We start from the raw sequence: 144,179 nt of genomic DNA, 5'->3' as shown, positions 1-144,179 counted from the left end.
GGCCTAACAATACATACATCCTTATCCAAATGCTCAATCATTAACATAAAATATAACAAGCTTTTCCTTTTACGAAAATAGATAGATAAGCAATAAGCCATATCGTTGAAAATACACTCAATAAGGATTTAAACCAAAAACTCTTGCGTGCCAAGATAGAAAGGGGAAAAAAAGTAGGAAGATTAATTAGGAATGGTCACTATTACTAAAATTAATTAGTTGCGATGTATTTCTTGCAGAATTTGTTACCACTTGCATTTGGGGATTTTGTTATGAATTTGGTATTTACGAAAAATTCACAGCTAAATTTACAATAAAATTCAACGAAATTGTTTAATTGTTCATGAAATTATCTGCAAATTTCACAAAATTTTCGCATCAAAATTTATAGGTAAATTACCTGCGAATTTGAAAATCCACAACAACAATTATTCATGAGTTCATATGTTGCGGATTTAAATTCGCAGCAAAAATTAAAAAAATAAAATCACTTACAAATTTCGGTCAAAATTTACAGAAAATCCAGGCTAAAATTTTTATATATGAATAATTTTAATGTGAAATACAAAAATATTTGATTATTTTGGTGTTCTATATGGTTGTGGTAGTAGCACAAAACGTCACTGACGTTTTGTAATAAAAAACTTTTTTTAATCATAAAAGAACAAAATGTTACTGACGTTTTGTAATAAAAAATATTATTTTAATTATTAAAACGCAAAACGTTACTGACGTTTTGTTAGAAAAATATTATTTTAATTGAGAAAACACAAAACTGACGTTTTGTAGATGGCCATAGTTGTGTTCAACACACAGTTTGATTCATGATGAAGGATTTCACCTCTAGTAATACAATATTAAAAAGAAAAAGTTCGAAAATCCACAGCTAATCTGTTTTTTTTTTAGTTGTGGGTGTTCTAATTGGAAGTACTTTTAATCGAGTTCAATGAATTAATTAGGAATGTATATATTGGTTACATTATTGCATATAAAATTATACCAATAATTTTTTTGTTTTTGCCCCTTTTATAATTAGAAGCTAGCTGGTGGGGAAAAACTGAGCCACCGACCCCCCCCCCCCCCTCCTCTCTTTTCAGGGAAGGTTTATATACTATAATACTACATTGTTTTTTATAGAGAAAAATAAAAGTAAACAAATATACTTGCTTGCGAAACAAGGACGTTTTTCCAAAACATGCATTAATATGTGGAAATTTTATATAATTGATAATCCAATGTCTGAATTATTTTTAGACAAATAATTAGTAGTTGGTGCTAAATATCGAGTGGTATGTCTAAAATCAGTTCAACTATTTTGTGTGCATTAGATGCACTATCTTTTATGAACCATTAGATTTTATTAAATGAAAATCATATCAAAGAATATTATAAAAAAGAAATATTGATAGACTTTATAAATATAAAATATATTAGTATATACATACATAAATACATTTTAATACAGAATATTTTAAAAATGACAAGTATAATTTTTTACTTTAAAATACATATAAAACATATAAATATATATAAAATTATTTTTTATTTATTAAAATTAATTATTATACAGTACTATTTTTAGTTACATAATATAAAAAAAATTAAATTATTTTATATTACTTAAAAATAATTAAATTATTTTATATTATTAAAAAATAATTATATTATTTACTAAAAAATATTTATTAATAGTTAACTTTATTAAAAATATATTATTATATAACATAATTTTTATTTAAATATTTGTAAACATACATTTTATTTAAAATAGTATATATAATATTATTTTAACAAAATTAATTATTATATAATATTTAAAAAAATATGTAATATTTTCATGTGCAATGAAGTAGCTGCTTGAAGGAGTAACCTTTAAAGTCAAATTATTTTGTTGGGTTAGCCATTTTTTATATATATGAAAAAAAAAAGTTTTAGTGATCATGAAATACATAAAAAAAATTTTATTTATGGTAATTTAATAGGAATATCACTTATCACTCTCTCATTGTTCATATAATGTTGTAATTGACAAATTTTGTCATAATATAAATAAATAAAAATAAGAAATATTTTAAAAATAAAATATGACAATTTTATTAATAAAAAATAATTATTTATCTTTTTCTAAGAAGAAAAGTCAGATGAAGCCAATGCAAATTTGATTCTAATTTGAATTAGATTCTATCCATATAATTTTATTTTATTTTTATTGTTTCTAAAATATATATTTAAATAATATATATTAGTAGTAATTTTTTTATAATGTCATATATGAATTTTTCTATTATATGTTTGCATAATTTGTAAAAAATAAGAAAATAAAGTGACAATATACCTTTTTAATTTAATTTTTAATAATTTAACATGTAAAAATTTATTAAAAAATAATTTAATAATTATTCGTTAAGAAAAAATATCATCAATCATAGTTATTTAAAAATTGTTATCCTGGTTATATGTATCAATTTTTTTTTGTCCCTTCCGTCTTTTATCTTTTTTTATTATTATTTTGATCTTTATATTTAGGTTAAATTTTATTTTGATCTCTAATCTTTTAAATATTTTATTTTAATTTAAAAAATTTTAAACGAATTTAATATTATTTCACTCTTAAATTTAATACAAATTTTGCATATTAAAAAAACATAATAACCAAAATTTTTTTGTAATACTTTTTTTTTTTTTTATAAAATCTCTCAAAAAACTAGCAATCAATCATCAGTACTCCAAAATCAACTAAATTGTAAATGCGAAATTTGTCAAATATGGAAGTATACTTCAAAAAATATTTTTTTTTTGTTTATTTGTACAATTATTATATTTAAAAAATAGATAAATGTACTTTTTTCTCAATATTTTGATTTAGTCACAAATTATTCTAATATTATTTTTGTGTTAAATTTGTATTTAGCCGTTTAATTATGTTTCAATGGGTTAATTATGTCAATACACTTTAACAATAATGGACACTTTCGTCATTTCATAATTCACTATAAGACAAAAGCACTCTAAGCAACCTGATAGTACCATGAAATATCATGTTCCGCTTTTTGTCAGGAAATACTTGATAATTTTTTAAATATATAATGTGATACACATGTATTTAGAATTATATTATTTATTTTATTTTTTTATAAAAAATTTTAAAAAAATAAAAAAAAATTTATATTTATATGTATTATATATAATATTTTAAATAAATTATATTTTTAAAATATTTTGATGAAAAATTATATTATATAATAATATCTTTAACAAAAATAGTTAATTAATAAATTTTAAATATAATAATATAATTATTTATCAAATAATATAAAATAAAATTTTAATTATTTTATATTTTTGTGTTATAGTTTAAAATATTATTTTAATATAATTTTTTGATATTATAAAAAATTTTTGCATAATAATTAATTTTAATGAATAAAAAATATTCATATATTTTGTATTTATATATTTTATATTTAATTATTTAAAAATAAAAGATTTTGTTGCTATTTAAAATATTATGTATTAAAGTATTGTCATTTAAAGCATTTAATTATGTACTAGAATATTCTGTATTTATTAGAGTCTATCAATGCTTTTCTTTTATATTAACATTTGATTTTTATCTAATATAATCTAATGGTCTATATAAATGTGGCATATCCAATAAGTATATAATTGTTGTGCTCATTTTAGACGAGTAGTGCTACACATACAAGTTATTTGGGTTTACAAGTCATACAAGTTGGGTCAAACCACATGCGCGTTACTCAACGGTTATCATAGCGTGCTTCGCGTTCCTCCTCCTCCTCCTCTTCCTTCTTCTTCTCTTCTTTGCGTTTCTCCTCCTTTTTCTTCGCCTGTTTCATCTTCATCGTTGTTTTTTTATTACTGTTATTGTTGCTGCATTTTTTCTCTTTCTCTTTCTATTGATTTTGCAACATTATGTATTTTTTTTTGTTTGATTTTTTCTCCCAAGAAGAATTATAAGAAAACGAAATAAGAAGATGAGGAAGAAGAAGCAGTAGAAGATGAGGAGGAGGAAGAGAAAGAGTTTTGAATTATGCAGAACTTATCAGAATAAAAATAAACCTAAAATTCTTAAAAATATACCCAAATATCTTCTTGTTACACCCAAATTTGCTGCAAATACAGAAAAATATTTCCTTTAATGCTGCATTTTTTCTTCTTTTTTTCCTTATTTCTTTCTTTCTTTTAGTTAAATGAATATAAGTTCTTCCTCTTCCAAGTAATTTTGCAACATTATGTGTTTTTTCTTCTTCTTTGTTTGATTTTTTTGTTTTTATTATTGTTAATAGAGTAAAACAAGAAGAAACCTGAGAAAGTAAAACAAAAAGCAAAAGATGAATAAAAAAAGAAGAAGAAGAAGATACTGATGATGATGAAAAAAAAAAAAAGAAGCAGTAGAAGATGAAAAAGAGGAAGATGAAGAATTTTGAATTATCCAGAACTTATCAGAATAAAAATACACCAAAAAATTCTTAAAATACACTCAAATATCTTCTTGTTACACCCAAATATCTTCGTGTTACACCCAAATTTACTACAAATACAGAAAAATAAGGAAGAGGAGGAGAAGGAGGAGAAGAAGAAGAGGAAGAAGAACGTGCAGTAACGGCTTGAAGCGCGTGAATATAAATGACTTGTAAAGACTTGTATGAAAAAGAAAAAGTATAGGGTACCAATAGATTATCTATCAACTTATTGTCAACAATAATTAATTATTATATTTTAAACATATGTATAAAGAGACACATCTAAAAAATACATCTATAAAAATACTTCTATTAGATACAATTATAAAAAAAATATTTTTACTACAAAAACACTTTCATTAAACACAATTGTAAATAAAATTGATAGAAATTGGTAAAAATGCTATTAATAATATAACGAGATCGTATATATGAAAAAACACTTTAATGTGAAAAAACGCTTGTGTAGCACTACTCTTTATATATATATACCCCCTAAATATCTTAGCGTGTAGACAATACTAAAGTTTTTACTAAATATATGTATGCACACAATAAAGGGAACAAATTGTTTGTGATACAAGTGAAGATAACATTAGTATATCTTTAGAAATAAAATGAAAATAGAAGTTAACCCTAATATAGGTTTTATTATTATGATTATTATTATAAAATAGAAATTAACCATAATTAGCTAACATCTGCCCTGCGACTATGTATGTGCGCTGAAGTTATCAATTAAATTTTTTATTAAAAAATAAAATAATTATCCAAAGCAATCTCTAAAAATTTTAAAAATCATAGTGGTAAGAATTGGATCGAATTGGTCAGTTCAACTGGTAAATCGGTGAATTAGACCGGTCTAATTTTTGAACCGTTAAGAAAATAGAATCGATAAAAACCGATAAGATCGATCAAAGTCGGTGAAAATCGGTAGAACTAAACCGTTCGAAAAAAAATTTTAAAATTAATGAAGATGCAGTTTAAATTTGAGTCTTGTTTGTGCTTACATATTTTCCTTGCCATTAAGCTATGTTGTTCTTTATTATTTTAAATATTAATTATTAATTATATAATAAAAACGTATAATAATTTTTTTAGATATTATTTTAATTTTATACTCACTTATATTTAAAATAATTATATTTTTTATTATTCATAATTATTAATATAAATATAATTAAATATGTATAAATAAAAAATATTAAATATTTTTATTAATTACAATATAATTATTTTTTTATGATTATATAATATTTATTAATATTATTTTTTAATATATACATATAATATATAATAATATAATAAATATAAACTAATTAATTAGTTATTAAAATAAAAAATATTTACTTTAATATAAAAATAAAATTAAAAAATTTTATTATGAAAAAATACTAAAATTTTATATACTTATTTAATAATAGCTAGATTATAACTTGTTGTTTATAATTTGTTGAAATTTGATTTTTTTAATATATATATATATATATAAAATTTTAATTTTAAATTTTAGAATACTTTATATATTTTATTTACATAAGATCGGTTCTGTCGGTTCAACCAGTAATTTATTGGTTGAACCAATAAATTAATAAATCAGTAATTTAACCAGTTTAATTATTGGTTCGGTTCTGCCAACTATGTTAAAAACACATATTTTAGTTCCTAAAAAAATTAATACACTAAAAATCAATTCCTAAAATTTTACTCCAGCAGATAAATTAGTCCCTAATCTATTTTCCAACAGAATAATTACCCAAATCAGTCCCCAAAAATTTTAAAGCAGATATTTTAATCCCCAAAAAAAATTAATACACAGATCAATCTGTAACATTTTTTCTGTCAGACATAACAGTCTTCTATCATTTTATTTTTACTATATGTCAACCTTTATTATTATTAGCTTAGCTTTATGCATGTGGATGATGACACTAACATATTAATACATTATTTTTGTAGAAATAAATAAGGTGAACAATGATGCTTTGAAATCCAAATTAAAACACTTTCTATTAATACAAACATGTTTTATAAAATAGGACATTGTCGAATTCTTATTGACAATTTAACATTATGCATATGAAATTAAGTTGCATATTTGACGCATTTTTTTTGTTAACATGATTTTTGCACACATTATAAAATATTATGAAATGTATAAATAACAAGATATGAAACTAAGAGAATATGAGATTTAGTACATTTTTTTGTTGGATTTCGAATTTTGTATATAGTGAAGATGGTTTAATAATATTTTTTTTGAAAAAATACTATTATAAATCAAATGGGTTTAACTTAACTTTAAAAGTTAATTTAATTATAATATCTACTAATATTATTTTTCTAATAAATACTTGAAGAATTTAGTGAGTCATGATGACAAATAGACGGGGACTGTTATGTTTAACGGAGAAAAATGTTAGAGATTTATTTGTATATTAATTTTTTGAAAACTAAAATATCTGCTTTTAAAATTTTTGTAGATTGATTTGGGTAATTACTCTACTAGAAAATAAACTAGGGACTAATTTGTCTGCCAGAATAAAACCTTGAGATATTTTTATATATTAATTTTTCTTGAGAACTAAAATGTATGCTTTTAAAATCATTAGGAATTTATTTAGGTACTAAAAAAAATACCAAATTTAATTTGCAATCCATTGTTGTGTATTTACATACCATACTAAAAATTTATTTTTAGTGGTCATTTATTTTATTTTTATAAGTAGTAAAAACAGCAGCTAATATATTTATTGACAACTAGATATTAGTTATCTTATTCTTTGTTGCTAAAAAATTTTAACAACAATTATAATTGTCAGTAAAAAATTTTTAATGGCCGCAAAAAATATATAATTGCTACAAAAATATAAATTAAATCAAAATTATAGTGACTATTATGTTATTATTACTAAAAGTTTATCATTAAAAGTGATTTTTATTGTAATGTTATTAAAAGAAAAATTGAAAATCCCTATTAATAAATAAATTGATTTATTCAATTTTAAAAGTGACCCATAATCTAAATTGTCTGTTAAAGTTACATTATTTTTAAAAGTAGAGAAGTAGCTTAAATAATAAATACAACTGACAGAGAAAAACAAGGTAAAACTATAAAAGGTCATTATAATAGCCAGACACCATTTTCTCAATTGAAAAGTTCTTCAATTAATATTATTTTTTATCAAGAAAAATGTTTAATTATTGTTCAACACAATAATGCGATTTTTTTAGGTCATCAATGCGGTCATCTTATTCCATTTTGGTGCTTGACGTGATATGTCATAAATTTAAATATTCTCAAATGATATACATAATTATTATTACTTTGTAGCATCATTCAAGATTTCAGAATGAACACATATATACCAGGGAAATTTACACGCAATTACATTGTTTTTAATATGACGACGAAAATATATTGTTTTATATATCTATAGAAATTGTTATTGATAGTAGCGATTTATGTAAACACATAATTCGCTATAGTCAGTCACGAATTACATACAAATGAAAAAACACAGAAGTCGTTAGAGGCTATCATAGTTTTTGTTTATTGATGCTTGACTATAAACCGCTACTGCTATGTGTACAGGGACACGTGCGTAAACTGATGGAGGTTATAACGATTTATGTTAAACAAGATATTTGTTGTTTCTGTACTATTTTGGTGTCAACTTATATGTTATAATTTTTTTATATTTGTCTTCATATACATAGGCATGCGGAGTAGTCTTAACAAGATTGAATTTTGATAATAATCTTATATGATTTTTTATTTGTATTTTTTGCTTGTGAACTAGAGTTTTAGCTTTATTTTGTTTGGTTAGGGAGAATACATGGCTTTGATTTAGTTTTGTGTGTATCGGAATGCGATTTTAAAAAATCTCTTTATATATTTAGATGTTATTTTATTAGCCCAACTAATTTTATTTTGTTGAGTTTTTTTAATTTTATTCTGTGTTTGTGATTGAATAACTTAACCAAAGATTCAAAAAAAAAAAAAATTTATAGACATTTTTATCAAAAATACTATCCCACAGTTTCTTTTCACAAAATGTCCAATGAATTTGCTTCTAACAAAATAGTTCACATTAGTGAAAATTGTAAGTAAAGTAAAAATTCATTGGTGAAAATTGTACGTAAAGTAAAAATTCATTGGACATTTTGTGAGCTATTTTGTTAGAAGCAAATTCATTGGACATTTTGTGAAAAGAAACTGTGATAGTATTTTTGGCAAAAATATCTATAAATTCTTTTTTTTTAATCTTTAGTTAAGTTATTCAATCACAAACACAGAATAAAATTAAAAAAACTCAACAAAAAAAATAAGTTGAGCTAATAAAATAACATCTAAATATATAAAGAGATTTTTTAAAATCATATTCCGGTACACACTAAACTAAATCAAAGCCATGCATTCTCCCTAATCAAACAAAATAAAGCCAAAACTCTAGTTCACAAGCAAGAAATACAAATAAAATACCATATAAGATTATTATCAAAATTCGATCTTCCTAAGACGACTCCGCATGCCCATGTATATGAAGACAAGATATGAAAAAATCATAACATATAAGTTGACACCGAAATAGTACATAAACAGTAAATATCTTGTTCAACGTAAACCGCTATAGCCTTCAGCGGTTTACGCACGTGTCCCTATACACATAAACCGCTACTGCCAGTAGCGGTTTATGGCCAAGCGCTGCGACAGCCTCTAGCGGTTTCTATGTTCCCCCATTTGCATGTAATTCGCGGCTGGCTATAGCAGATTATGTGTTTATGTGAACCGCTACTGCCAGTAGCAGTTTCTATAGATATATAAAACAATGTATTTGCGTATTCATATTGTAAACAATGCAATTGCATAAATTTAAAGGGCAAACAATTTATTTATGTAAATTGCCCTATGTACCATGACTTGTGTACTAATATTTCAATGAAGAATAAGTGGAATTAATTATAAATCGAAACATGTTTAATTTAAGAATGGAATAAATTACTATTTGTATCCATGAAAGATACAAATCTGATAAATGTATTTATATAAGAATAAAACGACAATTGTATCCATAGAAGATAGCTTCCGTGTGCCAAGAATACCTTAACGGACCAATTGTGTAACCAATATTTGGGTACTCTTGGCACACGAAAGCCATCTTATGTGGTTATAATTGTCGTTTTATTCTTATATGGGTACATTTGTCAGCATCTGAATTTTTTATAGGTACAAATGGTAATTTATTCTTTAAGAATGGCATGTTTAAGATAGAAACATAAACTCGTATAGTAGAGTTATAGAATTAGAGAGTTAATTTGTATAAAAATGTAGAGAATCTTATAGTTTGTTTGTTACGAAAATTATTTGTATTTGTTCTATTTTTTATGTAGGAAAAAAATAATTAGAACGATTATAATTATTAAAAATTAATTACAAGTTGTAAGATACTTATTTATATTATTTGATATAACGTAGAAATTTTAAAATTTGATAATTAGAATATCCTAATTATAGAGGTGATTCAGTGATTCTGCTGAAATTAAAAAAAAAATATGCAACATAAAGGATATCAGGCTCAAGTAAGAGAGGAAGTGAAAGGAGAGAGTTCAAGAACGAAAAGAAAAAGTGAGAGTAGAAAAGAGAAGAAGAAAATTTTGAATTGTATTTTAGTAAAGTGAGTTCAAAAAATGACCCAATGATAGTTTAGCTCTAGCTACTTATAGTAGGAGAATGCCAGCTGTCTTATTGAGATCCACACAAGCCAAACTAACTAATTGACATGTGCTTAATCATAAATTAACTACCAACTAACTAACAAACTAATTACAGACCAACTAGCTATCACAAACTGACTAACTGTAATGCTAATGCTAACTAATTGTGTACCAATTCTATTTTGCACTAATTCTATTTTGTATCAACTAGTACTATCTATCATGACCCTTACTACATGGCTATTCTATTTCTATTGCCACATTCTAAAGAGAGTGCTTTGGTTCTTCATCATGACGGCTACTATTCACACTTCCTGAGTTTTCAAAATTCTCTGGTTTTTTTCTGTGATTCTCTCTGTTGAGCCTGCTTTTACTAATAAATTTTTTCAAGTCTTCAACTATTAGTTCTGACTTGAACTCAAGAAAGGCAACACTAGGCAATGATTTTGTCACACATCAGCTAGATGCACAGCTCCAAAAACATGACTCACTTGAATAATTCTTTTTGTAATATAATCTCTTACAAAATGAAGATCAGTTTCAAAGTGTTTTGATTTTGAATGCAAAATTGGATTGACTGCCAGCAACACAGAACTTAAGTTATAACAGTAAACTGATAGGGCTATTAAGAGTTTAGCTCCTAATTCAACCATAAGGTTCTTAATCAAAATTAGTTCAGCAACCAAATCAGCCATAGTCCTATACTCTGCTTTAGTACTAGACCTGGCAACAACACCCTACTTCTTGGAACTCCATGATACCAAATTGCTTCCAAGAAAAATACAGAAACCTTTAGTAGACTTCCTATCATTTGGGTCCCTTGCCTAATCAGAATCACTATAGGCTTTAACAGTTTGAACACTTATTTTCTGTAAGTGTAAACCAAAGCTGAGTGTTTCCTGCACATATCTCAAAACCCGTTTTATTAACTTCCAGTGCTCATTGATGCGGGCAGAAATTAGCGAATTAAAAATTGTTGAAATATGTACGTTGCAAGTATAGTTCTTAACTCGCCAGAAATCCGCCTATCAATTTAGAAAGGTGTCACAGAAAATTGAATTTAAAATACTGGGAGTATGAATCCCAGGTCGTCTCCCAACGAGTTGCAGAAAAGTGTGCTATTTTATTAATCAGAGGTTTTCAAAAAAGGTTTGAATTGGGCAAACAGGAATTTAAATTGATGAATTTGAATAATGTAAATAAAAGTCTTGACTGGGAATTGATTAGTTGGAATCCCTATTATTGTTGGAATGCTCTCAGGATTAATTGACAATTAAAGGTTATCCTGTTTAGTTATCCTTCACTAGGTGAAGGAAAGTTAAACAAGTTGGAATACTACGTCCGTTCACAAGTTGCAATCCACTTAATTAAAAGGGATTGGTGTTAGTGATTAAGAGGCAATCCAACCATAAACCCAATTACAACTTTTCTTTCAAGCCTTCCAACTCAAGGGTTCCTTTCAATCAATTCTCCATCAAGTTAGGGAACAACTCACTCATTGTAAAGGTAAAATTCATAGCATATAAAAAGGAATTAAGGAAAGACATTGTAAATAAAATTAAAATAGTCAATTAAAAATAAAAGTGATCCCTGTATTAAATATCCCTAAGAATATTCCAAAGGTAAAATTAAACAAAGCAAAGAACATGGAAGAGTAAGACCAAGTAAAGAAAACGAACTAGAATGACGAAGTCTTGATGAGGTAATAACTCTTCTCAATATCCCAAACTATAAATGTAAAATAATAATCCTAAAAACTATGAATGTGTAGAGAGAAAAACCTAGAGGAGGAGTAAAACTAGATCTAAAACTAAAATTGTGTAGAATGAATGTTGACCTTGGTTTCTGCATGTTCTCTGGCTCTAGTCTGCTGTTCCGGGCCGAAAACTGGGTCAAGATAGGGCCCGAAATCGTCCCCAGCGAATCTGCAAATTATACAGATCGCGCACGTCACGCGATCGCGTCGCTCATGCGGACGCGTCATTCGCGTTTCTGCTTTGCCACACGGAAAGCGTCGTCCATGCGGCCGCGTCACTCGTGCTATTCTATGCCACGCGGTCGCGTCATCCATGCGGCCGCGTCGCTTCAAATTGCTCTCTTCCGCGCGGTCGCGTCATCCATGCGGCTGCGTCGCTTCTCGCTGATCATCTCCTCAATTTCTTGTGTTCCTTCCATTTTTGCAGGCTTCCCTTCCAATCTCCAACTCATTCATGCCCTATAAAGCCTGAAACACTTAACACACAGATCACGGCATCGAATGGAATAAGGGAAAAATAAAATACATAATTAAAAGTCTCTAGGAAGCAAGTTTTCAACCATAAAACATCTTTAGGAAGGAAATATAAATGCATGCTTATTTAATGAATAAGTGGGTAAAGATCATGATAAAATCACACAATTAAACACAATATAAACCATGAAATAGTGATTTATCAACCTCCCCACACTTAATCATTAGCATGTCCTCATGCTTAATTGAAGAAGATAAATGAAATGAGTAAAAACATGTAAAACCTATGAAATGCAATGCAACCTATATATATGAATGCAACTATATGATTCTTGTCCACTTGATCAAAAGTAAGTAAGTTCTTCAAAACAATTATAAGTCAAATTCCACTAATTCAATTCTTATAAAGTAAGAGCAGATAAAAATGCAAGAGGATAGCTCATGAAAGCAGGGAACATGAAAATTCAAGCATTGAACCCTCACTGATGATGTATGTATACTCTAATCTCTCTAGTGTATAGGGTAATCACTCTATCCTTCTCTAATCATATTTTCTAACTTTTGTTCTTCTCCTAACCAATCAACAACAGTTAATATACCAATGCAAATATCATGAGGTCTTTTCAAGGTTGTAATGGGGCCAAGGTAGGTAGGGATACATGTATGGTCAAGTGAGCTTATAAATTGAATCTTTAATTAACCCAAGCTTCAACCTAACCTATATAACTTGCGTGATCTTAGAATTCATACCTAGCTACCCAGAATTCCCCTTTTACATTCCATACTCATGTATCAACTTTTTATTTTAATTTTTATCATATGTGCATTGACTTTTGAATTCTTAAATTGGGGTAATTTTGTCCCCTTATTTATTTATTAGATATTTTTGGATTTATTATTATTATTATTATTATTATTTATTTTTTTTTTTACATAGAAACATAAGAATAAATATAGCTTGTCAATGCACATAGATTTTTTTTATTCTTATAGTTTCACATGAGTAGGTATCCAAATTCCCCTTAAATTATCATGACACATTCCCTTAATAACTTTTGTTCCCACAATTTCCCATACTTAACTAGCGCACACAATTCAATCTTAAGCTAACCAAAGATTCAATTTGGGATATACAATTGTCTTTCCGCTTAAGGCTAGTACTGTGGTGAAATATAGAACAAATGGGATTTAAAGGCTCAAAGTGGTTAACAAAGGTAATTGAAAAGGGTAGGCTTAATTTGGATAAGTGAGTTTAAACAAATAATGGCCTCAATCATGTGCAAGCATATAAATATAATAAATATTAGACATATAGGATGAAACAAAATACAGATTACAATCATAGAGAAGTAAACACACAGGAATAAAATAATTATGGTTAAATAATGTAACCATGCATAAAGGCTCAAATCTTCACAGGTTGTGTGTTCTTTAGCTCAAACATCATGTTCCAAATATATAACTTTAAGCAAATTTATCATAAAAATTTTAAAAATTAGTGAAATTTTGTTCCAAAGATAGAGTCTTAGAAGAAACTTATTGTCTTTTCAATCAAGTAGAGCATGCATGCAACTAACCTATTACTATACAATTTATCCTATTCTATAAAAGAAAGAAAAAAACTAACTAAAATATCCTAATTTATTGGTGCTAGGGAAGAGAAGTTACCTCCGGAAGTCAGATACTGACCGACCTCCCCACACTTAAGGCTTTGCACCGTCCTTGGTGCCATCTGTCAGGAACAGGGGTGGGCTGGTAGCAGTATCTCCATAGTCGGGACCATTATGGCTCCCTGTGCTGGTAAAAGAAGTGGAGTCCGGGGTGTCTGAGTCCTTGAATTTTCCTTTGAGTAGCTCCTTGAGGTGTTTGAATTGGCGCTCGTTACGGCGCTCTCTTAACTTCGCTTTTTGTTCTTGCCGATCCAATCTTCTGATTATCTGCTGAAGCAGTTCATCAGTTGTAGGTGCTTGTGGTGTTGAAGAAGGAATATCTTCAACTGGAGCAGTAGGAAGGCTGGTAGTAGCTGCTGGAAGTCTGAGGTACTTCCCATTGGGGACATACTAATCATCCCGTGGGAGCATGACTTTGGTGTCTCCAGCTCTGTAGGAAACTCCGGCTGCTGAGACAAGATCTGAGACCAAAGCGGAAAAAGGTAAGTTGCCCGCAATTTGTACGTGTCTCAAGGCATTCCGGATATGTCTTGGTAGATTCAGAGGCTGGTCTGTAAGGATACACCATAGTAGAACGGCCATGTCCGCAGTGAAGGAGGACTTGTGAGTGCTCGGAAAGACGTAATGGGACATGATCTGTGCCCATACGCGAGCCTCCAAGGTAAGTGCTGAAGCCAATATTCCCTTAAGGCGGGTACGATGGTATCCGTAGATCCAACGGCTGCCAGGTAATGCGATAACTCTGAGAACATCTTCCCAGTCAAATTGGTACTGCTGGCGCTTGAGTGCGGCTTCTTGAAAGGCATCCAGTCCTTCTAGAATAAGGGGAAGACTTAGAGCTTGTCGAATGGCCTCTTCTATAATGGGGACTTGCTTCTGACGTACATAGACAGACTGCAGAGTGGGCAGGTAGAAGTTAGAGTAGAACTCGACTACCCAAGAGAGATTGACCTGCCTTGGCTGTCTCCGTAGGAAATCCCATTGTCTTCGTTCAATTTGCGGCTCAACAAAAGTAGCAAAGTTGGGCGGGAGGATAAGAAGGTGTTCGTTGTTGTAACTCCTCTCAGCTAGAATAGGGAACATCTGCTCACAGTAGCGATTTGGAAATCGCACAGTGTCATTTGCTGGAAAGGCTTTCTCCTTTTCATCAATCTTGATAATCCTCTTAACCCTTTTTGTTGAGGGCTTGACTGCAGTTGAAGAAGGCTCTGCCACTCTTTTAGTTCCTCTTCTTGCTGGAGGTTTGGGAGTAGCTTTCTCTTTTCCTTTCTTGGTGGCCATCCTGAAAGAGGGAAGAGAAAGTAAATTAAATTTAAAGAGATATATAGCAATGAAGAGAACGGAAAAGGATGGTTAGAAATGCACATTAAAAGGTAAATGATGTTAACACATGCTCATGAGTACATGTGAAAGATCATTAATGGAAAATAGTTAGTGCATATGATGAAAAGTAAATGCAAGGTGTTTATTGGCATGCCGGCAAAGGGCACGAGTAGCATAGACCAAGCATTACTTTGTAACAAACCATCACGTTTGTATTGACAATTAAATTTAATTAATATAATAGTAAGGGGAATTTGTGAAAAGCAAGCATTGAATATTAGAATAACATAGAGAAGTGCATAATGCCATATGGGCTTTTTCACAAACACATAGCATGCAAGGTAAATAGAGTATAGAAAGTATTAAAGTGAACATGCAAGCAACCCTTTAAAGAAAATAATATATAATTGTTAAGCAATTTGCAACAATCCACAAGCATATAAGGAAGAATAATGACCCAAATAAAATTCTAACACCTTGTAAAAAGGAAAAAAGAAGAAAGAAAATATGAATAATGAAAAGAAAAAGAAAAGAAAAGAAAATAACAAATAAAATAAGAAGAATGATAGAAAAGAAAAGGAGGAAGAAGAAAATAAAAACCTTGTTAATGGAGGTGAGGGAGAAAGAGTGAGATGTGAGATAGAAGGAAGAAGAGAGAAGGAAGAAATAAGGAGGGAAAAGAAAAATTAGGATTAGAGAAGAAAAAGATAAGATATTTTGGCAATTCAGGTTGAGCTGTGCGGCGCAAGCGACGCGGCCGCATGGGGCACGCGTTCGCGTGATTGCGCTTCAAGTAAGAGGACGCGATCGCGTCGGTCACGCGGTCGCGTGACCCATATTAGGCTTCTAGCGCGAGTGCAGCCTCGCACCTGCACAACTCTCTGTTCAAATTGATGTATTTGCCAAAATTGGGGTGACGCGATCGCGTGGGGCATGCGATCGCGTGAGTGGGCAAGTTATGGGGTACGACGCGGCCGCGTGGGCCACGCGGTCGCGTGAGGGGATTGCGCGTCCAGCGCCAGTCCAGCACCACTCTAGCACAACTTTCAGCTGTGCATCCGTTTTACGTCGAAAATCAGGACACGCGGCCGCGTGGGGCACGCGGTCGCGTGGGAGGCCATTATGCCCATATGACGCAGACGCGTGGGTTGATTTGTGCCACTGGCACGCCTCCAGCCATGCTCCAGCATGACTCTCTGTTCGTTTTTATTTTTCTCTCCTCTCCTTGCCACGCGGACGCGTCGCTGATGCGGTCGCGTCGCGTGGCATTTTCTCTTTCTCTTTTTTTATAGAAATAATGCAGATGCAGATGTACGAAGGTACTGATAGAGAGAAGAGTTATTAAATAGGAAAAACTAAAAATAAAGAAAAGAACGATCATACCATGGTGGGTTGTCTCCCACCTAGCACTTTGCTTTAACGTCCGTAAGTTGGACGCTCCACTAGCTCAATCTTCTGCTATGTGGGGATCTTTCAAGAGGAAGATCTCAAGCTCCTTATTTTTCTGTATCTTCTCGCCATGGTATAGCTTCAAACGGTGTCCATTAACTTTGATAAGTTCAAAGTGTGAAGGATGGCTTAGGTGATAAACTCCGTACGGTTCGGCCTTCTCTACTCTGTATGGACCTTTCCATCTGGATCTCAACTTGCCTGGCATGAGCCTCAGACGAGATTTGTAAAGGAGGACTAAATCCCCAGGTTGAAACTCTTTCCTCTTAATGTGCTGATCGTGTGCAGCCTTCATCTTTTCCTTGTATAGTCTTGAGTTCTCATAAGCTTCTAGGCGAAGGCTTTCCAGTTCTTGCAGTTGCAACTTCCTTTCAGCTCCGGCGTTCTCCATCCCCATGTTGCACTCCTTAACTGCCCAAAAGGCTTTGTGCTCTACCTCAACAGGGAGATGACAAGCTTTTCCATAAACTAAGCGGAACAGACTCATCCCAATGGGTGTTTTGTATGCTGTTCTGTATGCCCAGAATGCATCTTGTAGCCTGGTGCTCTAGTATCTTCTATGAGGTTTGACTATCTTCTGCAAGATACGCTTTATCTCTCTATTTGACACCTCGGCTTGCCCATTGGTCTGAGGATAGTATACTGTTGCAACCTTATGAATTATCCCATGCTTCTTCATTAGTCCTGTTAGTCTCCTGTTACAAAAATGGGTGCCTTGATCGCTCACGATTGCTCGTGGGGATCCAAAGCGACAGATAATATGGTTTCTCACAAAGGAAACAACAGTGTTAGCATCATCAGTACGGGTCGGAATTGCTTCCACCCATTTGGAAACATAATCCACAGCTAACAATATATAAAAATAACCACTAGAATTTGGAAATGGACCCATGAAGTCAATGCCCCAAACATAAAAAATCTCACAGAAAAGCATAATTTGTTGAGGCATTTCATCCCTCCTGGATATATTACCAAATTTTTGGCATGGGAGACAAGATTTACAAAACTCAGCAGCGTCTCTAAAAAGAGTAGGCCACCAGAATCCACAGTCTAAGACCTTTCTAGCTGTTCTTTGAGGGCCAAAATGTCCTCCACTCTCAGATGAGTGACAGGCCTCTAAGATGGACTGGAATTCTGATTGAGGCACACACCGTCTAATTACCTGATCAGCGCCACATCTCCATAAATATGGGTCATCCCATATATAATATTTAGACTCGCTTTTCAGCTTGTCTTTTTTATGCTTAGAAAAGTTAGGAGGAAATGTGCGGCTAACTAGATAATTAGCTACAGGTGCATACCAGGGAGATACCTCAGATACTGCTTGTAGGTTATCAAATGGAAAATTATCATCTATAGGAGTAGAATCATCCTTAATGTGCTCAAGGCGACTCAAGTGGTCCGCCACTAAATTTTGGTTACCACTCCTATCCTTTATTTCTAAATCAAATTCTTGTAATAGTAGTATCCAACGTATAAGCCTTGGTTTGGACTCCTTTTTAGCTAATAGATACTTTAAAGCTGCATGATCCGAATACACTACTACTCTAGTACCAAGTAAATAAGCTCGGAATTTATCCAGAGCAAAAACAATAGCAAGAAGCTCTTTCTCAGTAGTAGTATAATTGGATTGGGCAGTGTCTAAAGTCTTAGACGCATAAGCAATAACAAAAGGGGCCTTACCTTCACGCTGAGCCAGCGCTGCTCCTACTGCATGGTTGGAAGCATCGCACATGATTTCAAACGGCTGGCTCCAGTCTAGTCCTCTCACAATTTGGGCTTGAGTCAGGGCGACTTTTAGCTTATCAAACGCTTGTTTGCAATCTTCACTGAACTCAAACTCAATATCCTTCTGTAGTAATCTGGATAAGGGAAGTGCTACCTTACTAAAGTCCTTAATAAATCTCCTGTAAAAACCTGCATGGCCAAGGAACGAACGGACTTCCCTCACAGAAGAGGGGTAAGGTAAACTAGAAATAACATTCACCTTTGCTGGGTCTACAGAAATGGCAGTATTAGATACCACATGTCCTAGTACAATCCCTTGTTTTACCATAAAGTGACATTTTTCAAAATTTAATACAAGATTTGTACTGACACATCTATCCAGTACTCTAGATAATCCATCTAAGCAAAGGCTAAAAGAATCACCATAAACGCTAAAATCATCCATAAAAACCTCCATACAGTCCTCAATAAGATCAGAGAAAAGGCTCATCATGCACCTTTGGAAAGTAGCTGGTGCATTGCACAAGCCAAAGGGCATTCGTTTGTAAGCATAAGTCCCAAAAGGACATGTAAAAGTGGTCTTTTCCTGATCTTCAGGAGCTATATGAATTTGGAAATATCCTGTGTAACCATCTAAAAAGCAATAATGTGATTTACCTGACAGGCGATCCAGCATTTGATCAATGAATGGAAGTGGGTAGTGATCCTTACGGGTTGCTTGGTTGAGACGCTTGTAATTAATGCAGACTCTCCAAGCATTCTGAACTCTAGTTGCTATGAGCTCTCCATGCTCATTCTTCACTGTAGTGACTCCAGACTTCTTGGGCACCACTTGTACTGGACTAACCCATTCGCTGTCTGAGATGGGATAGATGATATCTGCTTCCAATAGTCTGGTCACTTCCTTTTTGACAACTTCCAAGATAGTGGGATTCAATCTTCTTTGGGGTTGACGGACAGGTCTTGCTCCCTCTTCTAAAAATATTCTGTGTTCACATACTTGAGGGTTGATGCCTACTATGTCTGTCAAACTCCACCCAATTGCCTTCTTGTGCTTCCTCAGTACATCAAGTAACTGCTCTTCTTGTTGAGAAGTAAGTTCCCTTGCAATGATGACCGAAAACTTCTGCTCATCTTCAAGATAAGCATATTTGAGATGTGGAGGGAGGGGTTTCAACTCTAAATTCTGATCATGGGCAGGCTCTGGATTATCTGGAGCTTGTGAAAATGGCGAAGTGCCCTCATTGTCAGTTAAGAGGGTCCCTACACTTGGACCTTATCCAGTGTGCCTCTCTTCTAATTCTTCCTTGTGAACTGCAGCTACAGTTTTATCTATGACATCACACTGGAAGATAGATTGATCTTCTGGAGGGTTGTTTATGACTCTATTCAGATTGAAGATTACTATGCGGCCATCTATTTCAAAAGAGTATGTTCCTGAAAAAGCATCCAATTTGAATTTTGATGTCTTCAGGAATGGTCTTCCAAGTAGGATTGATGATGGCTTATCTGAGTCATTATGGGGCATCTCCAAGATATAAAAATCAGTGGGAAATGTAAGCCCTTTAATGTTCACTAAAACATCTTCAGCAACTCCAGCCACTGTAATAATGCTTTTATCTGCTAACACAAAACGAGCTGCCGACCTTTTTAAGGGAGGGAGCCTCAAAATATCATATATAGACAAAGGCATTATACTGACACATGCTCCTAAATCACACATGCAGTCATAAATTACTACTCCACCAATAGTACAACTAACTATACAAGGACCTGGGTCACTACATTTTTCAGGTAATCCTCCCATTAAAGCAGATATGGAACTACCTAAAGGAATAGTTTCTAATTCATTAATTTTGTCTTTATGTATACATAAATCTTTTAGAAACTTTGCATATTTAGGTACTTGTTGAATAACATCAAAAAGAGGAACGGTTACCTCAACCTTTTTGAATATTTCTACCATTTTGGGATCGGGTTCCAGCTGCTTCCTGGGCTTCCTTACAAGTTGTGGAAATGGAATAGGAGTATTGTTTTTTGCAGTGTCTGCGCCTCTTGGTGCTTCCTCCTGTGGTTGGACTTCTTCTTTTTCAGCTATGTCCTGTATGTCCTCTTCCTCTTCAACATTTTCTATTTCTACTACCTCTTCAGCTGAGGTGTGTTCTGCTAAGCTTGGCTCCTCCTGATTCCTCTCCTGCAGTGTGGTTCTGGACCTCAGGGTGATAGCATTAATGCCTCCCTTTGGATTGGGTAATGGTGGAGAGGGGATTCCAGTGGAGCTTGAAGGTTGGTTACTGGAATTTTGCATTGATCCAATCTGTGAAACAAGAGCTTGCAAAGTAGAGGTCAGACCATTCAGGCTGGCATTAATGTTATTCATAATGTTATTTTCCATGGTCTGTTGTCTCCACTCAAAAGATTGTAGTAACTCTTCATTAGGGGACAAAGAAGAATGGGTAAATTGAGAGGTCTGCTGTTGGGTATTCTGTGGTCCTTGGGATTACCTCAGGTGAGGTGCTCTGTAAGGTTGGTTCTGTTGTCTGTTGTTATTATTATTCCACCTCTGATTTTCCTGATTATCTCTGCCTCCTCTGTTATTGTTGTCCCTCCAATTCTGGTTAGAATTATCCTGCCATCCATGGTTATGATTTCCACCTTGATTGTACCCTTGGTTGGGGCGGTCATAGAAGTTATGAGTGGATGCCACCATGTTGTCTTCCTGTTGGAGTTGCGGGCATTCATTAGTATAATGGTTATAATCAGCACAAATTTCGCAAACTCTCTGTGGGACTAACTGTTGGCTTTGCTGTGCTGGAGAAGGTTGAGCTTGCTGAACTTGTTGTTGATTCAATTGCATTTGCTTCAGCAAGTTGGTCATTTCACAGATACTTTGAGTAAGAGCAGCAGTCTCTCTACTAGAGGATACTTCTGCAACGGCTTTTGAACGGCCTTGCTTCTGTCTGTGGTTCCTAGTAGATTCAGCTAAGTCGCTGATCAATTGCCATGCCTCATCAGTGGTCTTATACTTCATCATAGACCCATTGCTATCACTTTCCAATGTGGTTTTATCTTGGGGCCTCATACCCTGTGTGATATAGCTGAGTAACAATATTTTGTCAATCATGTGGTGGGGGCATGCTTCCAGAAGATTATTGAAGCGCTCCCAGTATTCAAAGAGAGTCTCGTTGTCATCTTGAACAATCGTGAAAATGTCTTTCCTCAGTTTATCAGTAACTTCAGCTGGAAAGAACTTCTCCAAAAACTCTTTTCTAAGCGTATCCCAGTTGGATACGTTTGCTAGGGGTTGAGTGTAGTACCACTCTCTTGCTTTTCCCTCAAGAGAAAACGGGAAAGCTTTCAGCAGAATTGAAGTTTCATCTGTACCATCACGCCTGACAGTAGAACAGGCTGCCTGGAAATCTCTCAGGTGCATGATGGGCTCTTGAGCAGGTAAGCCATGAAACTTGGGCATCAAATTGAGCAGTGCGGTCTTTATTTCAAAATCTGTAGCCACTGCTGGGTGACGCGCTTGAAACGGTTGCATTGTAAAATTAGGGGCTCCTTCCTCCTGGATGGTAACTCTCGTAGGTTCTGCCATGTCTTCTGCACGTGAATCAACTGAATCAGTAGAACGGGAGCTGGTTTCTTCCTCACGTTCACTTTCAGATCCGCCCTCAAAGCGGACTAACCGACGCCGAGCTCGCCTTATTCGTGAAATAGTCCTTTCAATTTCAGGATCGAATATTAGCAAGCGCGGATCAGGAAGTGAACGCGTCATTTGACGAAACAAACATGCAGCTCATAGTAGTAAAATAAAATAAAATGCAAATAAATAAATTCTAATTAATAACTTTAGCACTCTATTGCAACTCCCCGGCAACGGCGCCAAAAATTGATGCGGACAGAAATTGGCGAATTAAAAATTGTTGAAATATGTACGTTGCAAGTATAGTTCTTAACTTGCCAGAAATCCGCCTATCAATTTAGAAAGGTGTCACAGAAAATTGAATTTAAAATACTGGGAGTATGAATCCCAGGTCGTCTCCTAACGAGTTGCAGAAAAGTGTGCTATTTTATTAATCAGAGGTTTTCAAAAAAGGTTTGAATTGGGCAAACAGGAATTTAAATTGATGAATTTGAATAATGTAAATAAAAGTCTTGACTGGGAATTGATTAGTTGGAATCCCTATTATTGTTGGAATGCTCTCAGGATTAATTGACAATTAAAGGTTATCCTGTTTAGTTATCCTTCACTAGGTGAAGGAAAGTTAAACAAGTTGGAATACTACGTCCGTTCACAAGTTGCAATCCACTTAATTAAAAGGGATTGGTGTTAGTGATTAAGAGGCAATCCAACCATAAACCCAATTACAACTTTTCTTTCAAGCCTTCCAACTCAAGGGTTCCTTTCAATCAATTTCCCATCAAGTTAGGGAACAACTCACTCATTGTAAAGGTAAAATTCATAGCATATAAAAAGAAATTAAGGAAAGACATTGTAAATAAAATTAAAATAGTCAATTAAAAATAAAAGTGATCCCTGTATTAAATATCCCTAAGAATATTCCAAAGGTAAAATTAAACAAAGCAAAGAACATGGAAGAGTAAGACCAAGTAAAGAAAACAAACTAGAATGACGAAGTCTTGATGAGGTAATAACTCTTCTCAATATCCCAAACTATGAATGTAAAATAATAATCCTAAAAACTATGAATGTGTAGAGAGAAAAACCTAGAGGAGGAGTAAAACTAGATCTAAAACTAAAATTGTGTAGAATGAATGTTGTCCTTGGTTTTTGCATGTTCTCTGGCTCTAGTCTGCTATTCCGGGCTGAAAACTGGGTCAAGATAGGGCCCGAAATTGTCCCTAGCGAATCTACAAATTATGCAGATCGCGCACGTCACGCGATCGCGTCGCTCATGCGGATGCGTCATTCGCTTTTTTGCTTTGCCACGCGGACGCGTCGTCCATGCGGCCTCGTCACTCGTGCTATTCCATGCCGCGCGGTCGCGTCATCCATGCGGCCGCGTCGCTTCAAATTGCTCTCTTCCGCGCGGTCGCGTCATCCATGCGGCCGCGTCGCTTCTCGCTGGTCATCTCCTCAATTTCTTGTGTTCCTTCCATTTTTGCAGGCTTCCCTTCCAATCTCCAACTCATTCATGCCCTATAAAGCCTGAAACACTTAACACACAGATCACGGCATCGAATGGAATAAGGGAGAAATAAAATACATAATTAAAAGTCTCTAGGAAGCAAGTTTTCAACCATAAAACATCTTTAGGAAGGAAATATAAATGCATGCTTATTTAATGAATAAGTGGGTAAAGATCATGATAAAATCACATAATTAAACACAATATAAACCATGAAATAGTGATTTATCACTCATCCAAGGGATTTTGCATAAATTGTGAAATTTTGCCCACAAAGTATGTTAATTCTGGACAAGTGACTATAAGGTACTGTAAACTGCCCACAACTGATCTATAGAGCTGAGGATTCTTGAACGCAGAGCCTCCCAAGGCAGAAAATCGAATTGAAGAAGGTAAAGGTGTATGGCAAGGCTTGCAATGTTCCATTTCTACTTTCTTGAGCAGATTTCTGACATATTTCCCTTGTGACAGTAGTAAACCTCCATTAGTAGTCTTAATGACCTAAATTCCAAGAAAATAGTAAAGTTTACCCATGTCTTTCAATGCAAACTTGTCATTCAGCTGCCTAATGACTTGAGAGATTGCTTCATTTGAGTCTCCAGTGATGATTATATCATCTACATATACCAGAACAAACAATGAGGATCCAATTTTGAATCTGGTGAAGACAGAGATATCAGATTTCGTTGAATTGAAACCAATATGCTGGAGAGTTGTGGACAACTTGTAGTACCAGGCTCTTGGTGCCTGCTTCAGACCATAAAGGGTCTTGGTGAGCTTGCACACTAGATTGCCATCCCCAATTTCATAACCCTTTGGCTGTTTCATGTATACATCTTCGGTCAAATCACCATGTAGTAAGGCGTTATTCACATCAAGCTGCCTAATCTTCCAATTTCTTGACAGTGCTAAGGTGAGAACAATGCGAATTGAGGTAGGTTTCACCACTGGGCTATATGTTCAGTGAAATCACATCCAGGCCTCTGAGAAAAATCCTGAGCTACTAAGCGAGCCTTGTATTTTTGAAAGATTCCATCAGACTTATATTTAACTCGAAAAACCCAGCGGCTGCCCCACAGCTTCTCTGCCTTAAGGAAGAGGAACCAGTTTCTAGGTTTTGTTTTGCATAAGCACAACGTATTCAGCATCCATTGTCGCTTTCCACTCTGGTTTGGACAGGGCATCTTTGATAGTTCTCGGCTCAATACTAGCTAGAAATGATCTAGGCTTGAGGACTCCACTCTTGCTCCTTGTAGTCATGGGGTGAATGTTGGAGCTGGATATTACTGGAAGTGAGTGATCATCATCAAAGGGGAGGACAATTTTCATATCTGAAATAGGGATTGGAATGGGTGTGGCTGATGTGGCTATAGGTAATGGTGAGGATAGGGTAGGAGGGGTGGCCGTTATAGATAAGGGAGGTAAGGGGGATCTTGACTCTAGAGAGTTTGGTGAAGACTGTGGAGATCTTGACTTTATAGTGTTGTGTGAAGGTTGAGTTGTGTTTATATTTAGTAGTAGAATGGTTGGAGTTGAATGAGAATCAGAATCAAGGGACAAATCAGGTTTAGGTGTTAAAGATGTTACAGAACTTTTGAAAGGGAATTATTGCTCATCGAAAACCACATTGCTGGATATCATTATTTTACCTTGTGCAGTGATGCACTTGTAGCCTTTTTCCACTGAACTGTAGCCCAGAAAAATACATGGTGCTGACCTGAATTCTAGCTTGTACCAATTGTATGGCCGCAAATGTGAAAAGCACAAACAGCTAATGACCCAGAGACTTGTATAGTCAAATTTCTTTTCAAACAACTTATCAAGCAGTGACTGACCTTGCAAACTGATGTTGGTAACCTATTTATCAGATGAATTACTGTCATAAAAGCCTCTCCCTAGTACTTAATTGGCATACTAGCACCTGCAAGCATATAGCTAAACATTTCTCCACTATGTGCTTGTGCTTCCTCTCAGCACTTGCATTTTGCTGATGCTCATGTGGACAAGAGAACCTATGCAATACACCTTGCACTTGTAGATCCTTAGTTAAGCTCAAAAATTTAACAGCATTATTAGATTGAAGAATTTTAATTTTAGTGTTCAATTGCAACTCAACCATTTGTTGAAAACAATTAAAAACTGATTTGATTTGAGAGCGAGTCTTAATAAGGTAAAACCAAGTGTATTTATTATAAGCATAATTAAAAGACAACAAAGTAAAAGTTTCCATTCAAGTTAGGAATTGGGGCAGGACCCTAGATATCTGTATATATTAGTTGCAAGAGAGCAGTGTATAAGGAATTTGAAGGAGGATAAGGAAGTGTATGGGACTTTCCAACATAGTAGGAAGCACAAGGATTTTTATTCAAAAAAGTAACAATATTACAAGATTTCAGAACATAGGAAATAATATTATTTGTAGGGTGACCTAATCTATTGTACCACAAGAGAAACTGATCAACAGTGGACATAGGTGAGACAAAAGCAGCTGACATATTTGATAGAGTGAAAGATGGAGGAAAGTTTAAAAACTTGTACATTCCCTTCTCAACTTTATCATGCATGACAATTTCTTCAGTTCCTTGAGATTTCACATAGCAACCATTAGAGTAGAATTCAAAATAGACACATTATCACAGCAGAATTTATATACACTAAGTAGATTCTTTGTGATGTCAGGTACATGTAGTAATTTATGCAACAAGAATTCTCTATCACTCAAATCAATTTTAAAGAAAGACTTTCCAACAAGGTTGATATGCAAACCTGATCCGTTGCCTACGATTACTTGATCTGCACCTTCATACTTCTCTCTTTCAATTAAATTCTGCTAATCTGAGGTCATATGGTGTGTAGCACTCGAATCTGGATACCAACTCTAATCTTGCAGTGTTGCAGGTGTGGCTAGTACATTGCTCAGGTTTGCTTGCGATCCTTGCGGAACTTGTGAGTTTGTGCCTTCATATTGAGTCCTGGAGTTCTATGGTGGGTCATACCTATACTAGCAAGTCTTGGCAGTGTGTCCAAACTTATCACATACCTGACAAATAGGTCTATCACTATTGAACGTTCTTGAGCCACTATAACCACTATAATGCTGCTGCCTATCATTATTGAACATTCTTGCCCCTTTAGCACCACCAAAACTCGAATTATTGTAAGCTTGAGTTCCAAATCTAGAATTGTTTTTACCAAATTGTTCATTATTATAGAAATTTTTGCCACCTCTCATCTGTCTGCCACCACCTCTGCTTCTATAGTCTCCTCTGAAATCACCTCTTGTGTTAAAGTTCTGAGAGTAACCTGATGCACTTTGTACCACATTTGCTTGTATGAATGATTCTGGTTTTCGGAATCTCTCCAACATACTTTTATGAGTCAATAACAAAGCTTCTAGTTCTCCGACCGAAATGCTCACTGGCCTTGCCACTACTGAGGTGATCACTGAGCTATACTCTTCAGTTAACCCGTTCAAAATAGCATTTACATGGTTACTTTCACACATTGGTTCTCCTACTGAAGCTAAAGCATCAATTGTTCCTTTTAGAGCTAACACGTATTCATTTACTGAACTTGCTATCTTAATACTACTCAATATGTGTGTCAACTGCATTATCTTTGCTCTAATTTGTGAAGAGGAGTGATCCTCTATCTTTTTCCAAATTTCATACGAATAGATGCACCCTACCATTCGAGTGGTGAACGGCTTGGTCATTGAAGCAAGAAGCCACGATTTGAGCAATGCATCTTGTCTCTTCCAAGCAGCAAACTCTAGTGTTACTTTTTCGTATCCATCAAGCCTTAACGGAATTTCCTCTCCAGTAATGTGATGAAGCAAATTGTGGCCTTCAATCGTTGATTCAGTTTGGTCTTACCACGGCGAGAAATTGTCATCATCGAGTTTCATAGAAATTGGGGATGAGGTAAAATTTGGAGCTGTGTTTAACTTATGCATTGAGCTTTCAGATCATTGATTATTGTCCACCATTGAATTGAACGAAAGTGAGCTCTGATACCATGAAGGATATCAGGCTCAAGCAAGAGAGGAAGTAGAGGGAGGAGAGAGTTCAAGAACGAAGAGAGAAAGTGAGAGCAGAAAGGAGAAGAAGAAGATTCTAAATTGTATTTTGGCAAAAATAAGTTCAAAAAGTGACCCAATGGTAGCTCAGCTTTAGCTACTTGTAGCTCTAGCTACTCATTGAGATCTACACAAGCTAAACTAACTAATTGACATGTGCTTAATTACAAACTAACCACCAAATAACTAACAAACTGATCACATACTAACTAGCTATCACAAACTAACTAACTGTAATGCTAATGCTAACCAATTGTGCACCAATTCTATTTTGCACTAATTCTGTTTTACATCAACTAGTACTATCTATCACAATACAATAAAAATTAAATAGCAAAATTTTTTTCCGAATGTAGGATAGGAGAAATTGTGGTGCACATAATTCAAAATCAATCTTAGATGAATAATAAAATGTATATAAATAAGGTGTTTGAACTTTGAACCCATTGTTTTATAGATGGCATTAACAAATTTTTAATTACTTATAAAAGAATGGATGATTTTTTAAAATTAAAAAATGTTAAATACCTAAATTTCAAGTGCAAATATAAAAAGTTTAAGGCCATTGAAGAGGCTAAAAATAATTTCATAATTAATAGGTTTGTGTTTAGTTATTGGGTTGGGTTTGCAAATAGAGTTTAAAAATTGGAAATAATTCTGGAATAAAGATATTTGTACAGTGAAGAGGTTAAACGTGTTATTTTTTAAAAGGATAATGTTGTTAGGTGTGAAAAGATGTTAGTAGACACCTTTCAACAACCTATTCTAATAAAGAAAATAGAAGAACCTAATTCTAATTCACAAAAAGGTTTACTTAATGTTAGAATTGGTGTGTAAACTTTTATGAAATAGCTGTGTTCACTCTCAATTGTCAATTGTCACAAGAGTGTTAGGTATTAAGTTTGAAAAATAACCACTCGCAAGGCTCATTTGAGTAAATGGCGACATTAATAAAGAAAATTACAAAAATTCTAGTAACATCTTCAAAAGCTATTATGAAAATAAAATTGTTTCTCAATTGGAGTTCAAGGATGTTAAGATAAGTTATTGCATAAATGGTTGCATGATTTATTATTTCAAGAATGATGAGAAATTGGTCGATGCAGATTTTGCAATTCATTTATATTTGATCCTAATAAGTATACCAAGAATGTCTTCTTCAAAAGTGTTAAGTTTAGAAAAATTTTATCATTTATTGTGATGATAAACATTTGGTTGAGTTGATTAAGAATTGATATCAATGTGTCATGAATTATTGTGCAATAAAGTTTCAGGATTGTTATCTGGTTTAAATGTTAGATTTGGTTATAATTAGAAAGATTCAACCATTTAGAGTAAGATGTGAGGATTATATGGAAGAGTTGTTGCTGCTAATAGAAAAAGATATTATCATTACAATTATGAGGAATGATTGACAGCAACCACTAGTAAGAATGACAAGCTATGATTTTGCTATAAGAAGATCAATTTTCCAGATAAATCAAGGAGAAAATTCAGAATACATATCCAACATGTTTGAGTGATATTCTTTTACGTTAGGTCTCAATTTGATATATTCAGTTTTTGTTTTTGAGTCTTTCTGTAAAAAAAAAAAGCTTATATTTCTGTGAGAGATTATTTAAAAAAAAAAATCTATGAGAGAAAAGACATGAGTTAAGAAGAAAAGCTAAAACAATATTTGATTTTTAGATTAAACTTAATTCTTTGTCATTTATTTTTTTTAGTCTTGGTATTTTGTTTTGTCTTGGTTTGTGAAGCTTAGAATTATAACTTTATTGGTCTTTGAATAGAACCGGTTTAGTTCATTTGTTATTGTTCTTGTTCTTGGTCTTGGTTTTTGAATTGGTACTTGTAATCTTAGTGATCGATATAGTGAAGTTTTATCATTACTATGGTAGAGAATGGACGTAGACCTCATTGTATTTTGAAGTTGAACCAGAATACATGCTGGTGTTCCTATCTCTACTTTTTTATCTTTAATCTTCTGCTGTGCAAGAGACTAAATAAAAAAAAATATCTCCTGCTAGATCAGTAATACATTTTTATTTAAAAAGAGTGTCTTAATTTAAACTCTCTCTTTCTCAAGGCCTATAAATCTTACAAAAAATTACATTATTTACCTTTGATACATAGACTCCAAAGGTTGCATGTATCAAAGAGTTCAAATCCTTATATAAAGTGGCATTTTGATAACCATCGTACTAATAATGTCATGATGCATCCATCTTATGGGGAAGCATTTCTCATTTTGGTAAAAATAAAAAATAAAAGGATTTGCAGGAAAAGCTAGAAATATCATACTTAGAAAGATTTGTTCCTAGCATCTAATTTAATTTTTTACCTGTAATTTATATAAAAGATCTTTATCTAAGTTGTGTTATTCTCGACCCAAACAATTCAAAAACAAAAGTAAATATAGACCTCTAATATCTAATTGATGAGTTGAACGAGTTGTGATCTCCTAAGCGTTTTAACTTGTGATGTATCGACTAAATCAAATTTTATACTAAGAATCACTATAATGTGGACAATTAATGATTTTTTTACCTATAAAATATTATTCATTTAGATGGCACAAAAAAATTATCATGTCTCGCATATATGGAGAATATGATTATATTCAAAGCCACTTTTATTTTGATTTACTAAATATAATAACTACAAGTTTTAAAATACCAACTTTAAAAAACATCCTTATAAACTAATTTTAAAAGTACAAATTTTATCCGACAAATCTTTATGCACCATCCAATAAAAGAAAATTGAGGATGGATATGATTTATAAACAATAGTATTGACAAGGTAGACTACTGATTTCATGCCACTAAGACTTGCCCAAAAATAGATGGGTAAGGCAAGTCTGCCAACACAACATAGGTCTAAAATGCTAGTATGTCCCTTTTATAATAAGCTAGTGTAACTTTTTTTAACAACAAAATGTATTAAAATAAATCCAATAAAAAATGATAAATAAAAATTTAATCATAATTCAAGCATAAATAAAAGATAGTCAAATTGCAATACAATTTTTTTTATACAAATTATATAAATGTACAAATCATACAATTTGATAGAGTTATCCATCACAATATTTATTCTCAAATTATTATAAAAAATAAAAATATAAATTTTAACATAATTTAATTTTCAACTAACAAATAATTTTGCATCCAAAACAAAATTTACAAACAATACAACAGAAAATTAGAAACAATATTTTGAGACTAAAAAAAAGAGCATAGTATATTTTTATCCCTAAAATTTTTTATATTTTTCAAAATTACTCCTAATATTTAATTTGATTTAATTTTGTCCTTATCATTTGAAATAAGTTTCAATTTTACCATTATCATTAATTTTATGGTTAAATATTAGTCAATTTTTTTTGACAATTTTATCCATATCTAATACTAAACTATTAATCCAACGATGTCAGTAAGTGAAATGCTGACTTGTCTTCAAGAAGAGGGCATGAGGGTTGGATCTTTTGGGTGTTCTTCTTGCCGCATATCTCATCGTTGATTTTTTATCTGCTTTTTCATTCATTCATGTTCCAATCCATGTTTCATTTCATTTGCCGTGCATACAATATTTATTTGTATCCCTTTTTTTTTTAAATCGTGTGACTTTCTTCCTCATTTAAGATGTATTTGAGTAATCATTGTTAACTCACATTTGCCACTTTTTTCTCCATATAACCTTCTCTTTCATGTCCAGATTAACCATGTTCTCTATCATAGGCGTGATATCAATTAATTTTGTCATGTTTTCTTTAATTTTCTGTCTGCAATCTTGCATGATGTACCACTTTCTCCCCCTTCTATCACCGTAATCGCATGATGTCCCATGCAATATCAGTTTTTACTTCTATAAAAAAAATTACTTTTTTGCCACTTTATAATTTAATGTCCTCAAATGCCATTAATACAATAATGGTTTGTTATCTTTCATAAATTAGCCAATACATATACATACATTCCTTAGAAATACCATTTTTACCATAGACATATCATTTTTTCGTCCTCTATTTAATTCATATCCTTTTGTACTATCTTCATCGTGCCAAGAATGTATGACAACTATTTCGAGTCACATTCATTCTTCCTTAAAATTAACTCTGACACGGTAATATAACTCTCATTCAGTTCATATATCATAATTTTTTATTTTTAAATTTAGCTGTGTTAATTTTTTTTCTTTTGTGTCATCATGATGAACTTTTACATGTCATAGTTATCAGTATTTCATTCAAAAATTTCAGTAGAGGAAATCTAACATGTCTTCAACAAGAGACCGTGAGGCTAGGGTTGCATATTTTTTATGTTCTCTAAGGTAGCGTTTGGTGGAGAGACAGAGACGGAAAGACTGAGACTGGGAGACAGAGACTAAGAGACAGGGATTGAAATAAATCTCAGTATTCTGTTTGGTGCAAAATGGGAGACAAGAATTGAAACAAAAATGAAACTCTAATTTAATTTGCACAAAGGGTAAAATTTGAATTAATTAATTGAAATAAAAATATTTTAGGTATAAAATATTATTAAAGTTTCAGTCTCCATCTTTAAAAATTTCAGTCCCCTGTGTTCCTACTTTTTGGAGGTACTGAAATACTGAAATTTTAGAGACAGAGACAGAAATTTTAGTACCAGTCTCTGAACTAACAAACACGATACTAAGTCTCAGTCTCTCAGTCTCTGTCTCAGTACCTCAAAACAAACGCTACCTATGAGTATAGTACATTCGTGCTCCCTCATGATATTTCAATAACTCATTTCATGTTTCATTCCATTTTTTATCCTACATTACTTTGTTTGTAGTTGTATCTTCAGAGCAAAAAGAAGCCTAACTTTTTCAAGTTGCATTTAAAGATGCATGGTAACTATCATTTATAATGCACTTCATAATCATTGCCTACATACTCTACCAGCCACTGTTACTTGCAACCTACCTTTTTCATTCCAAACCAATCATGTACTCTGCAACATGCTTGATATCAATTAATATTCTCATTTATGCTTTATATCCCTTCTGCATATATTCATACTATACCCGTTTCTCCTCTTTGATATATCAATTTTTTATGCTTTGTGCAATTTTATTTTTTAGGTATTGGTCATTGTCTCATACAAAGGCCATTACTAGTCTATTACACTTTTTTATTAAATGCAATCATATGTCATTAATACCACAAGTTATTGTTGTCATGGTTTCATCCTTTAAAACATCTATTATCTACCAGAAGAGTATTACCTTTTATAATTCTTTTTTTTTTATCCAAAAGTTCATTCACTTTTTCTGACTTCTTTATGATGTATGACAACTACTTTGAGGCTCTATCTTTCTTTCTCGAGATCAATCCTGATACTTGAGATCAATCCTGATACGGTAATATACTATTTCTTAGTCCATATCTTTAAATATATAAATCTATAAATTATTTGTTCGTATTGAATAGTGTTTAACTCTTTTAAAAATATTTCTGTCATCATCCTGAAGTTATATATATATTCAGGAAATTGGAGAAATTTCTGTACTTTTTTGTAGGAGCTTCCAAGACGTTATCTCCAACTCTTTGATTTTTATTGATGCTAATGGTGATGATATAGACATAACTATTCAAAAGGAGAATCGTACTGCCATGATCGTTCAAGGATATAAACAACTTTTGGAGAGATATCGTCTTCATCATTCTGAAAGTGAAATATGTTGGTCGTGACAAATTTCTTATTATCAAGCATTTGACCACAACATGCATGTAGTTTTCAACTACATAGTTCCTTTGAAGTCTTTATTGGACAAAAATAACTGTAACTTTAATGATCTCAATGTTCATGTAAGTGGACATGTTTCTCCATTATGTGATACTGGCACATACGTTCCTTCATATAATCAACCCGTCTCCTGACATCTTTATGAAATCGTTTCTATTATGTCATCAATAGTGTGCAAGGAACTTCCTATTATTATTCAGAGTGATATGTCAGTCATGTAGTCTTTAGAATTTTTCATAGGTGATATGAATTATTTTTTAGGCGATTTCCACAAGCAGTAGGATGTAGCCAAAACTCAAGATAATGTAAACATTTCTCAATTTACTCTATCTATAGAAGTAGTAGACGAGAATAATGTTATAGCTTTAGAAGGCATGCCTGCTACATTGGATCAGTTGGAAGTAACGGTTGCAGACAATAATTCGAATCTTCACTCAGGTAACCTCTTTTCTTCGACTCCATCAAATCTAACTACTTTGGTTTATTCTATTGTTAAGGTTGTAACACGCTACCAAGCTAATCACTATACAATGGTATGTATTCTGACCAACGTAACAAGTTTAAAATTTGGTCCAATACAATTTTTTTCTATTAATGTCTTAAGTCTTACCTTTTTCTTTATATCTAATTTCTCAGCTGTTGCCAGCAAAGTTTGCAATAAAGACTTTTTCATCTGAGCTTGATAAGGTCAAGGTTAAACAACATTGCAGTTTATTTTGCGTGATGAAATTTAGATGGCATTTTGAAAGGCATAATGGGGTATTTATCACTAAGGGTTGGTCCAGATATTGCAAGAGAAGTAAATTGAAAGGTGGCAGTGTTCTTAGGTTTAGTGTGTCTTCTAAGGATAAGACTGGAATGAGTATTGCTATACTCCGTCGTTAGTTTAAATATATTTCTATCTGGGCTATTATGAATTTGCAACATATAAATCTTATGTAAATTTTAGCTTTTACCTCAACTCATCGTCAAGTTAAATGTTACGTTCCAGTATAATCTAAATATCATATTTATATTATCATATATTATTTTTTGTCACAAATGTTATACTTTTTTTTCTACCTCTGTTGCAAAACTACGTAGTTATTCTCTCAAAATAAAATTTTGTATGAGTCACTAATTACATGGGATCTTTAATTTTGAGTGTTCTTTTTTTTAGTATTATGTTTTTTTTAGTAGTTTTCGTTAGTACTCAATGTTTATTGCCATTTTTAAGTGGAGATCATGGTTTATTTAATTTGTTGTCTATGTGTTGAATGTGCAATTATATATAGCATGTGTTAAAGAGAAATTCAGCAGAATCGTATATGCTTTTGTGATTAAAATTTCTTCTATACTGTAGTAAATTAAAACAGTGTTTTAGTTTAGCATTTTCTGTGCTAAGCACGAGTCATGCACTAGTTCTAATCCTAATATTACTTTTCCTTTCTCCAAATTTACCCAACCTTTACTCTTACTTGACTACTTAGATTCTTTAATTTACTCACTTTTACCATCTTCTTCTATCCTCCCCTCCGCACTTCCTCTATTTCTTCTCCCTCACCATCATTTTTACCTTCTCTCTTAGCCATCAATTTTTGCTCTACCTTATTCTCCTTTTGCTTTCATTTCCTTTACCTTCTCTTCTCCATCACCTTTCTCCACGTATTTTGTCCTCCTTTACTCTTACTCCTCTCTACCTTAAGTTCGGCGAGAGCAGCTATTTCAAGACTTGCCTCTGTTATTATTGCGTCTCTTCTCTTCATCTTACCTCTGTCTATATCTCTCTTCCTCTTTTTTCCCACAAATTTTGTTTGAATAATTTTTAAATTAAAAAATTTAATAGTTGTTGTTGTTGATTGAGAGAGATGATGTTAATAATAAAGTGGTGGTATTAGGGCGTAGGTTGTTGTTATTAGTGGTGCTGATAACTAAAAAAAATGGTAATGGTGGTGTTATGGGTGGTGGTGACGGTGTGGTTTGAGTGGTGGGTTTAAAAAAGTGGTGTTGTTATTATTGTTGATGGCAGCGATGTGATTTGAGAGGGGTAGTGATTGTGGATGTTAAGAATGGTAGTGGAGGTAGTGAGGAATAATAGCAGTGTATTTTACGAGAGATGGGAGAGGAGACAAGAAGTAATAGTGAAGAGCGGTTTGGATAAAATTAAAAAAAAAAAAGAATTTGACTAACGTTTGATCGTTAAAAAAATTAATGATAAGAGTAAAATTGAAATTTATTTCAAATGATAAGAACAAAATTAAATCAAATTAAATATTAAGAATATTTTTATAAAATATTAAAAATATTAGAAATAAAAAAATATATTTTATTCAAAAAAATAAAATAAAAAAATTATTTCTGTCTTAAGAATAGACTCGTTTCATAATTTCGAACATATATATGAGTGGATAATATAAAATAAAAAAATAAAATAAATAAAAAATAACATAAAAAACAACAGAAAAAGAGTAAAAATAAGTATAAAGTAAAAACAAAAATGTCTAAAAATCTTAATTTTTTTTAATTTTCGTATATATTTCTATAAAAAAAAGTTTCAAGTAGATCCTGGCCAGTGGGCCAACCCTCTCGTCCTATCCTGCCAAAATATGCTGCTTGAGTAGTATACATTTGGCCAGATTTTTTAATTTAACAACTTAAAATCTTGGTCTATTCCACCTTTTTTTTTGACAAATAATAAATTAATTTATAAATTGGCCCGTTTTCCTATCTCTAATAAATAACTATATAGACTTTTTTATCAACAAAAAAAAAACAAACTATATAGACTTTTTTCAAAATAAGTAGTGAATAACATCAATGCACTTTACTTATGGACACTATATATAAAAGAAATTTTATAATATATTATTATTTTTATATTAACAATATATATTAATAAGATCCTAAATTTATATTGTATTTATATAAAATTGTAAAGTGTCACTTTTAGTTTGGCTTGGCAAGCAATGAGCACGGTTGAAAGTGCTCTCTACGTCAAGTAGTTATATTAATCTATATTCTATTTATGTTGATGCTGTTGAAAACTACTATTTACAGTGCAAAAACAAATAAAAGTGCAACTTTATTTTGTTTTTTGTTTTGGTTTCTCTATAATTGTTCTTTACATTGTCCTATACTTGCATGATACCTACTGCATTTGGATTTTGGTCGCGTTTGAGTTCAAAAATTGTAAGCATTTAACATCGTTTTAAAGATTTTGTTCGTTTTTTAACTGTGCCATACTTTTGACCCAAAAAAAAAAAAAATTTGTGCCATACTTATTCAGTGATTTAATTTCCTATGAAACAGATTATTTCTTCTTTTTTCTTGAAATTATTACAAGTATTTGTGTACTAAATATAATTAATGAAATTAAATTATCGCTTTTAAATGCTTATAGTTAAGACGACCCACAACCTTTTTTTTTGGGGTAAGAGTGGTTTTAAATTTGAAGCGTAAATAATATCAAGACTCATATTTTTTAGTGAAATTATATTTTTATTTAGAAGAACATAACATTAATGATATCAAATTCTAAACTTTTGTTCATTGTAAAGAGTTTAAATACCAGGTCAAAAATCAACTCTTCCAGAGGTTAAAATAGACATGAATGGTATAATAATAGAACAGTTTTGTTGAAGTATTAAAAATTTTCATTAAAGACATACCTCTTATAACACTATTATTTAATACTAAAATTCTCGAAATCGATATCGCTGATTAAAAAAAGAATAATGCTAAAAAATCAATACTATAGGAACTAATTTCAACTAACAATACAACAAGTTATTAAACAAACCAATATAAAGTTCACTAAAGATGAGTTTTTTTTTTTTTGTTGAATTTAAATTTTAGATGTTTCTTCTAATCGAGTTTCACATGTTTTTATTTTTAAAGGTTTCGAAAATTTTTTCTTAGGGTAAAGTATTAAATTGGTCCCTAGGTTTGGGCATAATTCTGTTTTGGTCCTTAAGGTTTAAAGTGTTCTATTTGAATCCAAAAAAGTTTCATTTAGTATTAATTTAGTCCCACAGTGAGGTCAAAATTAAATAATTAACAAAATGTCCTACATAACAACAGTTCAAAAACAAAATCGATAATTTGGAGAACAAGTACAACTCCAGAGGTACAAAATCAACCATTGATGCATCAATACATTTATTTATCATTTTCTTTAGTTTTATAGAAAATATTTTATTTATATTATAAAAAAATAATAAATAAATGTATTGATGTATCAATGGTTGATTTTATGCCTCTGGAGCTTGTACTTGTTCTCCAGATTATCGATTTTGTTCTTGTACTGTTGTTATGTAGGACATTTTGTTAATTATTTAATTTTGACCTCACTGTGGGACTAAATTAATGCTAAATGAAACTTTTTTGAATTCAAATAGAACACTTTAAACCTTAAAGACCAAAACAAAATTACGCCCAAACCTAAAGACCAATTTAGTACTTTACCCTTTTTTTTCTTATATTGAATATTGGCTAGAATGTTGGTTGAGCAATTTTAACTTCTAAAACTTTAAATAAAAAAGAACAATGAATGGGATTTTAGGTTGGTCTACTACAATTTGTATCAAAGAAACTAATTCTTAATAAACTAAATTTTACAAGTTAGTCATTTATCTTTTAAAATATTAAATATAAATCAATTTATAAAAATAAATAAACAAATTACTATTTTTTATCTTTTACAATATGTTAAACAATCCAATCCCTTAATTAAGAGGAGGAGGGGGGAGGTTTCTTAATTAGGCGGAACTCTGAAGAAGAAAGTGAAAACAAAAATGATCCACAGAATCAAATGCATTAGGTGTGATCTTTGAAATCCAAGAAGTTCCGAGATGCTGAAAGCCAAAGTAAAAGTAAAATATTGTTGTATTATGGCATTTTCTGTGACTATACTATAATTGCTTTCCACATCACATGTTGTTGCTTTCTTAGTCAACCAAACTTCACCTACTTAGGACAAAGTGCCAAACCCCCTTTTCCCTCTTAACTTTCTTTCTACAACAAATCACATAATGGAGCCTCAACACACACTCCAATTATAACCATATTATATATTATAAGGTGTATTCTATAGAGCCTATAATTATTATAATTATGATGAAATTTTTAAAATTTTTTAATATTATGATCATAAATGAGTGATCAATTTTATAAAATTTATACTAAATTTGACGATTTTATTAGTTTATATTTTGTATGTTTAGTTTACTTTTTTTATTTTACGTAAAATTTCAGCTATCTCTACTTTGATAGTGATTATAAAATTTTGATAATATTTGAAATATCGTAAAAATTAATATGATATTTTTTATTTTTAAATAATATTTTTTATTTTAATTTTTTTTATCAAATTTAAAAGTATTGCTAAATAAAAAGTCACCTTTATTTTAGCTACATTTTTTAAATATTATCAAAGTTTTATAGTTATTATAGTCACTATAATCATGGCCCTCATAGAATCACTTATATATAATTGATTTTAAAATTAATATATTCATAATTATTTTATTCAATTAAACTTTTTGAAAACTGACAATATAAATAATAAATGAAAAAATAGATATTTTTAAAGATAATTATATATAAATTAAATAAGAATTTGTATAAAATATTTTATACATATACAGACAGGCGTAAAAGTTAAACCCTAATTATATTATTTTTAGTGTAACAAAATAGAGAATCTATGGTCTGAACAGGAACATATATGTCAACGTATTTACACTTGTATATATATAAATATATAAAATAATATGAAGTATTTACACATAGGCTGAATTTGAGTGTAACAAAAATTTCTTATGAGTGACATCAATTGCACAATACAAAATTATTTTATCAAGTTCACATTCAATAATTATTTAAACAATTAATTAATATTTTAACAGTCAAGTAGCTAGGCTGCTAAAAAGTATAGTAGTACTAATTAAAGCTAGCATGCAACAAATGAATATGTTGCACTTATACTTAGCATGATTAATAACGTACTTTATTAACAACAATAATGATTAAAAAAATAAAAAATAATGAAAAAGAAAAAAATAAAACAAATTGTCACAATCACAGCCAGCCCAGGTGGTTGGAATTATTGAAGGAAATGGAGCTTTCAAAAGACACACAACATAGCCCACAAAACCCACACAATTTGCTAAGGTTTTGACAAATACGTAACTATCCCCTCAATATTTTAAGGATTCAGTGACACAGAAAGAATCACTAAACAAGAGTAATAGTCTACCATCCTCTAATATTTTTTTATTATATTTTTTTCCTTTCAATTTCTTCCCCTCTTTTACAGCTCTTTTCATCTACTTGAGTTGTACTTTTCCCTGCCATGCAATCTTTGGTTCCAATTATTTGCTCCCAAAGAATTAAAAATACAAAAATAAAATATTATTTTAATTTTTGATGTTTGGATTAAATTTTAAATATATTTTTTATATTTAAAATATTTTATTTTTATCTTAAGTATTTATTTTGTTTTGTTTTAATTTTTTTATCAGAACTATTTCTTTTTTAAATATTTTTTTTATAATAGTAGTGGTAGTGATTTAAGAGTTAAAAAAAAATAATAATAATAAAGAAAAAGTATTAGAAAACAAATTTAATTTTGACTAGATTAAAAAACAAAAAAATAAATTGAAACGTTTTAGAATGACGTTTCAAAACATTAATAATAAAATTAACACTTAACTAAAACGTTAGAGATTAAAATAATTTTTTATAAAAAAAAATACAATAATATTGTTTCCAGTGTACTTTGGTGTGCACTCGTTTAATTTGTTATATTTGTAAGAGGTAAGATGTATTATCAATTAAAGATTAAAAAATTATAAAAAATGTATCTACTTAATATATACAATAATTTCTAAAATAATTAAGTCCCTAAGTTAACAAACGAACACGTAGCTTAATCAATGAGGTTTGTGCTTAACTTAACTAGAGGACTTGAATATACAGTGATGTTAAAACTCAAACCATTATTTTGTCAACTAAGACGATCATACCTAACTTGAGCAGGATTGTTTCATATGCATGGTCAAGAATCAAATTCCTATTCAATTCTTTATACATATTCAACTTGCAGGATAAACGTTTATTATTAAGACATAAAATTATAGTTATTAGTAAGAGCTTAACTTTATTTTATTTTATTTATTTAATTTTTATAGTTTAAACTATTTAATATCCCTGACTTAGCTTCTAGATAACCACGTATCATCATATATTAAGTCTGTTACCGTGATAATTATTTATGTTATTTTTTTATCAGTTTAAATTTTTAAAAAAATTATATTATAATATAATATTAAAATTTTATATTCGAAAAGTTTAAAATTTAGTCTTAAAATTTGATTCTTGATTAACTCAAAAAAAAAGTATATAACGAATAAAAAAAAATTATACATAAAAATTTAAGCGAATTCAAAAAAAAACTCTTAATTAAAAGAGAATATTAGATATATAATTATTGATATTATTTTCTTGTATTATGTCAACAAAAAAAATCTTTTCGCATCAACTTATGCCTTTTGAAAAAAAATGGTATCATGATAAAGTGAAAAATCCTAGCTATAACAATATATTTATTTTTTACGGTATCCTCCAATTCGACAGGTAAAGACTAATTTCATTTAACAATTTGCTGCTAACCAATGGGTTGTTGTATGTACAAGACGGGATTCGATTCTCCGAGATTTATTTAAGTAGGTTAGTGAACTAATTACTGAACCAACCCAACTTGGTTAGCTATGACAATATATAATACTATAATAATATTTAAAAGACAATAAAAAAATTAGTCTATCCAATCTAAACTTAACTTATTTAATATTTATTAATTATCACTAAAATTAATGAGTATTAAATAAAATAAATTTAGATTATTTAAATTAATTTTTTATTATTTTTCTAAAATTACCGAGTCCAACAAAATTTAAAAATGACCTGATTCATAAAGAAAAAAAAAAACAAACAAGTAGTATTTATCAATTGTGCCAAATTTTGTTGGTAATAATAATTAATAATAACAGAAATGAATAAAATAATAGGAAGCAGACGTGCCAAGATCTAAAATAGGGGATGGTCATTTTCACTTAATTATTGACGGCACAGCCTCTTTGTATTTATTTATGCAATAAACAAACACATGACCTGTCAAAGGGTCCAAGTCTTCAACTACTCCAAAGCTTAGGCTTTGAATAATTAATTTTTATTATTTTCAAGGGAGTTTTGTTTTGCATCATATATTCTATAGATGGAAGGAAATTAAAGCCATTCATGGACCTATTATTAATTTGCTTTGGAAACTGGGGATAGATATAACTATATATTGCTAGACTATTATTATTATTATTATAAGGTCAAGATGGCAGAGGTATTTCAAATGTTAAAGATCTCTCTCAATAATTGATTGATAACTATGTTATGCATGCCATCTATCTATCTAATCTAGCTTCTACAGATATACAAAATTTATATATCTACTATTGTTATTTAATTTGAAATCCCTCTTCTCCTCAATCATAGAAGGATTAATCTAAAATTGTCAAAGATAATTATGAAATTCAAAGATACTGACATCAAATTATTATGCTTGATGGGGATTATATTGGATAATTGCTACAACTGTTAATGTTGTCATTATTATTGTTATTATTATTTTGGCTTTTCTTAAGGTATACGTGTGTGGACTACATTGTGGGACTTCTTGCACAGATAGATCAAGGTTGATCAGATTATTTATACAAATGATAGATATAAACCCTTTTCTTTTGGAACTTTGCAGTGCTTTTTTTTTATTTATATACCATATGTATTTAACTAATGATATAAATATTAATTAAATATATTTACTGAAAATTAATATTTATTTTAATATTATTTTGAGACGTAAAAAATATTTATCAATAATAAAACTTCGAAAAATATCCTTTAATAAAGTTTAAATGCTAACAAAAAATACTCTTGAAAAATTGAAAAAACAAAAATGCCCTAAAATTTTTAAAATTATAACAAAAATATTTGATTTTTTAAAATAATTTTGTCAATACCAAAATCTTTTGAAAATATGTTTTATAATTTACAAATAGGTTATTTCATAAACATGCAATTTTTTCTATATGAAAATCCATAATTTGCACTACACTAAAAAATTTGAAAATATCATGATTCCATTTTTCATTTTCCATTTATGATGTTTAATTTAATTTGATCTAATTTCATTTCTTAACCTTTTGAAATTATTTCAAAGATTAGTTCAAACATTAAGGGTAAATTTTAAACATGAATATTAATTTTGAATCAAATTATTTTAAAATTACTTATAATATTCAATTTAATTCAATTTCATTCAAAAGATTAAAATTATTTTAAAGTTATTTCAAATATCAACTATACTGTGTGTATACTAAAAATTAGTTATCAAACTAGTCACTTATATATAATATATGTTAGAATACAAAATATATATTTAAAATAAGTTAAACGCTATATATATTTATACACAAATACATAATAACTGATTTTTAGTACACATATAGTATTTTTTCAAATATTAAGAGTAAATTTCAAACATTAATACTAAATTTGAATCAAATTAAAAATATTAGGAACAAAATATATAGAATAATAATTAGAAGTCTTAATTTATCCTCCTAATTATCTAATAAAATTCAAATATATGTTAATTTTTGAAATATAAAAAAAATAAAAATTTGAAACTTTTTTATTTAAAAATTAAAAAATACCCAAAAAGAAAGTTATGACTCCAGATTATTTTTCAAAAACATAATTTACCGAAAATATTGAAACTATGGATCACTTGATGAAATCTTGACCCTCATTCACGGTAAATTTTGTATCTGTGGGCGCAAATTCCCATGATTCCAATCTGAACTAATAAGATATCTTAATCATCTATGATCATAAATTACACTCTTTGTTAAAAATGGTTTACACTCGTCAAATTAAATAGAAGCAAATAATGTACAATAATAAGATGGAAGAAAGCAAAGCTGAATTCTCGTTTGAGAAATTTTAAGAGATTTAATTAATTTGAAACCGACCTTCCAAAGGTTAACAGCCATAGAGAAATTATGCATGTATTTCTACTACTATGGATCCTTATTATAATTAATTGAACTACTCCATCTTTAAAAATGGGACCTTTCTTTTTCTTTTTCTTTTTTTTTTTCTTTTTTTTTCTATTTTTATATGTAATTGAGATGTGAGATCAAATGAAAAATACCATATGATTTGAGAAATAGGTTAGTTGAACGAAATGGATTCATCATTTTTAAACATAATGTTAAATATTTGATATCATATCTTTCGAATTTTTTTAATAAAAAACTTTTAAATTTTGAGTTTTTTTTTTAGGATAGACAAGGAATTATTCAGACTTCAAAAAGAACAAAAAAAAAAAAAAACTAGCAAAAACTTCTCGGTCCTAGGAAACTATAATTATCTAAAAGAAGAGAACTCTTAATGTCAGGAGGCGAAACATCAAAGAGATAAAAATCAAGAAGAAGATGTTGTCCTTTCTTGGTAAAAATGTCAACTACGGTATTAGCTTCTTTTAGAATATGCTTTCATTCAACCTTATGAACGTGGCTACTTAACAATTTTATATCATCAAAGAGATATTTACAAAGATGAGAATTAGTACAACCATTTCTTATAAAATTAATAGCCGTGACCGAATCAAATTCGATGAGAACATGAGAGAATTGATTTGCTACTGCAATTTACAAACTCTTCACAATGCTCTAGAGCTCAGCTTGTGTGATGGAGCAGATACCTAAATTGCAAGAGAAGCCAACAACAAATCTGCCAAGGTAGTTGCAAAACACTCTTCCACAAATTGCATTATTTTCTTGATTGAAAAAGAATTCAACTTCATGCAATTCTTTACAGAGGAATACCATTTTATCATGCTTATAGCTACAATATGATTCCTCTTTAGTTGGGAGCTTTTTCTCATAACACCCAACATTTCTTTTTCACAAAATTTAATAACTTCAAAAGCTGTTGTTGAGTGCATCCTCTTACCTTCAAAAATATGTTTATTATGGAAGAACAAAAGAGATGAGCTTGCCACTCCAAAAATACAAGACCAATCGGTTGCATTATATAATTGGCAAAGAGTTAGTTTCTAATAGTCAGGTTGAAGAAATCTGTAATAATGTTGTGAGCCTTGAAGAAGTTTCAGATTGCTTTGGCAAACGGACAATCTCTAAGCATGTGGAGAATGTCTTCATCCGCTGCATTGCAAATCAGGAATTGAGCATAATTGAATATATGTCTTCTTCTCCCACTACAAGAAAAATAATGAACACCGTCAAATTTAATGTCGGATGTTAGCGGTGGGTTTATCGACGGATTTACCTACGAATTTGACAATAAATTTGTCGGGTAAAAAATTTGCCATCGGATTTGGCTTTCCGACGGTAAATTCGCCGGAAATAATTGAAGGGAAAAAAAATTTTGGCACGATTATTACCGTCGGATTTACCGTCAGATAAATTCAATGGTAATCCGAATTAGTGAAACGATGTGTTTTGGTCATTCGCAAAGCGTTACCGTCAAATTTATTCGTTGGTAAATCCGACAGTAATCGTGTCCTAAATTCGAGAACCTTCTCCCTCTCATTATTCTGAACTACTCCCTCTCGCTCTAACCTTCTCCATTCTCTTTCTCTCCCTCCCTTTCTCTTCCCACAAACCACCTCTGGTAGCCCCTCCACCACCGTCGGTCACCACCAACAGCGTTCAATGACTGCGTGGACTCCTTACGTTGCGTTGGTCACTCTATCATCGCCGTCTTTGTCGCTCCACCACTACTGCCGCTGCCATTGCTGCTATCGTTGTCGCTGTTGCTCCTTGTGTCACCGGAGCTGCCTCCCTCCTTCCTTCAGGTATTTGCCATTCTCCTTGTTCCTATTTTTTTTTAATTTATTTAAAAAAATTCTAAATCCTAATTTATCTAATTTTAAATTTGTATGTATTAGAAAATTTGTAATTAGGATGTTTGTATTAGAGATTTACTGTTTTTTAGATTTAGTTCATGTATTAGTTTAGATTTAGGATTTTTTAATTCTGTGTTGATTTAGTATTTTTTAAAATTTTATTTTGATTATTCTATATTTAAAATTTTGTTTATGATTTTGATTTTGAATTTTATTTTGATGATTTTGTATTTATTATTCTGATTTCTATTTATTGTTTGATTTTTGTTTACTGTTCTGCAAATGTAATATCCCCAATTGCATTGTTCTATTTTTTGTTCTTAATTAGTTAATTATTGTTAATTGTCTTAGTTAATATTAATTTGTTTATTTTCTGTGTTAATTATTGACTTATTGTTATTGTTATTAATTTTCTAAGTTTATTATTATTTGAGTTAATTATTTTTTGAGTTAACTAATTGATTGTTATTAATTATCAGAGTTAATTTTAACTTGTTTATTGTCCGAGTTAATTATTGATTTAAGTTATGTTTTTGGTTTAAATTATATTTCTGGATTAATAATGACTGAATGTCAATTAATGTTTGATATGGCTGATTGATTGATTTTGTATATGGTTGTATTTGGCTGATGTTTTGGATTTTAGATTTAGTGAATAGATCTACAAAATGTTTATGGTTTGGGTGTTTTTGGTGTTTATTTAATTTTGGTTCATGTATGGTTTGTGAACTTATGACTTATTGTTAATGATGACAGTGCAGATTTTTTATTTTAAGTTCTATCAAACTTAATAGAAGAATCAGGACTGAGTTTTGTGTAACAAAAAAAATTTATTTATTTTTTAACTTTTAAAATTGTCTCAGATGATTAGATGATTAATATTAATAATAGTTGATAATAAAATTTTTATTGGTTATAAATTGGTGTTTGATTTGGTTATTGTATTGGCTTAATTTATGACAATGTATGGTTGATATTGTGGACGATAAATTAGCTAATTTTTAATATCATAAATAGTTTGGTACGGTTGACTGTTTATGTAATATATAGTATTAATATAGCCTAATCTCTAATACTCATCAATATTGCTTTTTCGATTTTTAATTTAATATTGTTCAATTTTTGTAATTGAGGGTTTGGTGCATTTTAAATATGATTTTTCTACTTAATTAAATTCTCTTTTTTTTGTTTTAATAATAAACTTTGATATTTAAATTTGTTTGTGAATTTTTAACTAAAAATTATTAAATTGTTAGTTTAGAAATTATTAGATTTAAATATTTAAAATTATATATTAAATTTTCAAATAAATTTTTTTAAAAAATTAAAATTTAAGTTTACCGCCAGATTTACTGTTGGTTAAATCTGTCGGCAACTATTAATTTAATTATTAAAATAAATAATATATTACCATTAGATTTACCGGAAGAAAAATTCGACGGTAATGAGCTTTAGAATTTCGTAATTAAAGATTTATATCCGCCGCTAAATCCGCATGTAATTATTAGCAGACGAAAAAATTCGATGATAAACAGTTATCGGCGAGATTTATACCGTCGGATTTATTTTGCTGTTAAATCCGATGATAAACAGGCTATTGACGGATGTTTTAAAAGAATTCGATGGTTTTTATCATTTTTTTTTTTGGTAGTGTTCGTTCTACATTCGTTAGAACTTAAAAGCATGTTATGGGCTACTAACCAAAAGAAGAATTTGATTCTTTCAATTAGTTATACCATTTTAAATTCTCAATATTCGTTTAAAGTAACGAGTGAGCTGATAATTAAATCAATCTAAATTAATTTTGAATAGTTATTATATATTTAATAGATATCTTGGTCGGATAATGAAACTAAAAAAAAAACGAAAAAGAAACTACTTTACTAACACTTAATAATTAATTAAGTAATTGATAATTTTGCTCGTTTTTGACTAATTTTGAATGAAAATTTGATGATAAGAAAAATACTTATATTTACTAATTAAAAGGAGTCATAAATTTTTTAACCTAGATTAATTATTGGTAATCATTGTTAGATACTATTAGTATGAAGGAAAAGAAAATGCTTTTATAATGTAAATATTTACTCATTAGAGTTTCTTTCTGGCTAACTAAGCACATGCTTATGCCCTTTCAAGGAAACAAATTGTAGATTTTTCAAAATCTCTAGGATAACTAAAGGAGTAATATTTAATTGAGAACATTTACACTTCCAATGTTGAAAAGATGAAATTAAAATAACCAAAATGAGGAAGCTTCCAATGGGGTAGTGGGTTTGGGGTGGAGGGGTGTGTAAGTGTGTTTCTCACAAGAATTAAAATAACATTCAACACATAAAAGCATATCATTATAGCCTGCCTCGTGAATCATGATCACATTACCATTATTCTTAATTGAAATGCATACGAAGAATTATTCTATTTTATCTTTTTTACTTACTATATACTTTAGTATGGTCACAAAAGTTGAACAAAGATTAAAATAGTAAAAGATACAAAACATGTGGTTAATTAATTTCTCGTTTATTTTATACCATATATATAGTGTATATATATATATTACTTCCTCCACGGCTCCACGTACAAATATGCGCTACGTTATTTTTAACAGAAACATATATATATATATATATATATATATATATATATATATATATATATATATATATATAGGTTAAAAAGAAATTCTAATTATTTTTCAATTTGTCTTTATTTTCCTCTAACTTGTGTGTGAGTAATGGCAATTTCAATTTTTGGTTTTTACTAAAAAAATTTAAATATGATGAGATGATTGTATAATAACCTATAAATTAAAAAAAAAAAAAACTGGTGGGTTGCAAAATTTAGAATAACAAATATAATAACTTAATTATAGAAAAATACATAAAATCTAATTATATATGATTAAATGAGTATGTGAAAGGTTAAGAGAATGTCATTAAAGTAACTTTCAACAGTGAAATATATGTAATAAAAGTAAATAACATTAATAATTGTAAGAAGTATTAATTGTTAAACAGAGTTGTTTTAAGTTTTAACAGAAACCATAGATTAAAAAACTCTTAATTTTGAAAGTGTTTAAAGTAATGTTTATACTAATTTAAAGGTATTAGTACATAACATAATCAAATACATTACAAGTAATATTAATGCATAGAAGTATTAAATGATAATTAATGAATATTAAATGAAGGAAATTATTACAGTCAAATGATAAAATATGAGCAAATAAAAAAGAATAGGACATATATTGAGACAGTAATATTTAGATGTTGAACATTAACAATTACCAAAAAAATTACCCTTATCATTAATCAAAAAATTTTTTGTCTAAAACAAATTAGCGATCTTAGTTTATAAAAATCCAACACTTATTATTCATATTTAAGACTCGAACCCATATCTGTTACTAAAAAATCCAACAGAAATTAAAATTCGAACTCATATTGTCACTAAAAATCTGTCACTAATTATTCACATCTAAGACTCGAACTCGTATTTGTCGCTACAACCGACCATATATTGGTACATGACCATACATACCCCATTTTGGCATCATATAACATTTAAAGTTATTAAAAGTGGAGCTGTTATTAGCTGTAAGCTGTTTGTTAGAAGTCCACTTACGTGCACCAAGAATCCAGAAGTGTCCAGATGAATGGTCACGGTTCATGTAACCAAGTACTACATACAATTAATATCTTTGTTTTCTTTTCTTTTTTTTTTTCCTTTTTTTCTTTTTATATATATTGACCAAAATGCCCTAGTAAAATATCTGATGAATTGAAAGTTTGAAACCATGTACAATATAAAAGGAAATAAAGCCATTTTGAAACTCAGCATTATTGTAACAAAGTGCATTAATATTAATAAAGTTTTCCGAAATTAGTAAAAAGGGTATAGTTATTATGGTGTTCAATATATATTAGTAATATATTGAGCTGTATGCGACTTCGATAGTGTGTGCGTTTTTGTCGAATTGTAAGAGCACACTTTTTTTCATTCACAAACTCGTTCTATAACCAAATAGGAGTCCTACACGCAAAAGGGTAATTATATGATCAATCAAATACATTATTGCTATTATTCTTATTATTTGGTGATGATTGTTTTGTTTTTGTTCCACCTTGTCAACACAGGTGGCCTCCAATTGTTTTCAAAGAAGTTACTTCTATTCAAGGGCAGTGCCGCAATATTGAAATATTCAAGAGCTTTGAATACTTGCACCATGACATGGCAATTTTATAGCACTACAAATTATTATTATTATTATTATTATTATTATTATTATTATTATTATTATTATTATTAGAGATCATATTTAAGGTTAAAAATAAGTGAAGCCAGTTCATAAGGCTGCTCAAATTCAATTTGTTAATAGTTCAAGAACTTGTGAACTGGTGAACAGAGTTTAATATTAAAATTGAGCTCATAAATTAAATGAGTCAAACTTAAATTTGGATAAACTGAACTTATTAGTTCGTGAACTAGCTCGATTATATATATAATAGTAAAAGTAAAGATTAAATGTATATAAGATATGCGTATTAATATATATATATATATATATATATATATATATATATATATATATATATATTAATGTTCTTAAGTATTTAAAATTTTATAGTCATTTTTTATATATAATATTGACGTAGGATATAAAAAATCTATAATTGATAGATAGACAATATATAAAATTGATCTTTTTTTAATATTTTTTAATATATATAAGTTATAATTTATTGATATAAAATTATAGATTATATTCCTATTATTTGATTCAGCTCGTGAACTCGAGCTAGCTCGTGAGCTTTCGTTGAGTCGAGCTTGAACTTACGAAATAGACTCAATTGTTAATGAGTCAAGTTGTGGACCAAACTTAATTTTTGTGAGTTGAGCTTAAACTTAGTTTAGGTCAGCTCAACTCAACTCATTTCCAACGCTATTCGAATAGGATAAAACCACAGTGATTTCTTTCGAATTATAACATAATTTGTACTTAAAAACTTGGGCAAATCACCCATATAAACCAAGTTGGGAAAAAATTGACGTTATTCAACCAAATCAATAATTATTACAAGATTCAACCAAGAGGACATTTTTATGTAATTCGAATTAGCCTAATTTGAATTACATATGTAATTCGAATCATACTAATTCGAATCAACCTGATTCGAATTACACCCAAAGTAATTTGAATCAGGGTGATTCGAATTACACACACGCTGCACATAGTAATTCAAATTGGCCAGATTCGAATTACTCATGATTTAATTCTGCGTATTCTTTTATTAAAAAATTAATAATTTAAAAATTAAAAAAATATATTTTATTTCATACATTAAAAAAAAGCTAACAGAATATTTAATTACGAGACTTCTTTAAAATATTAATGAGCTATCAATTCAAATTTCATACAATACTCTTTTGCCCATTTTTAATAGCTCATGAATATTTTTTTATAAATTTTTTAATAAATTTATTTAAATTATACCACAAAAAAAATATTTTATTCTATACAAAATTAAAAAATGGCTTAAAAGATGTTAGGAGTATTATAAAAATTTGTAATGTCCTAATGACTTAGGACATTAAAGAAATACTCTACATAGTCAATAATAATTTAGAAATTAAAAAAAATATAGTTATAACCAGTATTTACCTAAATTACTAGAATATTATAAACTTTTATAGTACTCCTAACATTTTTTAAGCCATTTTTCCTTTAAATTGTTTTGCATAGAAAATGGCTTAAAATGTCCTTTATTCTATGCAAAACAATTTAAAAAAAAAGGCTTAAAAAAGATTATGAATACTATAAAAGTTTATAATATTCTAGTAATTTAGGTAAATACTGGTTATAACTATATTTTTTTTTAATTTCTAAATTATTATTGACTATGTAGAGTATTTCTTTAATGTTTTAAGTCATTAAAATATGACAAATTTTTATAGTACTCCTAATATCTTTTAAGCTATTTTTTAAAATTATTTTGTATAGAATAAAATATTTTTTGTGGTATTTTAAATAAATTTATTAAAAAAATTTATTAAAAATATTTATGAACTATTAAAAATGGGCAAAAGAGTATTGTATGAAATTCGAATTGATAGCTCATTAATATTTTAAAGAAGTCTCGTAATTAAATATTTTGTTAGTTTTTTTTAATGCATGAAATAAAATATATATTTTTAATTTTTAAATTATTAATTTTTTAATAAAAGAATGGACAGAATTAAATCATGAGTAATTCGAATCTGGCCAATTCAAATTACTATGTGCAGCGTGTATGAGTGTAATTCGAATCAGGTTGATTCGAATTAGTGGGTGTGTGCGTATGTAGGTAATTCGAATCAGTATGATTCGAATTACATGGAAATGAAGTTCGAATTAACCTAATTCGAATTATATAGATGTATCTCTAGTTGATTCATAAATCATTTTTACATTTGGCTGTTTTGTGTAATTTTAAGCTGCTATTGACTTATCTCCTATTGGCTTATAACCTGTCATGCAATACTCTCTATACAAAAGTTTTAGTTTTGAATAGACATTTTAGCTCTCAGATTTGCTTTTGTTGACACGCTTATTTACTTACTTATTAAGCTACGTATTCATTGATATTTTATAAAGTATTATTACCCAGTTTAAACATTTTTTATAATCATTTAAATTATTTTATATGATACATATTTAAAAATTACATCACAAGTTCAAAAATAAATGATTGTGAATATATATTCCTTAAAGATATTTAAAATATACTCTAAAATAAAAGAATGTAAAACAATTCTCTATGAAAATATGTGGATTCAAGCTGAGAAGGTGCAACATTTATAAAGCATTCTCTTTTTGTTCCCCTTTCATTACTTCCTTTATTGCGTGTACTTGCTTCATATCAGCTAAACAAAGGTAAAAGGCTACAAGCATTTGTGCCTAAAAAGAAAAAGAATGATTAAAGCATAAAAATAATAATGCCACTAGGTCCAATATATATATATATATTCATTATATTGTTGTCACTGTAAATATTTTCCTTTTTCATCTTAAAACCAATATATATGTAGTTAAGGTGAACTTTACGGCTACCAATTTTTAATACAGTTTTAGTTTTGACAAATGATATCCAAACTCGATTATAAAAATTTTATTGATTGATTGCTTGAAAAGTTTTAATTGTTTTTCTTTAAATACGAGTCTTTCTATTTTCAAGATTCAAATTCAAAAAAAAAAAAAGCCTTACTTATTCTACAGACAAACATAATTTTTTATAACGAAAGTGTTTGGTAACCAAAGAAAATCAGCCAAAAACGATCATAACTTATCTTATTTAACATTCATTAATTGTTGCGACAATTAATAAGTAGTACTAGGAGACTAACATGTTTGATAATTTATAATCATTAATTAATCATCATTAATATTTTTAATGGTGTAAAATTATATATAATAATATAGAATTACACATTTTTTTAATAATTAAATACTGGTTATATTTTAATAAAAGTATTGGCTCCTAAGACTTTCTCTTTCATAATATATAATTAGTAAAAAGATCTTATAATTTACTTAAAGTCACATATCAATTACGTGTGATTTAGATATAAATTATTTATGCAAATCATATTGATAAATTGTATTAGATGCAAAGTTACTACTTACTAGCATAATTAACGAGAAGAATTAGATCTTAGGAAAAAAGACTTGTCTCTAGAAACATAGCAAATAGCAATTTGAATCGCATTTAGAAATTCGAAGAGATATGCACATTTATTGTTCAAAAAACTAAAAAGAAAGGGTTGAGATTTATTTTCTTTATATATGTAAAACCAGCACTACTTAAAAACTTTCATCTAAAATTTCAGGATTTACAAATGTGATTCCCATTAATTTTGGCAAAACTTTCGTCTTATAATTATTAGTGCAGTGCTAGTGAAAATAGTTAAATATTATTCTAACATCGTATAACTACACTACAAGTGTTGGAAATAAGACACCATTTTCCCTTGAGAAAATATCTTTGACAGAGAAATAAAATAGACACAATCACAACACAAGAATTTAACGTGGAAACTCCAATTACCGGAGAAAAAACCACGGCCGTTGTCAAATAACAACCAGAGAATATCACTATGTGAAAATTGTTACAACACATAGACTTCTTTCTCTCTAACACCGGCACCCCAATACACCCACACTCTCTCAAAGCAAATATCTAATTACACCTCACAACACTCTCTAATCAAAGAATACAGAGGAAAAGAAAAATCAGATACAAGCTTAAAGTGTTTTTGACTGGTGCAAAAACAAATGGAGAACTTAGCCTCATATTTATAGCTTAGGCCACCCACTCCATTTGCTATCCTAAGTAATGTGGGACTAATTCAACCAAATCCTAACAATCTCCACCTTGATTGAAATAGTCACACATCTTCAGCTTCCATTGTCAATACCGACAATTCTTTGCTGCCATTGTCTATACCGACAATCATAGTTCAGAGAACTATCATACTCCACCATGAAAGTATACTCACTTGGAATTAGACCACTCCAAGCATTTCGCCTTGGTACAGATCGAAACCTTGCAGAAAATTCATGGTGCAACTTCCAAATTGGCTTTTCCTGGAAGTTCTTCAGCCATCGACCTAACTCCGCCACACACCTTGCATCTCAATGCCAACCAATGCCTGTGTGTAATTGTGGACCCGATTGCCACAATTTATCCTTATCCATGGCAGTGCGGTAATACCATGAGGATACTTCTTGTCTTCTAGAGAACATCATCTTCATACCAGAGATCTTCTCCTTCAACGCCTTGTGCAAACCTGATTGTATCAACACATCCTTGACTTGTATTTGCCACAAGCCAAAATTGATTCTTCCATCAAATTTCTCTATTTCAAGCTTCACAGCACTTGAATATCCTGACATTGTTGCAACCGTATACTGGAATAGTATAACTCAACTGTAGACCGTGCACTAGGAAGGGTCCCCAAGAAAGAGAGGTGGGTTACAATGGATACACTTAAATATCAAGTCTTTCCTTAGCCAGAACATTTCCAATGTCACACTGCCTTCCAGCAACAACAACAGCAACCAAAGATCAACCTCAAGTCACAGGACAAAATTCAATCCCACCGAACCGAAGCTCTAATACCACTTGTTGGGAATAAGACACCATTCCCCCTTGAGAAAACACATTTGACAGAGAAATAAAATAGACACAATCACAACACAAGAATTTAACGTGGAAACTCCAATTAACGGAGAAAAAACCACGGCCGTTGTCAAATGACAACCAGAGAATATCACTATGTGAAAATTGTTACAACACATAGACTTCTTTCTCTCTAACACCGGCACCCCAGTACACCCACACTCTCTCAAAGCAAATATCTAACTACACCTCACAACACTCTCTAATCAAAGAGTACAGAGGAAAAGAAAAAGCAGATACAAGCTTAAAGTGTTTCTGACTGGTGCAAAAATAAATAGAGAACTTAGCCTCATATTTATAGTTTAAGCCACCCACTCCATTTGCTATCCTAAATAATGTGGGACTAATTCAACCAAATCCTAACAACAAGAAATAAGGAATTTAGTCATATAAAAAAAAAAAAAAACCATGACTAAAATCCTTTGAAAATGTAACAACTATGCATTGAACACAAAAAGAGACATTCGTGGATATGATAATTAGAGGGTTGTATTTTCAATTTTTTACGATTTTAAAATTAGTAGCCACAGTTTTAAATATTATAGAGATCAGATTTTCAAAGAGTCACTGTTTATTTATTATTATTCATATTTGATGCTGTGGCTAAATAAAAATAATAAATTAAAAAGTATAATTCTATCAATTCATCCATAGTTAATTTATGTAAGTTAAATTTTTCAGCCACACTTTTCTTTGTACTAATGTCGAATTATTTAGCCACACTCTTATATATGACTAACTTACACTATTTTTCCATATATAATTTTTGACTAATTTGTACTAATTTACTAGAATTTTTTTATAGCTAACATGGATATTTTTTCTTTAGAATTTATAAGTAGCTTTTAATATAGTTTGATCGATTGTGACTGAACAGTTTTAATAAATTAAAATTATATTTATAAATATAATACTATAAATATAATACTGACAGCAAAAATTTAATTTTTAAATATACAAATTGAATATTTTTGCATTAAAAAAAAGACATAATAAAAAAATATCATAAAAAAGTATCCACAACCATTATTATTGTATCATAAGGTGCCATTTAACTGGCCACGCCAGTATGAAACTATTGGATGTGAGATGAAACTTTGGCTCCAGACTATTGAGTCATGGTTCTAAGTGAGTGACTTAATTAGTTATTTTAAAAAGTTAGAAATTAGATAAATAATTCATCTTACATACTAAATTCATGGACTAATTAAATAAACATTATCTCCATTTCATATATATATAGACAATATAAATACAACTCATCTCATCATTTATTAAGAAAATGGCTCTTAAATAGCAACTATAAATGCAAAATTAAAGATAATTAATAAATGTCTGAATAATATATTAAATAAATTCCTAAAAAATTTCCAATCAGACACACTCATTCCTAGCAAAATTTATTAGATTTGATGTCAAATAACGACTTATTCTCATCGGCTGAACACTCCTGAGTTGTGATAGACATTTCAGTTACTTAACAATGATGTCAAATCATTTTATTAGTTTTTAACGGATTAAATGACAAAAAAACTTATTTATTTTACAGTGTAAAAACTAAAAAACATAAAATCTAATAAAATTTTTCAAAAACGAAAATGTTCCATTGAAAATTTTTTAAAATCGTATTTAGAGGATTACTCTAATTTTTTTTTTTGTAGTACTTAATAACAAGAACAAATGTTTCTTAGAAAAACAAAAGGTTAAATCGACCAAGAAAAGTGACACTTGGCAAAGCTAATTAAATAAATGTATATCATTATATCAGATCTTATTTCTACAAAACCAAAAAAAAAAGTTTCTACTTTCTATATGACTTTTTTTTTGTTGTCCACAGTATCCCTCAATCCAATAGGTCAAGGACTAATTTGTCGTGGATCAGAACTCTATTTAAGGGTCTGCCGCTGGCCAATAGGTTGCTGTATGCACAAGGCGGGATTCGAACCCCCAACACTTACTTAAGCGGACGAGTGAGCTGATTACTCGACCAACCCAAGTTGGTTTCTTTCTATATGTGTACGTACGACTTATATAAGAGTAATTTATTTATAAATATCATTATTAAGTGCTTAAAGAACCTGAAAAAATGATTGAAACTAAACATTTTCTACTAAAACGACGTGTGCAGTTTGGGATCACATGAAATATGTGGAACGAAAACAAAGATGAGAAAGGGTAAAGTTACTATAGACATTTTGATAAGTTGCTTTTTTATTTGTTTCCAAATTTTGATCATGTTGAAAATGTGTGTGTCACATGATGTAGTTAGGAAGTGCAATCAAGTAGCCAATTTTCTTAGCCAAGAAGATGGGAAACAAGAGTTGTGCTCCTTTTTGTACGGTGGCTATAACCCCCAACTTACTCTAATAATCTAATTTGCCTCCATATTCTGCTCATTGCAGCTGGCATATTCCCCCCCTTTTATTATTATTATTATTGTTTCCTACTTGTTATAAAATATATTCATATTTTGAATAATGTCCCATCCTAATCATGAATTTTAAGGTGCTAGCTAGTAACTTATCTGGCTTTTAACTATGGGGTTGAGTTTTTTATTTTTATTTTTATTGATGTGAAAAAATTTTGTTTATAAAAAAATATTCGATAAACACAAAAAATTAATTCTTAAATTAATTTTTATAATTTTGTAGATTTATATGATTTTTTATTTATTTCTTAATAAAATAATCAATTATTAAAATAGTTAAAGTTATTATAATAAAATAATTTATAGCAGCATAATTAAAATTTTTAAAAAATACATACTAAATATATATTGTTTCAGACTCGATCTCTGAGTTCTTCTTCGGAATGGTTACCGAACTCGATAATTCTAAGATTGGACTATCTTCACGGTCCAAAGACGGATCAATAATTTTCAATATCTTCATCTAATATTCGAATTTAAATACTTTTATTATTTTAGTCAAATAAGATAAGATGAGATAACTACCATCAGATATATAAAGAAGAGTCAAAAATCCTCTCAGATACTCACTCATTCCACATACCTTATACTTCTTAGATCTATTTTGACTTGGGCGTCGGAGTGTCTTTGTAAGTACCACATCCGCCGCTCTAAAAAGACAATCCGACAACCACTTTGACTCACAAATTCCTAATCCACCTCACAACTTGTATCAAAAACATCGAATACATGTATTTTTATATGATGACTGATTAATAACTAAATTTTAGGATCAATATAGTATGATTAATATTTTATAGTCCGTAACTTTTTTCTTTCAAAACTATCGAAACAAAAATATAACTCATGAGTATCGATTAACTTTATGTTTATCAAGTTTAGTTCTAATTATAATGGATAGTATTTAATTTGAGATGTATTTGTATTTTTCACTATTTAATTATAAATATATTTTTTAATACTCTATTTAACATACAATTAAGAATTTTAATAATATAATCCTATATTTTCTCTTGAAAAATGTTTGGAAGTTAATAATTTTTAGTATTTTTGGTTATTATTTAACCAATATAAATATTAAATTATCTTTAATAAATAAATTTTATTAATTTTTTATATATAAATTTTAAAAAATATAAATACAAACTATATTAATTTATATATATAAATTTTAATAAATATAAATTATTATTAATTAAATACTGATAAAAAATAATAATATTGGATGTAGCATTCTTCTTTTACCTCCCCCCTCTCTTGTTATTTTACAACTATTTTACTATTTATTCCTTCTATAACAGCAACATGTAAAGAAGAAATCAAACTTTGATTCCTATTAAAAAAAAAATTAGAAAACACTTAACGAAATTGAATTAGCTGTCACTTTCTTGGAGAAGTGAATCATATAATAATCATTGTACTAGTTTCATTGGTTATTGTATTCCACAATTAAACGTAATTGAATAAAAATAAAAATAAAATTGTAATGCAAAAAAAAATTGTATATTATTCAAAGACTCCTTCCACAGATACAAGCAACCTCCTTTGCCTATATAAACCCCCTCTTGCTTCTATTGTTCTTCCCCCCTCCTCTTCTTCCTCTTCAATTCAATTACCCTTCTCTCTCTAAAAGCTTTTTGCTTCTTCATTCCCTCTTCTTTTGGCCTTAAAATCCATCACTTGTTGTTCTTATTTCCCTTTTTGGGTAAGCTTAAAAGCTTCATTATATATGTTCTTCAATGCTCTAGCATTTTTTTTTTGTTTCCCTTCATAATTCTCTTTTGTCATTGCCACCAATAATCCTTTACCCTTTGGCTTCATGAACCTTGATCATTGAACACAATTTATTATTGAAATCCATGACTATTACCAAGATTATGGAACCTAATGTTTTGAATATAGAAACCATATATACCATGATATGATGAGACTTTCTATAAAATATGCATTACCTTAAAGTGTTCTTTTTTCTTTTTTTCCCCACCTTTTTCCCCATTAAAGAATCTGTTTCAGTTCAATCGTGAACAGTTTGTGTCAAATGAGCAAAAATTTATAATAAAAGTTGGTGCACTTTGGGAAGTAAATTTGCTCTGCTCTCAAGAAAACTCTGTTCAGAATATTATAATAACTTTGGATATCCTTTTCTTGTGGCTGCAAAATTTTCACAATTGAAAGAAACTCTTTTTTTTTTTTACTCGTAACTTTTTAATGACTATAAACCTATTCCACTTGTTGTGGATTGTCCACTCAGAAAATTAACAAAGCCTTATCCCAAATGGATTGAAGTGGCCCCCTTTGTTGTATTTTTTGGTGCTAATCTGAGTCAATTGAAGCAATCATTTAAAGACATGAAGTTCTATAGATTTGAAGAATCTATAAATTCTTTGCAAGTTCATGAACTTATCATGCTAACATTGTTTTCTTATGTTCTGTGTTTAAGGTTTCCGAATCGATCGACATGGAGTATGAGAATCGCTTCAGACAACAAGCCGAGAGGCCGAAATATGATTGCCTTCTTTTTGGTAATCCTTTGCAATAATACCATTTTGTTTCATCAAGTTCTAAATTTTGAGAAATTTAGATTTTGGGGTATGTTGTGACTAACTATTGAACTTTTTTATGCAGATTTAGATGATACTTTGTATCCTCTAAGTTCTGGTCTTGCAAAATCATGCCTCCAAAATATTAAAGGTATGATAGAGTAATCTCATTAATAATGTTTCTCTATTATTGTTGCTTATTTGTTGATATTGACATGAGGGGCATAATTGTAATTTTAGATTACATGGTTGAGAAGCTTGGCATAAACCCAAGCAAAATTGATGACTTGTCCAACCTTCTTTACAAGAACTACGGCACAACTATGGCTGGTCTAAGGGTATGCATGACTTTTTGCTTATTTTTCCTTGTCATTTCTTTGGTTCTTCCATTGTTGAATTCTCATAACTTAATTGTTTTCTAACTTTTATTCAGGCTATTGGATATGACTTTGACTATGATGAATATCATAGGTATCTTCCTCACCTTATTTTTTTTCTCTAATTTTACTATTTTAGTATATTCGAGACAGTTACTAAACAGGTCCAATCTAGACTTTGAAATTTGACATTGACTTTTGAATTATGCATTATACAGTTTTGTCCATGGAAGATTGCCTTATGAGAATCTAAAACCGGACCCGGTGCTAAGGAACCTTTTACTCAGCCTTCCCTATAGGAAACTTGTAAGTAGTGTTGTTCATGGAAGCAATGAGACATTATACAAACCTCCATTTATAAACGTTAATCCAAACACACACTATATAATTAGTGTTCATGATGATCTAAATTTTGGTGTATAATTTTGTTCTTTAGATCTTCACTAACGCGGACAAGGTCCACGCGGCGAAGGCGCTAAGCCGGCTCGGATTAGAGGACTGCTTTGAAGGAATCATATGCTTTGAGACTCTTAATCCAATCCACAAGACCAGTGTCTCTGATGATGAAGATGACATTCTGTTTCTTGGATCATCAAAGAACAATGCTTCAAGAACCTCACAAATCTTTGATATCATTGATCACTTTTCTAAACCAAATCCCACTCATGTGTTGCCAAAGACACCAATAATTTGCAAGCCATCAGAGAATGCAATTGAATTGGCTCTTAAGATTGCCAATCTTGACCCCCAAAGAACTGTAAGAAAATAAATCATTTTCGGCTTTATTTTCTTAAGAAATCAGCTTCTATATATTTGCCTACTCTTTACAAAATAAAATACGTAATTTGAATTTTTAATTTTAAATAAAAATTTTGAAAAGATAGAAAATAGAAAATGTTTTCTCAAACAAAACATACCCATATCTTCTTGAGCAGTCAAATTATCATCATGAGATTTTGTTACATCTTAACCTTTTTAGGTGTTTGCTTACATATTCTTTGGTTCAATGTGTCACTTTCAGTTGTTCTTTGAGGATAGTGTCCGCAATATACAGGCTGGAAAACGTGTGGGACTTCACACTGTCTTGGTAAGTCACTGGAAATTTTTTTTGCTGTGTACCACTACAATTTCCTCTTTGAAATTTCATTAGCTAACTTTTTATTTTTATATCACAATAAAAATTAACCCATAAAATCTGACTCCAGGAATTTAACTAAACTAGTCCTCAAAAAACTAACTTAACCGATTTTGTAACCAGTCGAGTTTTTTATGACAAAAAAAAATTGGTCTATAAATTGGTCTTTAAAAAAAAATTGCGACTACCAACAAAGTCATACAAGTTAGTCGCTAATTCATCGCTAAATAAGAAATTAGCGATCGATTTAGTGACTACCACAAAAACTATTTCAATTGGTTGCTAAATTGATGGCTAATTTTCGATTTAGCTGCACGTACTTGGTAGAGTAATAATTTTATTTATAAATTGGGATGTATTTTTATTAATCATGAGACCTTATTTATTGATTGTTACAAAAAATCCAGGTTGGTACATCTCAGAGAGTTAAAGGCGCAGATTATGCATTGGAAAGCATTCACAACCTTAGGGAAGCAGTGCCAGAACTATGGGAGGCTGATATGAAATCTGAAGTTGCATACTCTGGGAAGCTTGCTGTTGAGACATCAGTCACTGCTTAATCAAAGAAATATTTGAAGAAATTAAAAAAAAAGGAAGAAGAAAAGAAATGGAAGAAGACCCCCCTAATCATTGTTCAGTTGATGATGAAACTGAAAATCCAAATCACCAAAAAGGAAAAAAAAGGAAACAAAATGACAGATGGTCCAATTGGGTTATTGGGGGATTCCCCAACTTTCAGCTGTAGTTGATGTAGATGCTTTGTTCAGAATCTCTTCAGATTTAAAATAATAAAATTATCAGTATATTCAAATAAAATTTTCTTTTTTTTCTTTTTTTAATAAATAAATAAATAAATAAATAAGTATACATAGAATGTTTAAAACTAATTAAAAAATAAACAAATTCTAAAAATCGAATCGATTATTGAATCGGTAAAATTAAAAATTTAAAAGTTCAAAAAATTTTTATTGAGAATTAACTAGAATTAAATTAAATATAATATAATATATATATTTTATAATTAAAAAAAATTATTTTTTTATTTATTATTTTAAATTGATTAACTTCTAAAAAATCACACTGATTTAATTGATAAATCTATTTTTTGAAAATTTTTTATTTTTAACCGATTCTTATCAATTAATTGTTACTTCGAACCTGATTAGTCTTACTCTTATGGGTGAGAATTCTGATTAATCAGATCGAACTAGTTGATTGGGTTCTTAGAACCATGGGAATTACCTTCCTCTTTTACCAAAACCCGTTTGAAGCTTGTTGTATTATTAAATTATAATTATTGATGAAGTGAATTAACCAATGTGAACACAACATCTAATAAATTAAGTGTCTTGGAGGTGGAAAATTGAATTGAAAACATAACAAAATTGAGTCGCAATTTCTTGTTGTGAATTGCTCACGCAAACATTTGTAATTTGGAAGCTGAAATGGTCAAGTTCCCCTGCTCGTCATTCGGTATTATTTTATTTTATATAAAACTACTAAGTTAAGCAAGTTTCATGATTTATAATCATTTAATGACATGTTTAACATGCGTAAGATTAAGTGGTTAAATAAAATTTAAAGAAAGAACAGAGGTATTTGAGTGGTATATATGCAATTTGTTTCTTTTATTATTCTAAACTTGAACTAAAGCTCCATCGTCGTCATGATTCATCAAGCATGATAAATTGATAACTTAGGGTTATAAGAAACGAACCAATCAAAACTATAATAATAATAATAATAATAATAATAATAATAATAATAATAATTCTTTTTATATGCCAACGAACTATAATTCAAATGGTATAATCTTCTCACTTTATTTATAAATCTCGGATTCAAGTTTCACTTCTAACTTAAAAAAAAAATCTTTCTATATTCTTAACAAAGAGGACACCATTCTAAAAATGCTCTTATTTGACAAAGACAATTATATGTATTTTTTTTTTCAAAAAAAAATCCTCTAATTTTGATAATAATTTAATTAACTCAATAATATTTACAATTGTACACAATAACATAGAAATTCAAAAATTATATAATATATTTTTTCATGAAAATATTGAATTAATAGCTAGGCAGGAAATAAAATTTATTGAGTAATATCTTAAATAATTAAAATAAATTAAAAAAATATGATATAAAAATATATTACTCTTTTTAATTTAAAATTTATTTAAAAAACAGTACAACATTTTTTCGTGAACATCATCAATTCATGCATAAACGTACACATTACATAAACTTGCATGCTTATCTCTTCGAACTGATAAAGAAACAAAAAAAAAATAGAAAGAGAGAGCATAATTATAACATGCTTACGTGGTTGCGCCAATTATTAGATTACTTGAAAGATATAAACAGCTGACGTCAACTCATCAAGTATTTTAAAATGATGACAAGTTATATATGGTATGAACAAATTAATTAAATCTCATGAGTCATGGTACCAATCATTGATACTACAGTTGTACATAAACAAGGTACACTTATATTATACAAATTAATCATTAATATAAAATATATATTAAAAATAAATTAAATAATATATATTTATATACAAATATATAATAATTAAATTAATAATAAATTTTTTTATAAACATAACAATTTTGTATATCATAATAATGATTATAAGGTAAACTTATAAAGTCTTGAAAAATAAAGATAAATACGGAGATCAATTATTAGTTGTAAAAATACTCAAATTTTAATCTCTTAACCAAATTAAATAATTATGTAACATAAAGAAGAAAAAAACAATTTATTACCTTTTTATGCTCATTATTTTTTGAAAAAAAATTAGAAATAAAATATTTTTCATAATCAATCAATATTTTCTTAAATTTTTTTGTTTCTTTCTATTTAAATAAGTTCTTCGTTCCTGCTTGTTTTTAGTTTTGGTCTTTTTAACTTTCTTTTGATTTTTGTCTAATAAATTTTAAAAATTTTAGTTTTAGTTATTACTGTTAACTTATTTTGTTAAATAATAATATAATAGATTCAATACTGATGTGATGTATGTAATTTTAAAGTTATGGTCTTGTAAGAAAATGAGAGAGAGAAGGAGAGTGAGAAACACAGAGAGTGATAGAACTAAGTAACATTGTAGGGATTGAAGGTTTGGAATTGAGAAGAGTACTGTCGTCTGAAAAACAAGTTATTTTTTATTTTTGTAGATCATCTTCCTGAATATATATATCGAACAAGGAATTGTACTACTTGTTCAACTGGAATGGACGTATAAATGATATATATCTATTTCGAAAACAAAAAATGGTAATATATACATTTTTGCGTTCATACGGTATACAACAAAGGGTGGGGCTATGAAGGCTACTGCAGAAATGAATAGAATAAGATTACGAGAAAAGGTTGTTTCGGTAGGAAAAGTTAGGTATGGATGAATGAAGTAAAGGATATGAAGAGACATCGTGAGGCTGGCAACGTTCAAAATATTATAAAGCATCAATCTCAACAAGAGGAGAGTAAAAGGAATTCAGGGATGAATGTGAAAGATTTGAGGAAAGAGAAAAAAAAAATCTCCATGGCAATGGGTGGACAAAGAAGATGGAAATACCCATGGTTAAAGAGAATTTAGACTGGCTACAAAGGAGTTTAGTAGGCGAGACGACGAAGGCTATTGACTATAATTCTTTGAAGGCCATGATTGGGAAGAATTTGCCTCAAGTTGTGCAAGTACAAGAAATAGGAGCGTACAAATCACTCCTGACTTTTGTTAGTGTATTGCATATAGAAGAAGCCTTCACGTTCAAAATGAATAATCTTTTGCAATTTTTCTATAGTGTATGGAGATGGAAAGAGGAGGAATGAAGTAAAACTCGAAGGGTGTGGTTAGAGTGTTTTGGTGTTCCTTTGCATACGTGGTCAGTGGAGACGTTTAAGATGATAGGAGGCCAGTGGAGAAAAATAATTGGGTGTGACAAAGCCACAGAATCATGCATCTCATTTAGTGTAGGCGTGTGCAATTGATACTTGTATTATGGACATAATCAACGAGTGGATTCACATCACAATAGGTACTAGTGAATTCGATGTTCTAGTAAAAGAAGTTGGCCATGAGAGCTACGGATTGAATTGCAAACTGGAAGAGTTAGGTGAATTTTGTCCTACAAGAACATGCGGGAATTTGGTTGCTAGAGGTACAAGTTTCATAGCTCCGGTGGAGAGCAAAGATCCCTTGGTAGAGTTGGTGATGGCGGAATCAAGGGAGAAAATAGCAGAAAAAGGTAAATTAGTAATTTTAGAGTCTATTTTGAAGGAATGGATTAATTACAATTCAAATCAGGATCACGTTTAAAGGGTAATGTATCATGCTCATTGACGGAGGAAAAATGTCGGTAAAGATTTTTACAAAAATATCGCATTGCAAGTATAGTTCTAAACTGACAATTAAACCTCAATTAACGTTTAGATTGTTTGTCACTTAAGCAAACCAAATAAAATTAACCGAAGAATTTAAACCTCGGGTCGTCTCTCAAGGAATTGCAGGGAAGTGTACTTATAATTGGTTATAAAAAAATATTTTTGGGGGTTTTTTTTTAATGTTGAACAAGAAATGTAAATAACAAGAAAATAAACTAACAATTAAGAAAAGTCTTAGCAAGGGTTGAGAATTGAAATTCCTATCCTCATAATCATCGTCAATTGTGATGGTAATTACTTTTTGTTTTCACTTAGTTAACCTCTAACAATTGAAGAAAAGTCAAGTGAGTAAAATCAACTTAACTTCACAAGTCCTAATCAAAGACTAGATTTAGTGAAACTTAAGCCAACTAGCAACTTTCAATCTCCAATCAACAAGAGACTTTGACAACTCAAGAGTCTCCGAATTACTCAATGCAAGCTAAGAACATAAAAATCTAATTTAAAATCCAACCAAACATTTTATCAAACACTTGGAAGGCATAAAATAAAAATATAGAAAACTAACAAGACATAGCAAAATCTAAGATTAACAATTGCAAGAGGAAACAATAACAACAAATTAGAGAAAGCAATCATAAACATGAAAACATATATTGCATTAATATGGATTAAAGGCAACAAGAAGAATTCATAAACTAAATTGGCAACATAAAGGAATCAACAAGAGAAGGAGATAAACTAAAGTACAAAAACAAATAAAAATAGAAGAAAACTAAATTAAAGTAAGGTAAAAATCTGAATTTGAGAAGGAACAAGACTAAAAACCCTAAAACCCAGAGAGAGGAGAGAGCCTCTCTCTCTAGAATTCTACATCTAAACCTATGTGTGAATGAATGAATAGTGATTGATTGATCCATCTCCCATTCGTCCCACTCTGCAGCCTCTAATATTCATTTTCGGGCTTGAAACTGGGCCAAAAGCAGCCCAGAAATCACCTCCAGTGAATTTTCAAAACTGAGGCACGTGATGCTTGTCACGCGTATGCGTCAGCCACAAGTACGCGTCGCTAGACTTTCCACTGGCCACGTAAAGGCGTCAGCCATGCGTGCGCGTCATTTGTCTGCTGTACCAGTCATGCGTATGCGTCGTCCATGCGTGCGCATCGCTACCAAATTCTGAAATCCTTAATTTCTTGTGTTCCTTCCACTTTTGCATGCTTCTTTTCTATCCTCTAAGCCATTCCTGTCCTATAAATCCTGAAACACTTAACACACATATCACGACATCAAATGGTAATAAGAGAAGATTAAAATTAGCAAATTTAAGGGCAAAGAAGCATGTTTTCAATCATAGCACAGAATTAGGAAGGAAACTTAAAAACATGCAATTTATATGGCTAAGTGTGAGAATAGTTGATAAAATCCACTCAATTCAATACAAAATAAACCGTAAAATAGTGGTTTATCAATCTCCCCACACTTAAACATTAGCATGTCTTCATGCTAAGTTCAAGAGAACCAAAAGAGTGAAGAGGGTTGGTAGAATTTATGAAATGCAACCTATCTATATGAATGCAACTAAATGCAAAAGGCTTTTACCTACTTGGTTAAAAGTAAATCAATCTTTAAAGAACAAATATGAACTGGATTCCACTGATTCAAATCTCAAAATAAGGTACAAGTAGACTTGCAAGAAGAAAGCTCGTGAAAGCCAGGAACAAAGAATTGAGTATCGAACCCTCACCGAAAGTGTATACACTCTAATCACTCAAGTGTTTGAGGTTCGATTCTCTCAATTCTCTACTGATCTTGCTTTCTAAGGCTTTCTCTTCTTCTACCAATCAACAAAAATTTAATGCATGAATACACATATCAAGAGGTCTTTTAAGGGTTGTAATAGGGTTAGGGTCAAGGTAGGATTGTATTTGGTCAAGTGAACTAAAATCTGAATCGTTGATTAACCTAAACTTCCCACCTAACTTAAGACAATCCATGTAATCAGAATAAAAAAAAATCTAACTACTCATTAACTATGTTTACCACATATTCATGCATCTCAATTTTGAGTACAGTACATATACATTGCTATCACTATTTACTTTGGGGCATTTTGTCCCCTTTTATTATTTTCTCTTTTTCTTTTCTTTTTATCTTTCTTTTTATCTTTTTTATTTTATTATTATTTTTTATTTTTCTTTTGTTTTGTTTTTCTCAATGCATATGATTAAGATATTGAATGCAAGAATATGTGCTCAACTATCTTTTTCACATTTTCACAAAAATATACAATACCCAATTCCTAAACCAGATGTTTCTAAACCCAACTTTTCCACACTTAAATCATGAACACTCTCACTAGTCTAAGCTAACCGAGGATTCAAATTAAGGACATTATTGTTTTCCGCTTAAAGTTAGTGACGTGCTAAAGTAAAGAATAAATGGGATAAAATAGGCTCAACATTGATTTGCAAAGGATAATGAATGGGTAAGGCCATATAGGTATGTAAGCGAGGCCTCAATCACATAAGTACATGCATACATCAAACAATGAAAATATAGAATTACGCAAGACAAAGATCACAGTTTTAGAGAGAACAACACACACCGAAAAAATATTTTGGTTGATAAAATGCAACCAATCAAATAGACTCAAAATCTCATTGGCTTGTGTGTTCTGGCTCTAAATCATGTTCCAAAATAAATTCTTTCAAGCAAGTTCAACAAAAATTTTAATTCAAATTAGTGAAATGCCCTAAAAGAATTTCTTGAAAAAGAAATTATTACTTCAATCAAGTAGTACCTAAATGCAAGCAACTAACTACACATGCAATCTCTCATGCAATGTAATAACTAGCTAGCAAAGAAAATTAAATATTGGTGTTGAAACAGGAAGTAGTTACCTACGGAAGTCGGTCTCGACCTCCCCACACTTAAAGATTGCACCATCCTCGGTGCATGCAAAGATGTGCAAGTGGACGGGTTGCTACAACTGATGCGCTTTCTCCAAAGATTGTGCGGCGGGACTTGTTTGTCACCCTATTTAGAAGTTTTCTGTTTTCTTTCTTGGTGGCCATCCTGAATGAAGAGAAAAAAAGAAGAAGAATAACCCACAAACTAAGATATGAAAACAAATAAAATATGGGTGGGCTAATGCCAAATAATAATGAGGTTCTCAACTACATGGTAGCTACAACATGTAAGTGAGAAAACAATATAGGCGAATGGCATATCAATAGTGCAAGAATTGTAACAATGAGGGAGAGAGAGTGGGTCATGAAAGACAATATAAGTTCATATCAATGCAAAAAGAATACAAGTAGCATAAAAGATCAGCATTGACCTATAAATAATATCACCCAACAATATAAAACAAGTCACTAAGCACCAAAATAATGGAAGAAATATTCGACATATGAGTAAGAAAATTTAACACCAATGTTAAAATAACAAATATAGAAAAAAAAGGGGGACAAACAACAAAGTTAAAATGCAATAAATGCAAGTATGAAAATGTAATAAGTAAAAGAAAAGAAAGATAAGAAAAATAAGACGTGAAATTTTGAAAAGTGAGAGAAGAATAAAGTAAGAAAGGAAGAAGAAAAGGAAGAAGAAAGGAAAGAGGAAAGAAGGAGAAAGGAAAAGAAGAAGCGACATGTAAGCGTTGTCCACGCGCACGCATGGATAGCAGAATGAAGAGTTAACGCGTACGCGTCAGTCACGCGTACACGTGAAAAGCAGAAAAGAAAAGGTAACGCGTACGCGTCAGTCATGCGTACGCGTGGGTGTGAATTGTGCTCCTTACACAACACTCGCACAATTCTAGCGTAAGTCTCTGGTTTTTGTACCAGGGATGGCGGCATGAAGATACGACGCGTGCGCGTCGTCCACGCTCACGCGTGGGAGGCAAAAAATGCAAATGACGCGTACCGTCAGTGACACGTTGATAAACCACTATTTTATGGTTTATCTTGTGCTCAATTGAGTAGTTTTTATCTACTCTTTACCCACTTATTCATACTATTTGCATGGTTTTATAACTCCTTCCTGATTTTGTGCTATGATTGAAAACATGCTTCTTTGATCTTATATTTGCTTATTATTAATCCTCTCTTATTACCATTAGATGCCTTGATATGTGTGTTAAGTGATTTCAGAGATTACAGGGCATGAATGGCTCAGAAGATGGAAAGGAAGCATGCAAAAGTGGAAGGAATACCAGAAGTTGGAGAAATTGCTAAGCTGTCCAGCCTGACCTCTTCGCACTCAAACGGCTATAACTTTAGCTACAGAGGTCCAAACGACGCGGTTCTAGTTGCGTTGGAAAGCTAACGTCTGGGGCTTCGATTTGATATATAATATGCTATGGTTTCTCTGACGCTAGGTGACGCGATCGCGTGCTTCATGTGGCCGCATCGCAGTGACGGAAATCCAGCTAGCGAATTCTGGGTTGTTTCTGACCCAGTTCTCAGCCTAGAAAACACAGATTAGAGGCTATAAAGTGGGGGAATGCATCCATTCATAAAGGAAGCTTTCACATTTACAATTTTAGGAGTAGATGTAGTTTTTAGAGAGAGAGGTTCTCTCCTCTCTCTTAGGATTAGGATTTAGGACTTCTCTTAGTTTTAGGAGTGACTCTCAATCCCAGGTTTAATGTTCTTTTTATTTATTTCTTCAATTTAATTTGTATGTTAGATTTAAGTTCTTTTGTGAATGCAATTCGAGGTATTTTCAGACTTAATTTTGCTTTGCTTTATTTATATGAATGCTTCTAATTTAATTTAGATATTTTCCCTTTTGGTCTTGGTTAAGAAATCAGTAACTTAGGAATTATCCAACTCAATAGCATAATTGATAATTGTTATCCTTGCTAATTAAATTGATCTTCAATAATCCCAATCTTTTCTTAGGAATTAACTAGGATTCAAAGATCTGACTAATTAGTCGCTTGACCTTCCCTTGTTATAACAAAGGTTAACTAAGTGGAATTAAGATTCAGTTTTCATCATCATTGATAAGGATAACTAGACTGGACTTCCAATTTCTCATACCTTGCCAAAAGTATATTTTACAGTTATTTATTTATTTTATTTGTCATATAACATATTCCCACCTTACTTCCAAAACCCCAATTTACAAACTCATAACCAATAATAGGAACATACCTCCCTGCAATTCCTTGAGAAGACGACCCGAGGTTTAAATACTCGGTTATCAATTTTATAGGGGTTTGTTACTTGTGACAACCAAAACGTTTGTACGAAGGGATTTCTGTCGGTTTAGAGACTATATCTACAACGCGACTGTTTTTATGAAATTCTTTACTGGCAAAAATCCTAACGTCACGCGTGCGCGTGGGTTGGGTTGTGCGCTTGGCACCCCTCCTGCATGGTTCCAACACAACTCTCTGGTTTTTGTACCAGAGGTTGCAGCGTCGCATATGACGCGTACGCGTCAGTCATGCGCACGCGTGAGTCACACAATTTTTTTTAAACCAACAAGCTATCAAATTAATGCCAAACATTATTAAACAAGTGAAACCGCAACTTAAACTAAAATACTAAATAAACCTAACTGAAATTGAAAATTCAACTTATTACCAATATAAATAAAAGAAAAAATAGGAAGAATTTACCATGGTGGAGTGTCTCCTACCTAGCACTTTTAGTTAAAGTTCTTAAGTTGGACATTTAGTGAGCTTCTTGTCATGGTGGCTTGTGCTTGAACTCATCTTGAAACTTCCACCAACGCTTGGACTTCCAATAAGCTCCAACATTTCCAAGTGAATTCATCAAGTCTTGATGAAGTTCTTCACACGTTTTGAGCTCCCAAAGTTGATCCTCTTGTATGCCGGAATCCCAAATCTTGTTTATATACTCGTTTGTAAGTTGATCATCATTGTTCCAACCGGGTGGCAAGCAATCCGAATTCTCAATGAGGTATCCAAACAACTTCCTAGACCCAAGAAATCTAGCTCTACACCAACCTTTGCAATTAGACTTTGAGCATGCAACCATATTGAACCTTGCATGAAAACTCCAACCACTAACCATCTTCCTTTTGCGCTTAAAGCCACAAAGAGCTCTAAGTTGACCATCCGTCTCAAGCAAACCATATTCAAGTGGGAAAGTAAAGTTTAAGGATAATAATTTTACCCACTTGAATATTGTGTTGGATGGTAATGGCTTGGGGAGAGGTGTTTTTAATGTGCTTGCAAGCTCCACTCCCTTGTGCTCTTCTTTGACTCCTTCCACCTCTTGGTAAGCTTCTTCAACTTCAACCTCTTCCTCTTGGTAACTTTTCTCAATTTCAGTTCCTTGCTCACCAACTTCTTCTATACATTCCTCATTGTTCAAGTTATGTGTTGGAGGTTGTGCTCTAGCCTCCTCAACATCAATTTCACAACCCAATGAGGAAGGTTCGATAGTCTCAAATAGCACATTAGTTGGTGTGGAATCATCGTCAATAAGAGGATTTATTGTTTGTTCAACTTCTTCCAATTCTTTATTCACCATATGCATTGGAGGTTGTGCACTCTCCTCAATATCAAATTCGTACTCAATGGAAGAAGGTTCAACAACTTCCACAATATCATCAATAACATCACTTGGTGTGGAAGTGTCCTCAAGCTTGGAATCCACCTCTTGTGCAACTTCGCCTAGGTCTTCAACCACTTCTTCTTCTTCAACCATCTCCATACTTTCCACTTGTTACACAACACACTCCATTTCCTTGTTCTCATGTTGAAATTCTAAAATCTCCTTCATGCTCCTCTCTTCGGTTGAGTTTCCACATTCATCCGTGAAACTACTTTGCTTGTGACATGTATCTCATGAGTCCACGGTGGCTTGAATTTTAGCAATGTTAGCCATGATAGTTTTGCGCGTCCTTTGGGCTTCCTCATGTTCCTTTTGACGGATGGTTGCTTAGAGCTGATCCATTGCTTCCTTGAGACGATCCATTGGCTCTTGTTCAACTGGGCTAACATAAGTAGGATCATATTGCTCTTGGAATGATGGATATGGACACTCTTCCATGGAGGGTTGTGGTGGAAGAAAGAGTTCATCTTGCGGTTGAAAAAAAGATGCATTAAAGCTTGAAGGTTGGAAGGTGCCTTGGTTGTTGGTAGAATGTGGAGGTATACGGGATATAAGCTCTTGGAGGGTAGAGGTGAAACCAGTGAGGGCAGAAGGGAGCGTGGTTTGAAGCTCTTCTTGCTCTTGAAGAATGATACCAAGTGTGTCATCCATAGGAGCTTGGTTGAAGAGAGAAGAAGGGTTGTGAGGGTAATGATGTTGGAATTGCGGTGGTTCAATGGGTGCTTGTTCACATGGCTCATATGGTGGTTGGTATGGGGGATATGGATTAGGGTCATATGGAGGTGTTTGGTGGTATGAGGCTTGTGAGTATGGTTGAGAGCTATATTGAGGAGGGGGTTCATAGGCATATGGTGGTGGTTTTTGGTAGTCACAAGGAGGTTCACCATAGCCATCGGATTGGTACGCATCTTGGAATGGCTCTTGCTCATAGTGCATTGGAGGAAGTTGTTTGCATGAAGGTTGTCCATAAGCTTGAGGCTCCTCCTACCTTTGATTGTCCCATTCTTGATGCATGTTCTCATTGTAGCTTCCATTCCCTATAACATAATTTGAACCAAACTCATAGCCAAAGGAGTGAGAATTCATGATAGCAAGATAAAATAAAGACAAAAACTAACAAGAAATAATGAAATTAAACTCCTAAAACTAGCAACAACTAACAAAGAAACAAAAGGCAAACATATTCACAATATTCACAATAACCAATAATAAGGCACACATTTGCAAATCCCCGGCAACGGCGCCAAAAACTTGACGGAGGAAAAATGTCGGTAAAGATTTCACAAAAATATCACGTTGCAAGTATAGTTCTAAACCGATAATTAAACCTCAATCAACGTTTAGATTGTTTGTCACTTAAGCAAACCCAATAAAATTAATCGAATTATTTAAATCTCGGGTCGTCTCTCAAGGAATTGCAGGGAAGTGTACTTATAATTGGTTATAGAAAAGTATTTTTGGGATTTCTTTTTTTGAATGTTGAACAAGGAATGTAAATAACAAGAAAATAAACTAACAATTAAGAAAAGTCCTAGCAAGGGTTGAGAATTGAAATTCCTATCCTTATCATCATCGTCAATTGTGATGGTAATTGCTTTTTGCTTTCACTTAGTTAACTTCTAACAATTGAAGGAAAGTCAAGTGAGTAAAATCAACTTAACTTCACAAATCACAAGTCCTAATCAAAGACTAGATTTAGCGAAGTTTAAGCCAACTAGCAATTTTCAATCACCAATCAACAAGAGACTTTGACAACTCAAGAGTCTCCGAATTACTCAATCCAAGCTAAAAACATAATCTAATTTAAAATCCAACCAAACATTTTATCAAATACTTGGAAGGCATAAAATAAAAACATAGAAAACTAACAAGACATAGCAAAATCTAAAATTAACAATTGCAAGAGGAAACAATAACAACAAATTAGAGAAAGCAATCATAAACATGAAAACATAAATTGCATTAATATAGATTAAAGGCAACAAGAAGAATTCATAAACTAAATTGGCAACATAAAGGAATCAACAAGAGAAGGAGATAAACTAAAGTACTAGAACAAATAAAAATAGAAGAAAACTAAATTAAAGTAAGGTAGAAATCTAAATTTGAGAAGGAACAAGACTAAAAACCCTAAAACCTAGAGAGAGGAGAGAGCCTCTCTCTCTAGAATTCTACATCTAAACCTAATGTATGAATGAATGAATAGTGATTGATTGATCCATCCCCCATTCGTCCCACTCTGCAGCTTCTAATCTTCATTTTCGGGCTTGAAACTGGGCCAAAAGCAGCCCAAAAATCGCCCCCAGCGAATTCTCGTAACTGAGGCATGTGATGCTTGTCACGCGTACCCATCAGCTACGCGTATGCATCACTGGACTTTCCACTGGCCACGCGTAGGTGTCAGCCACGCATGCGCGTCATTTGTCTGCTGTACCAGTCACGCGTATGCGTCGTCCATGCGTGCGCTCGCTACCAGATTCTGAAATCCTTAATTTCTTGTATTCCTTCCACTTTTGCATGCTTCTTTTCCATCCTCTAAGCCATTCCTTCCCTATATACCCTGAAAATACTTAACAAACATATCACGGCATCGAATGGTAATAAGAGAAGATTAAAATTAGCAAATTTAAGGCCAAAGAAGCATGTTTTCAATCATAGCACAAAATTAGGAAGGAAACTTAAAAACATGTAATTTATATGGATAAGTGTGAGAATAGTTGATAAAAATCCACTCAATTTAATACAAAATAAACCGTAAAATAGTAGTTTATCACTCATTCAAAGGAAAGTGCAGATTTTGTGGGATATAAAGATATGATTAATGATGTTGAATCTGAAAAAATGGTAAGTTGGAATTATGTGAGATAGAATAATGGACTGAATAAAAGGTTCATGAGGTCAAAAAACACAAACCCAAATAGACTCCTTCCTTGGTCCAGTAACATGGGATGTGCCAATTTTACTAAGGGAGATAATTTGGGCCTTATCCCACTTATTAGAAGCCCAGATCATATAGAAGTGGATAGAGGCTGCGGGTTGGGATTGGAGAATCCGGGTTTGGTTGGTTCCACTCCAAAGAACGGGTTCTGCATTACTCTCCATGGGCAGAACGAAGGGGACATTAGAAGAAGTGACGGTGCGCACTATTCCTGTAGCAAAGGAGACCGATGTGCTGGCGATCGATGATGGAAGATTGGTAGCGACAATAGCGTAGAGCCCTTTGCCGTGAACACTGAACACCAGTCTCGTCTGACAGAATGCATTCTTATGGAGACCGAGACTAAAACTAGTCACCTGGTTTTGTCGGTGATGGAGGGGTTCAGTTCTTCTAGGGATGATGGGATCGATAGGGATACGGAGGTGAGTTGCTCAGAGCCCAGGAAAAAGAACTCAGCCTACCAGGTTGGGTTCGTCGAAGATGGAGAAGAAGCATTTAATGAAGATTGTTTGGCCTCAGATGATGAGATACTTGATGATGGTAATGTTGAAATTGGTTCATGGATATTGAGGGTAGAAAACAGAGAACCAGAGATGAGAAGGCTTTGGAACGGGAGTAGTAGATGCTTGAAAATAGGAGAATGTGAAATTTGATAATTGAGTCAAGAGCGGTGTAGTATAACAAGAAGACGATATTCTGGTAATTTTTCAAGCATTGAATGAAGAAATTGCTCAAAAAATGAGGTTGGCAGAGCAGAAAGAAAAGCACGAAGATGTAAACTCCAAAAACCATAAAAAGGTGTGTAGTAAAGTTTTAAAAAAATTTTTAGTTCTTGGAATATTAGGAGGTTACGGTGTTGGGAAATTGAGTATGGTAAAGGACCTAATAAGAAGCAGAAATTGAATATGTTAGGATTGATTGAATCTAAGATGCAAGCTGTGACTAAGTTTGATGTAGTACGTATTTGGGGGAGTGATGCTGTGGAATTGGAGTATGTAGGATCAAAAGGTGCATCCAAGGGTTTGTTATTAATGTGGAATGATAAGCTGTTTAGAATGAATAATTGCTATAAAAGGGAGAGATTATTATGTACTGAAGGAGTTCTATTAAAAAATGAGTTCAATTGTGCTTTTGTTTAGTATATAGTGCTCATACTAGAGTGGAGGAACTTTCTGTATGGGAGGAACTGAGTTATATAGCTAGCTTATATTAGGTTCTGGTTTGTTACATGAGTGACTTTAATAAGGTAGTACAGGTGAAAGAGAGGAAAGGATAGGTCATGTTAACAACATCGGCATAAGATTTTAAGACTTAGATTCAAGATATGCAGTTAGCGGACTTGTCGTTGAATGAACGAAAATTTACATGGTTCAAAGTCCGATCTTGCATTCGTATTGATAGAGTTCTGTTGAGTGTGGAATGGATTGAGGAATTTCTGGAGATTCGGCTAAAAGGTAGACCGAGAGATTTGTCAGATTATTGCCCAGTAATAATTGAGGATTCTAAGTTTAGAGGTGGACCACGGCCTTTTCGGAACTTAGATTTTTGGTTTACACATGAAAGTTTTCCAAGAATGGTCATGGAGGAATGGAAGAATCTTGGTGATGTGTAGTTTACAAATAAACTGAAGGCTCTAACAGTTCCTTTGGAGAAATGGCATAAAGACAATTTTGGTGACTTGAACAAGTGAATTCAACGCTTTGAGGATGAGAACAAGAAGATGGATGATATGGCTAGCAATGGGGTTTATAATGGTACAGTGGAGGCTAGAAGGAAGGCGTTAGTAAGCTATTGTGAGAAATTGTATGTGAGAAAAGAAGTGCATTAGAAACAGATAACGCGATCTAGGCATGTGAAGGATATGGACAAAAATATTAGATACTTCCATAATTTGGCATCGGTAAGGAGGAACAATAGAATTAATGCACTGGTAATTAATGAAAGGTTGATAAAAAATTAAGTTAGAATCAAGATTGTTATCAGAGAGTTTTATAAGGCTCTGTATCATCATGAGAGATCTCTGATTGTAGGGTTTAGAGACAGATTGGTGAATCGAATAGATGAAGAAGATTCTGTAGCATTGGAGAGAATGTCAATGGTAGAGGAGGTTAAAAATGAGATTTTGGACTGTGAATCATCTAAGACTCCAAAAAGTGATGGATATAACATGAATTTCATTAAAAAGTGCTGGGATGAGATTGGTTCAGAGTTCACGGTAAGTATGCTGGATTTCTTTCGGTTAGCCAGGATACCTTCTGATTCAAATATTATGTGGGTGTCCCTAGCACCTAAGTTCATTAAAGCCAAGGAAATTAAAGACCTTCGACCGATTAACATGGTGGGTTGCGTCTACAAGGTAATCTCTAAAGGGTTGGTAAGAAGGACGGGATCAATGATGGCAGGTCTAGTAGGGGAGTGATGAATCCACATTTCATGATATTTATTTGCTCTAGTTGGGTGGATTTCATCAACTTTTCCTACACTTATTCCTTTAAATAGCATAGTTTCGTAATTCTCCCTAGATTTGTGTTTAATTGTGAAAACATGCTTTTTAGGCTGTAAAATAGCTAATTTTATTTTACTTTCATTCCATTCGATGCCTTGATGTGGTTGATGAGTGATTTCAGGATTACAAGGCTAATATGGATGGAAGAAGTGATGGAAAAGCATGCACAAAGGGAGAAAACATGAAGAAAGCAAAGGAGAAGCACACATTGGAGTGTGTGTACGCAAAACCATCTGTGCGTACGCACAAAAGCCGCAAAACCATGTGTGCGTACGCACAAGTGGAAAATCAGCATGTGTGCGGACGCATACACCTGTGCGTCCGCACACACCTGTGCGTCCGCACACATCCCAACGCGTGACTCATTTAATGGAAATCGCTGGGGGCGATTTCTGGGCTTCCAGGGCCCAATTTCGGGACTTTCTAAAGCTGATTCTTCTTATGTTAGACAAGACCTCGCTCCATGTGAAGGGGGAGCAATTAGGGTTTAGTTTAGCATGATGTAGCTTATTTTCTAGAGAGAGAAGCTCCCCTTTCTCTCTAGAACTTAGGGTTTTTAGTTTAATTTCCTTGTAATTTCTATGTTTAATTCTTGTTTTGATCTAGTTTCTTCTTCCTTTCTTTACTTTATTGCCTTAATCTCTTTAGTTTATCATGTTAATTTCTCATTTTGTTGCTTTTTATGCTTATGAACACTCTTGTCATTTTAATTTACATTTAATGCAATTTATGTTTTCATGTCATTTATTGCTTTATTGAGTTGCTATCTTTACTTTCCTTGCTTGGTAGTTGTAGCATTTATTATTTCTTGTCATTTTACCATGCTTTATTTTCACACCCACCAAGTGTTTGACAAAATGCTTGGTTGGGTTTTTGCTTAGTTTCTCACACTCTTGGTTGGGAATTTGAGTGTTTGGGTGAACTTGAGTGGTGGATGTCCATTCCACATTGTGTGAGGGTTGTTAATTAATTTGGTTTCCCTTGACTCTATGTGACCCCTTTAGTGTTGACTTAGGACTTAGGGATTGAGGTTAATTATGCCTAATTGACTTATCCTCGATGTAGGGTTGACTAATTGGGATTAATTCACACACAATTATCATGTTTGTGGTCCACAACTAGGATATGAATCCTTAATTACCCACTTCTTTTCAAGAGTTCTTTTTAGCATTTAATTTCCCTTTCTTGCTTTTATTGCTTTGACTTTCAATTTCTTGCATGCTAAGTTACCTTCTTGCATTTTAATTCCTTGCTCTCTCTTGCATTCACAACCCCCATGCTCTCCTCTCATAGCCAATAATATGATATTTCATTTGCAACTCCTAGGGAAGACGACTCGGGACTTAACTCCTGGTTAATTTTGTATCGATTGTGACATTTTCATATTGAAATTTGATATTGGTCAATTGTTGGGTTTGAAACTATACTTGCAACGCCGATCTTATTTTGAGATAAATTTTGGACCCACTTTAGGCCTGCATCAGGGAGACACAGAGCGCATTTGTTAAAGGTCAGAAAATACATGATGGGACATTTATTGCACGTGAAACAGTGCAATAGCTTAAACTGAGAAAAAAGAAAGCGGCGATTATTAAATTAGACTTCAGAAGGCTTATGATAGAGTAAAGTGAAATTTTGTAGACATTGTCTTACAGAAGATGGGCTTTGGTTGGAGGTGGAGAGAGTGAGTGAGGGAGTGTGTTGGTACAACTGCTATGTCGATTTCGATAAATGGCTCGTCATCAAAATCTGTTAAGATGGAGAGGGGTTTGAGACAAGGTGATCCACTGTCTCCATTTTTGTTTGTTCTTGTTGTTGATGTTCTACATAGGATGGTGGGTGAGACAGTTAAAAACAAATGTACTTCACCATTGTTGGTTGACAGGGATAATATAAAGTTGTCACATCTCCAGTTTGTGGATGACACTATATTATTTGTCCACCGGAGGAGGAGACCATCAGAAATTATGCAAGGATACTAAGGTGTTTTGAGGAGATGTCGGGGTTAAGTATCAACTTCAATAAATCTAGTTTGATCCCAATCAATTGTGAGCAATAATGGGTTCACAACATATGCAACTTATTGGGATGTAAGGAGGCTAACCTTCCAGTCAGATATCTTGACATATCCCTAGGAGCAAACGCAAGGTTGGTAAAGACTTGGAAGCTGATAATTGATAAAGTGGAGGAAAAGCTTAGGTTGTGGAAAGCAAAGGTGCTCAATAAAGCTTGTAAGTTAGTCCTTATTAAATCTGTTCTAAATAGCTTGTCGGTGTACTATTTGAGCCTGTATAAGATACCGAAGGCAGTGGCAGAAAGTTAATTTTGTTGCAGAGGAATTTCCTATGGAGTAAGGAGGAAGGCAGGAATGGTATGGCGTTGGTTAAGTGGAATGTAGTTCAAGCTCCAAAAAAGTTGGGTAGGTTGAGGGTGGGTAATGCCATGGTTAGGAACATAGCACTACTATTCAAGTGATGGTGGCATTTTTCAAAAGAGTGTCCATTATGGAAGAAGGTCATATGCTCTTGTAATAGCTTGAACCCTAATGTGATGTTATCAGATCAGACATTACCTGTTAAAGGGGGTCTATGAAAGGATATTTGTCAGTTACAATTCAAGGATCAAAAGGTGATACATAAGGTGATTGCTGGGTTGTCTATGGAGGTAGGTGATGGAAGAAGGACTCGCTTTTGGGAAGATGTTTAGTTACAAAGTGGTTTTTTAAAGAATAGTTTTATGAGGCTCTTATCTGTTTCAAAACAAAGAGGATCTGTCATAGAGAATTGTGGGTTTTGAGATGGGTTAGAGTGGATTTGGAACTTCAAGTGGAGGCGAGATTTATACCAATGAGAGTTGGAATTAGTTGATCAGTTGCATGATACTTTAAGGCTTATAAAGCTAACAAACGATAGACAAGATAGAGTTGTGTGGAAGTTTGACAGACAAGGAGTTTTTTCTACTAACTCTTTTGTGCAGATACTGTAGTAAAAAATACTTATGGAGGATGTCACAAGTTATAACTTCACCAGAACTATATGAAAAAGGATTGGTTCCGCCAAGAGTGGAGTTATTTATTTGGTTTGTTTTGATAGGAAGAGTGAATACTAAAGAAAGATTGTATAGACTAAGAATCATTCATCAGGGTAATAATATATGTCTATTGTGTAAAAAAGATGTTGAATATATTCACCATTTATTTCTTGGTTGTGATTTTACTTGGCAGGTGTGGTGTAGTGTGGTGTGTATGACTATCTTATCTTGGGAGGTTGTGGTCTGTTTCGAATTCGCTCATGGAACATTTTGAGAGTTGAACATGTGTCTTTAATAGGAAAGAGAAACGTAACAAGTGGCTCATATGTTTCTTTTTAGTTATTTGAAATGTCTGGTTAGATAGAAATGGGCAAATCTTTTATAACAAGAAAGCAGATGTACAAAAAAAATTTCACAAATCATTGACCAGTTATAAACCGTGGAACAGTGTGGATCCCTTTTGTTGTTGATGACAATACTGGAGGTGACATTGGAGATAACTCTTAATTTATTTTACATTTAGTGTTGGTTTTGTGACTTTGTTCTTCTTTCACTCCATTTTATTGTGTTGAGCTCGCTTGTTAAAAAAAATACCAATGTAATGCAAACAAACAAAAGTGACTAATATTAAAGCCTTTTAAATTTTATTACATCATAACTAAAAATTAAATATTTTTTAAGGACAAAAGATTATTTAAGCCTTTGTTTTCTTTAGATTTTAAACTTACTATTTTAATGACTATTGTTGGTTAAAAAATTTTTTTTATGAAAATCATTTTTAGGTGGTTGGATGTTGGACGCTCTTCATGTTTACTATTAAATAAAGTAATTTTTTATAGGCCTCAAATTAAATTGAGTGGACCCAGTTTTATGGTGCATTAAACGGCTTTTAGAGATTTTGAATTAAGTTGGGCTTCCGCGTCATTTTGATAAAAAAACATAATTTCGAATTAGGTGATTTGGGAATGTTAATGGGGATATCTAAAAATGAAATAGAGATACTGACAAAAGAAAAAAAAAAAAAAAAAGATGAAACAGAGATGGGGCAAAAATATCCGTGTTTTGGTGGGGATGAGGATAAAATTTTGCTGTTAGAAATTTTAGAATGAAAATGAGGCGAGAAGAATATATGTTCAAAATACCATAAAAAAATATTTTAGTAAAATATTATTAAAAAACAAATTTGTTACATTTTTAATATATAAAATACATCAAAAACTAAAAAAATTATTATATTTTTTAAATGTATTTTTGGAATATAAAAAAGCTAATTTTTTATTATTATTGTCTTTTTTCCCTTATAATTAGTATATTTCTATACTTATTTTTTTTTTTTTATTACCAAAAATAGGAGACTCAAACCCGCAACCTCTTAATTGAGTATGGAGAGATTATGCCATTTGAGCTATTATTCATTGGCTACTTATTTTCTCTTTAATTAGTAATAAAACATTAAATAATATTATCTAATATTTTATAAACACAAACTTATTTAATTTGAAAAAAAAATTTAAAAAAAATAACAGTATTCAAGTACTTAAAATTTTATACATACCTAAAAATAAAAATCAAACAAAAAAAAACTACTGAGTCTTTAACCAGATTCCCCTCCTCCTTAACGAAAACGAAGTCCCCTCCCATTTTGATATTCTCTAGAAATCTCGCTTGATTTCTAAGAACTTCTGATATTTTTGCACGTCATTAGAGTAAGATAACAATAATTATCCTTTCGCTCTTAATTAAATAAATGCTTTTTTTTTTCACTCAAATTAAAAAATAAAATAAAATAAAATATATTAGAGTTATAAAAATAAAAAATTATTTTGTAATTTTTAATAGTACTAATAAAATTAATAATGATAGGAATACAATAACAAAAAATAAACATACTAACTATATATCAAAATTAGTTGTTATTATAAAATATATATTAAAAATAAATTAATCAATATATATTTATACATAAATACATAATAATAATTTTAATATATAAATAATATTTTTAAATAAATAATTACTTTATTTAATTCTATAATTTTATATATCTAATATATATAATTATATATTTATTATATCTAAAATTATTCATTTATTTTCACAATAATAAAAAAATAAATACATTAAAAAAAAGTAGTTATAATTCCGGACTCCCAAACATTTTTCAATAAGATAATAATTCTGTAGTTACCATACTAATTAGGTGATTGTTACGAGATATTTAAAAAATAATATTTAATTTATTAAAAAATAAATAATATTAATATTTAATATAAGAATATAAAAATAATTAATTTTAAATATTAAAAATTTATCAAAAAAATAAATTAGATAAAAATTAGACACTAAATTATATCTGCAAGAAAATTCACCTACTAATTAAATGCTCTGACAACTTCTTGAACCAACTACCGAGCCAGACAAAGGAGCAAAGCAGAACATAAAAAGAGTGGCATCTGCATTGCACGCTGTAATAACAACAAACCATGGCTGCTTCTTCCCCAATTACTGTGCTTGTTACTGGAGCTGGCGGTCGCACAGGTTCTCTCTCTCGGCCCTTCCCTTTCTTTGATCAATGTCAATTTGATTGGAGTTGATAAAATTCATGACTGGGTTTGGAGTTGAGACTCTAGAATGTGGTAGAGCTATATGAAAAGTGTGTTATTTGTTTTTGATAGTGTCCATTAGAACCATGGAGTTGAAGGCTTAATGTTTAACTATTATATTGTATTGGACCAAAATAATTGTTATATGATATTATATTGTATTGAATCACCATATGTTTAATTTTTCAGGCCAAATTGTGTATAGGAAATTAAAAGAAAAGCCAAACCAATTTGTTGCCAGAGGTTTGGTTAGAACTGAAGAAAGCAAACAGAAAATTGGTGGTGATGATGATGTTTTTGTAGGGGATATAAGAGATGCTGCAAGTATTGTTCCTGCAATTCAAGGTATAGATTCTCTGATAATCCTCACAAGCGCCGTGCCGCTTATGAAGCCCGGGTTTGATCCAACCAAAGGTCAAAGGCCTGAGTTCTATTTCGATGACGGCGCATATCCTGAACAGGTGCCCACACTTTCTATTGGAGTAGAGACATCAAAATAGTCCGACACTTTTGGAAATGACCAATTTGGCCTCTGAATTTACAAGTCCTGAATCTCCTTCGTCCCTAATTCAATTGCTGTTAACACCATTCTCACATGGAGCCTTAAAGTGTTAGATGCCATCCCAACAAAAAGGTGACATGTCTAAGACTTCAATGTGATTAAATAGGTGTTCCAAATTACTTAATTGACTCGTTTTAGTCTCTCCACAATTAACAAAATGAGTCCAATTAACTAGTTTAGGACATGTAACACTGGGATGCCAAGCTGACATTTTAATGCTCCATATCAGCAATGTGTTAATATGACAATTGAATTAGGGACGAAAGAGATTTACAATTTGTAAATTTTGGGACCAATTTGGTAACTTTAGAAGTCACTACTATTTTGATGAGTGCCGGAAATTTCAGAGGCCAAATTAGGAATTATCTTCTTCCTTTTGCGTGTGTGGTTAAATACATTGTTTAGGTTGATCTCATTCTTGCTAACATTGTGGTGTACTCTTTCATGTATTAGGTTGATTGGATTGGGCAGAAAAATCAAATAGATGCTGGTGACATTTCATACCCTTCTTTCTATTAGTCATAAATCATAGTTCTAAATTTTGATTGCATTCTTGCTTATGGTGTTAACTTTGTGTTATCTTTTTGCAACAGCTAAGGCGGCAGGAGTGAAGCATATTGTGTTGGTGGGGTCTATGGGCGGTACGAACCCTAACCATCCTTTGAACAGCTTGGGCAATGGGAATATATTGGTTAGTCATATTTTCACTACTCATCTTAGAGTTCTTCATTTTGAAGCAGAATGCAAGTTTGGTTAAAGTTAGAGCATTTTTGTTCTTTGATTTCCCCCTTCGATTGAAAGAATAGAGATTATGATGTTGATCACAGGTATGGAAAAGAAAGGCCGAGCAGTATTTGGCTGATTCCGGTGTTCCATACACAATCATAAGGTATACCCAATTTCTTGTTAAAAGAACTTCTCTAACACAGATTTTCATGAAAAAGAAAGCAAATATTGATATGAGATTATGAGTAATGTTAGGGAATCAAGTCTAGTATGAAGTCCACTAAAGATGAAGTCAACATTATAGTAGGTTGGCAAAACAAGTCTAGTATGAAGTCCACCAAAGACGAGCTTTAGTTGAGTTTGGATTTAGAGATGTTTTTCCTAGTTGGGTTTCGGATGTTCTTGTTTTTAAGAGTTTCAAATATATTTTTTTTCTTTATGTTAAATGTCAGTTACAGTTGGCTCCCAAGACTTTCTCTATTGATATTTCTAGTTGTTTAAACAATTATTATAACCTTCTAATGTTGTGTGAATTTTTATATTTTTTGTGTGCTGCTATGTTTTCAATATTAAAGCATTTTGTGTTTTATACAGCAACAATTCATAGAAGTGTGCCATTTCTAAAAATAATCACATCTGATTTTATAGATAGTACACTATATTTTCCCAGCTTCTTGTTCTCTACATACTATTTTTAGTAAATGAGTGAGGATTAAATGGCACCTGTATCAATTTAAGCAAAATTATGCAGCCCGTATCTCTTTTTATGTATATATTTTGAGCATGCTTGTCTTGAAATATCAGCATACTTGATGCCAATGCATATGCAGTGGCTATCTTATGAGTTTGATGTGAGATTGTGCTTCCTTTCTTAATTTCTTAACACCCTATTCTTAACTATGCTGAGTCAGGGCTGGTGGCTTGCTCGATAAGGATGGAGGTCTTCGGGAGCTGATTGTTGGGAAAGACGACGAGCTCCTCCAGACTGAAACCAAAACCATACCTAGAGCTGATGTTGCAGAAGTCTGTATTCAGGTAAATTTTTTCACTAACTATTTACAACAGCCAACAAATGATAGTTGGTTCAAATGGCTTATCATTTCTTTTTCTGAAGCATTGTTTTGGATTTAAATTCATGAATATGATGAACCAAACTTAATAATATTCACTTCAAGCCAAACTAATCAAAGGTTAATTCCATTTTATCCTATTAAATCAACCCTCTTAATCCTAGTTCCGTTGAAAATTTGTAAATTGACTCCGAATTTTCCCAAATGTGCAAATGGTCGTGTTAGCAACTTTCCATCAATTGTTAAGAAAGTTTAAGGTTTCAAAGTTATCTATTTAAAAATGTTCAAGAGGGTGTTTATATGCACCTAACCCAAGTTAAAAATGCATATTCTGTAAAGTTTAATTATATAATACAATAGACTTAGAATCCTGGTAATTTGGATAGCAGTTCTTGATTCAGTTGGTTTAACAGGCAGTAAATTATGAGGAGGCTAAGTTCAAGGCGTTTGACTTGGCATCAAAGCCTGAGGGAGTAGCTGCACCAACCAAGGACTTCAAGGCTTTGTTTTCTCGGATCACTACTCGTTTTTAAACTTTGAATGATGTTATTACTATACCATCAAGATGATAAATGCATTTAACTTTTACCTTGCTTACATATTAGGAGGATAATTAGTAGGGTAATTGAGTGGGCATATCTTTGCTCGTACTTATTATACCTAAAGTCATTAGTGTTATGCTCTCTGAAGCAAATTACTATATGATCTTCAAAGGTGAGTAATTCATACGCTGTATCAATTCCATCGAGAATAATTTGTGTTTTTTAACTCCCTGTTTTGTTGAAACAAATTCCTTTAATTGCATTTATATTGTCTCAACTAGTCACCAAAAAAAAAAATATATATTGTCTCAACTAGACCATAGCCGAACTACAGCTGAACCTCACCACCGCTGGCAATCCGGTGCAGGTCCAGAGCCAGTCAGGCGGTTACCTCGTCTTGTAGATCACTACCAAACTAGTGTGTCTGTATTTCTTCATCTTTACATTAATGTTTTTGTATCTGTTGTTCCAAGATCTTTACTAGATTCTACCTCCTATTGTTTTTCTTGAAAAATTTTAGGGTTAACCACAAAAATGTCCCGAATTATTCGAACGCTGACAAAAATATACCCAAATTTTATTATCGACAAAAATGCTCTTAAATAATTTAAAAAACGCAACAAAAATGCGGAACAGTAAATATATATTTTCAAAAAATACCTTAGAGATTGAATTTTGATGTAATTTTTTCTAAGCATTATTAAAAAAATAAAATATTATTATTCTTAAATTTGGTAATTTTTTCCTAAGTATATATTTTTTTTGTGATTTTTTAAAAGTATTATGGGTTGTTAACAAAAAAATTATAAAAAATTATATACTTAATAAAAAATCACCAAAATTTAAGGATAATAATATCTCATTTTTCTAATCATTCTTGTAAAAAATTATATCAAAATTTAATCTCTAATATATTTTTTGAGAAATACATATTTAATGTTAGATAATCTAGCAAAAAAACTAACATTAAATATGTATTTCTCAAAAAATATATTAGAGATTGAATTTTGATGTGATTTTTTACAAACATGATTAGAAAAATGAGATATTATTATTCTTAAAATTTGGTAATTTTTTGTTAAGTATATATTTTTTTGTGATTTTTTAAAAGTATTATTGGTTGTTAACAAAAAAAATTATAAAAAAATATATACTTAACAAAAAATTACAAATTTTAAGAATAATAATATCTCATTTTTATAATCATGCTTGCAAAAAATTACATGAAAATTAAATCTCTAAAACATTTTTTATTTTTTGAAAATATATATTTACTATTGGATATTTTTGTTGTGTTTTTAAATTATTTAAAGACATTTTTATCGATAATAAAATTCGGGGTATTTTTGTCAGCGTCCGAATAATTTGAGAATGTTTTTAGTGGTTAACCCAAAATTTTATTCAAAACTAGTGTTTTTGTCTGTTACGAGAATATAACTAATATTTTGAAATTACGTTCATTTTGTGTTGACATTATAATAAATTGACGTTATAAATTATAGAAAAAAAAATTATAGAATCATTATTTTTACAAAAAAATCATAGGGAATAAAAGTTCTCGTCAGCTAAGAAAACTAGAGTCTCTGTAGATTAAAAAATTTAAATAAGTTCTTTAGTTATTATTTTTATGTGGAGTTTAATTTTTTATTAATAATTAATTGTAATATTTTATTATCTAAAATTTAAAAGAATTTAATGTGTATATTTTGACATTTAATTTGATTAGGTGTTAAGTTTGCTTCATAAATAAAAATAATTTGTATACTTATTATTTGAAAATAATATTTTTTTATTTATATAAAAATATAATTAAATATTAGTATAAAAAATTATCTTGATAATTATATGTAATAAATATTTGAAAAAAGAGAAGTAAAATATACATTAGAAAGTTAAGTGGTAAAAATTTAAAACTAAATGAAAAAACTAAAAATGTATAATAATAATAATAATAATAATAATAACAATAATAATAATAATATATTTTTATGTGAATAATATGTCAGAATTATTTTTAATTATAATTAATTATAAATTTAATATATTTTTTATAATTTTATGAATTTATTTAAATTAATTTTATTCTTTGTAGAGAGAGAGAGAGAGATTGTTAATTTTAAAGAAAAAGATTTTATTTTAATTGTAATAAAAGATATCTTGTGACACATTTTGATTTGTCAAATTAGTAATATAAAATATAAATTATAAATTATATATATAATGAAAATGATAAAGAAAAGTAGAAAAAGGGGAGAGATAGATAAGGGAATTGTTAGGAGGAATCAATAAGTAGTTAGCTGGTAGAAATTAGTATTGCAACTCTATTAAGTTAAGTTGTTAAGGCAGTTACAGCTGTCATGAGTTGGCATCAGCTAGTAATAACTCTCACTATATAAATTGTACACAGCAGTTCAGTTCAATAGTAATAATAATGCATCTCTCTCATTTTCTAATTTATAATTTTCTCAATGACCTTCAACAACTTTCACTATATAAATTGTACACTGCATTTCAGTTCAATAGTAATAATAATGCATCTCTCATTTTTTAATCTAGAACTTTCTCAATGTTCCCTCTCTCTCTCTCCCTCCCTCCCTCCCTCCCTCCCTTTCTCTCTCTTATCTCATTTAGATCTCTAATACCTTTCATGGTATTAGAGTATCAGGTTCTGATCCATGACAGATGCTAATGTTACTATAGCTTCAACAGCAACAACAGTGTGCTCATCCATCAACACAATCACTCTGAAACTAGACGAAAACAATTTCGTTCCATGGAAGTGCCAAATGCTTGCATTCATCAAGTCGAACAGCCTCAAAGATCACTTGAATCAGAAAAAAATTTCATATAAGACTGAGGAGGACAGAATCGCAGACAACGGAACTCAAGAATTTTCAGCGTTGGAGTAGGACGATCAATTCCTTGTTTCATGGTTATTTGCCTCGGTTGATCCATCGTTCACAAGTCGACTGACAAATTGTGAGTATTCTTGTGAGATCTGGAACAAACTCGAAGAGTATTTGGCCAAGAAGTTAAAATCAAAGATGAAGCAACTAAAATCACAAATCAAAATGGTAAAATTGCAAGGATCTGCAACTGAATATATGTCCAAGCTTAAGAAAATAAAAAATGCTCTTTCTGCACTAGGATCTCCACTCTCAAATGAGAAATTTGTTGATGCGGTCACTCAGGAGATGAAAGAGGACTACAATATTTTTATCACAATGATTTTAGCAAAATCTGACACTGTCACAGAAAGTGAAATTGAAGCACAATTTCTAAGTCAAGAGGGGTTGATTGAACAATTAAAAAAATTTGAATTAGGCACAATCCAGATAAACCTAACTCAAGGAAGAGAAGGTAACTCTTCATAAGAACAAAGTCTGCACTATCAAGGCAAAGGTCCACCAATGCAGTAACTCAATAATCAGTATCACAATCAGCATTTCTACTCTGACAACTACAATTAGCAAGGATTTCAAGGTAGAGGTCAAATCTTCCAGGGTTTTAGAGGATAATTTAGAGGTAGAGGAACCTACAAAGGTGGCAAATCTGATTTTCAGCAAAATTTAATAATGTGTTAACTTTGTGCAAAACCTGGCCACATTGTGTGGGAGTGTTACCATCATTTCAATGCAAGCTATCCAAATGATGCAGTTACAGGCACACATCCATTACTTCCTTCACAAGCATTTCATTAGCCTCAGCTACCACAGCAGGCCATGCACTCTTGGCTGTAGCACCACCTTCCCTTCCCTTGATAGATAAAATTTGGTACCTGGACACAGGCGCGTCACATCACCTAACATTTAATGGAAACAATTTGATTACAGGATGACCATTTTTAGTATTGGCAAAACTGCTCTATTCTTAGAAATCAAACCTCAGCCTATTTTAAACTGCTAAATCTACTTCATGTTCACTTAATCTCTAAGAACCTTATTAGTGTGGCAAAATTTGTCTTAGACAACCAATGTTCTTTGAATTCTGGCTATTTAACTGCTTTGTCAAATTTCAGGAGACAAGGGAGACACTCTTCCAAGGCTTTCTAGGCATGGATTATATCATTTTGATGCTATTGGAGTAATGACAAAGGCTGCCCAGACTAGCACTACATCACAAATAAAGAATATGAGCTACAATAATAGGTCTAGTGCATCCAACTTTATTCATCTAGTCTCCACTAACCAAAGTACAATATTGATGACCAAGAATTCGATTTTTCACATTCGGTCCAAGCATTTCGAAATTAATCTACACTTTGTGAAAAATAGAGTGGTGTAGCAGCTTACATATATAGTACATATAATATCACAGGATCAACTTTTTGATATACTTACCAAGACATTTCCTCAAGCAACGTTTCATGGCTTTAGAGCAAAGCTTTGAATGGTAGACACAAACCCCACACACTAAGTCAAGGGAGGATGTTAAAGAAGAAACACTAAGGAAGTACCATCCTTTAGGTTAAGGGAGGATGTTAGGAGGAATCAACAAGTAGTTAACTGATAGAGATTAGTGTTGTAATTCTGTTAAATTGAGCTGTGATAAGGTAGCACCAGTTAGTAACAACTCTCACTATATAAATTGTACACTACATACAATTTAGTTCAATAGTAATAATAATGCATCTCTCTCATGTTCTAATTTAGAACTCTCTCTCTCTCTCTCTCCTTTTAAGAATGGAGGAAGAGAGTTTATTAATTTTGCTCTCTCTCTCTCTCTCCTTTTAAGAATGGAGGAAGAGAGTTTATTAATTTTGAAAAAAAATATTTCATCTTAATTTTAATAAGTATTATATGACACATTTGGTTGCTAAATTAGTAATATAATATAGTTATATTTTAATTTTAATTGTAATTAAAGAATATTATGTTACATATTTTAATTCGTAATTAGTCATTGATAATCAGGGACGGACATAAGAGGGGGCGAGTGGCGGCCTCGCCCCTCCCCCCAATTTTTTTTAATAGTAATAAGTTATTATGTATAATTTAATTTTGTTTAAAAAAATACTTAATATTTAGTCTAATATAAATAAAAGTTCAGTCTAATTTAAATATTAATAATTTTTAATATTTAAAAAATAAGTAACAATATTAAAAAAATCTAAAAAAGATATTATTACTAATATTTTTTAATTAAATAAAAATTTTTAAATCTCATAAAGTGAATTCTTTTTCTCTTTGTGGCCATTTTTTTTATTCGTTTGATATTAATTCTTTCTGTTTCAACTGCTACAATTAAGAGATCTTTTTCAATTATGAATATTGTGAAAAATAACTTAGAAACAAAATAAAAGATGAATTTCTTGCTAATTGTCTTTTAATTATATTGAAAAGAAAATTGTTGAAAATTTTGACACAAATTCTATTATCAGTGAATTTTATGATACGAAGAATCGACCACTTCATTAGTAAAAAGTATACACATATTTTTTTTTCTTTAAAATATATTCTCTATCCGTATATTTTTATAATACATCTTATATTATATAATTTTTTTTACATAATTTTTAATATTATATGTGTTATTGACCCCTCCCATAATATCATTTCTGGAACCGTCCCTGTTGATAATAATATATAACAGAAATAGAGTGAGTGAAAAATAAGAAAGATAAAAAAAAGAGAGAGAATAAAAAAATTCTTTAATTTAAAAAAAATGATTTTAATTATAATAAAAAAATAACATTCGATAAATTTTGATCGTAAAAAAAATAATAAATAATAGATTTAATATAGGTTAATTAATCTATGTCGACTTCTCGAGACATGTCTATCTCTTGGTTATCATTCCTTTTCAATATAAGACAGAAAAATGCTAGGCTAGAATAATGTGACATCACTTATATAGTATAAACCGTTGAGATGAGAACGTTCTATTACTATATTTTACATATCTAACTACCATCATATATTTTGATTAATTTTTTTGGAAATTCCAATGTATAGACAAATACAATAATGTTATTTGATCTATGTAAACAAATCCATCTAATAGGATAATGTTTTGTTAAGATTAAGGTAAGATAAGGTAATTTAGTAATGATCTAAACAAACAGTCATTTACTCAAAACACTAGCATGCAATCATTTACATACTCGGCATGAAAAATTGGCCAACAATTGATAGATGAACCAACAAGAGTAATTATGTGCTAGTTATATGTAACTCTTCTAGAAATTTGTGCATGCCGCTGACATCGATGGAACCTATCACTATTATAAAAATGAGATTTAGCCATCAAATTTTAACTACGAACATTAAATCGTGATAAAAATAAATAAGTGTGTCTTTTATTTATTACAAAGAGTAAAGTATTGTTTTTGTCCCAAACGTTTGGGGTAAGTTTTATTTTTGTCCTTAACGTTTAAATCGTCCTATTTGTATCCTTAACGTTTATAAAAGTGATTCAATATTATCCTACTATCAATTATACTAACAAATCAGATTATATTTTTCAATTATTCTCACTTGAATGTATTTATTCTCAATTAGGTCTCACTTGGATGTGTTCGATTTTAATATTATACCCACTATTTATGTTTAGATTCAATTATATACCTAGAAAAGTAAATTATGTAAATGTTGTAGGAATTAGTTTCAACATTTGATGAGCTATTTTTCGGAGTAGATCATCAATTCTATCCCAAACATTTGTATTCTAACTTCAAGAAGAGATTTTTAAAACTCAAACTAAAGTGCTCATGATATGTAATTGACGGCAGGATAACATTGAATCACTTTTACAAACATTAGGGATACAAATAGGACGATTTAAATGTTAGGGACACAAATAAGATTTACTCCAAACGTTGGAGACAAAAACAATACTTTACTCTTTTACAAAATATTATAACAGTGACTAAAATTTAACATTTTTTCACAAACAGTATTTTCCGTAGCCTTTGCTACATCGCCTTAATAATAAAAGGTAGAAATCTCTTCAAACTAATTAGCGAAGCACTTAGGTTTGGTTTGTTAAAATTTTTCGCAGAGAATTTATACTTTTTAAAAGCACAAATACCTTGTTTTGTGTTTGGTAAATTAAAAGTTCATGTGTTTATGTTTAGGGATGTTGGTGGTGCGGTTTGAATCGGTTTTAAGTAAAAAATTTATCCGATCTGAACACTAATTTTATTTGCGGTACGGTTTGGATTGGATTGGATTTGCGGTTTTATAAATTAAAAAAATAAATATATATAACAAGTCCCAACATCAAATTTTAAATAACCAAAACATAATAAGTTTCAACAATATCTTAAAAAACTAGCAATAACATAACATTAGAAATAAAAATATATGCTAGTTAAAATAAATAAATAAAAATTATTTTGAACATAAAATATTTATTAATAATAATACATGAATAAAATAAAAATGTCTAACAAATTGAACATATTATAAGTAAAATTGTAAATATAATAAAAATTAATAATATTATAGCATATTGTGCGGTTTGGATTGGATTGGATCGGTTTTGAAAAGTATATTCGAAATTCGATCTGATCCATGCGGTTTGCAAAAAATAGAATACAATCAAATCCAAATTAATGCGGTTTTAATCAATTTTTGATTTGGATTAGATTGGATAAGCAGTTTAATTTGGATCGGTTTAGATTTGAACACCCATACTTATGCTTGCAGCTTTTAAAAGTTAGGGGTGTTTTTAAAAACATCTAAGAAAAATTTTTTTAAAGTTGACTTGTATTTATTAAAATTAAAAAGTCTAATATAATCTTATATAATAACAAATATTCAAAATTATCCTTATTAGTTATTAGCACAAAAAAAATAATTGTTCTTTATTATATATATATGTCTATTATAGTCTTTTTTTACTTTTATAAGCTATTTTATCAATCACAATTATGGTGTTTGTGCTTATCGAAAGCTATTTTTAGTTTTTTTTTTTTTTTTAGATGACAAGGGGGGCAAACACCCCAAAAAGAAAACTAACTAGAACCCCTTAAAATTGGAGAACCAGACAAGTCACGCATAATCATCATAGCTGTATCTGGGGGAGCAACGTCAAATAGATGAAGGCCAAAGGGAAGATCATGGCCCTTCTTGGCAAGATTGTCGGCAGCAAAATTTGCTTCTCGAAGACAGTGAGACCAAGAGATATGTGGCACACGGCTGGCAAGGACAACAATGTCGTCAAGAAGCGGGGCACATGGGTGGGATGAATTATGTCCTTTCTTAATGAAGTTAACAGCAGCAATAGAATCAGACTCAACAACTAAGGAACTAATATTGTTGGCCACAGCAATTTGTAGACCGCGAACAATGCCCCATAGCTCAGCGTGCATAATAGAACAGCTTCCTAGATTACAGGTAAAATCTTTAATAAAGTGACCAAGATGATTCCTGAAAATACCTCCACAAGCCGCACTGCTACTCTGAGAAAGGCAAGATCCATCCACGTTGAGTTTGGTAACATTCTCCAACGGAGGTTGCCAAGTAATGAAACGTTCTTCAGTGATCCGAGGTGCACAGTTAAGAAGGTCAGACCTCGAGACTTTGATAATCTCATCAAACCGAGCTTTAACTTGATCCTTCTTACATGGGGAGATGTCATGTCGCCTTCGAAGATGAATTTGTTTTTGAAGAACCAAATGGAGGAGATGATAACACCAAAGAGGCAGCACCACTCATCATTTGACGTAAGGTTCTGGAGAAGCCAATCATGCAGATCAAGAAGAAAGAAGTTGTTTATGCCTGCTGCACGGATGAATGGGAGCCAGATGCCCACAGCAAATGGGCAGTCTCGGAGGACGTGTAGAGTAGTCTCATCGGTACATGAGCATCTTGGACAAGTTGCCTGAAGGGTGAGATGTCTTTTCCTTCTTTCCACGTTGGTGAGGATAGCATTGTGAGACACTAGCCAAAGAAAGATCCGAATGCGTTCTGGTCCTTTCCAGTGCCAGATCACGCTGTGTAATTTGCTAGCGATGCCTTCTTCTCCATTCAGCTTTTGGTATGTTGATTTAAGATCGAAAGAGCCGTTAGACGAAGGGTTCCAGGCAATTTGGTCTTCTTGCTTCCAAGGGGAGGGCGGGGAAATAGGAACAATCTTCTGGATAATCTCATCAGGCAGCCAAGTAGCGAGCCTATCATAATCCCAGCTACCTGAAATAGTTAAAAAATTCATAAGTTTGTCTTCCAAATTAATAGGCATACAAACCTGATTTGCATATGGCGCAAGAGAGCCAATATTTGGCACCCAATTATCGTTCCAAAAATTAATTTTGGAACCATCCCCAATACGCCAAATGTAGTTTTGCTGGACATTATCCCAAGACTTGCGTATGCCCTTCCAAAGATTTGATTCATTCATCCTCCTTTCCACCTTAGGAATAATATCGGTACCACAACCATATTTAGAGCGAAGGATTCTGGCCCACAGAGAGTCTCTTTTTTCAACAAGACCCCATCCAGCTTTAGTCATGAAGGCACAATTCATTTTTTCCGAGTGGCGAATCCCGAGTCCTCCCAGTTTTTTTTGGGAGCAGACTTTGTCCCAGTTAATAAGATGGATTTTCCTGGAGTTTTCTGAGTCCCCCCAAAGAAAGTTCCTGCATTTACGATCAATCAAATTACAAGTAGATGAAGGAAGTAAAGCAGATTGCATAGTATAATAAGGAATAGAAGATAGAACAGATTTTACCAGGGTACATCTCCCTACCAGGAAGAGAGAGGAAGCTTTCCAGCAATTTAGTCTGGAGTTGATCTTGTTGATAATATCACCATATGTATTATTAGAGACTTTTGAATGAAGGAGAGGGACACCCAAATACTTCCCAAGGTTATCAGTTCTGGAAAAATGAAGAAAGTTACTGATTTCATATCTAACATTGTGACCCACATTTCTAGAGAAGAAAATTCTAGTTTTCTCTTGGCTGATTTTTTGACCGGAGCTAACACAAAAAGCTTCCAAGCACCTATTGATAATATCGGCTTGCTCCAAATTCGCTTCTGCAAATAGAATGAGGTCATCAGTGAAGCAGAGATGAGAAATATTAGGAGCATCCCTTTTTAAGACAGATGGGTTCCAAAACCCATGCTGAACAGCTGCGCCGATGAGCTGAGACAAGCGCTTAATGCATAAAACAAAGATATACGGAGAAATGGGATCGCCTTGTCGAATTCCTCTAGTGGGCGTGAATTTGTCTAGCTCTTCTCCATTCCATAAAACTCTCATCTTAGCAGAGAAAATACAATAGTAAATCGAATGAATAATATGCTGAGGCAACCCAATGTCGGAGAGAGTATCGTAGATAAAACTCCACTTGAGTCTGTCATAGGCTTTTTCAAGGTCAATTTTGATAGCCATCCACCCTTTCGACCCCTTTTTGCTTCTCATAGAATGAATAATCTCCTGAGTAATAAATATATTATCCGTACTGTGCCTCCCGGGTACAAAACTGCACTGAGTGGGAGCAACTAATTTTTCCATGACTTTTCTTAGCCGATTAGCAAGAATTTTGTTAACAACTTTGTAGGATACGTTGCAAAGGCTAATAGGGCGCATTTGCTTGAGGCTCGTCACCTACTCTGTTTTTGGAATAAGAGTAATAAGGGTCTCATTTAATTCCTCAATTTTTTTCGGGATTAGCAAAAATTTGGTTCACTAAAGAGCACATGTCAGGACCAACACGATCCCACTGGCTTTGGTAGAAGATAGCCTGGAGACCATCCTACACAGAGCCTTAAAGCTCCCAATATGAAAAATAGCTTCATTAATATCCAACTCAGAAATGTTCCTGCCAACACTATACAAATCCTCTGCATTAAGCTGAGGAAAAGCATTATTAAGGACAAAGGGGTGATCGGGAAAAGAATCATTATATAGATCAGCATAAAAAGAAAAAGCCATATTTTCTAGAGCGTTATTATCAGTTATAAGGCTACCATTAGAGTCAAGGAGAGATGTCACCTTGTTTTTTCGACGTTTAATCATAGTTGACCCATGAAAGAACTTTGTGTTGCGATCGCCGAATTCAATCCATTTACACCTGGATTTCTGGTACCAGAGAAGTTCCTCCTGATTGAGCACATTTTTATATTCCTTCCAGAGATCAATTTGGAGCTTCTCAAGAAATTGATTACTGCCCTGAGAAAGGCTTGAAGTTATACCATTCAGTCGTTTGAGAAGAGTTATTTTTCTTTTGAAAATATCTCCAAAAACATCATAATTCCAATTTTTTAGAGAATTTTTGAAGCTTATTATACCATCAGACCAAGAATCCTGCACATTCCAAGAATTCTCAACCATTCTGTGAAAATCAGGGTGAGAAATCCAAGCAGCAACAAAACGGAAAGGTCTTCTGTGTCTATTGTAAGAGGCTTCAGTAGAGAGTTGGAGGCAGATGGCCGTGTGATCAGACTTGAAATTCGGTAAATGCTTAAGGCTAGCTTCGCGGAAGGCCAGCTGCCAGTCAAGGTTACACAGACCACGATCCAATCTCTCGACTAAATCACCCCTTCTCCAAGTGAAAAGCCAGCCCATATAACCTAAATCCACCAATCCACAATCAGAAACGCAACTTTGAAAGTCTGAGAAAGCTCCAGAATTAGCACTACGAGTACCCCCTTGTCTTTCATAATCATGAAGAAGAGCATTAAAATCTCCTAAGATGCACCAAGAAAGATTGATATTGGCTACCAGGGAACGGAGGAAAATCCAAAGGGATCTTCTATTTGGGCGTTGTGGGCTGCCATAAACAGCAGAGAGGAGCCAGGTAGCAGCATTATTACCGGTAAGCCTAAGATGAACAATTTGCTGATTATATTCTAAAATATCAACTTTCCAAGAACCCGAGTCCCATAGGCACCAAATTCCTCCCGAATGACCATTAGCTTCCACAATAAAGGAACTATCAAATCCAATTTTGTCACGAACAGCAGCCCCACGCGAACCACTTATATGAGTTTCAAGAAGAATAATGAAGTTTGCATTATACTCTCTTCTAATATCTCTAATAAGAGTAGGAAAAGTTTTCCCTCCAGCACCTCTACAATTCCAACTTATAATATTCATCACAAAACAAACAGAGAAGGGAGCATCACCAAGGACGAAAATCACGCTGAGGCTTGAGCTTGGGTTCTCAATTCGGACTTATCCGAGGAGTCAACCCCATTATTGGAGTTCTTCCATACAATGAGAGACTTCACATCGTCTGGAGGTCTCCCAACGTTTGCCCCTGACTTGTACCCTAACTCCATTGGCTTTGAAGAGGAACCAGTAGAAGGGGAAGCAATCATATGGTTAGAACGAATTGCATAGTCTTCAAATTGAATCTTTACCTTTTTTGCAGCAACATCAGTTTCGTATTGCTCCCGCCCTAACCGACGCATGTAATTCATAACGACACCCTCTATAGCTTCAACTTCAGGATCCTTAGATTTAGGAGCAGGGGTGGGAACGTTCTTAGGAGTTGCCACCGAAGAGGAGGATGGCTTGGTAGTGACTTTGGGGATGGACTTCACTAATTTCTCATTCTAGGCTAGCCCAACTTTATTAAATAAGAGTTTCTTGCCCATTTGGAGATTTTTGCCAGCACCTTGCTTTAGAACTTTTTTTTGAATGGGCTAGGAGTTTGCTTTCTCTTTTTGGGCCTTATTAGGAGAAGCCCAATTATTGGTAATACTTGGAGATTTGCCTTCTGCATGTGGTTCACCCTCCAACGTGATTAGTGCACTTTCTTCATGTAATGCATTGAATCTTGACCCATGTTCCTTTCCCTGATTAACTTCCTCATTAATAGACCTATGATTATAGAAAGAATCATGTCGTTGATTGCTTCCAGGATTATTCAGATTATTATTGCCATTTTTCCTTCTAAGTGGTCGTTTGACCATCATCCACGGCCCGAAACAAGGAGGATCTTGGTTATTGCTTGAAACGCTTTGATTGTGGGAATCATGAGACTTTCCATTTTGGTCCGCGGAATCAACGTGATTCTGATTATCATAATTGATATTCTCCTCTTCTCCATCAGCATTGACTTGGCTCGCCGGTTCTTCCACCGGAGTTTCATTACAACGATCTAGCCGGTGGCCATATTTTTCACAGGAGAAGCAGATTTGATACAAACCTTCATATTCAATATTTAGGACCTCGCCAAAGACAGAGATTTTGGGAACTAACTGCTTTCTCAGATCAATCTCGACACATATACGTGCAAAATGACCTCTAGAATGAATTAATGTAGTGCGATCGATCTTAAGCATGTGGCCAATAGTTGAAGCCACTCTCCAAAGAAATCTATGGTTATAGAGTTCGATCGGAAGGTTGGGAATACGAATCCAAACAGCAACTTTTCTGACTTCTTTCTCAGAAGATAAAAAGAAGGGTCTCCAACGTTGGACAATAAGATAGTGACCGGCAATCATCCAGGGACCTTCCATAAGGGCATGATTATAGTCACCTTCATCTGCAAAATAAACCAAGAAATAGTCACGATCCATGTCGATAACATTAATCTTACCTTTTTTAGCCCAATCACGTTGGAGGCGTTGCTCCATGAATCCTAAGCCTACTCGTTTGCCCAGAACTTTGACCATGAGAGCAGCACGCCAAGGTTTGCACCATTCATCAAATTCATCTTTGGATATTGGAATATTGGGACATGGATCAAAGGGCTTCTCCACTTGATCATCATTCTCAGTAGTCTTGTACCACTTGTCTTCTGGGTTTGGTTCATCTTCATCGATGGGATCAGCAACAAGGTCGTCACCCTTGACATTGGGTCCAGCAGGTTTGAGTAGGGACTCCTTGTAAGACACTTTGGTTATCATAGGAGTATCTCCATTCTGATGGTTAATATCCATCTCATCACTAGGTCGATTAAGATCAACATGATCTCTTGTTTTGACTTTCTTTGTGCTTCGTTGAACTAAATCTTCTTCTTGACGAGAAACCCTATTAGAGCTTTCCATCGAATTATTTTTAGTTTGATTTTACTAAACACAAGTACTGCAACTTTTAAAAAGTTGACTTTTCAAAAAATAAAAACTTTACCAAACTAAGCCTTAGTGATTTGGTAAGACTTTTTAAAAGCACATATATTTGGTAAATAAAAAAACTAATATACTTGTGCTTGCAGAGGCCTATGGGTGCTTTTGCAAATATCTAAGGAGAGCTTTTTAAAGTTGGTTTGTATTTATGAAAATTAAAAAGTTTAATATAATATCATATATTAATTAATATTTAAATTTAATTCTTATATTAATGTCTATTATAGTATATTTAAATTTTAAAAATTATTTTATACATAGTTATTTATGTTTATTAAAAACTATTTTTAATTTAATTTACTAAACATAGATACTACAATTTTTAAAGAATTATATTTTAAAAGCGAATTTTTGTAAACTATTTTTAAAAAGTAAAAATTTTACCAACTTAAGTTGTGTCAATCTAAAAGTCTAAAGACACTAAAACATTAAACATAAAATTACAACATAACTTAGACTTCAAAGCATAGTTGACAGAATCAAATCAGTGATCAAACCGATTAAACTATTGGTTTATTGGTTCAACCAATGAATCACTAGTTAAACTGGCAGAATCGATCCTACATAAATAAAAAATATAAAATAATAAAAAATTTTAAATTAAAATTTAAAATACATATCTTCACTTATATTTTGAAAACAATCAAGTTTCAACAAATTATAATCAACAAGTTATAATTTGGTTATTATTTAATAACTATATAAAATTCTAGTATTTTTTTATAATAAAAATTTTTTAATTTTATTTTTATATTAAAGTAATTATTTTTTATTTTAATAACTAACTAATTAGTTTATGTTTATTATATTGTTATATTATTGAAAAATAATATTAATAAATATCATATAATCATAAAAAATAAGTATATTATAATTAATTTAAATATAAGTGAGTATAAAATTAAAATAATATCTAAAAAAATTATTGTACGTTTTTATTATATAATAAATAATTAGCATATAAAATAATAAGAAACAACATAGTTTAGTGGCAAAGGCAGCATCTCGTCACAAGGAAGATCTAGATTGGGATAAGTATGGTTTTGGTCCCTAAAGTTTAACGCCAGAATTAAAATCGTCCCTCGTCTAATTTTCGTATTAAAATCGTCCTTAACGTTTTTTTCGTATTAAAATCGTTCTTTTTATTTTTTTTTTGACAAAAATACCCTCACTACTACCAACACAATTACATGCTCCACCACCACCACCACCAACACCAACACCACCGCCACAGCCTCCACCAACAGCACCACCAACACCACCACCAGCACCAGCACCACCACCAACACCACTACCAACGCCGCCGCCGCCGTCCCCCTCCCTGTCTTCCCTTCCCCCATCCCCCTCCCCCTCCCCCTCCCCGTCTTCCCTTCCCCCAACCTCCACCCCCACTCCCGCGTCCCCTCCCCCTCCCCCTCCCCGTCTTCCTTTCCCCCCACCCCCACGTCCCCTCCCCCTCCCCGTCTTCCCTTCCCCCCACCCCCACCTCCACCCCCCATCTCCACCTCCACCAACACCAAGAACACCAAACAACACCAAACCAAGAAGTATTAACAGAAAGCAAGAAAACAAAAAGCAAGAAAGCAGAAGCAGAAAGCGATGCAAAGGAGGAGGCGAGACAGAGACAGAGACGGCGAGGTAGAGGCGGCGAGGCAGAGGCGGAGGCAGACGCGGCGAGGCAGAGGTGGAGGCGAGGTGAGGCAGAGGTGGAGGCAGAGGCGGAGGCAGAGGCGGCGAGGCAGACGCGGCGGTGGGAACAGTCGAGGCGTCAACGACAGCTGCCGTCCCCTTCCCCCCTTTCCCCTTCCGCCCCCCCCCCCTCTGCCTCTCCCCTTCCCCCTTTCCCCAACCCCGAACCCCATGTCCTTTCCCCTTCCCCTCCAAGCTTCGCCGTCGGCGCCCTCCCCCCTTCCCCCTCCCCCTCCCCCTCCCCTCCCCCTTCGTATACCCTTTGCCTCCCCCCCCCCAACAAAACGCGATTTCTTTTTTTTATTAAAGTAAGGGTAATTTCGGAATAAATTAAAAAATTTTATTAGAAAGGACGATTTTAAAATGAAATGCAACATTAAGGACGATTTTAAGTCGAAAATTACATCAGAGACGGTTTCGATTCTGACCCTCAACGTTAGGGACCAAAACAGTACTTATCCCATCTAGATTTGAACCACATTTTTATTAATTTTAGAATTTTTTCTTGAGTGATTCAGTTGGACCAATTTTCTACTAATTTTGACCGATTTTGACCAATTCTTACCAATTTTTATCCTTAAGCAATCTTAGAATTAGACTGATTCGGTCAGTTCAACCAAAAACCAATTAACAGAATTCTAACTGGTCCGGTCTAATTTTTACACTATGCTTCAAAATTCCTATAGTTAAATGATCGACTAACAAAATATTCAAATTTATTATAATAAAATAATTAAACCTATATAATAATCTTACTTATAAAAACTTTCTAGTTTTTAGAGTGATTAATTAGACTATTCAAAATGCCTTTTTGAAAGCCAAAATCTATTATATATATATATATATATATATATATATATATATATATTCTTAATTTTATAACCAAAATGTGCTATATGTCACTTTTTTTTTTGCAATTGAAATCAAATCTTTTTCTCAAAAATTAAAGAATTTTACCCTCTTTCCTACTAATTTTACAACCAAATGTGCCACATGTCATTTCCCATTGCAATTAAAAATTTAAAATCAAATATTTCCCTCCAAAATTAAAGAGTTTTTCCCTCATCCTTACTAATTTTATAACCAAAATGTGCCACATATCATTTCCTCATTGCAATTGAAATCAAATATTTTCTTCCAAAATTAAAGAATTTTTCCTTCCTCCATCTTCCTTTATCTATCCCTCTTATTCCTTCAACCATTATATCTCTTTTATATATCATTATCAATAATTAATTACAAAGTTGACAATTAAAATATACAATATGACATTCTTTAATTGTATTAAAATTAAAATTAAAATGTTAAAATTGAAATATAGCTATATTATATATTATATTATATTATATTATATTATATTATATTATATTATATATTGCTATCTAATTTAATAATAAAATGTGTCACATGACATTCTTATTAAACTCGAGAGAAAGTACGTATTTCCCTTCAAAATTAATAAACTCCCTTTCTAAATTCTCTCATCTACCTCTCTCCCTTTTTTCTATTTCTCTCTACCCTTCTCACTCTATATATAATTTATTATCTAATTTAATAACCAAATGTATCACATGATATTTGTAAGACCCCAAGTTTTTAAAAATTAATTTAATAAAATAAAATTTGATTTAGTTATTATTATTATTATTATTATTATTATTATTATTATTATTATTATTATTATTATTATTATTATACCTCAGCGAAGCCTTAAGAAAATTAAAACAAAGGAAGCCAAAGGTGGCTTATGCATTACTATATATATATATCATGACATTTAACTTTGCTTTGCTTTGACAAATCATTCTTCCACCAAATAAATATCTTCTCCAATTCATTATGCTAACCGAACTTGTACTTAGGAAGAAAAGAAAGATTGGTGACACCAAATCATCTATTTATCACACACGACCTTAGATCATAACACGTGCCTCCTTTCATTAATTGCACATATTCCTTCTTCATTCACCGAACCTGATAAAGAAAAGAAAAGAAACACCGTGAGAGAGAGAAGAGAACGGAAACCATGGAACCGTGAGTTTCCAACTTCGATTTCTTGAGATCCGTAACTCCAACGAAAAATCTAATCCGGTAAAAGTGTTCGTATCTTCCTCCTCTACGTGTTGGCGTTATTTTTGTCCGGTGAAAGTCGATGGTGACGTAACTCCCCTACCCCTTGAGTTCGGTTAACTGGAGTTCTAGGAAGCACAGACGATTTCTGACGCTTTCTCCTTCAGCAGCTCGGTCAGAAAGCTTCTCTGGAGCTTTCGATAATTTTGATTTCATACGAAGGTAGGGGATTTTGTTTTGAAATTAACTGTTTTTAAACTATGAATGCCATGGAAGTCTAGTGGGTATTTGTAAATAATTTATGATTGTTTGCAATAACTGAATGATGAGTTTGAGTTGTGTTTGTGACTGAATTTGATGAATATGTACTTGATTTCTCGATTGAAAAGAGGTTGAAAATGGTTCAGTTGGGACCCGAAAAAGGGTGGCTAACCCCGAGTTTTAGGGGAAGTGCTGCCGAAATTTTATAAAAATCTAAGGTTTTATTTGAAAAGTTATTTTAAAAGATTTGGTTTTGCAAAATTAAATTATTTGAGATTTATTTAGTTGAGAAAAGGTGTATTCTATTTTTAAACTAGATTTATTAAGAAAAACATAATGTTTTAAATCTAATTTTGTAAGGAGAGATTTTGTTCTAAGTGTTGTTTTGAACTCGGTTTATTAAGAAAAAGAATCTCTGCCACAGGAGAGCAGAAAACAAGGATTTAAGGAATATATTAATTAATGAAGTGTCTGCCACAGGAGAGCAGATGTGACATTGTTTGGGCCTTAGTGCCAAATGTAAAGTGGGAACGCCCACACACTGAGAACTGTTTTCCAGATGTACGCTTATTGATTTGGAAAGTCACACTGATGCGGCCTAGCCGTACGACTTAAAGTCACACTGATGCGGCCTGGCCGTACGACTTATAAGCACACTGATGCATCTGGAAAACCATATCTGGGACTTGTGCCCGGGTAATGTCGGGAGCGGGTAGGCAACCGACACATGAGCTCATGGCCTGCGTTAGGGATAGACATGCATCATATTGATTGCGCATTTGTATTTGATTGCGCTTGCCTGTTTTATTACCTTGTGATTGTATTGTTTGTCTTGTTGTGACTTGCTTGTACATTGAATTGAATCTCTTGCTTGCACTATTTGTTTGTGAGTGTATTAAAGTGATTACGAGTTGACATTTGACTGAGGATTAACTATGTGGCTGAGAGACAGAAAATGTGACTATTTTTATATTTAAAATTTTGTTTTGAGTTTAAAAATTTAAAGAAAAGTAATTATTTATCTAAAGTAGAAATAAAAGTATTTCCAAAGGATTAACAAAATAGTTTTATTGAGTAAAGTTAATTATTTGCATTAAATTCATTACTTTTACGGCATTCCCATTCCCTACTGAGAACGTGTGGTTTGTTCTCACCCCAAAATCTTCCACCCTTTCAGTGACACAGGTTCGAAGATTCAGTTAGAAGATGCAAACGACTAGTAGTTTTACTTGTGATTCCTGTTATTTTTATAGAGTTCCCTCGCCCTTGTTGTTTTAAGTTTTATTTTATCCAGAGGGATAGGTATTGTATTTGAGTTTTATACTAAATTCATTTGTATAGCATTTGTTATTATTAATAATTGTGTGATTTTAATTACTACAAATAATTTTCTGGTATTTCCTTATAAACTGAAACGCGATATCGACCTAAAGGCTCAATATTAAATAGTAAATAAGGAGAACAGGTTAGTAACTCCTTACTTTTGGTACGATCATGACGTGCTAAAAGTTAGGGTGTTACAATATTCTTTTATTAAAATTGAGAGAAAATATTTTTCTCCAAAATTAATAAACTCATTTCCTAAATTCTCTCATCTATCTCTCTCCCTTTTTTCTATTTCTCTCTACCCTTTCCACTTTATATATAATTTGTAATTTATATTTTATATTAGTAATTTGACAAATCAAAATATGTCAACCGATATTTTTTTATTATAATTAAAATAAAATTTTTCTTTCAAAATTAACAAACTCCCTATCTCAGTCTTCATCTTTATCTTTCTCTCTTTTTTCTCTCATTCTCTATTTTTTCTATTTTTTTTCTACAAAAAATAAAATTAATAAAATAATATAATTTAAATAAAAAATATTATTATATATATATTTTTTAGTATTTTATTTAGTTTTAAATTTTAACTACTTATCTTTCTAATATATATTTTCATTTCTCTTCTTTCAAATATTTATTAAATATAATTTAGAGAGAATACTAATATTGTGATTAAAAATTAAAATCAAGATTCAATTGTTTAAACAAAATTGATTTTGAGTTAATTTTATAACTATCAATATAATTTTTTTATGCTAATATCTAATTATATTTTTATATGCATAGAGAGAAAAAAATATTATTTTCAAATAGCAAGCATAAAAATTAATTATTTTTATTTGTGCAACAGGCTTAATACCTAATCAAAAGTATACAAGTTAAATCGTTTTCAAATTTTAGATAACGAATATTAAAATTAATTATTAGTAATAAATTAAACTCTTTCACATTAAAATAATAACTAAAAATCTTATTATTTGATTTTTTATCTACAGAAATCCTGGTCTTCTTAGCCGGGAGACTTTTGTCCTCTACGATTGTTTTGTAAAAGTAGTTTGATTCTATAAATCTTTTGTGTCATAATCTATAATGTCAGAATAAAACCGACGTAGTTTTAAAAGATTTATATTCCCATAATGTAATTACGAGTAAAAATACTAGTTGATACTGAAATTTAGTATTGTGTTCAAGGTTCTGAAAACTAAACCGGTCATCGAACCGCTCTAGCTACTGGTTCACTGGTTCATAAGTTCAACCGATTCGACCGTAGTTGAATTAAAAAAACTGTTTTATAATAAAATAATGAATAAAAATATAAATAAACACATTAAAACAGAATTTGTGATTGACTATCACTAGATCCAGCAGGAAGAAAAGGTTCATTCGAAACCGAATTATTCTCAACAATATTATTCCTAAGTAATTCTTCGTTAATACTGTCATCTATACCTAAAAATTACCAGCAATCCAATAACAATACAATCCAATTACAATATCACAGTAACCCACTCTAACCTAATAATTTCAACAAACAATATCTAAAATTATTCAACAATTATTTAATTATTCAATTATAAATAAATTAATTATTAAGGCCTCAACAACAAAGTTTAAATACAACCGTTATTAAAATGAGAAGAATTTCATATCACTTTTCAATGCAAAAGAGAAGGGAAAAAACCGTGTCATGCTTAGACAGTTAGATTCTATATTCATCAATCATCAGTTTTAATCGTTTACTAGTTTAGTTTTAGTTTCAGTTTCAGCTTGTTAAATAATATTAATCAATTACATAACAATTAATCAATGCTTCAACAGTAAGATTTAGCACCGCCAATGAGTAATAGCTCAAATGGCATAGTCTCTCTATACTTAATTAAGAGGTTGCGGGTTCGAGTCTTATATATTTGGTTAAAAAAAAAAAAACAGTAAGATTTAGCACCCAACAATTAATTAATTATCAATGCTTCAACAATTAATTATACTTCAAGCAATTAACAGCAAAATTTAGACTTTAGAACCAAGAATTAATCAATGCTTCAATAATTAATCATGCTTTAAGCAATCAACAGCAAGACTTAGAACTAATAATTAGTCAATGCTTCAACAATTATTATTACAAAAAATAAAATTTATACCTAACTAATAATTAGTCAATACTTCAACAATTATTATTACAAAAAATAAAATTTATACCTAGAATTAGAAGCTAAAAGCTTGGAAAAATGTAGAGTAAGCAAGGACAGTAACTGACAAGAGACAGGACGGTGGCTGAAGGAGTAGAAAGGTTGAATAGAGCTGGACGGTGGCTGAAGGAGTAGAAAGGTTGAATAGAGCTGGCGCCAGCGGAAAGACACTACGCGACAAAAAGTGACGCTGGCGATGGCTGCAATTTTCGAAGATCAAACCGAGCTGACTTCGTGACAGAAAGTGGCTGCACAAACAGAACTAGATGACGTTAGCTCCACGGAAGTTGCGACAGTGGCGGTGACTGGACGGAAATTGCGTCGGAAGCTCGATGTGAGTGCTGCTTCTGCCCGTTAGTAGAGAATGAGAATGGAGACTGGAGACATAAGAGGTGAGAGTGGAGACTTGAGAGGAGAGGGCCAGAGGGGTGAGTGGGTGACTAGGGTTTCCCTTTCAGCATTCCAAAACGTAGCGTTTTGGCCAAATTTCAAAAACCGACCGGGTCACAGTTCGATTCGACTGATCGATGTCCAGCCGGTTCGACGGTCCAATTTCGATTTTCAAATCTTGCGATTTTGTCCTCTGTTCGAATTGTGTGTTGGCAATGATTTTCGGTTCGACCAGTCAGTTCGAACCGATTTTCAAAATATATTTGTATTTGATAATTAAATATTAAAATTAAAATTTTAATCGTAGACATAAAATTTTAATTTTTTTAATATCTTTAAAATTTAAAAACACATAAAATTAGAATATTTGAGAATTAAAATTAAAATGTTAATATTATTTAATTTTTAAAATAATCTTCATTCAACATTTTAAATTCCAAATCTAATTCTACAATTTTTTTTTTAAATAGAATTCTGTTTCGAATAGAATACTGAACTATAATTCAATTTTGTATACATTACATAGGTCCAGTTTGATTAAACAACTTAATTAAGTTACTTTTGAAAAAATAGTTTAAACAATAAATGCTTATATTAAAAGTAGCTTATAAATAAGTTATTTTGTATTTGGTTTTTTAGTTCTAAAAGTACTTATTTTAAGAAAAAAGTGATAAAAAATTTTTTATTATGAGGGAAGTCATTTTTTTAACTTTTTCTTAATCACCAAAATAACTTTTTAAAAAATTACAATTTTGTTTTAAAAATTGTACCAGATATTAATACTACACATTTTCATAAGTTAAAAATTAAAAAAAAAAGTCACTTATAAACCTATCCAAACGGACTTAAGTCATTAATCCAATACAAAAATTTAATTAATTTCTATTTTTTAATCAATGTCAGTTGTTGTCATAAGATTACTTAGATGGATGTCTATTTATGATAGACGATTCAATATTTTCAAAAAAGAGTACATACAATAAAATATTCATCTCTCCTCCTTCTTATACATGCTAACACTTCTCTCTCTTTTTATTATAGATATATAAATTATTCTTATTATATTAAAATTATTATATTAACTAATATTAATACTAAATTTTCATACTTCTACTTTTATATTTATTATATCTTCCTTTATTTATTTCACATCAATCTCTTTTTCAAACAGGGTGTTATAGACTTATAGTCATTTTTTTTTTGTACATGTGTATTATTAATTTATTATTATAATCCATTCATTATATATCTGTAGTCCAGGGGCGAAGCTGCATTAGCATTAGCAGCGGCGCGTATGTCGGCGCGTAGTTATGGCCTGCGTCGTCTACCTTCCCGTGCCTCTGAACTTCCATTCCGATAACACTCCAACTCGCCTTCAACTCCGAAACCCTAATCCTAATTCTCTCAGAATCGAAGCCACTAACCGCCACGCTCTCATCCTTCGCCTCCCTTCAAGTTCAAGAGCACCGCGCCATAATTGCACTCCAACTGTTCGTGCATTCGACGAACAAGATTCCAACTCCGAAACCGAAACACTGCCAGGTGCTCTCTCTCTCTCTCTCTCTCTCTCTCTCTCTCTCTCTCATATTATGGAAATGGGACTTACTACTTTAATTGTTTGTTCTTGTTCAGATGCTGCGGTCAACAATTTGGGAGTCAAAGCCGCTCTCTCCATGTTGAGATTCTACAAAAGTAACCAATTTTTTTCTTTTTCAGCTTAACTTCCCTTCAAATATGAAATTAGATTTCCTCTGAGCTAATTATCAACTTAGAATTCCATTTGCTTTTTTTTTTCATTTTATGTTTTAATTAATGTTTGTTCATTCTTTGGGTTTATGGTTGTAAATAAAGTAAAGTTTACTTCTATGTGCATGCAGTTTCTTTATTTATGTTTGTTCTTTACTATTTGGCATGAGAGATGTTAGTTCCAATATATTTTTTTTTATCAATATTAGCCAACACTAAGCTAGCATTTTACTTTTATATTTGTTAGAATTTAGGATTTAAAGAATAAGATTTAGAATTGGCCAAGTATTAACGAAAAATAATAAACTTTATTGGAGCCTGTAACATTGCTCATTTGATATTGTTTCATGAATGCAGGGGAGATTTCACCAATCTTGCCAAAGAGTTGTCGTTATATCCCAACTTGTAGTGAGTATTCCATGGAGGCTTACAAGAGATATGGAGTTGTGAAGGGTACCGTCTTGACAGCGTGGCGCCTCTGTCGCTGCAATCCCCTCGGTATTGTCTTCTAACTTTGATATATGTTGTGTTTGCTTGCAGTTTGAGTTCTGGATGCTTAGATTTCGTAGCTAAATTCTGTTGAAAATTATGTAGGTGGGCATGGATATGATCCTCCTAGATGGTTTGGCGAAACTAGTCCGCGTGAAGAACTTGATGACTGAATGCTCGTTATACATACATAATCAGCTGTTCTGTTATAATATTGCTATCGGTTTTTGCCTTTTCAGGGTTCTTTCTTTGGCTTGATCATTGCCACCAAGCACCAATTTAGCATTTGAAGTCCTTATATGTGCTAATGTGAACTTGTAATAACTTATTTTTTTGGTGTGGCTTTGTAAGAATGCAGTTGTTCTGTTGTTGATTTCTTGTAGTCTTATTGAAATTGGAGTGAGAAGATCTATGTCCATAACAGGAACTGGGAAGAAACATTGCTGATGATAATCAATTGAACATATTTGTTTGAAGTTTAAGTGCCAGTCTTTTGTAGTCTTGAGTCCAACATGAAGATAGACATGCCATTCATATTAGGTTAACAACATTCGTTGATGCGTTTTACAAATGATAGGACTACGTTTTACAAATGATATGTGGCACTTGCAAAATCCTACACCACTATCACTGGACCATACGGCTACCACCTTCAAAATCCACCATAACCAAAACCCAATCACCAACACCACCAACAATCCCATAATCAAAACCCAGAAGCTAAAGGACTCATTACCAACACCTCCCCCAGACACCATCCCAGGGCTCGGCCCCCCAAGCCCCCATCTCTAGAGGATCGCCCTCCTCCGCTGCTCTGCGTCCTCAGATTGCCTTCATTAGATGGCAGATGCCACCTTTGCAGCCCGTCGCCAATGCCGTTGGGGATTGAAGGGTTTTATGACTTCGAGAGGCCAATATAGAGAGAGAATCTGTTTTTTATATAAAGTTTGTCATGTAGTAATTCTGTTTATCACATCATTCATTTTTGTTAATAGAAAAATTCTTTCACAAATGGACACTTTTACATTTTTATATTTATTAAAGATATTTTTGTCGTCAACAAAAATTAAGGATATTTTGTCAGCCCAAGAAAATTCAGGCGTGTTTTTAGTGGTTTATTTTTTTTAATTTGATTTTGCTATTTTATAGAAATATAGTTTTAGTACATAATTTGCGAGGATCTTCTTGTAGTTTCATTTTCCATGTTGTAAGTTGTCAGTACATCGGTACTTTTTCGTTATGTGTACTCACTCTTATGCATCAAGAAGTTTTGTTAGCTTGACTAGCTAAGTAAGTCTGTTTACGGACTCTTGTGCGCTTAATAATCAAACTACATAAGTGTGCTTGTGATCAATTGAATTGTATTTGGTACGTTATATTGAAAATAATTTTCTTCCGATAAGAAACGTAAAATAAGCGTCTCACCCAAATTTAATCAATACTAAAATCAATTTGTGTTAAACATCTGCATAACCAATAAAGGATGGAGATATACATCATTTGGTATGGATCTCATATACCTCACTTATGTTAACAAAATTCAAAATTAAAAAGGTGAAAGTGAGTAAGTGACACACAAGCTAATTAAATCTCTTTGTAGCAAAATTGATTTTTATTATGGAAAATTCTGAAGTGTTGACGGAGAAAAAAAAAAAAAGCATGAAATATGACACGTCGTGATTGTAATGTATTCATTTTCGTAGGTTGTTAAGGAAATTTAATTAGGAAAAAATTAAGGGGTATTATATGGGTTGTTGGGTTGGAAACATGAGTTGTGGAACTGAGCAGGAGATGTTGGGCCTTTTTTCTATAACTATATTACATCTAAATTAAAATCAGTTATGAAAGTATAAAAATATACATTAAAAATAAATTAAAACACACATATATATATATATAGTTGATTTTAATATATAAATAATATTTTTATTTTTTTTCTTATATTTTTATAATAGGTGTTTTGAAGGAGAGGAAAAGGAGATTGTAGATAATTTATTGTATTTTTTGTGGAATGTATTTGTTTTCACTTAAATTTAAAAGCTAGATCAAAATATAAACTATGAACAAAATATAAAAATAAATAAATTTTTATTCACTTAATTAAAAAAAAATTGTGTTAGTCAAATATAGTTTTCTTATTGATATTTTCATTTTGATAGCTCAATTAAAATGAAGAATTAAATTATAAAAAAATAGAATCTTGAAAATTTAAAATTATATCTTTTGGATTGCGTGGCACATGTTAATAAAACTAAAAGAGTATATAAAAAGTGCATAAAGAGTACACAAATAGTACATGAAGAGCACATAAATAATACAAAAGATATATTAAGAAAAAAAAATATTGCATTCTTTTATATATGTGCATATCATTTTTTTTGTCTGTGTCTCGATCCTAAATATTGGAGCTGTTAATTCGTAAAATTAAAAAATTTAATTAATTTATTGATTATGGATACTGCACATCCATAGAATTAGCATATTTATCATAAAGCTTTTTGTATGCACTATGATTTAATTTGTGAATCCGATTTTTTTTTAAATAAAAAAAATTCTTCGTTTGTTTATTTTTTTTATATCATTCTACATGGATTCATTTTTTTGGCAAATTCATTATTTTTTTGTTTTGCATGGATCGAATCATAATGATTGATTCTAATTTTAATGGATCAAAAAAATTTTGTCATATGAATTTGTTGAACAGTTATAATTATGTCTTTTTTTAAGGACTGAAAAGACACCATTAAAATTTAATTTCTTTTAATATCAACACTTATAATAAATTTTTTTAATGCATCAATACTTATAATAAAAAATATATTTCTCTAATGTGAAGTAGCAAATTTAAAACATAGGATGCAAGTCAGACATTACACCTAGTAATGACAATGACAGCATAACTGGTATAGTAGCAACTTAACAAGATAGTATTCAACTTAAACTAACATGATCCAAAAAAAGGGTTTCATCCACAATAATCTGTCATCATTCCCTAAATTCAGAGTATTTCAAATTTAGATCCTTGAACTTGAAAGCTCATAACCAAAATACAAATTAAACTAAGACATCAAAAAAGCATAATTATTTGTCTTCAGACTGCATAGCTCTTCATCACTTCTTTCTTAAATGCTTGAAACTGGGATTAGAAATAAACTGGAACATCCTTGATGCAATACCCTTACTTGCAGCTGCAATTGTTTCTGTCGAGATGCCTTGATTTGGTCTATGTGGTGGTATAGGAGGTAGAGTGCGAGACTAGACTGGTGCAGGATGATGTAGTCTAATGATAAGCTGCTTGGATTTTGTAGTCGGTGCAATAGTTGCTCCAAAATTTGTTGCACCCTATGATGAAGGAGACGACATAGTATGCTACAAAGAGTAAACAAAGTTATGTTAGCATACCTACTTGTATAATGACACAAATGGTAGGTCTTTAACACCAATTTTACTCACCACATTAAACACAAAACTTGCTGCATTAGCTGCTGCCTGAGATGGATTAGAATGATCAACCACATTCTAAAATAATGAAAAAATAGCCAAACATAATTCCAAGTGTGTCCTTGTAGAATTTTAAAAAAGGCACATGAGCCCTTAGTGATTTTTAAAATATCCAACTTAGTCCTTATGGAAGTATTAAAAATCCTATCCAGTCCTCGCGATCAACAACTACTACATTATTTGATCATGGTTATTATCTGCACTTGTGGTACTGATTGCGAGACATGGATCTCATTTGCAGGTTAGTTTGATGTTTCAGAATTTGTTCTTGCCTTTGCCTTTCTTCTGTTTGGGTTGGTTAGTCTTATAGTTGTTGCTGCTCGAGGGCCTTTGCAAGTCTTGTAATTGTGGCCAATCTCTCCGCACTTGCTACAAGTAACCTAGAACATCTTCTTAACTTTGTTACCATCAGTTATGCTAGCTTAAGTTTCATATGGCTCTTTGCTTCTTCTCTTGACTGGTTTGCCAACTAGCCTCTTTAGCTTTGGGAGAACTAGATTCAGATAATTTGTTTCTCCTAATACTCCTCCAAATTAACAAGTTGTATGTAGTGTTAGTATGTTGCTATTGCTACCCCAATCTTAAGCAGTGGGTGAACATATGTCTCAGGTCTGGCACCCCTTCTAGCTATGGTATCAAGTGCATGAACGCAAGAAAGACCTACAAATACAATTTATTTAGCAAAATTCAAGAACAATTTGACAATTGATATTTAACTAATATAGTTTGGTGGGTGTACCAGTTAATTTCCAAGCATTGCAGGTATATTTGTTGGTGGACAGGTTGACAGAAAGCTTCTTGGAGCCTTGTTGAACCTCAGAGATTCTCCTTTCGTCGTCACCAACCCAAATTGGATGTTAATACCTGACGTCCTTCATTATATCATCAAGTCATTTCTGTTGAGTCAGTGCCACCTCAATTCCCATGTGTGTCTCCAATACTTGTTTGTATTTGGTCATTCTTCGCATGATATAGCATTGAAGCTCCTCACACATTGTAAGAATTGGTTTTGACCGGTAATTCACTATTTTTGCATTCCAAACCTCGCACATATTGTTGGTGAGGTTGTCACACTTTGGCCTGTGACTAAAGTGGGCTTTGGTCTTGCAAGCAAGGTCAAATTTGGATAGATAGCTCCATGCATCTTCATTGATCCTTTTCAACTTCATACTTTCTTGGAATTCGGCATCAATGGTACATTTAGCACATTTCCACACAATATTCTTGACTTGCTTATCCTTGTATCTATTTGTAAAATTCTTTCAGATATGCCTAACACAATTTCGGTGATGAGCATGCGGCATCACCTCCTTTAATGCAGGCAACAACCCCTAAGAGCAAGTAATTAAACACAAATAAACTTAGAATTGTTACATATAATCACAGTAGCAAGCATTTCTTAACCACCAGCGACCTAACATTTAATCATCCAATAATTCAAATAAATGACAACTCAATCTGTAACATATACTCACCAATTCAAATTAAACTTAACTACCACAGTTCTAATCTTCAATCAGTAAGTAAAATAAATAGTAACAACAACTTTACATTTGGAGTTATATAATATAGTCACCAACTAGTAACTTTAACAAGTTATTATCGTTTAAATTCAACAACTTTACATGTAGAGTTCAATAACATAATCAGCTACTAGTTACTTTTACGAGCTACTAACATTTAAGTTCAACAACAACTCTACATTTGGAGTGCTATAATATAATCACCAATTAGTAACTTTAACAAGTTATTATCATTTAAATTCAACAACTTTACATGTAGAGTTCAATAACATAATCTGCGCTACTAGTTACTTTTACGAGCTACTAACATTTAAGTTCAACAGCAACTTTATATTTGGAGTTCTATAATATAATCACCAACTAGTAACTTTAACAAGTTATTATCATTTAAATTCAACAACTTTTACAACTTTTACAAGCTATTAACATTTAAATTCAACTAATTTAGAACGTTATCTTTTGTTGGTCCGAGATTAAATTCTACCTATGAATATATTGATCTCCAAGGTTTTCTTGCAATAAGGTGAGGAACCACTTCCAACTCTCCTTAGTTTCACTGTCAACAACAACAAATGCAATCACGTAGAAGTGATTGTTTGCATCCTGACTTACAGCGAAAAGGAGTTAGCCCCAAAGTAACCCTTCAAGAAGCAACTATCAAATCTGAGTAATTTTCTACACTCAACTTTGAACCCCCTTTTACACGCGTCTAGTGAAATGTATAGCTTGTTGAACAACGGAAGGGACTAAGACATGGGGGTCACATCTAGAATGGTGGAGCTCCCTGGGTTACTCCTATGGATCTCTGACAGATAGTCCCTTAACTTGCTGTATTGTGTTATCTCGTTGCCAATCACATGCTCTCTTGCTTCCCTGAGGACCCTATATACCATCTTTCCATTAATCATAATATTGTAGTCGATCTTGATATACTCATAAGTCTCACTTAAGGTTAGGTGAGGCTGAGTTCAGAGCCACTTCTCCAGCTTCTTGGCTACCCACTTTTGACTTACCATGTTGCTTCTGAATTCTCTGGCACAAATGTGTTGTGGAATATAAGTCTTGATTTGATAACTCTAGAACTGATTATTCTAGGCACGGTATATAACACTATCACACTAAGCTTTACCCTATAGCTGTAAAGTAAAGGCGATAAAATATCACAGTACATTATCACTCGTCCCAAAATCTAAACACTAGATAGAAGATCTTAAATAAGTATTGCGGAGGTTTAGAAAGTTAGAGGAATAGTTAAAAACTAAAAAAAAAATTCTATTTTTGCAAAACAGAGTAGTTATGCATATGCATGCCTTCCGCGTATGCATGGATGCTGAAATTACCTGTGCCGCGTATGCGAGCCATCTCTGCATACACGAGCATGTTGAACAGAGTGGTTAGCCCGCATCGCGTACCACCTGCCGTGTATGCGAGCCTTCAAATTTTTCAATTGTCGGATATGCATACCCTCCGCGTATGTGAGAGTACTGGGCAGAACCTTTTTCTCGTGTACGCATGACCTCTGCTTACGCACGAATGTATGTGTATTTTTTCAAAAAGCTGCTAAGTGTAAAAAATTCAGTTTTTTACACAAAATTTCAAACGCGCATAACTTTTTTTTTAAAATCGTTTTCTGTCCGTTCTTTAAGCGTCATAAATTACACGAACCCAACTTTTATTTAAGATAAGTTTCACAAAATTTGAGAGTCCGAAAACTAAGTTATGACCCGTTGAATTTGGTCAAAATAGGTTTTTACCAGAATTTACCAAAACCTCTAGTTTTCAAAACTTCCAAACCAATTTCAATATATACCACACCAATCTCAATTTCAATATATACAAGAAATCACATGTTATTCCTTAGAAAATGTCCACCATAGTAAAAAACAGAAACTACAAATTTCTCCATCTAACTGCAAGAACAATATACTTATAATCAACAAACAGAATTATCAAACCCTAAACAAGTCTATTTTGAGAATTTTTATAAATGAAACCCAACCAAAGAATATAGTAACTACATGACAATATACTCTGTAATTGTCAAAATACAAACATGCAAAATCCAGTATATTCTGTAAATTGTCAAAATACACACATTGTGCTCTGTACTTAAACACTCATAACTAAACAACAAATAATTCAAATTGCTATAAACATATTCAACATAACAACATAATACATTCTCACTTTTTTCGACGAGCGTGTTCAACGGTCCTCACATTCACTTCAGTGAGTCTTGGCGCTGATCATTGCTGGCATTTTCAGAAGAGACGCACTAACAACACTCACTCAATGCTAATGTCGACGATGATCAACGTTCATCACGATGGTGCTGTGGAAGATATTGTGCGATATGATGATCTAGTGATGAAAGGGTTGAAGTGGAAGAGAAGAATGTGTGGGGTTTGGGGTCTTTTTCAAGTTAAATGGGTTGAAGTGAAGGAGAAGAAGCGCGACCTTCAATCTCCTAGAAAACGCAACGTTTGGCCCACAATTATGAATGTTGTCATTTTGATGACACGGACGAAGACTAATTTGTCCTTCCATGACACGTGTACATTTACCGGACATGCTGGACACTAAGTGTGCCACTTCAACTTTTTTCGGTAGCTACAAACGAAAAAATCGGTCTGAGGACTGTTTTAGCCGACAAAAAGAAACTATAGAAATTAATGTGTATATTAATTTTTATAGAAATTAAAATGTCCATTTTTAAAATATTTAGAGACTTGTGTGTGAATATTTTTTTGAAAAAATTTATAAATGATCATGATAATTATCTAAAAAGACAACGAATCTCTTAACAAAAAAAATATTCAACCTGATTCCTAATTAGTCTCTGTGTCAATATTTTTTTATTTAAAACCTCGTAGTTCTTTCGAGATAATTGTCAGAGACCGAATTTGATATTCACTCATAATTTCTCTTAAAACTATATGGAGAGAAAGCCCACTATCTTATTCGTAGAGGAAGCATCGCAATTCATAACGCGATCGTTCGGGGGGATTCAACAATTTACGTTATGAGAACAAAAATTTTGACCAAATCTATAAAGCTAACTTTAAACTGCATCAGGTTCATAGTTCGAAATTAGTCCTGCTACAGTTGTCGCGCAAATAAAATTGTTCATTTAAATGCAAAAATCACAACAGAGTTAATGAGGTATTGTGCATTTCGAACGTTTCATGCTAACGCTTGCTTCTTGTTCTCTTCCACTTCTTCTCCCTTTCTCATCCTTTCTTATTATTCTCATGTACCTAATCTTGATTATCACACGGTATCTGGGTTCAATCCTAATGTTGATGATGCTGTTTTCTCTTTCAATAGCCTCATCAATCGGCGTCATCCCCCTTCTCATGTTGAAATTGGTAAGCTTCTTAAGGCTCTTATTATGGAGAAACACTACCACATTGTTGTTTCGCTTTTTTCACAATTAGAGGTTAGGGGAATTGCTCCTAGCTTCCTTACTCTAAACATGTTGATAGATTGTTTCTGCCAAATGGGTCATACGGGTTATGCTTTTTCTGTATTGGGGAAGATTATCAAGATGGGTTATCAATGCGATATAATAACTTTGAACACCTTAATGAAAGGATTGTGTATTAACGGAAAGGTTAAGTCAGCTTTGAAATTTCATGATGAGGTCAGAGCACAAGGATATCAGCTTGATAAGGTTACTTACGGGACCTTAATCAATGGTCTTTGTAAGATAGGACAAACAAGAGCTGCGATCGAGTTGCTGCGAAAGCTAGAGAGGCAACCAATCAAGCTTGATGTAATAATATATAGTATTGTTATTGATGGGTTATGCAAAGATGGTCTTGTAAACGAGGCATGCAAATATTTCTCTGAGATGATTGCACGGGGAATTTCTCCTGATGTTGTTAGTTACAGCTCTTTAATTCACGGTTTATGCTGTGTGGATAAACTAGAAGAAGCTACTAAATTGTTGAATCAAATGGTGCAAAGCAACATGAAACCTAACATTTATACTTATAGCATACTGATTGATGCACTATCTAAAGAAGGAAAAGCCACAGAAGCCCATAAAGTGTTTCATTTGATGCTGCAAAGAGGTCTTAAACCTGATATTGTTACTTACAATGCTTTAATAGATGGGTATTTTCTTGCTAAGAATGTGAGTGAGGCAGCTACTTTATTTGATGATATGGTGAAAATGGGCCTGAAACCAGATGTTCAAAGTTATACTATCATGATTGATGGATATTGTAAGAATAGAAGAGTGGATAAAGCTTTTGCTTTGTTCAAAACTATGCCTCAAAGAAATTTAGTTCCTGATACAGTAACGTATAGCTCTCTTATTGATGGATTATGTAAATCTGGGAGGTTATCCGATGGGCAAGATCTTCTGGATGTGATGCATGCACGTGGTCAGGACCCTGATTTGAATACTTTCAATATCTTGTTAGATGGGTTGTTCAAAAGCAGACATCTTGAAGAGGCTATTGCATTATTTTTTAAAATTATTGGCAAAGGGATTCGTCCTAGTGTAGTCACATGTAACATACTTATTGATGGATTGTGCAAAGGTGGAAGACTTAAAACCGCACAACAGTTTTTCCGGCATATCCACATTAACGGCTACCAATTGGATGTCATAACATATAATGTCATGATTTCTGGGCTTTGTAAAGAGGACTTGCTCGATGAAGCCATGGCTTTGCTTACAGAAATGGATAAAAATAGTTGCTTTCCTAACATAGTAACTTATGAAATACTTATAAAGGCTCTTCTTGAAAGGAACGAAAATCATAAGGCAGAAAAGCTTCTCTGTGAAATGATTTCTAAAAGAGTTATGAGTCAATAAAGCATGGTATGTTGCATTTCCCATTGGAATAATTTTTTGGTCAATTTCTTTGATCTGAATATAAGATGTCTTGCTTTCTTATTGCTACTGATCAGTAATCTTGGAGTGGTATTAATGAGAACTTTTTGCAGTGATTCTCTAAGTGAGTAAGATTATTATTTTTCATGTATTTCAGTTTAAGATCTCTAGTTTGGTGTGACAATGCAAGCCTGAATTTGACTTGCTAGTGATTGTTAATTTATAGCTTAAAGTGCCTTTGGTTATTCTATGCCTAAACTGAATTAATTACTTTGCTTGCTCTTTCTTTTAATTAAATATGTTTAGTTTTTAGTGATGGGAAATAAAATTTAAATCTCTCTTGATTGCACTACCAGAATTGCCTTTGCTTTAATTTCTCAAGAAACATATTTGTCGTCTTAGGTTGTGTATGTGTACACTAATCAAATGGTTTGTAATAGTTTGCGATTCTAAAGAGCATTTTGTTGAGTGCACTAATTGATCAAATGGATAAATAGCCCTAGAAATTTTAATCTTATCGTATGTTAGAACTGCGGTTTGCTTAGATTCTTGAACTGAAAGACAGGGAAGAGGGAGCACAAATAAGTGAAGATAAATTTCCTTGTTATACTAAGCCTAGTTGAATTTCACATTTTCAAGAGAGCAGATTCTTGGAAAACACTCAAAGATCTGCAAAAGGTTTCACCTAGGACAAAAGTGGAACAAGCTTCAAAGGGAAAGTGTGACTTTTTTGCATGCATAGCCCTAAACCCTCAAGAAAACAATGGACAAAAAAATTGAATGCATAGGTATCTCATGATTTAACATGTTAACTTGTATGAAAATCCAGAGGAAAAGTATGATTTTATGCATGATGCAGGGAGCATAGAATACATTAATTGTTACTAGAATATCAGAAAATACCTATTAGTATTAGGCTTGTAACTTGTTCATTTGATTATGTTTTTATTGCAAATCAATGACAGAAAGAAGCATAATATTTCATGCATCTTCCACCAGCTTGGTAACCATCCATCATGCTATGATCAGGCGGAGTTTCATGCTATGATCAGGCGGAGTTTCATTAGGGCAATGGGGCATGGTCCTAAATTTTTTATAAAAAAATTAGTAATAATTTTTCAAAAAATAAAGAATAGTTGAGTTGGCTCAAATATTTTATTACAACCTAGAGTATTTAGGTTCAATTCCTATCTCATGCTTTTATTGCATAATAATTTTTAGTTTTAGAGTGGGCCTTTGTTAACTTCACAACACATCAAAATTAAAAGATAAAATCAAATCATATAAAAAAAGTTATCTAACAAAAAAAGATAAAAATAAAAAAAGATCATCTAACAATCAAATCAAATAAAAAAAGTTATCTAACAAAAAAAGATAAGAATAAAAAAAATCATCTAACAAAATAAAAAATAAAAATCATCTTCTCATTATAAAAAGCATGCTTTGCTAAAAAATTAGGTATTTTTTATTTAATTTAATATTATTTTATATATTATTATTTATTTAATTTAATTTTTTATATGATATAAATTTTAATATTTATCTTTTTAATTTTTTTTACATATTTTACTGGATATATATTCAAATTTTTATACAAAATAATTGATGAGTTTGGAAACTCTAATTTAATATGATGATGATCAAATATTATTAAAAATATTATTTAAGAAATTATTAATTTAATTTCAGCTTCAAATTATTTGATTAATAATTTTTGTTTTTGTATGCAGAATTTTGGTCATTGAGTTTAAGCAACAAAAAACCCAATATGATGATATGTGGCTGAATCATTGCTTTGTTAATTGGGCCAGAAAGTTATTGTGCAAGCCCAAAAATAATTTTTGTTACAAGACCAACAAAGGCTTGGTTCGAAAATAAAAAATATAAGAAAGCAATGTTGCATGCTATCAATGGTTATCCACTCCCCTCCTCTCCTGGAATGGATTTTAAATTCATTTAATTTGGTTTTAATGCCATGGTAATTAGAAAGATAAAGTTTGAAATTGATATCATTACTCTCACACGTTACAAGGTATGGAAAAGGGAAGTGGTTAATTCATTTTAATATCTTTCTTAATTTCTTTTGAATGCTTTTCTCTCTTCTCTCTCTTCTCTCTTATTGTTCCGGTCACATCCATCAGAAGAAGATGGAAGGAAGAACAACCTATCAGATGAAAGAAGAAGAAGCTAGAAGAAAGAAAATGGCTAAGGTGATGATGTCCTTAGCAGAAAGAAGATCTATAGTAGGGTGTGGCTGAGATCTTTGTCACTAATGGTAAGATGTGGTGAAGAAGTCTCAAGCTCTTCATACCCAAAAATAGAAGAGATCCATTTCGGTCAGAGAAGAAGATCCCAGAGGCATAGCTCGTCTCTACTTTTTGTTCATCCATCACAGAAGGTAGCTAGAGAGGCTACGTGAAGGAGGAAGCAGAAGTGGAGCAGGAGAAGCTGTCAAGGATCAAGCACTCATCAAGGGTCAGAAATCCTTCTTGGGGACCAAATCAAGATAGAAGGCTCAGATTGATGAAGCTTGAGGAGATGGGATGAGAGTGAGGTAATTGCATATTGGATTTTGCATTCGGTTTCCTCTTCTCTCTCTGGCCGAACCGGTTTTGATGTTGAAGAAGAAGAAGTTGGCTCGATTCAACCATTTCAACCTTGGAGGCTTCCCCTTCTATAATAAGGGTGAACAGCCAAGGTTTGAAGCAAGGAGAAAAGAGTGAAAGCACAGAGTTCTCATAGCTACCCAAGCTAACAGAAGTTCTTCTCCTTCAATGTGTTTCATGTTGTATTTTTCTGTTTAGTTTTGTCTGTCTTGAGTCTCATGGTAAAAAAGGCAAATAGTGTGAGGTTTGTAAGAAAAATCCAGTGAGCGAAAAAAGGCAGAGGATACAAAATTAAAAGAAAAAGTCATAGGTGTCTTAGAGGTTCTTTGTACATCTGTGTTGTGTATCATGATTCTGTGGGAATCCCTTACAAGTTGAGTTAGCACTTAGCAGTTGAAAGTTTGGTAGCTGACCAAGTCAAGTTCAGGATTGGGGATAGATTCTGGACTTGTCTCGGATAGGAAGAGTAGTTCCTAAGGGAGAATTGGTGTCTGTAATCAAGATGATTATAGTGAAATTCCATCATTGTTGTGATGGAGACTGGATGTAGGCTGTATTGCATTTGGCAGCTGAACCAAGATACTTCTTGGTGTGATTCTCTCTTTCTCTTCTACTCCATTTCAGTTTCTGTTGCTAAAGAGACAAAATTGAAAAATATCTCCTGACTAGGTACGAGACAAAAAGAAAATGTCTCGTGTCTGGTTATGAGACAAAACGCAGAAAAATCTCTTGAAGCTAATTTAAAAGGCAGCAAGTATTACTCAGCAAAAAGGGGCTAAGATTCAAGCAGGAGAACATATAACTTCTACAATATCAACACCTATAAATAGTTCTTCTACTTTAATGAATCACGAAGAAAGTGAGATACAACTTTCAAAAATTCAAAGAATTGCATCTGATGAGTTTGACCTTAATTTTTTGGAATGAGACCCTGGAAAACGACTTCAAATTTGGTAATATCACCCAAACCAAAGAAATGAGGTTAGACAAACTTATTTTAAATGGGGTCCATATCAAAAGAATCTTGACAATTATCCTCTATCTTGTAGAATTATTTATTTATTATTTTATTAGTAACAAACTTAAAAAATAATTAAATTTATAAATTTTATTTTAATATAAATATTATTATTAAATTTTTATGTTAAATTTTTGCCCCCAAAATTTTATTTCAAATTCTGTCACTGGCTATGATCTCCAGCAATGCCACATTTGCCTCTGTCTCTCGCCACGTCTAGCTCCCTTCCGGGATTCGCTCTAGCCAAAATGATGTGGTTTGCAACCTTAGAACTAGAGCGGAGCCGACTCAGTTCCAGCAGATATCCTTGACAGTGTTTGTTAGAAATAGTTGACTGTAATTTCAATATGTTTCTGCCATAGCATTAATAACACAACTTGGCTTGGTTAGTGGAAGCTGTTGTTAGAGGCTAAGCAATATCTCCAGAGCAGAGTATTTAGAGTTAGATCATGGTGGTGTAGTGAATGATGAATCTATTTTATTTTTTTATTTTTTAATTTAATGCTATGGATAATATAGACTCTTTAGAATTTTGTTGTATTATGTCTTCTCTAATGTCTTTGTCTATGTCTCACCATATACACCAACCAAACATAGCCAAAGTCCATGAGTATTATACTCACCATCATCAGCCACGTAAATGAAAATTCCTCCAGAGTTGGATAAGAGAAAAATAGATAACAGCAACACCCAAAATGTAACTGTATTGGCTTGAAAATGCTGCATCATTAGCAAAAATATCAGTTAATAATATGACAGTTGACAGACATATATGCAGGAACTTATAGGTCAATAACAAAATATACAAGGAAAGTGCAAATCATGCTTTCTTGTGAACTCACTGGAAGAATATTCACAAAATAATTTTTTTTCATATCTAGTAAAATACCTTTTCAAATTGAATAACATTTTTTATGGATTGCCGATCAACTTATTCAACTGTAAATTTCAAAGCGAGTGATCTGAAGGTACTGTACAAATCAAAAGAATGCATAAGTTCACATCTAGTAAAACTAACATTTTCAAGATAATGGTAAGCATATGCTGTTTTCATCATTAGCTAGGGTGGTGTGAGTTCCAACAGAATTTGGATCCAAAGAAAGTAATTTGTCTGCTCTTCATCTTCCTTGCACAATGTCCTCGTCACTATTTTAGTGCATACGGCTAATTTCAAGAACTATTTTAGAATTTTAATTGATAAAGTGTCATAATATTTTTTTTTTTCAGAATTTTGTTCCTTCTTAAATCATGGATCCAAACATAGCCTTTCCCGTTTCGGAGGGCGAGGAAGAAATACTCAAAAATTTTATATAAAAATACTAATGTATAAAATCTGTTATTATGTATTTGTGTATAAATATATATAATTTAAATTATTTTTAATATATATTTTATATTTTAATATAAATTCTATACTGATAATTAATTATGCATATTTAATATGATTGAATTTTATATGATTTCTCTATAAGACTTGGTGGTGGGTGAGCTGAACCATCTTTTTTTGGTCTCTCGTTCGCTTACCTGCTTTCACAATATAATATGCAATTTCAATTTTCATTTTACTAAAAACTAAAAGAACCATGGACTTTGATATGAGAGTTTGCCTACTAATAAAAAATATCGACTAACTTTAACAGAAGAAAGCTTGATATATTGACATTGACATAGAATTAGAAACGCGTCTGCCACATGCCACAGCCATAACACATACTTTTATAGGCGGAGAAAAACAAATGAAAGTGAAGTTTTGTTGACTTATTATGTGCACGATGGAAACAGCAATTATTATATTATAACGTAGTAGTAGTTCGGAATATAATATCTTCTACCCAAATTTTATGTTTCACATGTCATCATGACTCATTCTAATTTGAATATATATATCTTTTGCAGCTAAAAATTAATATATCATGAATCTAAATTTTATTTAAAAATTTATTATTAATCAATAAATTATTATATATAAACAAAATTTAAATTTTTAATATTTGGCCTTTTTTTTCTTTTCATTATTTTTGTTATTTTCTCACTAGTAATAATTTTTTTTTATTAAAAATAAAAGACTCGAACCCGCAATCTCTTAGATGAGTATAGGAAGACTATGTCATTTGAGCTATAACTCATTGGCCTCACCTAATAACAATCTTGCATTTCAGGAAGTTTGTATTTTAATAAGTAATGGACCAAGAACAAGAAAAAGAAAAACAGCACTTATTGACTATATATTTTGTCACAATACAATTATCTATTTATATGGTTTTCGAAATAATTGATAATTTATTTAAATTTTAAATATTTTACTTAGCACAACAATAAATAATAAAATGCCTTTTATATTTAAGTAGGGTGTTCATAAATCGGATTCGATCTGCCTATCTGCAGTGTTTATTCGAATCCGATCCGAAAATTATGGATGTGGATCTGATCCGCACACTAATAGGATCGGATTGCGGATTTTATATAAGTATCCGCATAGCCGATTCGCATATCTGTAGATCCACAAAAATAAATAAATAAGTAAGTAAATATTCTTTTTATGTTTTATTTCAACTAATAATTATCATATATGTTGTATTATTTTAATTTTATTATTTAAAAAAATTATATTTAATATTATTTTAAAAGTAAACGTATTTAAAAGAGTATAAAAAAAAGATTTATTGTTATTTTTATAAAAGACATTATTAGACTAATATTAGAAAGTCATCAGAATTTATTATTTTTATCTATTATTTTTAGTTATTAACTCAATTTCTTTAGTCTAATAATCCAACAACATATTTTAGCTTATACTTTTGAATAATAATAACTAAAAATAATAAATTCTAATGACATTCTAATATTCTTCTTATACTAATATTGTAGCAAAATTAAATCCTTAAAACAATATAAATTGAAAGAGGAAAAAAATTGTAAAGTATTGTGAATAAAAGTTAGTAGTTGTGTATTAGATATAATTGTTTCCCCAATTTTACATAGTAGGGTTTGAATCAAAACAAAATTGAAAATAAAATAATAAAATATATTTTTTTGTCATTAATATTTATAAATTTTTTAAAAAAATATTTTTAATATTTAATTTTATACTTAATATTTTTTATTTGTGTCAATTATCTCTAAACATTAACTTAATCTAAAATGTTGGAGATAAAATTAAAAATATTTAAAGATAATTTTAACATAAATAAAAAATATTTAGAACAAAATTGAACTACAAAAAAATATACTTTACTAAAATATAAATAAGAGTAAACTCTCATTTTTACCATAAAAGTTTTGTGTACTAACAAATATACCCACGAAACAATAAAATTAAAGTTGTACCCAAAAAAGATGGGTTTCATACAACAAAACTATCTTAACCCTAAAAAACTATTTAAAAATTTCAAATTACCCTTATTAGCTTAACCTAACTTATCCTAACCTAACCCACCAGTGCCAATGATGGATCGAAGAAGTTTGCCGTCGTGCCATGCCGGCAAAAGCCCATGGTCAGGCGTTGCGCAAATCACTCCAGATCGATAACTCCGCCAAAGGCAACAACAACATCTGTTGTATGTTCGCGTTCAATTCGATGCTGCCTCTGTAGCACACCAATTTAGCATTAAGGAATATGTTCTTGTCGGCATTCTTGCTGAAGGAAAAAGCAGTTTCTATTTCTGTGTCTGGATCTGAATCACTTCCCCTCGGGTTGTTGAGGATTGCGGTGGCCGTGTCAAGAACATCGTTCTTCGCGTTGCGAGCGAGGGGAGAGGAGACGATGTAGATTTGGAACTGAAAAAAGAACAATGATGTGTGGATGCATAGGAACAAGCTCAAAATTGCAATTTCTTGGCATGGTATGATATCACGTAATAGGATTCACAGCGCAATTAAAGTTGGATTCGTGCTAGAAATTGGCCTTTTCACGTTCTTGTAAAACTAAATTATTGGGAGGATAATAGTAGTAGAGAAGGAGGCAACAACGGTGATAATTGTGGTGATATTAGTACCGACAATTGTAATAGATGTGGATAAAAGTTGAAAAAGAAAAATTTTAGTGACGATTTTAAAAATTATGATGGGTTAGGTTAAGTTAACAAGAGTAGTTTAAGATTTTTGAATAATTTTTTAGAATTTAGATAATTTTATCATACAAAATCCATTAATAGATACAACTTTAATTTTATTATTTTGTGAGTAAATTTATAAGCGTACACAATTTGTATGGAAAAAAAGAGTAAATACCCAATCCGGTCCTTGTCCATTTTTACGAAGGACAAAGCGATCCCTGTCCAAAAAAAAAGTGACACTTCGACCCTCAACTTTTTTATTTTGGGACAATACGGTTCTTCTGTTAAAAAATTCATTAAATAATAATAAAAATTAGTTTTGTGGGATTTTATTTGTATTTTGTGGGAGTTTTAAACCTCCACAAACTATTAATAACTTTATTTTAAAAAAATTCATTTATCAATGGTGGTTAAGTGAAGAAAAATTATTGATAAAAATGATGCCACAAAAAAAATTAATGGGAGTGCTAGGGGAACAATGAAAATTTTGAACAACATGAACAACCACCAATCAAATAAAAATACATTACATCCTAATTTAATGCTACTAATCAAATTTACTCATTTAACCCTATTAATTCACATTGTTTACACATTGTTCAAAAACATTGTTGGTTACCTATACTTTTCCAAAAATTAATTATAGTACAATACCTTTTAAAGGAAAAAAAATAACATCGAATAAAAAATGAAAGAAGAAAACTTTAATGTTGATAATATTAGTATTGGTGATGATAACGGTAGAGGAGATAATGATGATGATAAAGTATGGTTATACAATAGAAATAATAGAGGTATGAGTGATAATAATGAGGATGAAAAAGATAATGGTAGTAGTGGTAATAATTGGTTATATTATTAAAAAGATTTTTGTGGAAAAATTCCCACAAAATATAAATAAAACTCTTACAAAACTAATTTTATTATTATTTAATGAATTTTTTATTAAAAAAATCGTATTGTCCCAAAATAAAAAGATTGAGAGTCGAAGTGTCTTTTTTTTAGATAGGAATCGCTTTGTCGTGAAAATAGAAAATAACCTAATTGGGTCTTTACTCTGGAAAAAAATAATAGTTTACTTCTAAAAATAATAAGACCATTGTTTCCCGAATTCTATAAATATTCTTTCTCAAACAAGTGTCCCACTCGCACAAGCAAAGTTGGTGAGCTAAACCCGAAATCCTTTGTCTCTTCATCTTCAAGTTCTTCTTCTTCTTCTTCTTCTTACACAAAACACAATCTCCATTCAAATTCAATTCTCACACTAAAAAATCTCTGGCTGAAACACCACCAACTAACACTTTCTCTTTGCATTTGACTCATGGCTGAAGTGCCACCTTCACCACAAGAAGTCCACATAAGGGTCAACTCTAAGAGAACCAGCGGCAACAGCAACAACAATACGGTGCACCCAGTGGAGGTAGCACCACCAGCACCAGCACCAGCACCAGCTGGATCATTCATTGAGGTGAAGCATTACAAGAAGTGGTTCCCATGGTTGATACCTTTGTTCGTTGTTGCAAACACCGTTGTGTTCGTTATCACCATGTATGTCAATAACTGCCCCAAGAATTCTGCTTCTTGCATTGCCACCTTCTTGGGCCGCTTCTCCTTTCAGCCTTTCAAAGAGAATCCCCTCTTGGGACCTTCATCATTGACGTGCGTTTTTCTTCTTCTTTTTTTTTTTTTTTGTTTTTTTAATTAATTGTTTTTGTTTATCCTACTAGCTCATGTGATTTTTTTTTGTCTTCATTTCCCCCCTTTGTTGGCATGAAATTTAGGTTATGTTTGATTGGGATAATGATAGGGTTGAGTGGAAATTTACATGGATGAGAGAATCTAAACTGATGAAAATTTTTGTGGATGAGATTCATGTGTAATTTTATATATCAAACTCTTTTATGAAAATTTTCACTGCTTATGAAAATTTTATATATCAAACTTAATTTATGCAATCAAACTGTTTAAATTGCAATCTGCAATGGCAATTGTTGCTGTAATATTGCTGTTATGGTTTTCTTTTGTTATTTTCTCTTAAATAAATTGGGGATTATTGTTGCTGTGGTTGAGGAATTGGTGCTTGTTTATGATTTCTTAGGCTTCAGAAGATGGGGGCTCTTGATGTGGATAGAGTGGTTCATAGACACCAGGGTTGGCGCCTCATCACTTGTATGTGGCTTCATGGTGGTGTTTTCCATCTGTTGGCAAACATGTTGGGTATTCTAATCATTGGCATTCGGCTTGAGCAGGAATTTGGATTCGGTATGTTTAACATATTCAAAATTACTAAGACCTTGGATTTATTTGTTTGTTTCTCCGTTTTCTGTACCTTGCAATCATCAGGTTTTAAGACAAAAAACGTGGAGAGCCTTAATTGTTATAGAATAGATGTCTGAGTGATAAAAGTGAAAGATGTTTTTTTCTGATGAGTTTTGCCTTCTCTTATTCTGATACTCTAGGTTTGTACTTCTTCCATGGTTTTGAGTAGAGAAGTATATAGATAAGGCAAAAGACAGTACTAAGATTAGTTTTCAAAAGTTGTCAACAAATACAGCTTAAGACCAGCCTTAAGAGTAAGACTTCACATGATGGTCTCTGGGGCCTGGACTTAAAGTCACAAATTATAAGTATTAACATTCAAATATCTGATTTGAGGAATAATGTGAATACAGTACTGTTTCTCATCTGATAAATTGATCAAAATGGTACAAAATGCAGTTCCTTCGATTTCGGGTGTCCTCCAGGAACTTTGATTTCCTGATTTGATTTTTTATTATTTGTGCTATCTCTAAATTGTTGACCAATTCCTGTGTTACAGTGCTTGTTGGGTTGCTATTTGTCATTTCTGGATTCGGGGGGAGCTTGCTTTCTGCACTTTTCATTCAGTCAAACATCTCTGTTGGCGCTTCCGGTGCACTTTTTGGTTTGCTAGGAGGCATGCTTTCAGAACTCATTACTAACTGGTCTATATATGATAATAAGGTGCTTATTGAATGTATCAAATTTGAACTATGAGTATCTTAATCAAGGGGATAGATTTGTGCTCTTTAAAGCAAAATATTGACAATCATGGCATCCTGTCGTGTGCAGCTAGCAGCACTCTTCACCCTTGTTGTCATCATTGTCGTCAACCTAGCAGTGGGGATTCTCCCACATGTGGACAATTTTGCCCATATTGGCGGCTTTCTCACCGGATTTCTTCTCGGATTTGTGTTTTTGATACGCCCACAGTTCGGGTGGGTTAACCAAAGATATGCTCCGATACAATATTCTCCAGGACGAACTAAGCCTAAATTCAAGAAGTATCAATGCATATTATGGGTCCTTTCACTGGTCATCATAATTGCTGGGTAAGCATCTGAAGTGTAACCTTTTTCTTAGATCAAGTTGCTCTAGCATAAGTATCTGAAAAGGAAATAGTTGAACAATATTTACCATATTTATATAGATAATGAGACCAGGGCTCAATTCAATTATCTGGGTTGGTTCATTTTTGTGAATGGTTTTGTTTTGGTTTCTATTGCACTAAAAGGAAATTAGGAAAAGACATTCATCATGGAGAATTGATGAACCTAGTTATTTTCTGTAGGCAGAATATAAACAAGGATACAAAACCTTTCTAAATCTTAAATTCCGTTTATAGTTTATTGGATATTAAAACTTTTATGATCTTACATTCTTCATTGCTTAGTAAACAGTTTTACAATTATTTATTTCTTACCAAAGTTTCTTTTCCGGCTATTAATAAGATATTTGTCTACATGTGTTAAAGAATAGCTAAATTGATTTAGTGTTGAATAAGAACAGCTACTGTGACTATTTGAGCTTCAGAGGGTCGAAGAGGACCCAATTTGATTGAGAGCGGCTTAAACATAATGGTTAACTTGGAAAGTTTTTCCTATTATTATCTATAAATGCTAGGTCATTGATTTCCAGCTAGAAAACTGTATAAGGAAGTCAGCAAAACAGATAGTACCTTAAGGAGCATTAAAAATGATAGTTTGTCCTTTCTTTTCATCTTCCGAAGCTTATTACATAGTTGGATATTGGTTAAAATTTTTAAAACCATGGTTTGAGATCAAAGCTACTGTATAGGGGCTTTTGTCCGAACCATCATTTAGAGGATTCCAACCCGGAAACAAAACATGCTATCAGGTCCTTGTTAATCTCAGTTATGAAAATTATGTTGTAAAGTAATGCTTTCAGGAAGGTTTAGGAAGTATTTTAGTTGAGTCCCCCAACAAAATCTTGTTAGAAAAGGAGCAAACTTATGTACTAGTTGTTACTAGCTGTATTGTGTATAAAGGATGCATTGCTCATTTAGTTAATCAAGAGCGATCAAATCATTTAGTTGCTTAAATAATAATACTATACAAGAATTCAAAACTGAAGCTAACCATGGCAGAAATCCTCAGGTATTAGTGCTGTTCTCTGTTTGGTGCCTCTGCGACAATCGTTAATAATTGATTTTTAGTTACATCTCCTGAACCTATTCTTAAGTTGAACGAGGACTAACCAGGGAGAATCATAGCCAGGATCTGCTAAAAGAATTTTCTATTCTAACAAAACAAAGCAATCTAATGTTAGTACTAAACTTAAATCCATCCTTTACTAAAATATGCATGTATATGTGAAACCCGGTGTTTGTCACTACATTGCAACTTCTGTCTAGGCACTCATCTTAAATGCATCCATGCTTTTCTTTTCACCCAGTTCTCTAGTTCTGAATTTAATTCTGTTTATATTAAATTGTCTGTGATAGACTTTCTGTTGGCCTGGTTGCACTTCTTCATGGTGTTGATGCAAATGATCACTGCTCCTGGTGCCATTATCTGTCTTGTGTCCCAACTTCAAAATGGAGCTGCAACACAAAGGCCGCATCTTGTTCGGTAATGAACTTTACTCAAAACTCAAAGGCATAATATCTCAATGACATTTATTATAAGACCTATTGACTTTATTCTTTTTCTTCCTTTTTTTTTTTTTAAAAAAAAATCAATATAAAAATACTCACTGTTTTATGAGTTGTTAATGCATCTTTAACTCCCTTTCATGTAAATAGATGAGTATATGAATAAAAATTGATTGAAGTGAATTGATGCAAAGTTAGGGATGACATCAGTTATTTACAAGTGCGTGATACATATAATTACTAAATAATGAGTTAAGGTCAAAAGGATGATCTAATGATGATAGACTAGTTAACTAACAATGACTAACTTCATTTATTTGAATAATATCAGTAAAAACATAACGGTTTTTCACTTCCTGATTTGACATTGAAAAGCTTTCAAAACTTTTCAAAGAATTGAGGCAATCTTAAACAACTTTATTGTATTATGAATTCTAAAGAATTCGTAGAACCATATGATCATTATCCATTACCTAGACAAATATTTTCATTACAAAGTACCTCTTATGATCAAAGATGGCTCTGCTCTTGATTTTAACCATTTAATATGTCATGATGCTGCTGTGATTATGTGTTTTGTGGTTTTGTCTTGGATATTGATGTTGTTGTAAAACCAAAATTGCAGACAACCCAGCTCGGCAACCAGCTGAACGTAACATGCTCAAGCAACGGTAAGTCCGGCGTATACTACATGCAAAATCCAACAGATTCCAAGATCCAACAATTGTGTACTCAGCTTTGTAGTTAGAGGTTTTGAGAAGAAATGGCTGATGGTAGGAGAAATATTCTTTTCTTCAGATTAGTGTTTCGGTTCTCATGAGATAACAATACTATTCACTCATCTTTTTGCCTTTCTTGATTTGTTTCTCTCTTTTTGTGTACATAATACTTGTTGATTTGCATTCTTTGCCCCACCTATTGTATTCTCAGGATCATTTGTATTATATATTGAATGGAAAAGAAAAAAGGGATCCAAACTGTTTGATGTAGATCCAATATATTGTTTTTTGGTTCCTTTATTATGTGATGTTGACTGCTGAGTTCTAATGATTTTGAACTTCTAATAATCTCTTTGCACACCTGCATTTTCTAATACTTCTTTACCTTTGATGTCATTAGCTTGTTTATAAAAAAATGGTTTACTCTTAATTCAAAAGGTAATTAATATAGATAATTTAAATTTGGAACCTTACTATTGTCAAAGATGGTGTTAAGCTTAGTTATCATGCTTGTGTTATGTTTAATGTCTCTAATGCTCATCTACCTACTTATTACTCATTATGCTCTTATAGCCTCCATTAGGGATCTCCTCTTAAGATAATGGTTGGACCTTTTCCAACTTATTAAGGTATTTAGAGAAGCTAATGGTTGTGTTGATTAGATTCACCAAGAGTGAACATGGCTTGCCGTTAGGGTTGTCCTTGTATGATATAGTCAATCCAAAAAGCTAATAGATGTTGAGTCTTGAAGATGAAATTTTGATGAGAGAATGGTTGCAGAGAAGAAATTGGAGCTTAACACCTAATGAAAACATGAAAAGGTATCGTCAAATAGTGCTGTTTGTACTAGTAATGAAATATGGTTGAAGATCTTGAATTCAAACAGAATGACATCCGTTGAGGTGTGTGTGTCTCTTAAGACAATAGAGATTGATGGATATCAGTGTCTAAGAGAATGAGGGGTTGAATTTTGAATTCTTTTTACTTTGCTTGATTAATCTTGGAGTTGGATGGAACTTCTAGATTTTGGAGTGCTGCTTCATGTGAAGATAGGATATTATTTTATTTTGTCTCTTGTCAAAGGAGTCGTCAAAACAGAATTATGTGTAGGATGTATTACTGTGAAGTTTAGCCGGATAGAATAATCATGAGATAATTTTGTTTTGTCTCCTAAAGTGCAGAACTAGAAACAGGGAAGAGAAAGAAAAGTGACACAGAAATATATCATAGTTCATCTACTCAGTGCAATGTAGCCTATATCCAGTCTCCATTACAACAATGACGAAATTTCACTATATTTGAACAAGATTACAAATTCTAATTTTTCTTAGGATTCTACCTAATCCTATCTGGAACAAATCCAGTTTCTAACTCAAACCAGATTTTACTAGGAACTTACCCTAGTTTTCAACAGTAAAGTGTCCACCCAACTTATAAGGGAATTTCTTCAGGATCATGACAACAAAATAGAAAAACTTACAAAAAATTTCTGAAATAAACATAAAGTTTTTTCTCCAAATCTAACTCTCTTACATTTTTCCACTCAATTGTTTTTTCTTACATACCTCACTGTTATACTTTTTACCATTGAAAAAAAAAAGACTAGACTGAGAAAAAGAGATATTCAATAAGAATCATGAAGGAGAAGAATGAATAGTTCAGTATGCTATGGGAACCCAAACGTTGTGCTCTCATTCCTTATTCCAATCCTTGGTCATTCATCCCTTTAATAGAAGAGTTAAACTTCTAAAGTTTGAAACTTGCTTCAGCACTTGTTTAACTTCTTCTCCCAAAAATTAGAAACAGCATTGGCTTCACAAAGGAGAGATAGAGTAGAAGCATTGACTTAACCATACATGCATCCATACTTTCTATCTTCTCTTTTAACCTTTTTCAAATTGCTTCTTCAATCTGAACCCTTCATTCTTGCTTTATTCCCAAGTTTAATTCTTGAGCGTTGATTCATAGCAGATTGTCACCATCTTCAATATTTTTAATTTTCACTTCTGTGTATGCAAGGAGAAGATTTTTTCACCAAGTTTCAATGAAGTGCAAATGTGGAAACTCCTTTTTGTAATTTGCTCTACGCATGTGATCTTGCCTTTAGTCCTAGCTTCTTTGACTTTCTTTTCTTGCTTGAATTTGGTAACTCCTTTTTATTCTTTAATTTCGTCCTAACTCTTCTCTTTTTCTTTCTTTTCTTTTGAGAAATCACATGGGGTTGGACAAAGAGAAGAGAGATTGGTTTCGGTGGTGAGGTGAATTGGTTAAGAAGCAAACGGAATTGAATTACTTAGTTAGCAACTAATTTAAGGAATTGGACATGAACCACCGATTTGGGCTTAGTTATGGATATAAGCTCACTTCATCAATTTGAGACTTGAAATATTTTTTTTATATTTGAAAAAAAATTGTTGTTGTGATTAACAAATATTTTCTTGATCTTATGTGTAAGTGGGCCAGATGTAATTTAGGCTTGTTTTCTTGTTTCTTGGGCCAATTTTAATTAAATTAATTTCTTGCATACTAAACAAAATAAGTAAGCACATAATTGATTTTTAATTCAATACATCATCTATAGAATATTGTTAGTTCTTTAAATTCAGCAGTGATAGAGACAAAAACTTTTTTGTATCTCTGTTTTATATTTAGTTATAGTGGACAGCACTTAAAAATTGTTTCAGGTATAACCAGGACAATGAAAAAGAACAAAAACATGTTGGTCCAAAAGAATTTATTAAGTTTGTATTTTTATTGATGGCAAATATCTTGCATTAAAAGTATTTTGCCAGTAACTAACAGTCTAAGAGGGGGTTTAAAAAGTGATTAATGAACTAAAATGTGAGCTCTTAAAGTCTTAATGGAGAGAATCATCCCGTCATCTGGAGAGTAAAGCCAGAACTATAGGTTCTGCTCATTTAGGGAAGATTTTTCCCTTAAGCCCACTTACCATTGTTTTATCCTAACTTTAGTATTTTATTCTTTAGAAGAGATTCTATCACAGTATCATTCACACTTACGTTGAGACAGAAATTAAAATAACTCTCTGCATTATGTTTAGTGTAAAGTATATAAAACTGAGTTATATTTCATGATCCTGTTTAGTTTAAAATAAAAATAAAAATTAAAATATTTAAAATTACTAAAATATCTCTACTATAAAACCCTAACCCCCAGGTAATGAGTCTAATCAACCTCCTTTCTACCTTCTCCTGTGCAACCTCCGTCCAACTGCCACCGGTAGCACAACCAGACCCTACTAAAATAGCCAACCATTATCCCCCTACTCCCCCTGATCCTTTCTTCTTTTTCTATTGCTCTGTTCTCTCTCGCGTGCGCTCTCTGATCATGCGCTTTTCGTTCGCGCCGTGATGTGCTCTCTCTTCAGTTTCACGTGGTGCTTGCCACCATCCCGCCTCTGTTCGGGCTGTGCTGCCGTCTTCAGGTCCTCCGTGTCGCCTCTGTTTTCTACTATTTTCATCCAATTTTTAAAGCAAAACCATTGCTTTATTTACAGAATTTGTTGGTCAATTCATTTTTTAATAATGAAATACTGGAAAATAATTTTTGTAGATTACCTTGGCTTTTAAATTTAAATCATTAATATAAAATATAGTAAATAAAAATTAAGTTTTACTTAATGAATAAGAGCACGTCAATGTTTATATAATAAGGAGTGTTTAAAGATAATTCTTAAGTTAGATTATATTAAATTAATTTTTATTATGTTTATTATATTGTGTTTTTTTCTTTAAATTGTATTTTTAAAATGTTTGGTAACATACGCATATATTCGCCTTCTTCCGGAGAACAAATAAATTAGGATTCACAGTAGAAATAAGGAGGGAATAAAGAGTATTTTTCTTAACATAGATGAGGGATGGAAGTGGGATGCTGCTTCTGTAAAACTCCATTGCCATCTCCATTAGTAAATACACTATATGTGACAATAATATATATTTTTCTTAACATACTTAAGTACTACTCTTTGGAAGAAGGGATGAGAGCACGAGAGAACGTGAGGCGGGGAGGGGGGGGGAACACTAGCATTGATCGAAGAAGGGATGATCCAAGAATTTGGAATAGAGAAGCATATCAACGATTGGAACATGACTCTTTCTTTGTGTTTGTGGATAATCTTTCAGAGGATATCTCAAGAAGAGAGTTGTATCACTTGTTTTGTTAGACGGGAAGGATCAACGACATCTATCTATGCAGAAAATGGAAGAATGAGATGATTTATCTATTTGCTTTTGTTCGGTATACAACCAAAGGAGGTGCTTTGAAGGCTATTGCAGAGATGAACCAATGGAAATTACGAGGGAAGGTGATTACTGTAGGTGAAGCTAAGTTTAGAAGGCAAGGAGAGGTGAGGGATCGACCAGTGAATGTCCAACGACGATGCAACCAGGAAGGAGGTACACGGGAATCTAATTGTCGGGAAGATGTGGTTACGGAGCCAGGAGTCGCTAAAGACCTGGTGCATGAACAAATAGCGATCAAGCAGGCTCGGACTGATTCGAAAAGAATTGAGGTACCTATTGTTGAAGCTAATATGGAATGGTTGAGGAGGAGCTTGGTGGGGAAAACATTAAAACCTTTGGACCCAACATCGCTGAAGAAAATAGTGATGGTAAATATGCCGCACATTGTGGACGTTAGGGAGTTAGGGGTGTCGAAAGTGCTGCTAACTTTTGATACGGCTCAACATGCGGACGAAGCGTATGCTATCAAACTGGATACATTGTTGTGTATGTTCCATAGGGTGTGGCGTTGGGGGGAGTATGACAGGTGTGACACTCGAAAAGTGTGATTCGAATGCTATGGCATCCCACTACATGCATGGTCGCTGGAGACAGTCAAAGCTATCGGTGGACAGTGGGGGGATGTACTACAGTGTGATATGCCGACCAAGGAAGGTGCTTCCTTTAGAATTGGACGGGTCTGTGTGGAGACGGGGGTGTTCGAGATCATTCGAGAGTGGGTTCAACTCTCTGTTGGGAGCTCTGGCTTCGGCGTTTTTGTGAAGGAGGTGGACTTGGAGGCATCTAAGGAGGACAGTCCGGAAGAGAGCCCCGTAGTCTGTGATGGGCATGGCACTGTGGGCAGTCAGGAAAGTGTCCCGGAGAGGGTGACGGTGCTATGGGATCCAGCAGTGGCTCTGGTTGAAGGTGGGGCTTCGATGGCTGAGGTCGCCAAGGATAGAATAGTAATTCAAGATGTGCTTTCGAATGATATGAACGTTGAGTATTTGAATTTCAAAAAGGGGTTGGATGTTGCCGATTCAGTTAGTAGTACCAAGAAAGCAGGAGATGAGGATTCTAAGGGATTGGAGGAGATTTGTGAGGTAGAGTCTGAGAGAACTGTGACGCAGCTCTGTGGTACTGGGGGAGGAGGGTTTATGGAAGAACATGCTAAATATAACAACGTGGGACAGCATGGTATTACTCATGTGGGCCACCCTAACTATCCACATGAGAGGAAAAGAAATATAGTGGGGGTTACACTGGGCTGTGAGGAGGATAGTGGCCCAGCAGGGATTTTTGTTGGAAACGGGCTTAGAGGAGTGGCCGAATGGAGAGTGGAGAGTGGGCTAGTTATTGGGCTTGGGCAGGGGCAGAACTTGGGCGCTTTGGGAAGCAGAGTCGGGTCGGGTCCTAATCTGATTGGGTTGGAGGAAGGGAATGTGTGTGGTGTGGGTAGACGGCTAGGGATTCCCGTGGAGGAGGTGGATGGCACGGACAGGGGAAGCACCGCTGAGGGGAGACCTGTGGTGGCTGGGGGTCGCGATTCCGAGCTGGTTCTGGTGGCAGGAAGTCACGGTGTCGAGGAGAACCATGGTGGAGAGCTCGACCGGTTGTTGGATGGGCGGCGAGGGTTCCCCGTGGAGGAGGTGGACGGCACGGACAGAGGAAGCACCGCCGAGGGGAGACCTGTGGTGGCTGGGGATCGTGAAGCCGAGCTGGTTTTGGTGGCAGGAAGTCACGGCGTTGAGGAGGCACATGCTGATGAGCTTGATCGGCTGCTGCTGGGCGGGGGGAATGACCGCGGCTCCTTGGCCAGCCAGAAAGAGATGTGTGCCGTAGGTGAAAGGGAGGCCATAAATCCGAGTGTGAGTATCCCGGCGAACTCGGATATGATTACCGATGAGGAAAGCAAGAGAATTGCACACTGCGTAATAGAGCGTGATGCTCAGGAGGAGGATAACGGGGAGGCATTATGTGGGGAAGCAGTAGATGTGGGGTTGGAGAGTGGAAGGGATTCAGGGGGTCATGTAGGGGGCACGACACAGGAGGATCAGACGCGGGAAAATGCGGCAACGTGGGCACTTGCAGTGGAGTCTGGAGCAATCTTGTATGATGAGGAAGAAGATATAATGGGGATTTTGCAAGCACAAAATGAGAAATTAGCGGCAAAGCGCAAGTTACAGAAGCAAAAAGAAAAAGCAAGAAGAAGTAGGCCAAAGAATAAACCTAAGGTGAGTCAAGCTCGGGCTACATGATTGTAAGTTGTTGGAATATTCGGGGGTTGAGAGGGGATGGAAAAATGAGTATGGTGAAATCATTGAAGAAGAAGTATAACTTGAACCTGTTAGGATTGATTGAAACAAAAAGAGAAATGCTTACTAAATATGATGTTGCAAGGTTGTGGGGGAATAATTCGGTTGGATGGGAGTTTGTGGAATCCGAAGGGGCGGCGGGGGGTCTATTATTAATGTGGGATGAGGTAGAATTTAAAGTTCAGAATTGTCAGAAAGGTGAACGGTGGCTGTGCGTTGAAGGAATGTTAACAAAGTCTAATTTTCTGTGCGCTTTCTGCTTGGTGTACGGAGCACATGGGAGGGAGGAAAAGCGCGGGGTATGGGAAGAACTGAGTTATGTGGCGGGCTTGTATCAGGTTCCTTTCTGTTTCTTAGGAGACTTTAATGAAATTCTGCAAATAGAGGAGCGAAAAGGGGTGACTAGCTTGTCGGCATCGTCAGAGGATTTTAAGAGATGGATGCATGATATGCAGCTGATTGATTTACCTCTTACGGATAGGCATTACACTTGGTTTCGGGGTCGGTCCTGTAGTCGGATTGATAGGGTGTTGGTCAATGTTGAGTGGACTGAGAAGTTCCTGGATATTCGGCTAAAAAGGGTGGCCCGCGAGGGCTGTCTGATCACTGCCCGTTGATTGTGGAAGGTACAAGAGTAAAAGGAGGTCCTAGACCGTTCAGAAGTCTGGATTCCTGGTTTACGCATGATGGTTTTCTGCGAATGGTGAAAAATGAGTGGAGAAACTTGGGAGATGCTCAATTCATGTGGAAGCTGAAGGCGTTAACGGGTCCTTTGCGGCAGTGGCACAATAATACTTTTAGGGACATGGATAAGAGACTGGGGATGTTTGAGGAGGAGATCGCAAGGCTGGACAACTTAGTGAGTAATGGGATATACGATGGTACAACAGAGGCTAGAGGTAAGGCGCTGGTGTGCTTCTGTGAAAAATGGTACGCCAGGAAGGAAATGCACTGGAAGCAGATGTCCCGATCTCAGCATGCGGCAGACATGGACAAGAATACCAGGTACTTCCATACCATTGCCTCAGCTAGAAGAAGGTCTAATAGGATTGAAGCTCTGATGATAAATGGTCGACTTGTGAGGAATCAGGCAAGAATTAAAGGGGCCATTAGGGGGTTCTACAAGGAGCTCTATAGGCAGGAATATGCGCCGAGGATTGGCTTCAAGGATGGGTTGGTGAAACAGATTAGTGGAGAGGAGGCTGTGGCATTGGAGGTCATGCCATCAGAGGAGGAAATCAAGGAGGCAGTGTGGGACTGCGAATCGTCTAAGGCCCCAGGGAGTGATGGGTATAATATGAACTTCATAAAGAAGTGCTGGGATGACATTGGTCCGGATTTCATTGCAGCTGTACTGGGTTTTTTCCGAAGTGCACAGTTACCTACAGAGGCAAATGTTACCTGGGTGACATTAGCCCCAAAGGTTGAAGGTGCAAAGGAGGTGAAGGACTTTCGGCCGATTAGTATGGTGGGCTGTCTGTATAAAGTGATCTCGAAGGTGTTGGTAAGGAGGATGAGGCCTGTGATGCTGGGGTTGGTTGGAGAGACTCAGACTGCATTTGTAAAAGGTAGGAAAATTCATGATGGAGCACTCATTGCCTGTGAGACAGTCCATTGGCTGAAGGCGCGTAAAAAGGAAGCGGTTATCATCAAGCTGGATTTTCAAAAAGCCTATGATAGGGTACGATGGAGCTTTGTGGATATTGTGCTACAGAAGATGGGTTTTGGCCAAAGATGGAGAAATTGGGTAAAGGAGTGTGTTACCACGGCTACTATGTCTGTTCTGGTGAATGGGACACCGTCTAAACCGTTCAAGATGGAAAGGGGACTAAGACAAGGAGACCCCTTATCTCCTCTTCTTTTTGTACTAGTGATGCCAGGGCATTTTGGCCAGTTTCACTGACCTTTTCTTTACTGTTTTTAAGGTAGTTTCATGCATTTCCTTAGGAAATAAGCTAGTTTGGGTAGATATTCACTTACATCTTGATTCAAGCATACATTGTGCACTTTACATGATTTCATGAGGATTTTGCATTTCCCATGACTTGGACTAGAACTTTGATGCACTTTATTGCTTGATTTCAGGACAAAGGAAGCAAAGAAGAACCACATTAGTGGCTACGTTAGTTATACTAACGTTAACACTAACGTGAAATGGGAGTAACTTGCAAAGTTAATGAGAAAAGTGATTGCCAATAATGCTCTCGAAGCTATCATTGCCCACGTTAAGAGTCACGTTAACTAAGTTAACGTGAACTCTAACGTGGAAGAAAGGAAATGGAGCCAACGTTAGTCACCACGTTAACTTAGTTAATGTGGCCTCTAACGTTAAGAAGAAATGGGGGAAGCCAACGTTAGTGACATTCAACATTATCACTAACGTTGGCCAAGTCACACTAGGCCACGTTAACTCCCACGTTAACCTAGTTAACGTGGAAGCTAACGTAAGGAAGGGAGGTGACGCCAACGTTAGTGACACCCAACATTGTCACTAACGTTGGAAGGAGCCCACACATGCCACCATGAGCCATGTTAACTCCCACGTTAACTTAGTTAACGTGGAAGCTAACGTGGATAAGGAAATGTTGAACCAACGTTAGTGACACTCAACTTTGTCACTAACGTTGGAGATGGCTAGCATAGGCCACGTTAGAAGCCACATTAACCTAGTTAACGTGGACTCTAACGTGAGAGCTAAGGGGCACATTGGAACGTTAGTGACAATGTTAAGTGTCACTAACGTTCTCGAAGGTTGGCAAGCCTACATTAAAAGAGCCACGTTAACTAAGTTAACGTGGACTCTAACGTAGGGAAGGAGGAGGCTTCTCAACGTTATTGGGAAAGTTGAGTCCCAATAACGTGCGCGAAGGACAAAGAGGCAACGTTAGTGGCAACGTTTGTGCCACTAACGTTGAGGTTAACGTGGCTCTTACTTGGGTAAGAAACGTTAGTGAAAAAGTTGAATGTCACTAACGTTCTCGAACCCATATTTTCACTGAACGTTAACACCACTAACGTCCTGAGCTAAAGTCTCTGCCCACTTCACAATTTCTCTCTGCAAGTAAAGCCAAGCCCAATGAAGAAGATAACTGCTTCAAACTCAAGATCCAAAGGCCCAGACCCAAGACTTGAAGAACCAACTAGAAGAGTAGTATATATAGGAGTAGCTTTGAATTAATTTGGGAGTTGAAAAATATAGGGAGCTTCTTGGCATAGAATTACTCTCTGTATTTACTTTCTCTGCACTTCTAGTTTTCATCATGTATTCTCCATCTTTGTTTTCACTTTCCAGAGCTATGAACAACTAAACCCCTTTCATTGGGTTAGGGAGCTCTGTTGTAATTTAATGGATCAATACTAGTTTTCATTATTCTTCTTCTATCTTTTCTCTTTATTTTACTTGAAAGCTTTCGATCTTCATCCAATTGGGTAGTTATCTTGGAAAAGAAGCTATTCATACTTGGATCTCTTCTGAACCTTGAAAGAGGAATGAAGAAATCATGTTAGAAATGCTTTCTCATGCTGGACCAAATTGGGTTTGGATGGATATGTGACTATAATCCTCTCAACACTTGATTTGGGAAATGCATGTGGTATAATCAGTGACCATACTTCATCTCTTCTCATGAGCAATTGACCAAGGAATTGGCTATTGACCAAGATTTGAGAGATTGAATTACAAGAAATTGTAATTCAATCACTTAAGATTGCCAAGGAGATCAATGAGTGCATTGATTGAGGAAGAGATGAAAATGAAATTAATCCAGAGAATGCAACATCTCCTAAGCCCAATGAACTCCCCATTTCTGATCTTATCCATTCTCTTTAATTTCTGTTATTTACTCTTATGAGCAATTTCCCCATTCTCATTTACAATTCTGCAATTTACTTCAGTAATTTACTTTCAGTTCTTTAATTCTAGCATTTACTTTTTCTGTCATTTACCTTCCCGCCATTTTATTTTCTGCAATTCTAAACTCAAATCCTGGATTCGCTCAACTAGAACATTCCTCTAATTAAAG

The 144,179-nt window shown here is 32.4% G+C and overlaps 6 protein-coding genes and 3 long non-coding RNA genes across 13 annotated transcripts; 7 read left to right on the top strand and 2 right to left on the bottom strand.

The window, feature by feature from the left end:
• The first annotated feature begins 58,642 nt into the window (after positions 1-58,642).
• On the top strand, positions 58,643-62,086 carry LOC112727776 (suppressor of disruption of TFIIS). The gene is made up of 9 exons (XM_025777674.3): positions 58,643-58,923; positions 59,659-59,740; positions 59,844-59,909; positions 59,999-60,096; positions 60,192-60,229; positions 60,354-60,441; positions 60,572-60,892; positions 61,157-61,222; positions 61,678-62,086. Exons 2-9 carry the CDS (start codon positions 59,677-59,679, stop codon positions 61,828-61,830), a joined length of 894 nt encoding a protein of 297 aa, XP_025633459.1. The 5' UTR covers positions 58,643-58,923; positions 59,659-59,676; the 3' UTR covers positions 61,831-62,086.
• A 20,971-nt stretch (positions 62,087-83,057) lies between these two features.
• Positions 83,058-86,460, top strand: LOC112727775 (uncharacterized protein At2g37660, chloroplastic). The gene is made up of 7 exons (XM_025777673.3): positions 83,058-83,269; positions 83,524-83,795; positions 84,350-84,386; positions 84,490-84,587; positions 84,724-84,785; positions 85,534-85,657; positions 86,106-86,460. The coding sequence occupies exons 1-7, from the start codon at positions 83,215-83,217 to the stop codon at positions 86,223-86,225; spliced, it is 768 nt and encodes a 255-aa protein (XP_025633458.1). The 5' UTR covers positions 83,058-83,214; the 3' UTR covers positions 86,226-86,460.
• Positions 86,461-88,758: 2,298 nt separating this feature from the next.
• On the top strand, positions 88,759-90,888 carry LOC140177076 (uncharacterized). Its single transcript, XR_011868758.1, has 2 exons — positions 88,759-89,717; positions 90,253-90,888. It is a non-coding gene; the product is annotated as an uncharacterized lncRNA (long non-coding RNA).
• Positions 90,889-96,869: 5,981 nt separating this feature from the next.
• Positions 96,870-98,279, bottom strand: LOC112730297 (uncharacterized). The gene has a single exon (XM_025780391.1). The coding sequence runs from the start codon at positions 98,277-98,279 to the stop codon at positions 96,870-96,872; it is 1,410 nt and encodes a 469-aa protein (XP_025636176.1).
• Positions 98,280-103,730: 5,451 nt separating this feature from the next.
• On the top strand, positions 103,731-105,662 carry LOC112727774 (uncharacterized). The gene is made up of 2 exons (XR_003165988.3): positions 103,731-104,239; positions 105,456-105,662. It is a non-coding gene; the product is annotated as an uncharacterized lncRNA (long non-coding RNA).
• A 1,532-nt stretch (positions 105,663-107,194) lies between these two features.
• On the top strand, positions 107,195-110,900 carry LOC112727773 (UPF0161 protein At3g09310). The gene is made up of 4 exons (XM_025777672.3): positions 107,195-109,725; positions 109,816-109,875; positions 110,287-110,427; positions 110,524-110,900. The coding sequence occupies exons 1-4, from the start codon at positions 109,494-109,496 to the stop codon at positions 110,589-110,591; spliced, it is 501 nt and encodes a 166-aa protein (XP_025633457.1). The 5' UTR covers positions 107,195-109,493; the 3' UTR covers positions 110,592-110,900.
• Positions 110,901-113,324: 2,424 nt separating this feature from the next.
• Positions 113,325-117,918, bottom strand: LOC112727772 (uncharacterized). 5 transcript variants are annotated; one of them, XR_003165986.2, is made up of 6 exons: positions 117,630-117,918; positions 116,783-116,999; positions 115,927-116,474; positions 114,659-115,250; positions 113,872-114,579; positions 113,325-113,787 (listed from the first exon to the last, which is right to left on the bottom strand). It is a non-coding gene; the product is annotated as an uncharacterized lncRNA (long non-coding RNA). The 5 variants fall into 5 exon arrangements; XR_011868757.1 differs by having other exon boundaries at positions 116,783-116,961; XR_003165984.2 differs by lacking the exon at positions 116,783-116,999.
• An 11,147-nt stretch (positions 117,919-129,065) lies between these two features.
• On the top strand, positions 129,066-133,875 carry LOC112727771 (RHOMBOID-like protein 1). Its single transcript, XM_025777671.3, has 6 exons — positions 129,066-129,626; positions 130,066-130,229; positions 130,786-130,949; positions 131,058-131,317; positions 132,730-132,856; positions 133,505-133,875. Exons 1-6 carry the CDS (start codon positions 129,289-129,291, stop codon positions 133,625-133,627), a joined length of 1,176 nt encoding a protein of 391 aa, XP_025633456.1. The 5' UTR covers positions 129,066-129,288; the 3' UTR covers positions 133,628-133,875.
• A 6,275-nt stretch (positions 133,876-140,150) lies between these two features.
• LOC112730295 (uncharacterized) lies at positions 140,151-140,774 on the top strand. Its single transcript, XM_025780389.1, has one exon. The coding sequence runs from the start codon at positions 140,151-140,153 to the stop codon at positions 140,772-140,774; it is 624 nt and encodes a 207-aa protein (XP_025636174.1).
• The last annotated feature ends 3,405 nt before the right edge of the window (positions 140,775-144,179 follow it).

This window comes from Arachis hypogaea, chromosome 12 (assembly GCF_003086295.3).
Source record: "Arachis hypogaea cultivar Tifrunner chromosome 12, arahy.Tifrunner.gnm2.J5K5, whole genome shotgun sequence".
In the NCBI taxonomy this organism is placed as follows: Eukaryota; Viridiplantae; Streptophyta; class Magnoliopsida; order Fabales; family Fabaceae; genus Arachis; species Arachis hypogaea.
Note: the sequence above shows the minus strand (reverse complement) of the source record. Positions and strands in the feature narration are given on the sequence as shown.

Coding starts and splice junctions, on each gene's coding strand:
- LOC112727776 (XM_025777674.3), top strand. CDS start 59,677: ATGGAGTATGAGAATCGCTTCAGACAACAAGCCGAGAGGCCGAAATAT. Junction 60,442..60,571: donor GCCTTCCCTATAGGAAACTT/GTAAGTAGTGTT, acceptor TTTGTTCTTTAG/ATCTTCACTAACGCGGACAA. Junction 61,223..61,677: donor TGGGACTTCACACTGTCTTG/GTAAGTCACTGG, acceptor CAAAAAATCCAG/GTTGGTACATCTCAGAGAGT.
- LOC112727775 (XM_025777673.3), top strand. CDS start 83,215: ATGGCTGCTTCTTCCCCAATTACTGTGCTTGTTACTGGAGCTGGCGGT. Junction 83,270..83,523: donor TGGAGCTGGCGGTCGCACAG/GTTCTCTCTCTC, acceptor TTAATTTTTCAG/GCCAAATTGTGTATAGGAAA. Junction 84,588..84,723: donor TGGGCAATGGGAATATATTG/GTTAGTCATATT, acceptor TGTTGATCACAG/GTATGGAAAAGAAAGGCCGA.
- LOC112730297 (XM_025780391.1), bottom strand. CDS start 98,279: ATGAATATTATAAGTTGGAATTGTAGAGGTGCTGGAGGGAAAACTTTT.
- LOC112727773 (XM_025777672.3), top strand. CDS start 109,494: ATGGCCTGCGTCGTCTACCTTCCCGTGCCTCTGAACTTCCATTCCGAT. Junction 109,876..110,286: donor CATGTTGAGATTCTACAAAA/GTAACCAATTTT, acceptor TCATGAATGCAG/GGGAGATTTCACCAATCTTG. Junction 110,428..110,523: donor CTGTCGCTGCAATCCCCTCG/GTATTGTCTTCT, acceptor AAAATTATGTAG/GTGGGCATGGATATGATCCT.
- LOC112727771 (XM_025777671.3), top strand. CDS start 129,289: ATGGCTGAAGTGCCACCTTCACCACAAGAAGTCCACATAAGGGTCAAC. Junction 129,627..130,065: donor TTGGGACCTTCATCATTGAC/GTGCGTTTTTCT, acceptor ATGATTTCTTAG/GCTTCAGAAGATGGGGGCTC. Junction 130,950..131,057: donor GGTCTATATATGATAATAAG/GTGCTTATTGAA, acceptor TGTCGTGTGCAG/CTAGCAGCACTCTTCACCCT.
- LOC112730295 (XM_025780389.1), top strand. CDS start 140,151: ATGGTGAAATCATTGAAGAAGAAGTATAACTTGAACCTGTTAGGATTG.